The 139,821-nt window shown below is 54.3% G+C and overlaps 2 protein-coding genes and 2 long non-coding RNA genes across 7 annotated transcripts; 2 read left to right on the plus strand and 2 right to left on the minus strand.

Annotated features, from left to right (window-relative positions):
* The first annotated feature begins 1,312 nt into the window (after positions 1 to 1,312).
* Positions 1,313 to 4,737, plus strand: LOC130541955 (uncharacterized). The gene is made up of 3 exons (XR_008956102.1): positions 1,313 to 1,490; positions 1,704 to 2,058; positions 2,463 to 4,737. It is a non-coding gene; the product is annotated as an uncharacterized LOC130541955 (long non-coding RNA).
* On the minus strand, positions 4,715 to 6,644 carry LOC125283067 (uncharacterized). The gene is made up of 3 exons (XR_007190610.2): positions 6,123 to 6,644; positions 5,260 to 5,434; positions 4,715 to 4,887 (listed from the first exon to the last, which is right to left on the minus strand). It is a non-coding gene; the product is annotated as an uncharacterized LOC125283067 (long non-coding RNA).
* Positions 5,635 to 35,364, plus strand: CD276 (CD276 molecule). Of its 3 annotated transcripts, XM_048221773.2 has the most exons (11): positions 5,662 to 5,841; positions 18,266 to 18,534; positions 18,777 to 18,915; positions 21,307 to 21,645; positions 21,848 to 22,162; positions 22,776 to 23,114; positions 23,331 to 23,627; positions 26,723 to 26,857; positions 27,916 to 27,957; positions 29,365 to 29,400; positions 31,473 to 35,364. In XM_048221773.2, exons 3-11 carry the CDS (start codon positions 18,831 to 18,833, stop codon positions 31,493 to 31,495), a joined length of 1,611 nt encoding a protein of 536 aa, XP_048077730.1. In that variant the 5' UTR covers positions 5,662 to 5,841; positions 18,266 to 18,534; positions 18,777 to 18,830; the 3' UTR covers positions 31,496 to 35,364. The 3 variants fall into 3 exon arrangements, with proteins under 3 accessions (XP_048077723.1, XP_048077730.1, XP_048077719.1); XM_048221766.2 differs by lacking the exon at positions 18,266 to 18,534 and having other exon boundaries at positions 5,635 to 5,841; XM_048221762.2 differs by lacking the exons at positions 5,662 to 5,841; positions 18,266 to 18,534 and adding an exon at positions 7,442 to 12,662.
* Positions 35,365 to 51,812: 16,448 nt separating this feature from the next.
* INSYN1 (inhibitory synaptic factor 1) lies at positions 51,813 to 63,978 on the minus strand. 2 transcript variants are annotated; one of them, XM_044391975.2, is made up of 3 exons: positions 61,753 to 61,841; positions 58,538 to 58,801; positions 51,813 to 52,609 (listed from the first exon to the last, which is right to left on the minus strand). In XM_044391975.2, the coding sequence occupies exon 3, from the start codon at positions 52,463 to 52,465 to the stop codon at positions 51,887 to 51,889; it is 579 nt and encodes a 192-aa protein (XP_044247910.1). In that variant the 5' UTR covers positions 52,466 to 52,609; positions 58,538 to 58,801; positions 61,753 to 61,841; the 3' UTR covers positions 51,813 to 51,886. The 2 variants fall into 2 exon arrangements, with proteins under 2 accessions (XP_044247910.1, XP_026334261.1); XM_026478476.4 differs by lacking the exon at positions 58,538 to 58,801 and adding an exon at positions 62,900 to 63,978 and having other exon boundaries at positions 51,825 to 52,609; positions 61,753 to 62,479.
* Between the last annotated feature and the right edge of the window lie 75,843 nt (positions 63,979 to 139,821).

Raw genomic sequence — 139,821 nt, forward strand, 5'->3', positions numbered from 1 at the left:
ATCCCCACGCCTGATGTAGTGAGTGTCCGCGGGGATTGGGCCAGTGGGGAGAGAGCCCATTCTGGTGGCAGAAACAGGATGGGAGGGAAACTGTCAGAGGGCTGGCTGGGGACGCTGCCGCTCATACAGCCTGCTTACCTCAGACTGGGCTTCTCTCCAGGATCAGAGACCCGAAGGGCCACCAAGCCACACCCAAGGCATGGTCCAGGAAGGACCACTTTCATCACATCCCGCATGTCTCCACATGACAGGGAGAGTGGGCTGAGGGTAGCCAGCAAGAGAAGGGGGCTGGGATTGGCAGTCAGTCATCCTGCCTCAGAAATGAGGGTTTGGCTGGGGTGCCTGAGTCGGTTCAGTGTCTGACTCTTGATTTCGGCTCAGGTCATGATCTCAGTGTCATGAGATTGAGCCCTGCGTCGGGCTCCGTGCTGGGGCCTGGAGCCTGCTTCAGATTCTCTCTCTCTGGGGGCACCTGGGTGGCTCAGTCAGTTGGTTAAGGGTCTGCCTTCTGCTCAGGTCGTGATCTTGGCGTCCTGGGATCAAGCCCTGCATTGGGCTCCCCACTCACTGGGGAGTCTGCTTGTCTCTCTGCCCCTCCCCCACTCACACTCTCATTCTCTCTCAAATAAATAAATAAAATCTAAAAAAAAAAAAAAAGACTCTCTCCCTTTCCCTCTGCCCACCCTCCCCTTGCCTGCTTTCTCTCTCACTCTCCAAAAAATAAAAAATAAAAAAAACTAGCAGGCGAATAATGCCTCACTCAGGAGGACAGAATAAACTGTTCTCACTGTTGGGGCAGCTCAGCTTTCCCTTGCATCGGTACCAGGGCTGGGACCATGGTCAGATGTCCTGAAGATGTCCAGACACGGTATCGCAAGTCCAACTAAAACCACATGACCATCGTGAGTCCCCGTAACTGAAAAACCAATACTAGTGTTAAAGATTTAGCACCTGGATTGAGACTAGGATTTCTGGATTTCAAGTGGCTTATCCACTGTCTTCCCTAGGAAGGTCTCCACTGCTGGCTTCTCATGAGGGGCCCCTTGTTCTCCAAGCCCGGGGCTCTTGGTCTTATCCTTCTAGCTGGATCCCTTAACTTGTTTTGTTCTGTGCTCTCTCCTCTGAGCCTGCCATAGGCCAAACCTGGGAGCCGGACCAGGGCCAGGGGGACATAAATGAGGCCCCTGTGACGCAACACTGAAGGAGGCACTCACTCTCGGGGTTGTGCAAGTGCTGATAACTGGGTTATTTGCACGTGACCAGAAGTCATCAGAAAAAAAAACCCAAAACAACTCCCAATATGAGGGGAAACATCTCCTGGCACCACAGTGCTCTTTTACTTTTGTTGTTTTGCTTCTTAACTCCGTCCCAGCCCTCCTGTTTGGAGAACCACCCTGAGCCTCCAGCAGCAGGACGGACTCCAAGATGGAGTTCTCGTATCCGGAGCACCGGAAGCGCGGGCCGGAGAAGGAGGAAGAAAGCAGGAGGAGGTGAAAGCTGCCACCCGGGACAGGGGAGGAGAGATACTGGAGAGGGTGGCCAGGGAAGAAGAGGGGACAGTGGGTCAGATGGGGGCAGCTGGACATACAAGGCAGGTTAGAAGACGTTTTGTTATTTTGCAGCGTATGTACTGGATGGGGGGGGGGTAAGGTGTTCTTGAAGGGTCAGTTCTCCTCTTTTTTCAGGCTGCTTCTATTTTGCAGGCCAGATGCTTCCAGCTGGAAGTGTTTGGATCTGGACACCTGAAGTCTACGCCAACAGTCAAGTGCCAGGAATAAGAAAGCAGAAAGCAGGAACGTGCCCTGGTCACTATGCTCTGTATTCAACCCTACACTGGATCCGGTCATTTAGGGGAAACTTGGTTGCCTGAGACAGTCTGGGCTGGCTGGCTGGCTCCAAATGGCAGCCCTGTGCGCCTTAAATGAGTGGGTGGGGCTGGGTGGGGCTGGGTGGGGTGGTGGCCTTTGCCAAAACATCAAGGACTTGAGACCTGAGAATACAAACAAGTCTGGAGGTAATGTGCAGCCTGAGTAAGGGGAGGCCAAGGCCAAGTTACTGGTAAGTGTCACAGAGAACTTGGAAAAAATGCCCAAACGGGCAGCCCCCAGCATGGCCAAGACTTGATTTTTCTTTCTTAGGGAAATGGAAGAGTTCTGGGTATTGTTCTTAGGGGAGGCCCGCCAATGTCTCTGAGCTGCTTTCTGAAAGTTGAGCTGCTTAGCTGCTCTAAGGAGCCCAAACCCCCCCCCCCCCATTTAGCTAGGTGAAGGAATCCCGTTTGCTTGATTTAAGGGTATTCAAATAGATGAGGAAAATACACGTCCTTTTGTATGTTAAGGAGGCAAGAGGAAGCCACCTCTGAATTTTATCGGCAACTCAGAAATTTCTGTTCCGGGGAAAGTAATAAGGGGGTCAGAACATCGCCTCCCTTTGCCAGAATGATGATCTGATGTTCCTTGCAGCGAGCCTGGGGAGGACGAGAGCGTGGAGCGTCACTAGTCATCCCGCATCAATCCTGAATGAGCGATGGCAACTCTGGGGGCAAGGCCAAGGGCTGGGAGCAATCCACGGTACTTTGGGGAACCAGACTGCTTCTGACTTTCTCCTGGCCACCCTTAGCTTTTGTCCCCGGAGCTGCAGGATGGCGGCTCTACAGCCGGCTGTGCGTCTGCCCTTCAGGCACAAAGAAACAGAAGAGCAAAAGGCAAAAGGCAAAGGCACGTGCCCGCTAGGCCCTCTCCTTATTTACTCTGAAAAATGTTTAATTGTGGTAAAATATACACGCGGTAAAATGTACCATCTTAACCATTTCTAAGTGCACGGTTCGGTAGCGTTCCGTACATTCGGACTGTTGTGCAACCCATCTCCAGAACTCTTTTTATCTCGCAAAACCAACTCCGTATCCGCTAAACAGCACCCCCACCCCCCTGCCGTCCCCTCCTCCTCCAGGCCCTGGCAACCACACTTCTCTCTGTCGCTAGGAATTTGACCACTTTGGGGAACTTATGTAAGTGGAATCATACAGTACTTGTCTTTTGGGGACCGGCTTAGTTCACTTAGCATCGTGCTTTCGAGTTTCATCTACGGCGTAGTTTGTGTCAGAATTTCCTTCCTTCTGAAGGCTGAATAATGTCCCATTATACGTATTACCACATTTGGCTTATCCGTTCATCTACTGACGGCCACTTGGGTTGTTTCTACTTTTTGGTCATTGTGAATAATGCTGCTGTGGACGTGGGTATACAAATAGCTCTTTGAGACCTTGCTTTCAGTCTTGTGGGTTTGTACTCAGAAGTGGGATTGTTGGATGCCACAGTGATTCTATTTTTAATTTTTTGAATGCTGTCTTCTGTAGCATAAACCTATTCCTTTAACAGATTTTTCCCAAAGCCCCAACCAATGAGTTTCACTTCCATCTCATTGGCCACAGTGAGTCACGTGGCCACTTCTAGCTGCAAGGGAGCCTGGGAAATGATGTATTTTTGACTAGGCATAGAAAAACACTCTCTGCACTGCGGAGATTCCTGTCTGCTGGGACAGTCACTGCAGCCGCTTGTGTCAAGGCCAGGTGTCTGAGTCTAAGCTGAGCCTGTCCTGCAGACACTCTGTCTACTCCCTGCCCTAGCTGTTTAGCCTTTCAGGGGGATCAGTACCCTCTCAAGCCACTGCTTCCAGGAATGAGAGGCAGTACTCACTTCCTTTCCTCCTGACCTGTTCTCTCAAGCAATTACGATAAAAGTCTTCCCCCTGCTCCACACCAATATGAACTGCCCTGTGCTATCCCTTTATTGTCCATCACGGCTGAGTCATACCTCTGCTGCCAGACTGTAAGTCCTCTGGGACAGGACCTGTGTCACCACTGCAGGGCACAAGGCACAGCATTGACTCTTGGTGGAGGGAAGGAGAGTACATTCTTCCAGATTAGTTCTGTGCCACTTCCAGGGTCCAGCTGCAGGGATCCTGGCTCTCTCAATCTAAAGACACCTCTTCCTTGGATGTTTCTTCCCAGGTTGTGGGGTCTGGTGGGGGCTGCTCATCCTGAGATCTATGAGATCAGGCCCATATTGGACAGGGCCTGATAGGGTAGGGGGAGTGGTGTGGATTGGTGGGAAGGCTCATGACCTCTGAGGACTCTGGGCCAGATGGCCGGGCCTTGAACCTCTGCTGTCTGCCCCCATCCCTCAAAGCAGTTACACAGACATAGCCGCTATCAAACTTGCATTCAGAAACACATGTGCGGGGCGCCTGGGTGGCTCAGTCGTTAAGCGTCTGCCTTCGGCTCGGGTCATGATCCCAGGGTCCTGGGATCGAGCCCCACATTGGGCTCCCTGCTCAGCAGGAAGCCTGCTTCTTCCTCTCCCACTCCTCCTGCTGGTGTTCCCTCTCTTGCTGTGTCTCTCTCTGTCCAATAAATAAATAAAATCTTAAAAAAAAGAAAAAGAAACACATGTGCACATAGATTCAAATACAGAGTTGCTTACAAACACACATACCCATGCACCACTGCCACACACAGACACACACACACACACACAGACACACACATACAGAGACACAGAATTAAATTTGCATTCAGCGCTTAAATTCAAGGGGGCAAATCCTGTTCCTCCACTTAATAGTTTTATCCTCTAGTAAGTTATTAATCTGTTTGTCTCAATTTTTTTATTTGTCAAAATGAGGATAATAATGGCATTCCCCTCACTGAGTTGTGAGTATTAAATGAGATAAAATAGTAAAGAGCTTATAAGTGGTTACAACAGCTTACAGAGATGCACGTGCATTCATTCCCATTTCCTGAGCCCCCTCCCCTTTCTCTGCTGCCACTTGGTGGTGGGCCTGGCAAAAGCAGGAGCTTAGAGTCCTTTCATCCAGCCTCAGGTTTCTCACCTGTAAAATGGGGATAACGTTATCTATCTGGTGGGGCTGTTTTGAGGATCTAAAGAGGCCCAGCAGGGAAAGCTTGGAGTCTAGACCCTGGCCCACAGAAGCCTCGCTAGGCTTTAGCTGTTCCTGTCCATAACTGATGAAGAACAGGCCAGAGAGCAGGTGCAGGGACAGGATGTGCTAAGGCAAGGGCCTGACCTGCCCCCCCCCCCCCCAATCTCCTCCCAGGCTGGAGCTGGGGCCTCCAAGGACAGAGCCCAGGCACGGGGATCAGAGCTGCTCCCCCTGTTGGAGCCTGGCCTGGGGCTGGGGGCAGGGCTGGTCGGGTGGCCGTGGGTGGGAGGAAAAGAGGAAAACCAGCTCAGTGGAAATTACCCTGCGGTTGGCTCAGGCGCCCACGACACTGTATTTATAGAGAGCTCCCTGCAGCTCTTAATTCCTCGCAGTCGAGTTAACCCTTTCCAGGCAGCGGGACCAGCCCAGGGAGGAGGGAGAACACAGAACTGGGGTCGGCCCGCGGGATCCGGGATCCGGCTCTGCGGTCAGCCGTCTGGAGGGTGGGGGGGTCAGCGGTCAGTCACCTGTCCCCTCTCGCAGAAAACACACGTCGGATCTTGGGAGTGTGGGAACGGGGCGGGGGATGGGCACGGGCAGACCAGCGCCCCCTGGCCAGAGTCCAGGATCTGGTTTGGGGTCAGGGGCGGGGTCCGGGCCGATGCCCTGCCCAGCGGGCGGGCTCAGGCCTCTGCCCCGGACCGCCGCCGCGGGGCCAATCCGGCCTCTGGGGCGCACCCGGGCTGCCTTTCCGGGCCCGCGGCTTCCTCCAGCCCGCCCCGCCCCTCGGCCTCGCGGGGCCGCCCCCGACCCCCACTCGGGCCCGGCCTCGCGGCGGCGGCGACTCAGCAGCGCTCCGCCGCGTCCCCGCGTCCCCGCGTCCCGAGAGCCGGCCGCGGCGCGGTGAGTGCTTGCGTGGCGCGGGCCCGCGCGGGTAGGGGCGGCCTTTGTCTGCGGCCGAGCGGTGCGGGGCCCCCGGACCGCGTGCTGTGCCCTCCCTCGCTGGGCACCCGCGCCGGGCCCCCGCCCCGGGTCCGCGGCGCAGCCGGGTTCTGGGCCCCGAGGCAGCGGGGGCCGCCACAACCCAACCCCGCCCCAACCTTGCCGCCGAAGGGGCTGGGGCACAGTGGGACCTGCCCTCCTCCGGGAGGTCCTGCAGGAGACTGGTGGGTGCTCGTGATTACCTGGGCCCTGGGCGTGCAGGGGCATGGGGGCAGATCTGTCGCACTGTGTTGATGATTCCGGAAAGCTCAACGAAGCCAGCCGGGGTTGGCAGGGAAGCAGGGTCTCCTGGGCCCTCCAGAGGGCCCTGCAGAGGAAAACACCAGCTCCTAGGAGGGAGAGCTGCCGGGGAGGATTGGGAAAGGGAGGCCCACTCTTCTTGGCCCTGAAGGACAGAATAGAGAGGACTTACGCGGGCAGCAGTGGGCTCCAGGGGGACAGATTCTGAAAAGAACAGGTAGGGACAGCTGACCTGGGTGAAGGGGTGAATAGGTGTTGGGGGTGGGAGGCGAACACGAGGGAGCAGGATGGGGCAATTAGGGCTCGGGAAGTCTCCAAGACATGGTGGAGGAGGTAGGACGGAGAGGAGACGGGGAACTCGGTGTCTGGAAGGTGGGGACCCAGGGTGGGGACACACTAGAGGGAAGGGAGTTGAATCTCAGTGTCCCGAGGCCCTCAGAACGCTGTTTAGCGAGGGAGTTGGCAGGTTTGGTGGCCTAAGGCAGCAAACTGCCAGAAAAGGGGATTATTTCTAAGCCAGACCTGCCCTAATGAGAAATGCGTGACAGATGACTCAGATATGGATGGGTCTATCACTGGGGGAAAACGTTAGGCAAATAGTAAAGCAGAAACGATTGGGGGAAGAGGGGAAGGGTTTGTCTGACCTGGTTGAGAAAAACTCTTTACCTTCAAATTGGGTGTGAATAATTGTAAATGAGTCAATTTCATCATTAAATTAAGGCCCGGGTCCTTTTCTTTTCTTTTTTTATTTTTTTTTTAAGATTTTATTTATTTATTTGACAGAGATAGAGACAGCCAGCGAGAGAGGGAACACAAGCAGGGGGAGTGGGAGAGGAAGAAGCAGGCTCACAACGGAGGAGCCTGATGTGGGACTCGATCCCATAACGCCGGGATCACGCCCTGAGCCGAAAGCAGACGCTTAACCGCTGTGCCACCCAGGCGCCCCCCGGGTCCTTTTCTTAAACGCATGTCTTCAGCAGTTGGCTTCTGTGTGAGAAAATCATGAAGCTGTTCTGTCTGTAAGAGAGTTCTTCATTTAGCCCAGCCTGCTCTCGTTCCCTCCGGCCTCCCAGAAATCCCTAGGAAAACCGATGCTGCGCAGCCTTCCTTGCAGTGTGGGGGCCTGCGCGTAGGTGGGACACTTGGGGAGGCTGAGGGAAATTGAAGTCCGAACTTGAAATTGAAGCTGAAACTTGTCGGATGGGTTGGGCCCATTGGAGTGGTGGGAGGGGTGGAGGGCTCTGGGGCTGCCGGCTGTGAGTGATGGCTCATATTTCCAGCTCCTCTGAGAATGGGAATATTTGGGATGAGTACACTTCCCTGATATCTAGAGTTGCCAAGCTTTAGCACTAACGCTGCTGTTAACTCTCAAGCATGGAAATCTTTCCTGTATTACGTACATCGTAGTTTGACATCAGGACACTCCTGACGTCAGTGAAATTTTTCTTCAAGACTTCGGGTCAGTGCTGTGAATGTCAGATTTGGCACTAAGGGGCTGTAGGCGACTCTTGTAGGAGTGAGCTTTGCACTAAGTGGCTTCAGCCATGCTTTTATCGATCCCTTGACTGCTGTTTGGAGTTCTTTCCTCTCCTCGATGACATCACTGGTGGTTTCTCCTGCTTGCCTTCAGTGTAGCTTTCCAATTTACTCCAGACTCCTGTGCTGCAAGAAATCAGCCATCCGGCTTGTTAGAGGTGAGAAGCCCGTGTTAATGCAAGCCTGAGGGCGGGAAGGGGTGCTGGGATTTGTGGACCTGTTTTTCCTTCCTGTCCCTGGCCCTCTGCAGCTCTGACCAGTCACGCAATGGAAGCAGATCGGCTGAATGTCTGAGATGCTCAGGTGCCTGGCAGCTGGGTTGGGTGCTTGGACGTTTGTGGAAAGGACATTTATAGAAGTGTCGTCCCTTGTGAGGAGGCTGTGTCCTTACTCTGGTGAGGTTGACTTCTGAGCCTTCCTGGGGGAATTCCTCCATCCTTAACCTGTAATCGTGTCTTGTCTGGAGCCATAAATAAATCTCCATTCCTTGGAGCAGAATTTGGCCTTGACCGTGAGCTAAGCAATACGGCTTGGGGTCAGAATGGCAGGATGACCATAGAGCTGTGAGCTGGGATTCCACAGCACCTAAGGCCACTCCTAGAAAGTGTTGTAGAATGTCTCTGGCCTGCTGCTGGCTGGTTCTTGGTTAGAAAAATGATCCAAATCCAAACGGCCTCCAAGATTATGACCACGTGGGGCCTGAGGCTGTGGACTTGAGTCATGGGGTCAGGGGAGGAGGAGGAAGGGCAGGCAGGATGATGTCACTGCCCATGAGCTTATCCTCTGAGTGGGTGGCCACTTCTCATTGCTGTCCTCTGCACACCCCAGGGCAGGAGTGCCCGGGAGGTCCACTAGCAGAAGAGGAAGGCATAGCCTGGGCCTGTGGGAAGTAGGAGGGTGGGAACTGATGGACGTGATCCGTGAGAAATTTCCTTTGGTCTCAGATGCATCAAACATCTGGGACAGGGCCGCATGTGTTTTTCTGCAACCCCTGGCTGCCACACCCCAGTGTTGCCACTCTTGCAGTATGAGGTTCCAGCTAGGAGCTTGAGTTTCCAGGTGTTGGGGTGGGGTTGTGCTGGACGCTTCATAGACATCATCGCATTTAATCATGTCAGTCCTCCGAAGTGGAGTGTCATTAGCTCCGTTGTATAGATGGGGAAGCCAGAGCCCAGAAAGGGGAAGTCACGTGCCCAAAGACACACAGCTGGCACATACTAGACCTGGAATGCTGTCTGTCCCCAGAACAGGCTCTTTCTGCCACTCTGGAGGCAGGCACGGGCTTCACCCCTCGTTCTGGAGTCTGGTGAGACATGCTGAACGTCCCCACAGCAAGGCAGGGAGAGCTCATCTGAAGAGCTGGGGAGAGGGCAGGCCTGACCGGAGAGGGCAGGTATCCCAGTCTGAGTCATCCGTGGGAGTGCTTGCTTTTCCAGAGGCCTGGTCTTCAGCACACTTATGCCTCTGGAGTCCCTCCGCGACCCTCCAGGTCTGACCTGTGCTCCCAGCCAGCTGCCCCCACTCTCCCTCTCATTCTCTTTGCAGTCCGGAGAACGGATGCCTCCTCCACACCCCTAATTCCCTTGGATATTTGGCCTTTCTGAGGGATTCGGAGCGTATGTCAGAGGGAAACCTGCTAGGAGTGGGGAATGAGAAACATTTTTTATTGGGAGGCCTGGAGTAGGAAAAGACAGTACCTCTGAGAAGCAGGGCTCCCAGGAAGTGGGGCTTCCGCCGGGAGATGCTGGAATGTGTGAGGGGGTGGGGGGCCTGAAAGTTTAGCCCGGCAGAGGAGCTCTTGGCTGGGGAGAGGGTGTGACAGTGCAGGGGCGGGGGTGCCCAGGAGGCCTTGTCCCCATGACTACGGCAATGATAACAGGAGTAACTGTCAGTGCTGTTCGGTGGTGCTAGGTGCTTTCCTATATGGTCTTATTCTCATAGCAGCCCTTGTGGGGTAGGGGTTGTTACTCCTGTTTTAGAGATGGGGAATCAAGTCTCAAAGAGGTTAAGTCATTTATTCTTGGTCATGTGTCTAGAAAAACTTTGAGTCAGAATTAGAACACAGGGCTGCCTGTTCCTGAGCCCAAGCTGTACCCTAGGGCAGGCAAGGTGGCTTAATGATTCCATCAACACAAAGGCCCAAACTGACTCAGATCGTCAGGAAAAGGGAAGTCAACAGGGGGCTATTCCCAGCTGTCCTATAATCATCCTAAGAGGGTAATTTACAGTCCTTATTTTATAAATGAGCAAACTGAGGGTCAGAGAGGATGTTTTCCCAAAGTCTCATGACTAGGAAGTAGCAGAGTCTGGATTTGAAACTGTGTCTCCTATTCCAAAGTCATCTCCTTAAACACCAGGGCTCACTTCTTCCTTTGAGGGTTGGGAGACAAAGATGCAGAGAAGCAATGGGTTTGCCCCAGGGAGCCTAGCAAGTGAGTGCTGGAGCTTGGTCTGAAATCTATAAAAATCTTCAAAGTTGCTGTTTTCCTTTTTGTTAATTGCAAAGGAATTACATGCTCATTACAAGTCACAGAAGTGTATCAACTAAGAAGTAGGAGTAGATGCTTGCCCTCGTTCCTGTGCCCCCGGAGTTGGGTTCACTATCACACTTCCAGACCCTTTCCCATATGCAAACATCCATCTCTCTCTAAACACATGGCCGCTTCATTCATTCCACACTGCACTGAGCACTCACCATGTGCCAGGACCTCACTGGAATTAAGGATACAATCGTCAATAGAGCAGACGCTGTTCCTTCTCAGGGAGGTTCCAGTATGACACGAGCAAAAGAAAACTGTGTAATGAATAACAAAGACTCTCCCGGAGTGGCTGATCTCTGCCTGGCTTTTCTGCCGAGGTGACTCTCGGGATAAAGAGGTGTTACCCATGTCATCCAGGAAGAAGGAACTGTGTTTGCAAAAACCCATGAGAAGAGGATCCCCTGTTGTAGGACCTGAAAGAGGCCACTGTGGGGAAGGGCAGATGGGAGGAGGTGAGGCTGGGGAGGTGAGTAAGGCCAGACCAGGTAGGGCTCTGTGGGCCATGGAGGAGCTGATTTAAAATTGGAAGTGATGGCCTGATGCAGTTATGTTTTTACAGCAGTTGCTACGTAGAGTCAAGACTGGGCGGTAGAACCGGGTGGGGAGACGAGAGGGAAAGTAGAGAGACCAGTGAAGAAACATGTGTGGTCATCCAAGCAAGAGGTGATGAGCACTTGGGAGAGAAGAGAGAGCAGCACAGGTGGAGAGAAACAGAGGGTGAAACTGTATCAGGCGTCGGCAAACTTTTTCTGCAAAGGACCAGAAAGTAAAAATGTTAAGCTTTGCGCGGATTGCAAGTGCTGGGTTCTGCTGTTGTCTGCAAAAGCAGCCGCAGACAATACGTAAATGAAACGTGGCTACGTGCCAATGAAACTTTATTTACAGACACTGAGATTTGCATTTCACGTAATTCCCATGTCTCATGAGATATTCTTCTTTTGATTTCCAACCGTTTAAAAAAGTAAACCCTTTCTTAATGGTGCGCTGAACAAAAGCAGGCAGCGGGCTGGATTTGGGGCTCAGGCTGTAGGTTGCCAACCCCGAAGATATATTTTGGGGTTGGGGATGGTTGTTCTTGGTGATGGATTGTAGAGGCGAGAGAAACTCGGGTTTCTGGCTTGAGTGGAGGGTGGTGCCTTTCCCGAGCAGGAAGAGCTGGGGAGGAATAGGTTTGAGGGGAGATCAAGAGTTCGAAGAGGGACATGTTAAGAGGGAGATGCCTGTGAGTCACTGGCAAAGAGATGTTTAGGGGACAGTTGGAGCTCAGATGAGAGGTGTGGGCTTGGAGAAGAAAATCTGGGAGTTGCCAGCGTATAAACGATATTTAAAGCCATGGGAGTGGATGAAATCATCTAGGAAAAAATAGTAGAGAGACTTGAGGAGAAGGCCTAGGAGCCAACCCCAGGAGGTTCCTCACTGGAGGAGGAAGGGTGTGCAGTGGAATACAGGTGATGCTGAGATGGAGAGAGAGGGAGGGGGCCAGACCTGGGCCATGGGGCCATCTGTTAATACAGAAATGAGGTCATACAGTTGACAGTAGACTTTATCGACGTGACGTATGGCATGGACTTATTTCTCCATTAGCACACGTTCTTTTAAAAAGCGGTATGCTATTCCATTACATAGATGCGCCGTCATCAATGTACCAGTTCCCTACTGGTTCCCATTTTTGCTGCCAACTGGGTGTCTTTGAGACTGGAGCTAGTGCTTCTGTAAACCAGTTCCTACAAACCACAGCCCATGGGCCAAACCTTCTGCCACTTGTTTTTGTATTGTATAGCCCACAGCTAAGAATGGTTTTTACATTTGTCATGGTTGAAAAAAAACCCATGTGATTCATGAAAATTACATGCAATTCAAATCTGAGTGTCCATAAATAAAGTTGTGTTGGAATACGGCTCTGCTCATTCATTTATACATTGTCTATGCCTGTCTCCCTGCTACAATGGCAGGGTTGAGTGGTTGTGACAGATCTCAGATGGCCTGCAAAGTCTAAAATACTTACTATCCAGACCTTTACAGAAAGAGTCTTTTCTGCTCACGCCAGCAGAACAGCCCTGGGAAGTCCGACTGGGTGTGGTTTGGCTCATTGGCCCATTCTGGAGCCAATCACCAAGGGTTCTCCAATGAGTCAGGTCCGGTCACCCGCTGAGGCCCGAGGCTGGGGGTCAGCCCCAACAGCATCACATGGACTGGGTTCCCTGCAGGACCAGGGAGCCCTGTTATTAGAAGGAATCGGTGTAGAATAAGAGAGAGGCACTGTAGAATAAAGGACTTGGAGGAGAGTTGCTAAGAGTATCAAGACTGACTGCTGAAGGACGAGAAGGTCCGCTCAGCATCTTTTGTGCTTCCTTGTCAAGGAAGAAGTTGCAGAGGCTGTTAAGAAGGAACTGAAGTTCAGCCCAGGTAGGGAGGTGATCATCTGCTTTCAGTGGCTTTGTCTTCTGGCCCCTGTGATTGTCCTGGTGTGGAGTGAACTTGGGGATAAGATATCTGAGAAGCTGTGGGGGGTATTTCAGGACAACTGGGGTAGAGGCAGGGGTGGGGGCCGTAGCCTTCCAGGGTTTCCCACTGTGTACAGAACCCATCCTTAAGCACCCCCTGACCACCTCCCATGCCCCACGTCTTGACAGCCACTCCCCAGAGTCCCTGTTTTCTCAGAGTGCGGTGAGGGTCCCCTCCTCCAGAGACCTGCTTGACCCTCCTTGCCCATAATACTTCATGTTTGTTGTGTGAGTAGGTAAATGAACGCTGGAAGACTTGAGATGAGCAAATAACCGGTTTTACAGGGAAGCAGGCAGATTATGGGAGCAACAGATTGGCGATCGAGTCCTTAACCCCTGACAAAATCCTGGAACCGGTTATTAATGGAGCACTTGAAGAAGAGTCCATTTTCTTCAGAGGAGCCTTTTTTTTGTCTGGTTCTTCCCCATTTGACCGGCCCTCTACCAGAAGCGGGATAAGACCTGTGATGGGCTGTTGGGTGGCAGCACAAATAGGGAGATTCCTAATCCCAAAGCCTTGAACGGTGGATAGGCATTGATTCAGGGGCAAAACCTAGTGCTGTGGGGTCTTCCTGAGGACCTTGATGACACAAGAAACAAAGCGGGGAGAAGAGGGCAACCTTTTTGGGTGACATTCATTTTGCTTTTTTTTCATCCACCACAAAATTATCGAGCACCTTCTAGGTGCCAGGAACTGTCACAACAGTACCGCAAAAAATCGTGGCATGGCCACACAACACCGTAACTGTACTTCACACCACTGAATTGTACATTTACAGTGGTGGAAAGGGTAAAGTTCACACTCCATGTATTTTGCCACAATTTAAAAGAAAAGATCGTGGCAGTTGGGGTGATGGAGTCGGCTTAACTGGATGAAATGTGATAGTGACACAAATGAAATATCCCATAGGGTCCCACCCCTTCCCCAAGTGCATCAGGAGAGGACGGCAGAGATGAGGGTCCACGGCAATGCGAGTACATGGCTCCCAGTCACTGGCCACAGATTTGATAGGCTATTATTGTGGGTTATTTTGGTGAACAATGTGGCATGGCTGCCCACGGTGGCCTCGTCAAGGGAGAAGATCTAAAAGGTGCAGGGAGGGGGCAGACTAGTAGTACAAGGTCGAAGGAGGACAGGGGAGGTTCGAGAGACAGAGGTGGGCTCAGAATAAGGCTACTTCCCACTGGTGACAGCTGCCCCAGAGCCAGTGGACTTTGGGAGGCTGTGAGTATGTATCACTGGCGGGGACAAAGGGGTTGTGAGGGGGGCCCGAGAGAGGTTCCCTGTTCTGATACCTGACCATTAACCTCTGCAGATTCTCCAGAATTTGTTGGCAGACCTCTCCTCATTCCGTGATCTCCCTCGACGATCCCAACGTTGGCTCCCATCACTCCCCATGCATGGGTGGCTCCCCGTCCTGTTCTGAGCTCCAGCTCCGTGTGTCCGGGAGACCATGTGACATCTGGCAGGGATGCTGTCTGTAGCTCAAGCCCAGAAGGAATTGCCCTTCCTCCTACACATGCTTCATTTCCAGGTCTCCCCACCTGGAGATGTGTGCCCCACGTGCCCACTTGTTCGAGCCTTCGGGACATCCCTGACTCTCGCAGCCCCTCCCTCCCGTACAAACACAACAAGCCCCAAGCCAGGTCAGGTGTACCCTTGAAATCTCTCCTGAGCCGGGCCACGCATCACTAAGGGACTCAGATGAGATAGTGTCCAGTTCATATTTTGAAGCACCTATTTTAGATGTGGTTTCCTTTCGCTGCTCCGAACATGGCAATTTTCATGGGGTGGGAAGAGCAGGAGAGAGAAGGAGGGAAAGGAGGGGAGGGATGGCTCCCTAAATTAGTCACTTCAGATGCTGTCAGTAAGACCCAAAATAACAGTGACGCTAGAGTAGATGCTTATTCTCACCCACGTGACGGTCCGGGTCCGTCCAGGGTTGATACTGCAGCCCCTCCGGGGGCCTGTGTCTTACTGTTCTAAAGTCCCCAGAGTGTTGCCTCGGATGGTCACCACAGCTGTGTTCCAGCTAGTGGGAAAGGGGAGGAGACAAGAGAGGGTTTGCTCCCTCTCTTTAAGGGTCTGACCCAGACGTTGTACACATCAGTTCCTCTCACATCCTATTTGCCAGAAGATGGTCACATGGACACACCTTTGCCCCGCAAGGCAGGCTGGGATCTGTAGTCTTCGGCTGAGTGCCCATGTGCCTAGCTAAAATTTCTATAGAAGAGGAGAATAGACATGAGGGGGAAACGGGTGGTTTCTGCCACAGTCATTTTGTACATTTCAGCGTGACCTGCTGGCAGCTAGTTGGCTCGACCTCAAGGATATGGTACGTGAAGATTTAACATTCTAATGTAGTTCCGCTAGGATCCAGCCGAGCATTTCTTTTATACATGGGAACACGGAGTTTAGAGAGGGGAAGTCACATGTTAAAAATTGCACAGCAGTGTCAGAGCTGAGACCAGAACCCTGAACTTTGGGCTCATTTTCTACTGTTTCAAAGGGATCTGGTTGAGAGGCACCCAGGCAGTGCCAGGAGGAAGGTGTCTTGGGGCTGGGGAGAAGCCACCCTGCCCAGCCCACCTACCTGGGGAGCTGCTCATCATTTTTCCAGACTCACCTTTAGGGTTATTATGTCTCTGGGGTACGTCCAGGTAGCCCTCACTGTATCTTAAATAACGTACTGTATTGAAGTGCAGTGATTCACGGGCACTTCTCTATTGGGATGCAGGCTCCTTGAGGACAGACACATAGCTTAGTCGTCTCTCTGTCCCCAAGTGCCTGCCTACCAGGTACTCAGGGAAGAGTTAAGTGCACTACTGAATACACGAATGAATGTATATTCGAGGAGTCTTTCAATTGCAGATAATAGAAACTTAGCTCAAGCTAGCTTGAGAGGGAAAAAAAAAAAAAGACTGGCTCAAGGATCTGGGCTGTCTAGGTGTGGGCTTGCTTTAGGCATAGCTGGGTCCAGGTGCTTAACAGCTGTTTGCAGAAGCTCTGCCTCTGCGCTGTGCTAGTTAGCGGAGATCGACACTAGTCATGTGGTTTGATCCTTCTTGCCCTCCTGGTGGGAAGCATTGTCCAAGTGGACCCTGCAGGGATTGGGAGGAGGCAGGGGGTTAAGAGATAGGGAGTGGCTTTGGTCCGGGCAAGGAATTCCTCTTGAGCATCCCTAGGTTGGGGGTGTCTTGGTATAGTAGCCAGTTAGCCTTTGTTTCTCGGTTTGGGCTTAATGGAGCACATCTCTCTTGGGAGCTTCCCTGGGGCTGCACCTCTGCTGGGGTTGAATGAACTTGCTGCCCCTTCAGGCCAACGGTGGCCTGGGCCCCTCACTCCTGCTTCCTGGGGAAAGCCAAGGTACTGCGTGTTCTTTCCTGGCAGGACTCCTTGGAGTTCCCACATTTGGCTGAGACTGGGATGAAGGAAGAGGAGGAGGGAGGGCTGGCTGGTGACTCACTGGGAGGGGTGGTACATGCTGATTCCAGGGCAGGTCCCCCCAGGGCATGAGAAATCCCCTTTGTAGAGAAGGTGGGCAGGGTGGTGCCAACCCAGCATGAGATCTGTGTGTCTCCAGGGGCAGCCCATCTGTCCCAATGAGCAGTGATGAGCTTTCGATTCCCGGCCACGCTCCCATTCCCTCAGCAGCACCTCGTCTCCAAGAGGCATTTCTCCATCCCTCTCTTGGCCCTGGGGGCCCAGCTGTTGGGGTAGGAACCTCTTAGTGCGGTGGAATTCTCAGGTCTTGGTTCTAAGCTGTCAGGGTTTTCCCTAGGTAAGCCATGACAGTGGGAACTTTGCTGGGTTCAGAGTCTAGGAAGGTAACCAAAGGGGGTGAGCCCAACACCCAGCCTTGGAAATCCTCTCATTCTCCCTCTGGAGTGAAGGACAGCTTGGCCCTTGGGGAGCCCTGATAGGTCTGATCAGGAGAGGGAGGTGCTCCCTGACCTCCCCCACATTCATGGAGGTGGCAGGCATTCCCCAAAGACCCTGGTGAGTAAAAGCTTTATATATGGAGACCTCAGAAGAAAAGTCTGGAGGGCCAGGCAGAGGAAAGTGGTTTACTTCTGTAGTAAATGGGGAGCCACGAAAGGTTCTTGAGCATGGGTAGGGATGTGAGCAGATTCCTATCTTAGGTCCTGAGAGCAGACATCGTAGAGAGTGGGGTTTGTGAGGGCAGAGTGGAGACAGCAGGGCCAGTGAGGAAGGTCACAGGAGGGTCGTGTGGGTGGCAGGCATAAGCAGCAGTGGGGAGGGTGAGGGAGGTGGTCTGGGAAGAACAGATAGGCCTTGGTTTTCTTTGGGGGTGAAAGAGAGGAAAGGAGTCTTAGAATTTGGAAGCTTCTTAATCCTTAGGCCCTGGTGCTTCCTTGGGGGTGGGGGTGGGGGGCAGTGTGGAGGCTGCGGCCTGCGAGCTTTTCCTGTGGCCAGTGGCTGCCCTTGCAGGCAGGATGTGGTGCCCGCCAAGGGTGCCTTTATGAATGGAGCGGGAAGCCTGCTGACTCAGCAGCCGGCAAGGCCTTGAGGCTGCCAGGTTTGGACCGGAAGTGTCTGGGAAGGAAGTGGCTGTTCAGGGCTTCCCCGCTGTGGACAGCTGGGGGGGGGGGGGCAGGATGCACCCGGTTTGGCTGAGGGACTCCCTCAGCCCAGCTGCTGGGAGGGGGGGGGAGGCCGGGGAGGCCGGAGGGTGCTTGGCTGGGACTGGAAGGCTTGAGGCTGGGTGCCTGTGACCAAAATGATGGTGCCGGCTGGCTGTGGGTGAGGTCTGCTCCTTGGGAGGGCAGAAAGCTGTGGCAGGAGGTTGGGAACCCGAGCCCTTCTCAGCTTGCTAACTGGCAGATTACATCACATTAACTAAGGCGCCTCACTTATAGGGGCTTTATTTTTTTCTCCTGCAAAATGGGACCAAGTCGATCAGCTGTCTCCCTGGGTGGTTGTGAGAATGTGAAATCCACTGTGTTCTTGTTGGACGGTGTGGGATAGCCTAAGTCCACACTGGTTACGTGGCTTCATCCGGACACGGTGTGAACAGTCAGGCAGCAGCTGTGGGGCAGGGTAACCGCAGACGCCACCCGCCCGCGTCACACCCTGTGGCGGGCAGCAGGACCGGAAGCAGGGCTGGGCCCAGGGAGGTTCACCTGTGGCCACAGACATACCTCTCCCTCAGTCCTGACTCCAGCCTCCGGGCCGGGCCTCTTCCGTTTCTGATTGGTCTCGGTCACTTGCTAAGAAGTGTCCAGTTAGCAAATGTCCTCTGTCTCGGGCTCCATACGCTTACATCAGCTGCTCCTAGAACCATCCCCTGGAAGTGTCTGCACAAACACTGCTAACTTCACACGCCCTACACCGGCCGCCTCCATGTTCTGTCCCAGTGACTGCCCCACCCGCTCACTGGGCTCAAAACCATAGCCACCCTGACTGCCCCCTTCCTCTCTCCCCACGTTCTCCAGTGCTGTTCTCACCCAGACCTGCTTTATCTCTTCTCATGTATCCTGCAGATGCTATCAGTCATGTTTATGGAGTGCGGCTCCGACCATATCCTTTCCCCTGTTCCAGAACCTTCAGTGGTTCCCAGTTGCCTTCAGGATAAACTTCAGATCTTTCAGCCTATCTCTACGTCTGGCCCCAGCCGCAGCCCTTACTCTCCCCACTAGCTGTTGTCTGGAGTCAAACTGGGCCGAACTGATCTGCTCACCTTCTTGCCCTGGGCCGGCCAGCCTTGCCTCATCTTCCTTGTATTTTGTACCAACATCTTAGTTCTGAAAGGGTGGGTCCCAGCTGCCCCCTGCCCCGTGGGCCCTGGTCTAGCCTCCCCAGTGACTCAGTCCCCTGCTGCCAGCAGGTCTCAAAACAGCCCTCAGTGGGGAGCCTTGGAGGGTGTGGGAGGGAGGACCTGCCGCTGGGCATTTGCAGCCTCCCCTGAGCTGGTGGGGGGGGGCGGGGGTGAGGTGCGGGCGGGCCTGGGGGAAGACCCTTGGAGACAAAGGCCTCACTTCCTCTTCCTCGCAGGCAGGGGCAGCCTTCCACCACGGAGAGCCCAGCTGTCGGCTGCCGTTCTGGAAGATGCCGTGTCACTGGGCCAGCGCGGGTGTGGGCGTGCGTGTGCGTTCGGCCACAGCCCTGGCAGCGCTGTGGTTCTGCGTCACAGGTGAGGGGAGCTGTGTGGGGACCGGAGCGGGCTCCTGCCAGGCCTGTCTAGCAGGGATGCGGAGGGTTTTGGCTAACCTCTTCCCACTGTCCGCTGTCGCCTGTCCACTCATTTCCACTGGGATTCCACAGACAACTTACTCTGCATTTCTTAGCCCCTGTTTCCTCTTCTACAAACTGGTCATGTGAGCACTGCATGTGATAATGCTGTTTTTTGAACACACAGTGTGTGTGCTCCTTCCTGAGGGCCTTTGCACGTACTGTTCCCTCTGCCTGGAACTTCCTGTCCCCACACATTGGCATGACTTGATTCTTTATTTCGTTCTGGTCTTTACTCCTATGTCACCTCCTCAGCTAAGTTTTCTTGGCTATCTTGTACACCATCTCTCCCTACCCTCGACCTTACTTCGTCATGCTTCTTCCCAGCCTTGCCCTCCGCCTGACATGGTGCGTGTCTACCTGCTTCTTGTCCGCTCTGCTCAAAGAGCAGGGTCTGTCCCCAGTGCCAGGACTGGGGCAGCCACATAGCTGCTGAATAACCTGGTTGGATAAATGATGTAACTCTTCCCACACAGCTCTTGGCACAGAGTCAGCATTCGAGAATGGCATTATTTTTAATAACAACACCCTCATCATATTTTAAATCCTTATCAGCCCCTGGCAGAGGGAGAGACTGCCTTCTTCTGCCCTAGGGGAGGACAAAGCTGAGTGTCTGGTGCCACCTGCTGGTCATAAAGAGGAAGCAACTCTCTAGTTGTGGGAGCTCTGATTTCTCTAGAGAAAGGGCTTTGGGTGATTCCTCAGGTTTTATTCCTAAATACCCTCTACAAGGGGCACCAGTTGGAGGGCTGGCCTGGGGCATGTGGTGTTGCAGCGAGAGATCCAGGGCCAGCATAAGACCTTTAGAGACCTCTACGCACGGCAAAGATCATGATACCCTCTCCCTGTGTGTAATTCGCAATAAAAATGCTATTTTTCTAAATGCAAGAAACCTTTAATGGGGGCATAGCCAGTCAGCTTCATGTCAAGACTGTTTGATTTTTACACTTTTTGGATGTGCCTGCTTTGCTGGTGCCCAAAGCACACACTTACCCAAGAACAGCAGCGCCAGAGTAGGGAGCGTGCCTCCCCAAAGGAAAGGCCCAGGGACCCTAACTTCCCAGGGCTCTAAAAGAAGAGCTGGAATGGAGGCAGAGGTGACTGGGTGAGGAGGCTTGCCAAGCCACAGGATAAAGGGCAGGGGACCAACAGGGGGATCTGCCCCAGGGGGCTTTTCTCTGGCCATGCCCTCGGCCCTGGCTCTGGGAATGAGTTGGCACTAGGCTTCCGGAACTCCTGCTCCTGTGTTCCCCTCCAATTCATCAGCAGGCCCTGTTGGTTCTCCCTCATCAATAAACCTTGAATCTGTCCCATGCTCTCTCAATACCACTGCCATCTCTGCAGCTAAGCCAACATCACTTCTTACAAAGACCATTGAAATAGTCCTTAATTCCTTCTCCACAGAGGAGCCGGAGTGAGTTGCAGGCATCGTTAGCCAGATTATTACTGATTACCACCCCCCCCCAACCTGCAGAGACTTCCCACTGCATGTAGCAAACGAAATTCTTTACTGGTCTTACAAAGCCCTCCCATCCAGACACCCTGGCCACATTGGACAGCTACTTGATATGTTCACTTAGGAAGCTGAATCTTGCCTTGGGGCCTTCCCATCTGCTGTTCCCTCTGCCTGGAACATTCTTACACTGGCTTTTTTGTATGTCAGGCTCTTTTTCATTCCCTTTAAATTTCAGTTTAATATCCTTTTAGTGAGAATGTGCCTCACTACCCCATTGAAAGGTGTGGGCATTCTTTCTTTCGGGTATAAAAGCGAATCATGTTTATTTAGGAAAAGAAAAAAGAGAAAGCACTCGTGATCCTTTCTCATTCACTGTTAACATCTGGTATAAACCTTTTTTAGACTCCCCTTTCTAATTAATAAAGATAACATGTACTTATGTGAAAATGCAACTAGCACAGACAGGTGTAAAGTACCTGTCAAATTTTTGGAAAGCTACCACCTCTAATCCTTTGGCTTGTTTATGTCTTTCATACCCCTAATCCCAAGCTAATGAGAATTTGTGTCTTAGTTTGTCCCTCTCTCCCATTAAAAGGTAAACTCTGTAAGGGTGTGACCTTGGTCTTCTCTGTTGCATTCCTAAGTCTTATGCTTGGCAAATAGTAGGTGCTAACTACAGTCTTGTTGACTGGATGAGGACCACAGGTAATAAACTTTACTTTGGGTCTCGGACCTTAAAGGAGGGGTGGACGGGCCTAGAGTTAACCAGAAGGGGAGGAGGACCAGAGAGGCTCCCAGCGGCCCCACCCCTCCTCACTGCCACACCTCTGCCCCCAGGCGCTCTGGAGGTCCAGGTCCCCGAAGACCCCGTGGTGGCCCTGGTGGGCAGCGATGTCACCCTGCGCTGCTCCTTCTCGCCCGAGCCCGGCTTCAGCCTGGCGCAGCTCAACCTCATCTGGCAGCTGACGGACACCAAACAGCTGGTGCACAGCTTCGCCGAGGGCCGGGACCAGGGCAGCGCCTACGCCAACCGCACGGCGCTCTTCCCGGACCTGCTGGCCCAGGGCAACGCGTCCCTGAGGCTGCAGCGCGTGCGCGTGGCTGATGAGGGCAGCTTCACCTGCTTTGTGAGCATCCGGGACTTCGGCAGCGCCGCGGTCAGCCTGCAGGTGGCGGGTGAGCGCCGGGAGGGGGCGCCCTCCCCTTGCCACATCCCTCACTGCCCGCAGCCCCGTACCCACCGCGCCATCGCTGACCCCATAACGCAAGCCCCACAGCTGATCCCTGTTGCTCCAGGTGCCCTTTCCTCCACTGCGACCCCCTCCTCCCGTCCTTGCCTTACCTCGACCTCTGCCCTCTGCCCTCTACCCCACTCCAGCACCCTACTCGAAGCCCAGCATGACCCTGGAGCCCAACAAGGACCTGCGACCTGGGGACACGGTGACCATCACGTGCTCCAGCTACCGGGGCTATCCGGAGGCCGAGGTGTTCTGGCAGGACGGGCAGGGCGCAGCCTTGACGGGCAACGTGACCACGTCGCAGATGGCCAACGAGCAGGGCTTGTTCGACGTGCGCAGCGTCCTGAGGGTGGTGCTGGGCGCTAACGGCACCTACAACTGCCTGGTGCGCAACCCGGTGCTGCAGCAGGACGCTCAGGGCTCCGTCACCATCACGCCCCATAGAAGCCCCACAGGTTTGTTTTTTGCTTGGTTGGTTGGTTTTTGCTTAAATGCCCCCGTGAGGGACGGTTTTTGTCCTATCGGCAGTGGCTGCGGGATTTGAATCTAGCTCCCTACTCAGTCTCCCAGAACGGTGACATTCCTGGTAATGGTAACAGGAAAGATAAACTGGGTGAGGAGGCGGGAACCTTACCTTGCTGGTAGGGGATGAGGACAGTAATCACAGGCCTTTTTCGCTCTCCGGGGCTCCTGACTCCGGGGCTCTGGAAACCTCTAGAAAGGATGAAGAAGCATTGAGATCTCGGCAGAGAGAGTAAGTGTAGGGGAGGGAAACGCGTCCATCATGGGGGAGGGGGGCTTGTGCTACGGCTGGATGCTACCCTCGGCCCAGCCCCCCACCCCTGGGAACAGGCATTGTCAGGCCAAGGTCAACCTCCTGTGATTGTCATAAGATTAGGGTGACTCCACATCTGGGAATCTGAGACTCAGTCTGCTTTTGGGTCTGAGAGAAAGTGGGAAGATGGAATAGGAACTGGGGGTTAATCGAGGAGGAAATCTGGGAGGCTGTGGGCTGGTAGCCGGGAGTGGCCCCACCCCTCCTCACCGCCTACCTAACCTCGCCCCCAGGCGCCGTGGAGGTCCAGGTCCCCGAAGACCCCGTGGTGGCCCTGGTGGGCAGCGATGCCACCCTGCGCTGCTCCTTCTCGCCGGAGCCCGGCTTCAGCCTGGCGCAGCTCAACCTCATCTGGCAGCTGACGGACACCAAACAGCTGGTGCACAGCTTCGCCGAGGGCCGGGACCAGGGCAGCGCCTACGCCAACCGCACGGCGCTCTTCCCGGACCTGCTGGCCCAGGGCAACGCGTCCCTGAGGCTGCAGCGCGTGCGCGTGGCTGATGAGGGCAGCTTCACCTGCTTTGTGAGCATCCGGGACTTCGGCAGCGCCGCGGTCAGCCTGCAGGTGGCGGGTGAGCGCCGGGAGGGGGCGCCCTCCCCTTGCCACATCCCTCACTGCCCGCAGCCCCGTACCCACCGCGCCACCGCTGAACCCATAACGCAAGCCCCACAGCTGACCCCTGTTGCTCCAGGCGCCCTTTCCTCCACTGCGACCCCCTCCTCCCGTCCTTGCCTTACCTCGACCTCTGCTCTCTGCCCTCTACTCTCTACCCTCTGCCCCACTCCAGCGCCCTACTCGAAGCCCAGCATGACCCTGGAGCCCAACAAGGACCTGCGACCTGGGGACACGGTGACCATCACGTGCTCCAGCTACCGGGGCTATCCGGAGGCCGAGGTGTTCTGGCAGGACGGGCAGGGCACAGCCTTGACGGGCAACGTGACCACGTCGCAGATGGCCAACGAGCAGGGCTTGTTCGACGTGCGCAGCGTCCTGAGGGTGGTGCTGGGCGCTAACGGCACCTACAGCTGCCTGGTGCGCAACCCGGTGCTGCAGCAGGACGCTCAGGGCTCCGTCACCATCACAGGTAGGCAGGGGGCAGATGAACAGCTGGGGAGACGGAGGGAGCCGCTGCCTTTGTTCTAGACCCTGAGTTGGAATTTAGGTAGGTTTGGGGGGTCGGAAGCCTTATATTTCAGGGGTCTCGAACTCCCCACCCAGAGGTCCTTAAGCGACTTGCTTTAAGGAGCCCATAAAAGTCAGTTGTAATATTCGCCCTCTTAAGAGCACCTGAGGTGATTACAGAGACGGGAGGCGCTGCGGGAATCCGGAGGTGTGGGTGGGCGTAGAGCAGACGGGGCGCGGTGAGGGAGCGCTTTCCTACCGGAACTCCTCCGGGGGATGGGAAGGTGTTGCTGTGTCCGTGCCACCATCTGATCTGAGGCCCTGAGAGTCAGTTGGGGATGTTCAGGTGGTCGGTCCCCCTCACCCCGGGGCTGTCAGCTCTTCGAGAGGGGAGCTCTCAATCCGGGCAGTAGTTGGGGGATCTCTGCTGCCCCCGTGTGGTCAAACGCCAGATTGATGTCGTGCATTTGTCGATTCCCTCAATCTGGTTGGGGTCTGGTTTGGGGTCCCAGCCCAAATACCTTCCCTTCGTGCATTGCCCACCTCAGTGGGTGCTCCTTGTGCCTGGGGGTGTGAAGAGGGTTCAGGTCCACACTCAGGCCAAGGGAGGCAGTCTCCGTCTGTGTTGAGAGATCAGGTTGGCTCCTCAGTCCCTCCCCCTGGGTAACTGAGATTTCCCAGGGGCCTCCCCACATCCTCTGGTGTCTGAACAGCAGGTTCTGTCTGTCTGATTGTCCTGTCTTCCCTTCCCATGACTTCCCCCTGCCTGGTGAGTTTCCAGAGAGAATAAGAAATACCAGGTAGGGTGAGATCAGCAGAGAAAGGGAAGCTTTCTGAGAAGGGAAGCAAGGGCCAAAGTGGGCTGGAGCAGTTGGGAGAAGTCTCCGGGGACAGGCGGGAGTTGAGAGAGCCTTGAAGGACAGGTGGACTTTGTGATCATTTGCACCTGGGGCTGAACTGGATGTTTGCCACGCTGTGCAGAAAGGGCTTATGGGTGTGAATGGGATGGTAGGGAGAATGCTTCATCTAAGAGAAAAACGCTTTTATTTTAAACTTTAGGAGCTAACATTTAAAGTGCTTTTGTTTCAGAGATGAGGAAACCAAAGCCCAGAGAGAAGAGAGAACTTTCCCAAGTCTGCAGACTAGCACAGTGGCTCTATTTTGGGGGCTAGGTGCCTCTTTGAAAATCGGGTAAACGGTAAATGCAATAGTTTGCATTTATGTTTAGAAGGTGCATGGCCCCTCTACACTCACCCAAGGGGCGGGGGGCGATGTGGTGTGCGGCCCTTGGCTCCAGCACCCGGCGGTGAGCAGATGAACCAGGACCGGAATCCAACCTTTAGCCTCTCAGCCTAATTTTCTCTCCTCCCCACCACCCAGCCTCCTGTTTTCATAAGAGCAGGTCTGGCCTACTTCGGAGCCCTTGGCCTGTATTTCGCTTCAGGCAGCTTTGTGCCTGGTAAAACATTCTGGGATTCAGAATGTCAGCGCTCCAGCCTGGCCTCTCCCACACCTGCTGGAGGTTCCTGACGCGTGCGCGCTGCGCTGTGCCCAGAGGGGCTTTATGGGGCATGCACTGGAAATGGTACCTCAGCAGCCCAGCCTGAGCCCTGCTTTTTACTCCAGGGCAAGTCTGGCCCGTGTTCCAGGCACGGACACCCATCAGCCTCCTCCTGAGTATTTCTGTGCTTCCTCCTTTGCTACAGGAGCCCCGCCCGGGATCCCCAGGGGTTTCTTTCACGGGCTTCTTGGACTGGCCTTCCTGGCCCCTGATGCCAGCTGCCGTCCTCTCCTGCTCCCCTGGGTAATGGGTCCCTTTGCTTGCAACGTCCCGAGCAGCCGCTCTGCCAACCAGACCGGCTGAAGGGAACATCTGCTGCAAAAGCCTGTGTCCCTGCCAGGGCCTGTGCTGCCGAAGGTTCTCCCAGCACTGCTGTCGGCACTGCTCCCTGGGCACTCACGGTCTGCAGAGAGCAGAGGAAAGCAGTGCCATCATTTGTTAGATCGGAGGTCCCCGAGGCTTCTGCCCGGGACCGGCACAGGCCCAGGGCCCAGGCTGCTGGTGGCGTGCTCAGAACGGCGGTTGGCCCTGACCCAGGTGCGGGCGCCTCAAGCCCTTCCCTCCGCCGTGAGCGAGCTAACAGAAGGGCCCTCAGCGTTTCACGGCAACATTCCCCTGGCAAGTCTCCTGCTCTTGGATAAACCCAGAACCCTCGCCACAGCACCCTCAGTTCCCACCCCCATCTACACGCGGGGCTCCCCAAACATTTTCTGTGAAGGGCTGGATAGTAAATATTTTAGGCTTTGTGGGCCACATACGATCTCTGTTGCTGCTGCTGCTTTTCCTTCCCCTTCTGCTCCTCCTGTTTCTTTTTTTGTAACCCTTTACAAATATGAAAACTATTATTAGCCTACAGGCTGTACAAAAACAGACCACAGGCCAGATCTGGCTCGCAGACCATAATTTGCTGACTCCCGATCTCTAGGATGGGGGACATCACCAGACAGGGCTGGAATAGTCAGGGAGGGCCTCCTGAGGAGGTGAATCTTAAACTAGGTGAGCGTGGGGGGGGGGCATTTTTTTTTAGTAGAGGAACCTGACAGCAATGGCGTGGGGGCTGGAAGGAGCCAGTTGTCTTCGCAGAGAATGGCTAGTTCACGAGCTTGGCTGGAGCAGAGGCTCCTGAGGTGGACACGGAAAGAAAGGCTGGGGGAGGGGAAGGAGCAGCCACAGAATTGAGGTCCTTGAGAGGATTGAAGCATTATTCAAATGTCAGTGGGGAGCCGTGGAAGGTTCTAGAGCATCATCAACTGCAGACTCTTCACCGGTGCCAGGTTGAGGCATGACCACACCAGCCACGGCTGTGTCAGTGTTTGGCTGTGTCTCGGTGTGTGGGGAAGGGGTGTGGGAACTTTAGCGAGCTCTCTTCATAGCGCTGGAGCCCAGTGAGGGTGGGAGCTCCCTGTTCACACCTCTTGGCCAAGGGTGTGCAGTCCTCAGGGCCACGGGGGCCAGGCGTGACCATCTCTTCCCATTCTCTCCACTTCCCCTCCCAGGGCAGCCCTTGACCTTCCCCCCTGAGGCCCTGTGGGTGACCGTGGGGCTCTCTGTCTGTCTTGTCGCACTGCTGGTGGCCCTGGCCTTCGTGTGCTGGAGAAAAATCAAGCAGAGCTGTGAGGAGGAGAATGCAGGTGAGGGAGAGAGTGCGCGTACACACACGTGCACACACGTCTTTGGTATGTTGATGTGTCTGTGACATCCACGTGTGGGTCGCTTTCTGGTGACTGAATGAGGGTGAGTGTGCACATGGGGCCTGATTGTGTGTGTGTGGCCTTGAGACTGAGTGTGCCTTGTACGTGTGAACAGGTGTGAGCTTGTCTATCAGGGTGGGAATGTGGAAGGCTGAGCGTGGGTAGGTGCGGGACGGGAAGTGAGTAGTGGACGTGTGGGGCTGCAGTGGGATGGTGAGCGTGAAAGTCACACGAGCGTGTCTGTGCGTGGAAGCGTGGGTGTAGAGTGTGGAAATTTAGTGGCACACGAGTGAATGCCGCATGGGTGTGGGTGTCCCTGTGTGAGGGTGTACCTGCCTCCCAGTGGGCAGAGTCAGAAGCAGCTGCCATTAGCCGGGCTGGGATCAGTGTGAGTTGACTTTGGTGATTGGCAGGTGGTGAGCTGACATTGGTAGATGGCAGTTTGAGTTTGGTTGGGAAGTGTGTCAACTCTGGGGAGTGGTGGGTGGTGAGCACACAGTGGTGAGTCGGGTTGATGCTGGTGGCTGGTAGGTGGGCACACAAAGGCTTCCCTGGATGAGCATGGAAGTAGATGGTTGGAGGTAGGAGCTGGCTGGGCGTTGGGACGGAGGGTACGTATGTGGAGGAGAAGGGACAGATAGGTGGGTGGCGGCCCGTGCAGCGGGTGGCAGGGCAGGCTGGTAGAAGGACAGGTGCACAGGTAGGTGGGTGGTGCTCGTGTTGGAGGCTGGTGGTAGGGGGGCTTGGTAAGTGGGTTGATTGAGGGAGCAATGGGGTCGGTGGGTGTGGCTGGGTGGAGGCATGAGGAGATGGTGCTCGGCTGGGTGAGTGGCGGGCTCTGCTCTGTGCTGGTCTCAGGCTCCCACCCTGTGTCCAACATCTGGACCGCAGGCCAGGCCTACTCAGCCCGCTTACCTGCCTCCCGCACCCCCAGGTGGGGAAGTGCAGGGATGCCTGTGGGCTGAGAAAGTCTTGTTTACTGAGTTCTTGTCTTCCAGGTGCTGAGGACCAGGATGTGGATGGAGAGGGATCCAAGACCGGTAAGCCCGAGCTTAGAGCTGGCCTTACTGGCTGAGGGAAGGACACAGGGATGGGGAGAGGACTCTAGGATCAGAGGAGCCACATTTGCTTAGGTTTGAACGCAGTCTGTTCTGTGGACTGTGGTCTCCTGCCCGGGTGAGTCCGCTCTTCGCTCAGTGATAGGCCTGGACGGGATCTCCCGACTCCCTCCCAGTGTTGCTTCATCTTTCCCGCCTACCTGACCTTTCTGCCAGGCCAGCTCCACTCCGAGTGAGCCTGCGCTGTGGGGTCTGGTGGCTTCCTAGGGGAAGACTGAGGGCTCGGGGCAGGGTGGCCTGGGGTTCAGTTCTAGCTGCCGCTCATGGGTTGAGTGGTCTGGAGCAAGTCACTTTGCTTCTCTGGGCCTCAGTTTCTTCATCTTTGAGTCTTGGTTTCCTCCTAATAACCGCCTTCCTTCATAGGCTGTGTGGGTTTAATTGAATGAGACCCTGTACATGAAGGGTCTAGTACCGTCCCTGGTGCCTGGTCCAGGCCTGCTGGAGTCTTGTTAATAGGCAGACAATTTAAGACAGTCCCATTCTGGTTAGAGCCTATGTGACTTTGGTCAAAGCGCTTTGCTGCTCTGGGCTTCAGTGTCCCTGTAAAATGTTATCCTGACCCTGCCTTTCGTGTGACTGTGTTTAGAGATGCAAACTTGGACTTGGGGTGGGTACACAGCACTGGTGTTCTGTGGCTGCTGGAGGCCTCACTGCCCTCCCTCCTGGGGCTCCCGGACTGGGCGAGCCAGGTTCCCACGGAGCCATTTGGGATGACACCAGCGGACATCGGTCCCCCCGCCCCCCCCACCATCCCGTCCCCCCCCACCCCCCCTCCCCCCCCCACCCCCCGGCGAGGAAGAGCAGGAGACTGACACCCGGGACTGCTGTAAGTGACACCAGTTAACTCTCTGCCTTTGGTGTGGAGACAGCCCTGGGCTCAGGCGTCATTTTTCTGGCTCAGAGGCAGATGTCGCTGATGGGCGGGTGGGGGGCGATGGGAAGAGGGTGGCCTAGAGATTTGTTCAGTCTCGGTTCCACGTGACCCAGGTGCACCGGGGAACAGCTGCAGCCCCCTGTGGCCCCTCACTTCACCCTTACTTGCAGAGCAGACTCGGTGTACTTCCACATCTCTAGCTCACCGGAGGGCAGAGTAGCCATTCCCATTGTACGGATGTGGAAAACTGAGGCCCAGAGGGAGGAGTGACAGGATACACAGTGGAGCTGGGCCTTGGGACAGCAGCCTAGGGCCCCTTCCCTGGGGCTGACAGGTTGCCCTCATCCCAGGTCCGTGTAGACCTCACTTCTTCCTCGGCTCCTGTCCCTCTGCCCGCCTCCTGAGCCCGCCACTTCCCACGGTCCCCTCACCGTGTGCTTCTTCCTTTTTTGCAGCGCTGCGGCCTCTGAGACACTCTGAAAGCAAAGAAGGTAAAGACACGTGGTGCTCGAGATCGTGTCTGTGTGTTGGCACATCTGTGGGTAGGAGGCTGGGGAAGGTCGTTGGTGGTATCACGTGCTCACGGGTGACCTGAGGCTCCCTCCCCGGGACAGCAGCCTCCACTCTCCCCTGGCGGGGTGGCAGAGGGCGGAGTAACCAAGGTCCCAGCTCCTCTACGCGGATGTAGACGTGACGGAGGCTTCACGAGCCCAGGGATTTCTTTCTCTCTCCTGTAACGGTGTAAGCGTAGGGGATCTTTAGGCCACCGACGTCCTGGAGCTCGGTTCCATGTATTGGTTTCTGCCCTCTTGCACCCAGAGCTTCCATGCCGGGGTCCAAGCTGCCTGCTCCAGCTCCCGTGCCCTCTCCAGAAGCAAGGGGGGAGGAGGAAAGGGAGGAACGTTTTTTTCTACGGCTTGACTAGAAATAGCTCCTGTTACTCCAGTTTTCGTGCATTGGTCAGGCCCTAGTCACATGATGCCGGACTCCGGGGAGGCCCGGGAGTATGGCTGTTGGCAGTAAATATTAACAATCATGGTTCATATTCTGTAATGTCAGCGGGTACATGAGGAAGTGGTTGGTTGGAAGTAAGTTTGAGATTCCTCCTTACTGACAGTAAGCAACAGCGACATCTATGCATGCGTGTTTGTGTGGAAATCTGTGTGTGTGTGTGTGTGTGTGTGTGTGTGTGTGTGTGTGTATTTTGAACAAAACATTCCTTGATGCAGACTTGCCACTCGATACCAGTGGCTTCCACCTAGAAAATCAAAGCTGGTTGCTAAAGGTTATGGAAACTTTTTCAGGTTGCCTGGGTGTCCCTGTCAGGAAAGAAACATTCACTGAATTCCTGGATGTTCATGCCTGCATTTAGGGAAGAAGGGAAGGACATAGGCTCTGTCTTCAGGAAACTTCCAGAGGCGGGGGTGGGGTGGGCTATGGGGCCCTCAGACACCTGCACAAAATACGTGATCCGAGAGGGTCACAGACTCAGACTTTCACGAAAGGCGGTAAGAGGGCTTCGGGACGGCAGCGTCGTGCAGAAGAGGCCCCGGGGTTGGGAGGGGAGACCTTGGGTCTAGTCTCTGCCTCTGACCTAACGGGAAGCTTCCTCATCTGTGGAATGCACACCTCCCTTACAAGATGGTGGTGAGAATTAGGCAGCGTGACAAAGGCAGACGTGCTCTGTAAAGCAAGTCCTTTTAAACGCTGAAGAATGTTCCTCGGCAGGAAGAGGCCTATGTTGGGGTATGGAGGGATGGAGATAAGTTATCTGCCTCCTTGTTGTTCTGAACCAAATGAGGCATAGAAGGATTGAGCAGATGGAGATGAAAATGTCAGCTTGGTTCTAGAAGAGAGCTGCGGGAGAATGGCCTGGGTGTGGGGTGCAGCGGGCTTCCCGATCCTGCTCCCAGTGGGGCAGCCTGGCCCTCAAGTCCCTGGTCACACTGTGTGCGCACAGAGGCAGTGCCCAGAAGGGAGGACTACTTGCCCTGGGACAGACAGAGCCCAAAGAACAGGGGTGGGAGCAGCGGGGTCACACATGCCCTGGTCCTCCTTCGAAACTGTCCCCCAAGTCAGGGAGTGGTGTGGGGCCAGTCCACTGGGTGCCCCCCATGGGGAGACAAGAACCAGAGGTGCTCAGCGTGGGAAGGGGAGCTGGAAAGGACTTCTTGCTAGTGGAGGGGAGGGAGCCAGGTCAGGGAAGACGGAAGGGGATAGAAAGGAGGGGGAGATGGGAGGGGACAAGTGTGCCTGGGAAAGTGGTTGTAAAGGGTGTGGGGTTGGGGGGAGCCACGGGGCTGGAGAGAGAGCCTGGTGGGGATTAGGCAGCCTCCCTCGGGGGGCCTCATGGTCCGTCTGATGCCCCGCTCCTGTGTTGGTGTCTGTCTGGGCGTCCAGGGCGGTGCCGAGCACGGGGGCTGCTGTCGGGCTGCCGCAGCCGCTCCCCCACACACTCCCCACCCGCAAGTGCGCGAGCACGCACCTGGGGTTCTGGAGCCCAAGAGTGGACCCCCTGTAGGTGATGCCTTCCCCCATTTTGTCTTTCCATCGTGGAATGCAGATGATGGACAAGAAATAGCCTGACCATGAGGAGCAGGGAGCTGCTGCTCCGGCCTGGGGGCTCCCGCCTCTGGCTGCACTGGGGCCTCGGTGTGAGCCCTGCCCCCAACAGATGGCTCCCACCCTGGCGGGGCTGCTCATTCTCCAGAGGACAGAGACACCACCCCGCAGGCTTCTTCCTCCGATGGGTGTGATTCCCAGGTCATCCTGCTGCCTTATTTCTCCAGTGGCACGGTACACAAACCACCCTGCTGTCTTATTTCTTACGGACCTAACACCATCGCCGGCGCTCCGCCTTACTTCTCCAGTGGACACGCTGCATGGACCACCTGGCTGCCTCGTTTTCTGCAAAGGACACAATATTCGGACTGATGCTCTGCCTTACTTCTCCAAAGACAGGATACACAGTCACCCCTGGCCTTCTTTCTCCAGTGACCCGGACACACAAGTTTTCATTTCTCAGCCTTTTCTTCTACCCCCGCCCCCCGTAAGCCAGGCTCCTCAGACAGGGACACTGCAGCTTCAGCATCTCCCCGAGTCCACAGGCGTCTCCCCTCCCGCCTCCCCCTCCTCTGGCCCCAGCGCTGGCCTTTTCCCTCCCTCCCTGAGTGACGACGGGGCCCTTTCCCCAGGCACGCAGAAGCACACAGGTGCATGTGCTGGAACATGTGCTGGGACACGTAGGGACCTCCCTGAGCCCAGTCTCTCCCATGGTGCCCTGGGCTGTGCCCTGGGAGCTCCCTCCCCATGGGAAGCATGTGCTGGTCACACTGGGTCTCCGGGTGTCTGCGTGGGTCCCCTGGGGGTCAGCCTCTAGCCCTCTGCTTTTCCCTCCTGTCCTTTTGTTCATCCATTCTAGTCACGTTCATCGAGCATCCATGGGGTGTCAGCACTGCCCTAGGTACCTGGGACCCAGGGTGGGAAGATAGGCTCCTCCTTTAAGGAGTTCGTCCTTCAACTGGGGAACTGTGAGGAGACAGACAACTGCCCGCTATGGCCCGCTGCTCGCTGCTCGCAAGGCGGCTCCTGCATACCCCCTCCTGTGCCCACAGCCTCCTGGATACCTCACATCCACCCCATCCCTAATCCCTCCCCAGGGCAGGAGGAGGGGGCAAAAACCTGGAGACGGGCAGAGCCTCCTGCTACAGGCAGAGAATCCGATGGTTTCCAAAATCTTTCCAGGTGTGAGCTGGTGGGCAGGCAGCCACAGCACCCTGGACCCCGGAGAGCAGAAGCCTAGGGGAGGCCTGGGGACGGGGCGGGGCCAGGAGGGCCGCAGGGACACAGCCCTTCGCCCCCCACCATGGTGCTATTCTGGAGCCAGGAGGTCCTCCTGGCTTGTCTCTCGCCGGCCCCCAGCCTCCGGAACACTTCTGATGTCCTCCCGCTGACATTTCGTCCTTCCCCCGGGAACAGAAGAGGTGGCATGTCTAATTTAAATGTGGGACTCTGAGGAATTTTGTTAAGTGGGGGTGTATTTTGGGAAAAATAAATGGCTTTGTAGAAAGCTTTTCCTCCAAGAAGTGTGTGGAAGCAGGTTGGGCAGCGGGACTTGGCAGAAGGGATCCGCTCCCGGACATTTGAGGCCAGAGCGGGGTGCCTGCATCTCCTCCCTCTCGCTGTCCTTCAATCCCTGGGTCTCTGTGGCCATGCAGCCCCTCCCTGGCCGCAGTTTCCCTCTTGGGAAAGTGAAGTTGGCTGTCCAGAAAGGCTTGGCGCCTCCCGCTCCTGGAAGTGCTGCCTAATTTATTTACCTTGGAAGACTCAGATCCGGGGCTTGTTTAGGGCCACCTCTAGTGCCCCATTTTACAGATGGGGAAGCCGAGCCCTAGTAGGAAGCTGATATCAGGGAAGGAACTCTGCATGCTGTTGTTGCCTGGCTCCGTGGAATGGGCACCAGCCTTGAATCAGAGATCCAGGTCCAGGACCTCATTCTGCCCTGTGACCCTGAGTAAGACATCTAGCTTCTCTGGACCTTACTTTTCTTATATGAGAAACAGACCTGAGGTTTTCACCATCTTCCACCTCCAGAGACTGGGCAGAGGGGGTGAATGTGGCAGATAAACAGGTTTCCAGAGGGCTGGGTTCAGGGATGTGGGAGCGTGCAGGGCATACTGTGACCATTTGCCCCTGGGTGACAAGGCCCTGGGGCAGCAGGAGGGGCCTGCGCTAGAGGTCAGGACACTTGACTTTTGTTCCCAGCTCCACTACTAGCTTGTGACAGAGTCTTTCACACCCCTGACCCTTGATTTCCTTATCCTTTAAGTAGGGCGCCGAGTCCTCCCCTGAAATGTATGCAGCATTCTTTACAAACCAGAGCGCCTATTGTAAAAGCCCATGGCCCTGGCAGTGAGACCGGTCAGCTTGCTTGAAGTCCCACCACAGGTGCTCTGGGTGGATTTTAGAATCAATAGATGTGTACCGGGGCTCTGCCTTTGCCCTGTACTCCCCCCTGCACACTTGAGCATGTTGCTTACCCCCCTGGGCTGAGCCAGGTAGGGACGACGACGGTGGTTCATGTTTCATAGGATCTCTCTGAAGCTTGGGCAAGACCGTGGGTGAGCAGACGCTGCAAATTATCAAGTGCAGGGTGCACGTGGGGGGTTATTTTCCTTCCCTGCTGTCGCGGTTGCACTCTCTTACTCCCTAGGTGACTTTGTAGATGGAGCGCAGTGACCTCAGTTTGCCCATCTGTAAAAGAGGCATGGGAACCAGTGCTTTTTCTTCCTGATGGGGCCAGGATAAGCCTCAGACACTGGATGGAATGCTTGCAGGAGGACCCAGCAGGTGGGGGGACTTTCCTGGGGGCTGGGGGGTGAGGAAGGTGGCCACTAAGTCCCCTGTGATAAGTGCCCCAGAGAGCAGTATTTTTAGCTGCCTTTCCTGGGCAACGCTCCAACTTCTGCATTTAATGGAGAAATAATTCTCACAGTGCGACAAGCTATAGCCTGCAGGTGTCACATCCATATTAAAGAGGGGACAGAGCAAGGGTTCATTTGCCTGACTTGAGGTATGACCGGAATTCACCTCCAGGAGCACTTGTAGCCAGGGCTGTGAAGACCAATTAGTGGATCTGATCGCTCAGAGAGAGGAGCCTGGGTGGGGGGTGAAGACAGCAGGGCTGGGGGGCCCTGAGCCATCCTGACTGTCCTCTTTCAGAGCAGTCCACCTCTGCTCATGCACCGGCAGGAACTGTGCCTTCCCCAGGTCTGTTCGGGGGAGGGGGGTGTTGGGGAGGCACTTGACCTTGCTCGTCCCAGGGACAGTTGCTGAGTGTGTGGGCCAGTCAGCAGAGACCCTGGCAGCTTCTGAGCTGGGCAATGTCCAAAGGTCCTTCTGCAAAGCCCAAGTCTTAAACTGAAACGTGAAGCCAAGGTTTGCCCCAAGTAGCAAAATCCCGGGCCTTCAAGTGCAGGGCGCTCCGGGAGAAGCAGGAGCCGAGGACAGTGTGCAGTAATGCATGGGAACCCTGCAAATGCAAACAATATTGTGTTAAACTAATACGCAAACACAAACAAAACACCACAGGCCGAAAATGGCATCGCTTAGGCCAAGTCCCTACACGGGGGCTTAATATATAACCTAATTGCACTTTTGATGTTCTCCAGAAATATTGTCTTAGTAGGGATTTTCTTAGTAGGATTGCCAGTGAATCTGCCATGTGGGCCTTCTCTGTCCCCCAAAGGAAGATGAGGTAATCTGCCTGGTAAGACCCCTGGCTTGTCCTGTTGCTTTTGCCTGCCTAGGGAAAGCGGCCTTGACTGGAACAATCCTTTTGTCAAAAACTTTCTTGCCCCACCCTCCAATAAGAACCTTCCGTTTTGTACGACTCCTGGGAGCTTCCCTCTACCTTCTTGGTGGCCTGAATCGTTTAATAAAGCCAATCAGATTTACTTGGTTGAATTTCATTATTTAACAACAGAATCGTACAGAGTGTCTTCACCTGCTGTCCCCCCATGCAGAGGGAAACACTATTAAGGGTTTGCTATCCTTCTAGATTTTTTCCTAGGCTAACACTTCTATAAAACTGAAACCATATGTATTGGTTTTTTTCTCTATTTTTTTTTTAAGATTTTATTTATTTATTTGAGAGAGAGTGAGAGCACGAGAGGGGAGAGGGTCAGAGGGAGAAGCAGAGTCCCCGCTGAGCGGGGAGCCCGATGTGGGACTTGATCCTGGGACTCCGGGATCATGACTTGAGCTTAACTGACTGAGCCACCCAGGCACCCCTTGATAGTTCTTGAATTTCGTATAAACGGCACCCTACAGTACATATTATTTACTTTAAATAAAGACGTATTATTGTCTTTAAAAGACATCCCTCATTCTTTTTGAACGGCTACATAGTATCTCACAGTACTGCTGATTTTGCCAGTTCGTATAATTTGGATACACATAATGCAGATTTGTGCTTGAGTTTCTACGGTATAGAGCCCCGGAAGTGGGATCGCAGGGTCACAGGGCTGTGTATGTGAAATGTTGGTGAATTGCCAGTCGTTTTGGACAGCCTGTTGAGCCAGCCTCTGTGGCAGCAAGAGTGAGCGAGCAAAGAACACCTGGGGCCACTAGTGGGAGGGCTTCTAGATAGGGCAGGAAGGGTGCTGGGAATTCCAGTGCCCAACTGGGCTTAAAGGGGCCTCAGGGATGAAGCCCTACTAAGGAGTAGGTGGGGCCTGTGGTCATCTCTTCCTCTCCCACCCGCTCTGGGCCGCCCTCCCTTCGGCATCCGCCTGTGGCAGTCCCCTGCCTCGGTTCATAGTGGTGCCTATTTCCCCACTAACAAGGCGGGGCTTGTTAGAACACAGGACACCCAGAATCTCATGGGGCAGATACATCCCAGCCCTCAGAGACAGAGGGTCTTTGACCTTTGTTCCCAGCCTTTCCCCAGTGTCTGAGCAGCAGACCCATCCTCCTCTCTTCAACCTCCCTCCACCCCCATTGCCCTCCTCTGGACATGTTTCATCACTGTCCTTTCAGAGGGAGGCCCTGGCCTGATAATGTTTCAGCTCACAAGAGATCATTCTCTCACCTCCTTGATCCTGAATGCTATGCTCCTAGTGATACAACTCCAGATTCCATTAGTCCAGTACTTCTTAACCCTGGCTGCGCATTAGAATCACTTCAAAGATTTTTAATAACACTGGTGCTTGGGCTCCCTCCCTAGAAGTTCTGATGCAATTGGTTGAGATCATTGCTAAATATTTGATGTGTGTGACCCCGAAGCTCTAGCCTGGCTTACAAGTTAATGCAAAATAGGGCTCAGAGGGACAATCCTGAGCAGAGACCTTTGAGACCAAGCACCGGAGACAAGCCAGCTGTTCTCAGTGATCACTGAATAAGACCAGGGGGTGTTTTCTCACTAAAAGAAGGGCAGAATATACAGATGCAAAGAATGTTGAGGGAATCTGTGTTCCTATATGTGTGAAGAAGGGGGGCCTGTGTGTGGGGCCCAGGGGAGGGCAGGAACCCCGAATTCTTGCCCTCTGTCAGACCAGGCACCCAGGCTCCGGGGGAGTGAGGAAGGATGAGGTGCCGCGGATGATGGCTCAGACCCTTCAGCTCAGTGTAGGAAATGGGGCCTCTCCCTCTCTTCCCCCCACTGCCTCCTTTTCTCCCTCTGTCTCTCTCCCTGGTCGCCCCCAGGCCTCCAGATGTGCACAGCCACGTGGCTGGTTCTGGCTCCCTCCCTCCCTGTCTCCCTCCCTCCAGCACTGCATTCTGCACAGAGGCAAAGACCATCTGTCCCGCTCCCTGCAGCCGTCAGTGTGCACGCGTGAGCCAGGCTCAAAGAAGCAGCCTCGTGCTCTTCCTGCTTCCTTCCCTTCGTGTTTCAGACTTGCTTCTGCCCCAGGATATCCCGAGCCTCTCCCGTACTGCACACCAGCCAGTGACTGGAGCGAGTGCAGCATCCTTCCTCCACACTGCCCCTCACCGTCCTCTTGCGGGCTCTCTGGCCTTGAGTCCTTCCTGAGTCTGCCTACCTGGTGCTATAATTCCTGGGGCCAGCAGGCTTTCCTGGTCTGCACCCTACTCTGCTCTCTTCCTGCTCTCATGTTTCAATATCCTCTCCAAAGTGTTTCCTGAGGAACGTGACCCCCACTCTTGGCATGTTGGAGGAAGAATCAACATGCATGTCTCCCGTCGCTGACCTGACATGCTGCCTTATTCGCTAAGATGGTTCAGTGTCATTTGCTGCTAATGAATGAACGCACTAGTTTTTGTTCCCATAGCTTTCACAATTGCTTTGAAGTCCATGTGCTCATCGAAGGCACCTTCAGAGAACCTTCCGGGAACGCGAAGGGGGCCGGATTGTAGATGGAGCTCAGCCTCCTTAGGTGACCATGCTTAGGACCTGGGTGACATGGCTGGGGTGCTGATTTCCTTGGCGTCTCTATCCACGCTGCCCTTCTGGGTGTCCGCCTGCCCGCTGCAGCTGGGAGGATCTGGGTCAGCACAACAAGAGAAAGTTGGCAGCCAGGGATTCCAGACCGAGGGCATTTGTAGAATGGGCTCTGCAGTGCTGAGAGAGGAGGGCATGCTGCTCTGTCTGGAGGATGTGTGATGAGGGGGAAGGGGACAGAGATGATGGGCAGAGTGACGCAAGTTGCATGCAGCACATTCAATCCTCTTTACAAGCCTTTGCTCAAGCTCCCCGTGACTTCCACCGGGTCTGCCCTCTCTCCCTTCTGCCTGTGCAGATCCTACACACCCCTCCCCGGCCTTCCCCCACACCTCTGACTGCACCCTGGTGTCTCACTGCCAGGGGGAGACACTAACTCCTTCACTGAGCTCTGGGAGTTCATCTCCTTCTCCGCAGGGCAGGTCTGGACCACTCTCCAGCCCTGGGCACAGAGCAGACCCTGTGGGTTGCAGGCAGGGAAGCACCCAGACCACATTAATCCTGTCTCTGAAGGGAAGGGACTGAGGCTGAAGTCTGCTTCTGCGCTATCCCTGAAAAAAGAATTTCCCAGCGAATGAGTAATGTAAATGAGGCTGCCAAAGGGTGCTTAACCTATTTAAAGGAATAATCTATTTTAAAAATCTCTTAGAAGTACCTATTTACCCAGAGACAATTGATATGGTAATTGCAAGTCATTCTGTCTCTCTCTCTCTCTCTCTCTCTCTCTTGTTATTTACCAGAGAAGGTTCCCTAAGCTCCCTTTGCCCACCCCCAGATTTGGGGTAGAAAACACTACCGGCTAGCTCTTGGGGAGCTGGGTACGAAGTGCTTTATGTCCTTGCAGGCTGTCTGTAAAATGGGGCCAAGAGTTGCACCCTCCTTCCCTGGTTGGCTGAGATGGAGACATCACCCACAGGACAGGCTTCGTGGGGCCGCCTCACCTGCACTTACACGGTGTGAAAAGATAAGTCTGAGCAGATGGCACTGGGCTCAGTGCAGACAAAGGGGAGGGGACAGACAGGGTGGGGGAGGATGGCGATGGGGGTGGGGAGGACTGCTCATTGCTCGGCTGAAGATGGCAGTTGAAGGAGCCCCAGGTGCAAGAAAGAAGCAGCCACAGCCCCCTGGGTACCGGCATTGCAGATCAATGTAATCGCTTGGCCTGCAGATCGATCCTGCTTTCTCGGGGTTTAATTGGCTTGTTGGCTTTGGCTTGGGGGTGAGAAAGAAGCTCTTTCCCAAGGAGAGGAGCTGCATCGAGGCAGCCATGGCGGCTCCATATTGCTGCCCAACCCCACCAGCGGGATGATGGGGCAGCAGGCAGATACTGTTCTTACCCCCTTCCCAGGTCCCAGCCGGGGCTCTCCCTGCCTGCTGGAGTGGGGCCAGGCGAGCCAAGATGCTCCCGGGGGTGGTAGTCTGACCCTGTGCACCTGTTCTGGCTCTGCTGCTCCGGGTCTGACTTGGCCCTGGCTGGTGGGGGTGGGGTGGGAGGGGTGGGGGGGAGGGGGAAATGAAGGAGGAGGGGGAGGAGAGCAAAGGACAGCATCACAATCTGGGTACATCAGCCTGCCCAGGAAGGGACCCTGGGCCTCTTCTCCACTGTACTGTTGAGCTCAGAGGAGGGGAGCAATTGCCCAGCAACTGGGAGTGAAGCTCGGAGGAGAACCCAGGAGGCCCCTGCCCCCAGCTCAGTGCTGTGTCCATGGACTCTGTTATATAGCCCTATGGGGTTTGATCTGAGGACAGGAACATGGTATCTGAGCAGCCACCTCCTGCAAGGGGTGGGGCTGCCCAACAGAGTGGACTTCTCTTTGCAGCCCCCACAGGCCAGCCCCTCCGGAGGAGTCCACGTTTCATTGGTGGTGGTGACAGTGGCGGTGGCAGCCGAGACCTTTTGGGGCATCTCTCCTCCTGGCCTCAGCAGCTTCCTTTCCGCTCCTGTAGTTTTCCTAATAAACACCTTTAAAATATTTATGAAGGCAACTTCAATGAAGTAACACAACATTGCTTTAAAATGATTTTCTTCTTCTAATACGTAGCTTTGGCATGAGCTCCAAGTCCCAAGCTCCTGAGGGCAGGCCCATCAGGGTAAAGGGCTCTCCTTTAATGGGCTAAGCAGTGGGGATCCCTTCCCTCTCTTGGGGGACCCGACCTGGTGGCAGGTGTGGAGCTGTGACAGTTTGACAGGGTGCAAGGACCAGAATCTGGAACGTGGAGGAATGGGTCAAGGGAGGGAGGAGACCGGCAGAGGCTCTTGGGAGAACTACCAGGGAGGCGCCTGAATCCTCAGTTTCTCTGGAGCCATGGACAGTACGCCCGGGCTCTGCCGCTGGGGCTCTGAGAAGCCCAGAAGCCAGCAGCTAGTGCTCCTGGATCTGTGCTCTACTTTGCTGGAAGAGGTGACGGGTGCTGTGGGTTGGTGGGGTGGGGCCAGGGGTGCCTTGGGCCCTGAGCAGTTGGTGGCTGAGCTCAGCGACCCCCCAGCAGCCCCGGAGGGGGGGGAGATAGGATATCAACACCTCGTGTGCAGAGGTTGGGGATGGGACTCAGCAGCTGGCCTCCAGATTTGTCTGTCCGGCCTTCGAAACTCCAAGGGCCCCCCCGCCTGCCCTCCTTCTTGCACAGATCCCTGCGCTGCCCTCTCATGTCAGCTAGAATGGCACCTTGTGCAACCTCCCCTGGTACAGATGAGGACACGGATGCCCCTCCCCACGCCCCTCCCCTTCCCCAAGCTAAAGGGAAAACCTCTGTCCATATCTATCTGGAATGGAGGGGAGGCCCTGACGGAGAAATTTGGAGAGAAGGGTTCTATCCTCACCCTGTTCACACCCAGAAAAGTCTCTTTCTAACAAGAACTGTTTTCATCACCATCGCCTAAAGCGTGGAGCTGCTCTAATTACGTGTCAGGCTGGAATCTGACAGGAAGCATTTTAATTATTAATTTGAAGTGTGCTGAGTGTTGGGATGGAGGAGGGCCGGTTCCTTCAGCTCACGCACGCCCAGCTCCGTCTGTTGGGACCTCATTAGTGACACCGCAGGCCTTCCAGGCCTCTCCGCCGGGCCGAAGCCTCTTTCCTGCAAGGGCCGGCCCAGGGCCTGCACCTCCCACTGCTCTGCCATTCCTGACCCCTTGCTTGGCACAGCTCTTTCTGGTCTTCCTCGTTGACAGAGTCCTTCAGCACGGCGTCTGCAGTGCCCACTATGTAGATGGAGACTGGGGAGGGCGGCGGGGAGAGGCGCTGCCCTAGGTCACAGCTCATGACAGCTGCACGCAGGGCAGAAACTTCGGGTTTTCCAGTTGGAGCTCTTTAGTTCTTGCCTGCCCGTGGAGGCGGCCTTCTGCCAGGCTGTCCTTCCCCTGGTGTCTTATCTTCATCCTCACCTTACTGCTGGCACGCAGACTTTTCTTTGATCTGTTCCACTTTCAAGGACCATTTTCTGGCTCCATTCACACCCAGGCATGGGCGTAATCTTCTGGGGTCTGGGGCTGGACTGCTTGCCCTGTTCCGGGGAAGGTAGAGTCATGGCCTGCCACGGACCGGGGACATCCTCTGGCCTGCTGCTTCTCCGGCCCCCAGTGAAGGGAGACTGGTCCTCGGCTCACTGGTTCTCTTCTAGATCTGACCCTCCGCACTCTCCCGTGTATCAAGGCCTGATCCTCCTCTTTATGCAGCCTTTCCTTTCTGTTAGATTCCAGGCCGTGGTGGGATGGAGAGGTCCTGATCCACTAGGGGAGATAACATTTATACAAACGTGAAGTAGGAGGAGCTGTGGGGCCCAGAGGAAGGAGAAAGAAGCCCAGAGGAATTGGAGAAGGCTTCCCAAAGATGGTGATGTGTGAACTGTGTCTTGGAGGATACTTGGTATTTGAGTCATGGTTGGGTGCAGAAGCTACTGTATTTTAGGCAGAAAGAGGATGGATACAGGGTACTGGGTGTTTATAAAATCTTTGGAAGGGGTGAAGGAGCAGGCTTGAGGCTGGGTCTCCAGGAACGACTCCAAGAATACCACAGAACTGGCCAGCCAGCACGCTGCCATCTTGGCCACAATCAGAAAGGCATTGTGGTGGGCCGAATAGCCCACCAGATTCCCGGAACCTGTGAGCGTTACTTTATATGGCAAAGGGAGACTTTGTAGTTGTTATTAAGTGAAGAATCTTGAGAGGGAAAGATTATCCTGGATTATCCAGGTGGGCCCAATATAATCACAGGGGTCCTTCTATAAGAGGGAGGCAGGAAGCAGAGTCAGAAGGGGAATGGGAGGACAGAAGCAGAAGCTGGCTTGAAGATGGAGGAAGGGGCCATCAGCCAAGGAAAGCAAACAGCTTAGAAATGGATTCTCGTCCATGGCACCAGAAGGAAGGCAAGCCTGCTGACCTTGATTTTAGCCTAGTGAGATTGATTTTGGACTCCCGACCTCCAAAGCTGTAAGAGACTACGTCTGTGTTATTTTAAGCCTCTAAACTGTGGTAATCAGTTATGGTAACAAAAGAATATGGGGTGTGGGGGAGGAATCCTTGAAACCAGTGAGTTCAACGCTGCCATAGCGGGGTCCAGGGATCAGGGATCGTGCTGCCGCCTCTCCGCACCCTTGACTCTGAAGACTTGATGCTGAAATGCTCCTCCATTTGCACAACGGGGCTGCTGGCCGAAAACAGCCCAGAGCAGCCATAGACAGCCTCCAAATCTGCCTTCCGAGTCTTGTCAGAGTGCCTCTAATTGCTGGAACCTAGCTCACACACAGAGCCTCAGCTGCAAGGGGGCCTGAAAATGTCATTTTTAGCTTTCCAGCCACAGACGTCCAGCAAGGCCACTAGGAGGGGGTAGGAACGGGATGCCGAGTGTTGATCAAACATGCCAGCCAGTGGGGGATAATGAATGATGACAATGAGTAATATACCTCAAAACCTGTCTGTGGGCGTGCTCTGAAAGCCTCACCCCAGCCCATGCACGGGTGTCGTTGAACTGTCCCCTGTAATCTGAGGAAGCTCAGCTCTTTGCCCAAAGTCCCACAGCAAGCATGCGCCCAAGGCGGGCTCTGAACCCAGCTGTGCTCTATTTTAGAGCCCGAGTTCTAACCACTGCCCAGGACAGAGGAGAAGCAGGGTCAGTGCACGAGGGGAAACGGCCCCAAAGAACACAGAGGCATGAGGGAATCGGGCACTGGAGGGACTACAAGCCGCTCATCTCCCCTCCGTGAAAGCTGACTGGGTGGGATAGGCAAGGGGAGCTGAGGCCGGCAGGGACCAGGCCATGGAGGGACTCAATGTCCTGCTGTGTAATCCTAAAGGCCACCAGGAGCCACTGAAGTTTCCTCCTCCTCTTCTTCCTCCTTCCTTTCATAAGAGCTTGTAAAGTGGGAAGGTGGTAAATTGGTTTGCATTTTGTATGTAAAGAATGGCTTACACTAGCGATTGGAGAGCTGAGTCAGAAAGAATACACCGAACCCCAACCCTGGTCACACTCTGAGCCCCAACCCTGGTCACACTCTGAGCCCTACCTTTAAACTAGACTGAGTCCTATCTCTGGCCTCTTCCTGAGCCCTAACTCTGAATGTAGACTGAGCCTGTCCAGCAGCCGAGTCCTTATCTCGTCCAATTATCCCAGGAATGCCCCCGATCACTGGGGCACTCTGATGAAAGAACAGTTCACTCAATACAGCCGTTCTCTACTGCTGTGTCTGTGGCCTGGAGCTCACATCTTTAAAAAGCAGAGAAGTGTCATCTTCCTGGTGAAGGATGACTGGACAATGCTTGCTTTGCACCTGATGAATTGAGGAGAAACAGGGGCAGGAAGAGGCGGGGGAAGAGAGGAAAGTGAGTTTCTAGAACATTAAGCTGCTTTTTCCATAATGAAGGGAGCTCTCATTACAAACCTGGAGCTCCCTGATAAGAGGGGGGTGGGGGAGCACAGAGTGACAACACGGAGCTCGGTGTGCTCTGTGGGGCCTCTCGGAGGGGGCTCAGACCCTCGGCCTTCCCACAGCCACAGCCAGGTGGGCTCTTACTTAGTGGGGAGAGGTCTGAGGAGAGCAGGTAAGCAGGGCCAGCCCAGCCCAGCCTTCCCTGGTACCCACGGGCAGGGAACAGGCAGCACTGTGGCTGGAGGAGGCGAGAGGCTGCAAGTCGGAGAAGGCACCTTCCAGAGCTAGTGGTTTGGTGGAATAATTACAAGTCCTATCTGGCTTGGAGATCCCTCTGTGAAGAAGTAGGAAATCATCCTCCAGCCCTGTAACGATGCTCTGGATTAGAAAACAAACAAATCACAACGAAACTGGGTGAGAGCCTTGGCACTTGCCATGGAGGTCGGCCACCTCGGAGAGTGGGAGCATCAGGCAAAGTGCCCTTCTTGTCCCTTTGTTCCCCCCCCCAAGACCTGGCATGACGCCCCCTCCTCTTGGAAAGATTTTAGGTAGCATGGCCCCCACTCTGGATCTGGAAAGAGATTTGAACCACGTGGGCAAAGGAGGGCTGTTGAAGGCCCACATTATTCATGCAATGCGCGTTCACTGAGGACCTGTGCCAACTACAGCCAGCGTGAATTATTCCTGCCCTCAAGGCACTTGCAATCCATGGGAGCAGAGAGCTGTGCGGGGAAAATAAACCCCAGCGCAGCAGAGAGGGGAGGATCGAAGGAATGTTCTGGAAGCGGCCTGATGAAAGATGAACTGAGGGCAGGTGGGAGCAGCAGAGGCCTCGGACTTGCATCCCTGCAGTCACTGTAGATGACTGAGGACCTCCAGGGGAGGTGGGGGAGTGTGGGGACCGACGAGGGCCCGCCCCACTTGGGGGTGCTGGCTGCTCTGCTTCTGCTGGTCCCACGTGGGAGACCAGGCCAGGATTGTCAGGTCTTTTTTTTAAGACAATTTTTTAATAGGAAAATTGAGAGGATTTTTTCCCTCAAGAAACCTGAAATCTGTATTTTTATGTAAAATCCTCTTCAAAACAAGACAAAACTATGTGTAGGGAGCAAAAGAGCTCTTCAGGCCAGCAGTTTGCAACCTCTTCGTGAGATGAAGAGAAATGCCCAGGGACACTGGGCAGTGAGTGGATCAGAGGGGCCTGAGGGGGTTGTCTCTGAGTAGAGAAGTTCTCTGAGCGCCCCCTCCAGGGCAGGAGGTCCTCCTGCAGCTTCCCCTATCTGGGCCCAGCCTCCAGCCTGAGCCCAAGGAACTCTTCTGAAGAAACCAGAGGGAAGGGCCTGAATAGGGCTTTCATTTGAGGAAGGCAGGAACCCGAGGGAGACCCAGATGCTGAGTGGGCAAGACTGTATTCCATGTCTGGGGCCCACCCTGAAAGATCCCTCCTCTTGCCTACGTCAGATCTGGGGTAAAGCCAATCCTGAGAGGTGCAGCCCCTCATTCTCAGGCTCCAGGGACACCGCAGCGCGCCGCCCATGAAAGGAGCCTTAGGCTGAGCGCCCCTGGGCCTTGTTCTAGAGCCGTCTCCTCACCAGGCTGACCTCTTGCTTCATGCTCCTGCCTCCTTTCCCAGAGCCCTCCTGTTGCCCCCCACCCCATGCCTCCGGGATCATAGGCTGCACCCAACCGTCTTCGCCCCACACAGGCCAAACGCTAGGCTCATCACTCCTGGGACTCATCATTTCTTGTTAGTTTTATGGATTTAACTCTCCACTCTCACCCGGGTTGAGATACAGCTCCTCCCAACACTGTCCCTGGAGCTAGCGGTCAGTCGTGGGGGCTAGGGGGAGAGAAGGTGCTGGAGTTCTGTCCTGTCCCCTGCACTCCGGGGTCACCAGTGAACTTCTTCCTTTCCCCACCTCTCCAAAGTGGACTTAGCCTCACAACCTCCCTTGGGACCCTTTCCATAATCAGTGTCCTGCTTGGCTCCATCCCCACAAAAGTCCCCTAGGAAGGCCCTACCATTGACCATGGAGAGTCCCCACAAAAGTCAGGGTCCCTGGGCCTTTTCCCACTCTTCCTCTACAGGCTGTGGCCTGTAGCGACCCCTGCCCCGTGCGGCCTTCTTGACGGTGGAGGATGGGTGGGGTAGAGCGAACGGCAGGTGAGCTGGCGCCTGGAGCCTTGGGTTCTATGGCATTGGTAAGATGGCGGGTGGCAGGGAGGACGTCCTGCAGGGCCTGCAGCGCTGTGTGGTTGCCTGCAGCGCGAAGCTCCTGCCCTCTGCATGTTGCAGCCGGAATAGGAGAGAGAGGGAGCAGGCTGCACGGGGCACTGAGAGCCTCAGGCTGGTGTGTGAGCCTGAGTGTTCCTGGCAGGGAGTCACAGCCGGTCAGCCATGGTGCCTGGGCGTGGACAGCATTGGCCTGAGGGCACCCACCTCGGTCTCCTCGGCTGGCTCAGCAAGGCTGGTAAAGTGGGAGAGGTGGGTGTTGACAGCAGCCGCGCTCCTCCGTGTAGCTGGCTTTCAGGGCCGGCAGGTGGGCAGAGTCAGGTCTCATCAGGATCTCGGCTAGTTCACCTGGAAGGGGGCAGTGTGGCCCCCGCGTCCCAACCCCCGCCCTGATGGGGGAAAGGAAGGTTCGGTGAGAACGCCTTGTAGGAGGGCTCTTTAACCTGGTAAGATACCAATGACTTTCGAGGGCTTTAGCTTATCTGTTTTACTTCCCAATGTGCTAATGAAGCTCTGTGCTTAGCCATTCATTAAAGCTGCTCCCTGTCCTGAGAGCCTCTCCTGCCTGATGCTTTCCCGAGCTCTCTTAATTCTAGTCTCCCAGCCCTGGACTAGACCGGAAAGCTGGATTCCTTCCCCTGCAGTCAGGGGGATGCGGTGGCTCTGAGGAGGGCGATGAGACTCTTAAGTCCCCTGCTGCTGGTGCTCCCATATTTCCCAAGTGGCGCCAACTGGGGGCACCCTCTGCTGTAGCGAGGTCTCTCTCTGCTGCCTGCTGAACGGCCACCGCAGCCATCTTCGTAAAGTTCCGCCGGCCCCAAATGCCCTTGGCCCCCCCTTCCAGCTGCCCAAGTTCTACTCCACTGCAAATGCATTCCATTTCAAGCCCCTCCTCCTCCCAGAAGCCTTTCCCACACAGAAATGCCCTAAGAAATGCCAGTTCAGCCCAGATCAGAAAGGGGTGGGCATGGATGTGGCTGAGGGCCTCGTCTTCCAGGCTCTGCTGGAGATATGAGAAGGGGAAAGGTCACTTTGGACCTGGAGCTATTTTCTGCTGGTCATCCCATCAGTGCCCCAGACCCACCGGGAACCGGGGCCGGGGGGAGGGTTCTCAGAGTCCTGCCTACTGCTCCCAGAGGCCTGAGGGGCAGAGCTGAAGGAGGCACGGCCTGAGCTCTGGTGAGCACTGATCAGCGGTACCAAGGGAAATCTGTGCTCTGGTAAAGTCTCTACTTGCAGGGGTTCTGGGTGCCCTGAAGCATGCGGGAGGCATGAAGTCTCGATCCAGATCCTGTTTCTGCACTTAGGAGCTGGTGATTTGGGACAGGATACCCTACCTCTCTGGGTCTCAGTTTTCTCATCTGTAAAATGGTAACAGTCTCAGTTACTTGAGGGGCGTTGTAGAGTAGGTGAGATGATCGGCACATGGTGTCTAACACACCAAAGAGAATGTATTCCATTAACAGTGTCTCTTACAGAGTATGAACAATACTAGCAACGTCAAGTCCCCGGCCCCTCGATTTCTGACTGTATTTGAACAAATTCCTTGTGTGTTCATTTGCGTCCTCATCCGTAAAGCGAAGATTGTGTGTCATCCATGTGTTCAATAAATAATTACGGAGCAACTCATGACGTGCTGGGCATTACTAAACCCGTCATTTACTGTTAGTTCCAAGAGGCGGCCCAGTGCCTGGCATATACCAGGTGGTCAATAACTGTCCGTTTTCTTACGGAAGTCACAGCGGGACGGCGGGAGATAGAGGGGTTGGCACAGAGGAAGGGGACTCAGGAGGGGGAGGGCGGAAGCCTGGGCCCGCCTCACATTCCCAGCTTCCTTCCCACTCTTTCCCCCTTCCGTCAATACAGCCTCACTTTGCCTCCAAGGAGCGGGGAGGGGGGCGGACGGAATGGTGCTGGGGTCTCTCAATAGTTTTCTGTCCTTTCTGCCCCTTGGTCCCATCAGACCGCTGTGTAGACTAGATCACCTGTCCATTGCCTATAAAATGGAGATAGCGGTGCCTCTTTATTCTCAGACACTGGGGACACTGCCACGGTGCCCTCCTCATTCAGAGTGGTCTCCTCCCCAGGCTGTTCTGCTGCCTCCTGCTCCTAGCTTCTCTCCCAGGGACCACAGTCTGCACCCAACGTCCCCTCTGGCTCCTTAGCACTGAAGCCCCACACCCTTGCCTTTTGACCTCACCAGCCCCCAGCCACACCAGGCCAGATACTCACAGGGGAGTTGTGTGTATGCGTGTGCATAAGCAGCGTGAGACCTGACACACGTGAGGTGTACAATAAAATGTGATTGAGTGAATCCACAGTGGATGCCCCCTCTGCAAATGGGGCTCAGTCATTCAATCAACAAACATTTATCCAACTCATAATCCATTTGGTGCCAAGCTCTGCATCAAGGGCCATGGCATCAACGTCACCACTAGCCAAGCTCTCCAAAGACTGTCATTCAGAGGTGTCCTGCTCCCAACACCACCCCATCACCCCCAGGCCACCTGACTCTCGGGCCCCCAGCCCCCTCCCTCACTCCCAGAGACCAGAACACTGGCTCCACCACGGATTTTGGCTCCAGCAGATGTTGGGCTGCCAAGTCACTGAGTCTGGGGTCGAATCCTGGTGCCGTCACTCACCCCATGACCTTAGGAAAGTTATTTAACTTCTCAGAGCTTCATTGCTCTCACCTGGAAAATAGGCATGCATCCAATTGCTTATCCCGTATTTGCTGTGAGGAATAAATGAGATAGGCATATGTTTAGCACACGGGCCTGCGCAGAGCACACGCTCCACGAGCGTGAGCTGTTCTTGATGGTTATGACTCCTCTCTGTCACAAGCCCGCCTCCCTCCCCCTCTGCCACTGCACCGTTTGGCACAAGCCTGAGCACACAGTAGGAGGTCAGTGAAATAAGATTTCCCGGAAACGGGGAGATCTGATGGACACGCTGGGTGAGGAGAGCCAGGAAGTGCCAGAGGTTTGAAGAGGGGGAGGGAAGAGCAGTGAGGGGCTGCCCACGGACGAGCAGGCCAGTCTGGGGGAAGGTCTCAGGGTTGGCCATGTCTGTCTGAAGGTCAGGGAGCCTGTGACTCAAGCCGTGCATTCCGAACCACGAGAGACTGTGACTCTGGGAAACAAACTGAGGACTTCAGAGGGGAGGGGGTGGGGGAATGGGATAGGCCGGTGATGGGTAGTAAGGAGGGCACGTATTGCATGGTGCACTGGGTGTTATACGCAAGTAATGAATCATGGAACTTTGCATCAGAAACCAGGGATGTACTGTATGGTGACTACCATAACATAATAAAAAATTTTTATAAAAAAAATAAAGAAGAAGAAGCGGTGCATTCCACGGCTCAACAGCTCTCATGGCCACAGTTCTTTCCCTGGGTGGCCACGTTCTGCGTTTCAAGTCATAAGTAAGCCACGGGGATCCCGCGCCAGTGTGCGGGAGGCCCACCCTGGGTGTGGCATAATTACAAGAAGAGTCAATTACTTCTTTGGCCTTCCAGAACCTCTGCCCGTTTTCCTCTTCCAGGTCCCCCTTGCACCTTTCGCCCATTTGAGGCAAGTAGCCAGGTGGTGAGGCAGGGAACAGCTGACAGATGTCAGCCATGCCCACATGGAATCCCAGAGCCAGGTGCGTGGCTGGGTGCATGGGGGTTTCTGGGAGAGGACAGTGCCTTGCCCAGGGTTCTCCTGGAGATCTCTGGCTCTGGGCCTCCGTTTCTTCCTCGGTGACATGGGGACCATTCTGTAGGTTTCTTTTCCCTGACTGTTGTAAAGACCAGAGGCTGTAGGTCTAGAAACAATCCTGCCATTGGAGTGGAAAAACAAGCCAGGGGGGGTAGAAGTGGATGTCTGCCCTCAGACCTAGACTGTGATCAGACAGGGCAGGCCCCAGCAGGCCCCTTCCTTCAGGGAGCCCCTGGCATCCATCCTCCGAGGCACGTCCTGTCGTTGAATTGCCTGAGAGTGGCCTGGGGCTGACAGAGGGGCTCAGACCCCTGGCTCTCAGGCCAGGCCCTGGGCAGAGTAAGCACCACCGACCCCACCCATGGATTTCCACTCGGAAAAAAGCTAGCTCTTTTGACCTCTGACCTCAGCCCAGGCCTGAGGGGAGATCCCCACACTGCAGTCCACACACCCCGGCCCTGCCCATATCATGCTGATAGCATCACTGGCCTGAGACCGGCCTGCGCCATCTCTCCGTCTCCCCACTGCTGGGACTCAGGCAGGGGCAGAGGCCCCTCCCAACGGGTCCTGGGGGGCTACAAGTCTGCCTTAATTGAAATGTGCAGCAGGGAGGCCCCTGAGGAGCGATGTCCTTGTCATGCCACGGCCACCACCTCCCTGCTCTGAGTGAGGGGCGGCAGATTGAGCTGCAGCGATCTCTGGGTCTCAAACTGCCGTGGGGGGCACAAAGCAAAGCAGTGACCCAGGGATGGCTCCCAGTTGATGGAAGTGGCTTCTTTCCCCGCCCCCCTCAATGCTCCTCACCCTGGGAAACCCCGGAATCCAGCTTGGGGACACATTGACCACAGTGCCCATCCAGTGCCTTGGTGCTTACCAAGCACTTTCCCATTTCCTAGCTTGTCAAAGCCCCACAGCAGCGGTGAGGTAGGTGAAGGCTATAAGCCCCATTTTATAGACGAGGTAGACAGGCTCAGAGAGGCAAAAGGACTTGCTCAAGGTCACGCAGCTGCTAGATAGCAAAGCCAGGTGCAGCCTGGGAACCACACACGTGAGAGGCCGGGTGGCACAGGCTCTGTGGCTTTCCGTGCTCTAAAACCCTCGGTACAGTCGCGGCATAGAGACTCGCTCAGGTGAGCGGTGATTATGATTATTATCTTAAGGACATCCGGATGCTGTCCCTGTGGACGCCACACCCCAGATGGAGCCTTGTTACCCGTAGGGTCCCATCTTGTCTCTGTTGGTGGCATTTGAGACCTGTTAAAGTGGGCTCGGGGTCCTTGTGTGAAGAAGCAGGGGCAGCGGAAGGCCCTCGGATCCCTCTCTGGTCTGCTTGCCGGGAGGAGGAGTTCGGGAGCCTGCCTTCAGCCCTGGTTCTCAGCCCCCCAGGGGCTGCTGCCTGCTTTCTCACATGGGCCTCGGGTCTGCAATGGGCCAAGTCAGGTCCTGTCCTGAGTCTTCTATCCCTAGAGGACAAAGCTGAGGATGGGGGCTGGAAGGATGGGGGGCGGTCGAGTCTCTCCAAACAAGACTTTGCCCAGCCTAGCCTGGGTCTCCAGGGTCTGGGGAAGCCCAACTCCCCAGCATGGAGGCCTGCCCCATGGGAGCAGCTTGCTTGCTCCATCTCTGTGTCCTGGGGGACCCTGAGATGGAAGGGGGTGTGGGGTGAGGTTGTGTATCTCCAGGTCAGTTTGCCTTTGGGAAGGAGAGGCAAAAGTCTGCCTTGGAGTAGAAAGCATGGCAGGGAGTGGATGTCAGTGATCCTGGGCCCAGATGGGATGACACCACCCCAAGGCCCTCAGTCCTGCAGTCTGACCAATGGTTAGCCCTGGCCTTAGGCACCGCTCCTCGTGAGCTGGCCACCTGCTGATAAATCCCCTCCAGGACAGGGTCCAGGCCAGCAGCCACACTCCACCACTATGCTCAGGGGCCAGCAAGAGGAATCCCAGGTCAGGCCTCTCCCACCTAATTTACATACTTTTGGACACCCCTTTCAGGAGCCCAGCGATGAGAAGGAAGGGTGGGCGGTTCTGGCCACACCTCTGGGACCTAGATGGTGAGAAGGTGTCTCTGTGTCTAAGATGAGCTCCGTGAAAGCTCTGGGTCCTTCGGGGCTAGATCCTTAGCATTTTAAAATTTTATTATGACTGCGTTTGTTTAAATATATATATATATATTTATAGCTCTATGTGCCCACCGCCCCCCAGGCCCCTCCCCAGCCCCTAGTTTTTCCCCTTGGCTTTCTGTTTGGCAGCCGTGTAGGGCAGCAACGTCTGAGTGCTCTTGTCTGACACCGTCTGGGTGCTGCTGTTCCTTGTGACCCTTCGGGTCTGCTCAGGGGCCAAGGTGGGGCCTGAGCGGTGGCTGGTCAATGGAGAGCGCCTTGGCTTGTAGGGAGCTGGGGAGGGCTTGACGGGGCCCACATGGGCCTCTGGACGGGGCGGCTCTGGGGAAAGGCCCCCCTCCTCCTCTGCCCCCTCCTCCTCGCCGTCCCCTTCCTCATCGTCACAGCACAGAGCGTGGTAGAGCACTTTGTCGCTGAACCGCACCCTCTCGCGCGTGCCTGGAGTCCGCTGGGGCAGCTGACCCTTTGCAGGGCCAGCAGCGAAGGCTTCCTCACTGGAGGAGTCCGGGGTCTCCACCCGTGGCCCATTGGGGATGGGCGTGCCACCATTCATGAGCCGGTAGTCAGGGCCAGCCCCTGGCCGGGTCAACTCGGGGCCGTCCACGGAGTCTGAGGGGGTGGATGCGTCCAGGAAGGAGCAGAACTCCCAGCTGTCCGAAAGGATGTCGGCTGTCATGAAGTCCAGGTGCCCCAGGTCGAAGGGGCCACCCACGCCCGCCTTGTCACTGCTGGAGGTGCTGCTCACAGTGGCCGTGGTCCAGTCGTCTGGCTCCAGTTCAAAGTCAAAGTCCGAGGTGAGCTTATCGATCTGGCTCACCACCTGGCCAGGGAAGGAGAGAGGAGTGAGGGGGTCTAGCATCACGTGGGCGTGAGCGTGCCCCCGTCCCACCCTGCTAGATGCCTGGCTGATGACCCCAGAGGACGGTTATAGGTTTGTCTGCCTGCTGAGGGCCCATGTTGGACCAGGGTGAGCACAGCTGGTTTGGGCCATTTCCCCATTTCCTACTCCTCAGTCCCTCCTTCCAGCCCTGCACCCTATCCACCCCACATCGCTCTACCCCAAAGCCAGCCGCTGATCTGGGCACAGCCCTGGTGCTCAGAGCTCCGTCTTCCCTGGATCGAGAGGCCATTTAGAGAGGGCTGACATTCCAGCAAGGCCACTCAGTGGAGAGATGAGCAGACCACGCTCGTTTGGAGAGGAAGTGATACGGGGTCACCATGAGGAAGGCTCTGCCAGGCTTTCCAAAGCATGCTGGGCCAGCCCGTGCTGCTGGTCAGCAACTGTCCCCATGGGTCTCCACCACCGCACCCTCACAAACCCTGGAGCCTCCTCCCTCCTTCCGTTCCCTGCCCCCTGTTGAGTGGAGATCAACCGTGGCTCCTTGGGGAAGGAATAAGACAAGTGTCATTTGGTAAGCATTAAGGAAACCCCCCATCCCAGGCCCAGAGCTGCACCCCGCCCACCCCACATGAAGGGACATCCTGCCTCTATACAGGTGGCCTGCCTCAGGACGCCCCCTCGCCTAGGCCCTGCAGCACAGAAATCGGGGATGAAGACAGTGCGGGGAAAAGGGACACCTCATCAGAGGTGTTGGGAGAGGACCAAGTAAGAGAATGAGAAATGATTCTGACCAAAACCAAAACCAAAACCAGCAAAACAACAACAATAGCCAAGCAGAGGGACCAAGAGACCCAAGGACAGGACATACACAGTGAGTCACCAAGCCCAGGATCCAACTCCAGGCACCTCTCTGGTGCTTCTTCCCCGGGGTCAGAGCAGTCAGTTAGTGAATTAGCTAAGGGAGTCCCTAGTCTAACAAACTTTTATGAGGTTCACAGCTGTCCAGGGATGTGCTAGGTCTTCCGTGAGGGGTGGGGTGGGGAGTGCCCCGAAGTGCAGGACGGAAGCAAGGCCAAAACCCATGGGCCAAGAGGCATTTGGGCCAGTGGGAAGTGTACTTGGGCAGGGGTGGGGGGGGGGGGTCTGACAGTGACAGGGTCGGTCATTTTCCCTCTGAGGCTCAATTTCTCAATCTGCAAATGGGGACTTTGGGCGAATGGTTTATTTCCAAGCTTCCTTCCACCTCGGAGATTCTAGGACTCTGTGTTTATAGGGATGACCTGAGAAGCTGTTTTGGGGTGTCCATGCCTAGGGATGCCACTCCCCACGGCCCCAGTCTCCAGGGGTGGCGGGGACACTTGGCTGAAGCCTGCAGAAGTGGGGGACTCAGGACACTTGGGTTCCAGATTCAACTTAGATGTTGTTCTGTGTATCTTTGAGCAAGTCCCATAACCTCTCTGGATCTCGACCATGTGAGTATGACGACCCCAGCCCTGCCGTCCTCACCAGACTTCATGAGGAACAATGAGAAGGGCAGTGAAAAGTCTCCGTGGGCCACTGGTGAGAAAAGTGACATCATCTCCCATCTCTGAGCACCTACTAAGTGTCAGGCTTTCCACCCATGAGATCAGCATCTCCTGGGCTTCTAGAAGATGCGCCAAAGGCACGAGTAACTGGGGGGAGCTGTGTTTCCCACCCCCTCCCCCTGCTCCCCTGCAAGACTGCACACCACCGTGAGGTGCTGCTGTCATTTCTGGGCTTGGGCAGGCAATGTGGACAGGGCTCCTCTCTCCAATCTGGCCACCCCTTCTTATGCACCCCACCCCCGAGTGACTCCCCCCTCCCCCAGAGAAGCTTGCATCTCCCAGAAGCCCTTGCTCAACCTAAGCCCCACTTGAGAGAGGGGAGCCTTGGTCCAGGTCAGGGGGCTCTCACACTGGGGTGCACCAGCCCACTCCCCAGAGTTTCTGATTCAGTAAGTCCCGGGTGGGGGGGGGTGGGGCTTGAGAAGGTGCATATCCAACGTGCTTCCAGGTGCTACTCCAGGGACATACTTTGAGAACCACTGGCCTGGGGCCTAGGCTTTAAGCCGGTCAAGACATAGAACCTCAGGGCATTGCCAGCCTGAGGGGAGGCCCTGAGTCTCTGGGGCAGCCACACCCTCAAAGGAGACTCCCCTGACCAAGTTGAGCCTGAGTCCGGGGCTGCAGAAGCGTGGGGACACAGCTAATAGCAATCTGCTTGAGTGACTGGCTGTGACCACACAGGGCTGGCTGAGGCCAGGCCAGTCCCAGAAGCGGAGCTCCTCATGCCCTGTGAGGAAGGTCCGGGTGCACAGGGCAGAATCCTAAAGCCGTCAGGCCTGGACACGCTCCTTCCCACCCAAGAAGTCCTGCTGCCACCTGCTCAGATAACCTTCCCGTTCAGGCCCTTTCCCTTCTCCATTAGAGTGCCCTTCTCTGGTTTCATCCTGAGGGTGTGGAGGGACGGGACAGAGGGAGGCTAGGGGTCAAACCCCAAGCAGGCCACGTCTCGGCTAAGGAGCTTGAGGCAGGTGACTTTCCCTCTCCAAGTCTCGGTTTCCTCCCCTGTAAAATGGGGTGACACTCCTCTCCTCACCAAGGTGACGGGGACTAACTAGATATGGATGTGGCTTAAACTGCAGAATCATCATAGCCAAGCACTTAAGAACCTTAAGGGCTCTGGAGTCAGACTTAGGGTCCAACCCTGGGCCTCACTGCTGACTGGCTGTGTGACCTTAGCCAACTTACCCAGCGTCCCTGTGCCTAACTGTCTTCATGACGGGGAATTCCAGTTGTACCTACTTCATAGGGCTGTTGTGAGGATTTAACGACATGACGTACAGGAAGCAGGGAAAACAATACCCACTGTGCGCCAGTGGGCGCTAATATGTGGCCAGGCCCCTGGCACCCGGCCCAAGAGCTGATGGGAGTCAGTTCCTCACCAATGGAATGACATTCTGAGGGGGATGTTTCCAGTCCCTGTGGCGGAATAATGGTACATACTGGGCATTTCAAATCCCAGCACATGGGTGGCACTCACGTTCCCTAAAGTAGGTCTGTCTCCAGACAGAGCAGAAGGAAGCAGAAGAGGTTCCAGAAGCCAGGCGGTAATGAAGCTGAAAGGCGAATCTGGCCCCGACCATTAGGGACAGGCACACCCACTGACGAATGACATCAGTGAGCATCAGAAAGGGGAGTGATGTGCCAAGCGTACCCAGACTGTAGGCAGGGCTCCCGTCCCTCATTCCATGGGGCCAGTGGGGATGGCAGAGGGCAGGCAGGCCCCACCTTACCTGCCTGTCTGCTTGGATGCCTCGAAATCTGTGATCTCTCTCAGAGATTTAATAATCATTTTGCCTGCATGTCATTTGAGATTGTCTTGGAGTGCAGGGAAATAATTATATGTACAGGAGGAAAGAGAGGGGGAGAGAGAGAATGGAGAGAGAAATGACAACATAAAAATCACAGAATCCTAAAACCTCAAAGCCAGAGAGACTGGAGACGCTGCTGACTTTACCCCTCTCACTGTGCTTGCTGATGGGGAAACTAAGGCAAGGCCCCGACACTGGATGGAGTGGAGCTGAGACCACACATCAAGAGTCCAGGCACCTTAAGAACAAGAAATGCCTGGTCTAGAGGGGAAGGGCAGGGCTGAGGGCTGTTCCAGGCCCCATCCCGAGGGTATCCCCTAGTGCGGTCCTGCTCACAGCCTCAGCTCCCTCACCTGGACCACTGTCCCCTTCTGGTGGCAGCTTCCTGTCCAGTTGTTACCACATTCAAGGTACTTGGTAATCAGCCAACAGGACCACATCACCCCTCTGCTTCCAGCACTTCCCTGCTCCCCAAACTCCTGAGCCTCTCAAACACAAACCCTTACCAACTCTGGCCATGGGTCCTTTGCTCTCCAGCAGGCAGCCACCACCCTGCCAGGCCTGGCTCCTCACCAGCCCTACCCATTCCACCGAGCCCGCTTCTGCCTCTGGGCCTCACCTGGAGTGCTCCCTCCTTTGCTACTCATCCATTTTACTTCCAGAGGGAAGTCTTCTGTGATGCTCCATCGAGGACTGGCTCCCTATAATAGGCTCTCAAGGTATTCTGTGCCTTCCCTAAAAATATTTTCCAATATTTATCACTGCTACACTTTTATGTGCATAGATGTCATATGATTGATGTCTCCCCACTAGACAGTAAGCCCCACGAGGGGTAGGACTGGGAACGGCTTGCCGACCACAGCACCCCCAGTTTGGCACAGGGATTGGCACACTCTTTGCAAATACAGCCACTGGATGAGTGGATGAGTTGAGACAGAGGGCTTATAAAAACTGCTGGGGGCTTCTTTCCTGAGAAGGAGTTCCACAGTCCTATCTCGCCTGTCCCAGGCCTCCCTCCAGCCCTGGCTGAGCCCCCACTCCAAGGAAAACACATCTGTATTCCTTAAGGCCCCAAAGCCAGGACTGAGGACCCAGGAGTCCCAGAACTGGTATCTCCCTCACCTCTGGCCCCTTCACCTCACTCGACAGCCGCTACCTCCTCCCCTCCCTCCCAGCTCCCCAGACAGCTGGTTACATAACTGGGGATCTGCATTATTTATGACCACTGATTATTTTTTAATTCTGTGATTATGTTATTTATTGTCTTCCTGGGGGGCTGTGGAGCTGGGGAGGGGGGAGAGAGTTGACTGTGATTCATGACTCTCATCCTGCAATTTGGCCTAATTGGCCAGGGAGCTTCGTGAATCTGTCCAAAGGAGGAGAATGCAAAGGGAAAAGGGAGGAAAGGAAGGTGAGAAAAAAAAAAATAATAAGGAGAAAAACTCCGCACAATTCTTGCTGAGCTGCGGGTGATGGAGCTGACCCACTTTGGCACAGCTCCGTGGTCCCCAGCCTCTCCTGCCCCAGCTGCTTCCTGGCTGGGCCACATTCGTCTCGTGCCCGCACGGCCCCTGGCTCTCCAGGCCACCCCATACGCAGCCCCTTGCCCAGGGGACCGCACAACACAACTGTCAGAGGGCCTGCTCCCCGTAACAGTCAGATGGGGGGGACGGACCCTCCACAGCCACCCGAGGTGGGCAGCTGTACCCAGTTACGTCCCACCCACGGTGAACTCCCCATGCTGAGTGACATCTTGGGGAAGAAGACGAGGAGGCCAAGTAACTGCTTAAGGTAAGCTCAAGGGCAAGGATGAGGGCCTTTACTCCTGCCCTTGGGGCCCCCCAGCTGGTGGGGAACCGGGAGAGCATCGCGGAGGCAGATTCCCACCCAGAATCACAAGCAGGAGGTTTCTGGAGAGCGTGCAGGGTTCTCACTGAGGGTATATCTGCATTTCACACCATGGCCTGCAAGGCTCTGTGTGGTCGGACTCCCTGCTCTCTCTTTGACCTTTCTTCCTGCTTTCCTCCTCCTGGTTCACCCCACTCCAGCTGCCCTGGCTTCCTTGCTGATCCCGAACATGCCAAGTACACTTCCCCACTTCCTCCTCACGACCCTTCACTAGCTGCTCCCATCGCCCAGAAGGCTCTGCTCCTAGATATCTCTTCATCTTGTACCCTCTTTCCCTTTGGGTCTCTGTTCAAAAGGCATCTTACAGGAGACCCCGTCCCCCCATCACTGTCAGTCTCTGCCCCTTCCCGTTCTGGTGGGAGAGGGTGGCGCTGTCTACTGTGGGAGGTGCTGAAGCGTGCCAGCCAGGAGGCCAGGGGCCTGGCTCTGACCGCTCTGATCATGGCTACGAAGCTCACAGGACTCCAAAAGAACAGGGCCACACACGGAGCAAGGAGCAGGCCAGTGCAAGAACGTCTCATTAATAACATCTAAAAGATGCGGAGCTATTTTGTGTTCGTCTCTGTGCTAAGTACTTTATATATGGTATGACATTTAATTCTTACAACAAGCCTGGGGCTGGTCGCGGAGGCATAAGCTTCAGTATCCTCATTTGCCAGAAAACGGAAGCCCAGAAAGGTGTAGTAACTTGACCAAGTTCACACAGCTAGGCAGGGGGCGGGGCTTGGATTTGAACCAGAGACCTCTGGCGGCAAGAGCCCGCGCTCTCAGCCTCTGGGCTGTGCTGCATCTCTGAGTGAAGATGCAGAGTTTTGCGGAGCTTCGAGAGCCTGCTGGGCCTGGCCTGGCAGCCTGGAGTACTGGGGAACCTAGGAGAATGAGCGCTAATTAATGATCGACCGTCACATCCCTCCGCAGCAGTTTTAGCTTTCAAAGCACTTTCGCATTCATCACCTCACTTAGTCCATTAAGGTACTTTCCCCACCCGAGGGACAGAACTTGCTTCCTATCACATGGGGAGCCCTGTGAGAGCTGCAGCAAGGGCTTGGGAGGGCGGGGGGAGATATGGGAGAGGGAACGCCAAAACCTTTCCAGCTGTGAATGCTAGCCCCCCCTTACCACATGCCAAGCCCCAGAGAAATCCTCGGAAGAGCACTCTGAGATGGGAATGATCAGCATCCCCATTGCAGAGATGAATAGACTGAGGCTCAGGGGCTTGGGGAGGAAGCGCTTTAGTATCTCTCGTCTTTCTATGCATTTCAGGTTGTATGCTCAAGAGGGAAAGGAGAGTTGGCCATGAGCAGTGGTGTGTAGGGCTAGGGGAGTGGAGCAGCAGCAGGAGGACGGTGCTGCTCCTTCCATCGCGCATCCTGCGCTCTCCCCTGGCAGTCTTGCACGGGAATCTCATCTTCGCATCTAAGGGTTTTGCTCTCCTGAGATGAGAACCCAGCTCAGCGAGCCCTGAGCTGGTGGTGTCCGGGGAAGGGGGTATCATGAGCAAACAAGTACCTGCCTTCACTCTCTCGACCTTGGGTCTACTCACGCCCCCGGTGGAAAAATGCCACACAAAGGGACTGACAAGAGCCAGGGAGCTCCAGCTTTAGAAGCCCCGTTGGAGAATCAAGAGCCAAGATCACAGGTTCCAGGGAACAGAGAGCTGCGACCCCTTACCCCAAACCAAGGCCTGGTACTCCCACTGGGCAACCCCATTCCTGACAAATCCCATCCCACAGGAAGTCAGCGATGGTGTCTCCTCTTCTGCCTGGGCCTCCCAGAGCCTCACCTGCCTTCCCCAGCCCTCGCTTCTGCCCATCACCCCATGTCCAGACCCTGCCTGGGGGGTGGGGGAGTTCTGAGGCCTGCCACCCTCCCAGCTGGGTGCCATTGGCAGCGGGCAGGCAGTGGCATACGGGGTAGATGCTGGTTGCCGTAGCAACCTGCCAAAGTCTTGGGGGGAGGCACGTGGCCTCCAGGGTGTATAGGGGGAGGGAGCCCATCTCTCTGTCCTGGCTCAGGCCTTTGGGCTGCACAGCCTGTGAACCTGAAGTTCTGCTGTTCGAGACATGGGGATGGCTGAGGGTATGTGCTGAGAAGGGAGAGAGAAAACATCTAAAAGATCTGCAAATACATCCTAGCGCTTCTGATCTCGCTGCCTTGGCCCCAGCAGGGCCCCCACCCCCCCGCCCAGAGCATCATGGCATGAGCGTAAGATCGCATCTCTAGAAGGCCCCTGTCAAAATGCAGAAAGGTCACCTGCCAGCCCACCTGCTCTAGCCTCAGAAGAGGCAACAGGAGCCTGAGTTCTAGTTAGTTCTGCCCCGGTAGGCTGTGTGATCTTGGATAAGCGCCTAGCCCTCTCTGGGCCTCAGTTTCTTCAAACCGAAAATGGACAGGGCTGGTATGGATGACCTGTGAGAGGTCTCTAAGTTCTGGATGGCTATGCCTGGGGGGACAGGGAGGTGAATCTTGGAAGGTACTCAGTTGAGAGCAGATTCTGTGCTGTATGATTTCCTGGCCTAGAGTCAATCCTGGCTCTTTTCTGGGTGGGCTCTTTTCTGGCATAGGTCCCATGCCCATGCCCAAGACTGAGACTCTGGATGGTTCCCATGGCCCTGATGGACCCACAGAGCATCTAGAAAAAGACGGAGTGGGGAGGGACAAAGGGGGGTTGTAGTCCTTTGGACCAATGAGGTTGGGGGAGGAGGGGTTGCTCAGGCCTTTGACCACAAGGCTGATTCTGGGCCCAGTGGCTGTCCCGCCCCCCCCTCAGTTCATGTCCCAGCCTCTCCACAACCCCTCTGCTCTGGATACAAGCTCCCTTCAAACATCTCCCGCTCCTTGGTTCTCAGGCCAGGCTGGAGTTGGCACCCACCATCACCTCCTCTCCTCAATCCTCCTGGAGACCCATCCTCCTGCACAGCTGGCTGGGGAAAGCAGGAACCCATAACTCCCGTTAAATCACTCTCTCTGCCGTCTCTGCAGGGGCCCTGGTTACAGGGAGTTGAAATTTGCCTAAAGCCCACCTGGCTGGCATAATGGTACCCAGTGGGCAAATTCAGGCCAGCGGCTCAGAACGCTGGTCATGCATTTTGGGCTTGAACGCAGCCCAGGGGGGCGGGGCTGAGGACATGTGTACCTCATTACCCCAGCGATGTGGGAAGCAGTAATTAAACCGGGCTCCACTTAGAGAGACAGAGAGGGACACACGTCCCAGGATCTCCTACCACCCCCCCGCTGCCCAGCCCAGCCCAGTGTACACAGGAACTCTGGTATCCATTAGCAGCCCCCTGGACGCATTCCCACCTCCGGGCAGGGAGGCCATAGCTGGCTTCAACTTTTCCAGGATCAAGGGTTCTGAGCAGCTGTGTAATTTCTGGAGAATGCTCTGAGATGGGCCTCCTCGATAGGCCCATCAAGGCCCTCCCAGAGCAACTTCTGAGCAGGTCAGAGTCTGGGAGGCAGATGGCAGGGTCAGAAGCCAGCTTGGGCCCCAGAAGAGTGTCTCCCACTAAGAGGCTACGGTGGGATTTAGTCTATATTTGTCTCCTTGGCAGCCCCGAGTGCTAAGCACAGAACCGTGGGCCCACAACATGCTGCCCAAGCCAACTCTGCCACACTGGGGCCCCTATAGTCCTCGAGTGTGCTGAGATTTCTAGCAAAGCGGATTTGGGGGAAAGGAGAACAAGGAAAAGGAAGTACGCAGCAAAGTGACAAGTGTGCACACGGCTTCGAGTACACACACACTGAAACACATATGTGAGTGTGTCTTTGTGCCAGGCCCAGGAAAACTGGTTTGGGGTCTGTCTGGCCCCTCACTCACCTCCCTTAGCTCCTTGGCCACCTCCTTGAGTTCCTGCAGGATGCCCTCGAGCTGCCCGATGACCATTTTCATGCGCTGTCGAATCCGCTCCCGCTGGCCACCACTGCTGGGGTCGTCACTGGGCTGCCCGAGGTCCGGGGTGCCCCGAATGTTCATCCTTTACCACGTCGCTGCAGGCCTGCCCATATTCCCCCCAGCCGGGCACACACTGCGTCTGCCTCCACGGAGCCCCCCTCGGCCAGGCAGAGCTCCACATCTTAACGGCCCCCCAGCCCACCCTGGCCCTGGGTGGCCCTCACCCAGCCCCTGCCCCCTGCCACCCCGTCTCCTCTGCCTCTGGGTGGGGAATGGGACACCCAGAGGAAGACAGCGTCTGACAGAGGGGGTCAAGGTGAGGACACAGGAGGACAGGGGGAGGGGCCCTGGGTCTCAGGAGTGGCCTCCAGGACTTGAAGTGCCTGTGCCTGTGCTGAGCTGATCTCTGGCTGAGCCTGGATACAGAGGCAGGGGGATGACTCTGCAGGGACTAAGGGTAAGAGATGCCCTTGGGATGGGGAAAGGCAACAGTAATCCCTCACAACTCCGAGGCAGTTGCAAAGGCAGAGGTCTCCGGGTGCAACTGACACCTGCAGAGGGACGGTGGCTGGGGTCTTCCAGATGTGGATGTGGAGGGGGCTCCAGACGTGGGCAGCTCTGAAAAGGGAGCTGGACGGAGAAGGGCAGCCCCCTGCAGAGAGAGCAAGCCTGGCGTCAGCCCTCCCAGGCTGCAGCACCAGCCGGCAATGCCGCTGCCTCCCTCCTCTCTCCAGCTTGCACCCTTCGTCGCTGGGGATTTTTTTTTTTTTTCTTTGTGGGGAGGGATGGTGGAGGGCACATCTACAGCACAGCCCTTCCTCTAGAAGGAAATGAAGGAGCCCCTGCTTTAAAGGCAGAAGTCCTCAGCCTGCTACGGGGCACCCTGCCCCAGCTCCCCCAACCCCCCGTGCCTCCACCCCCCCAGCCAGGCCTGGTCCCGCTGGTTCGCGAGAGGGCCTCTCCAGTCGTCTGTCCTCCCTCCCAGTGCCCCCAGGGTGCCCTCACTCCCAGCGGACCCTCCCTTCCCCAGCCCCGCCTTCCCTCTGAACCCCCGCTCTGCTCCCGGACTCACCAATGGTGGGGGCACCGGTCTTCCTTCCCAGCAGCGTCGGGGGCCAAGCCCCAAGAGGAGGTTGGGGGGCCCCCAAGGCTCCCTAGGGCGGGCTTCTCTCTCTGGACCCTTCGGCCCCTGGCCTCAGGGAGGTCCTCAGAGCCGCCACCCGAGACATCTGGACGGTGGGAGGGGGCGGGGCCTCCGCGCTCCAAGGAAGGGGGCAGGAAAAATCTCCCCCAACCCCCGCCGTGCTCCGGGTCGGGAACCAGCGAGGGTCCGGCGGGCTCGTGGCTCCGAGGCCACAGGTGACCCGGGCGCAGGGCGACCAAGGCGACGCCGGGCCGGTCCCAGCGCGTGAGCCAAAGTCGGAGGGATCGGAGGGCGCGGGGATCCCCTCAGCCCACGCCCGGCATCCCCCGGGCTCGGCACAGTCCGGGATTCGCTCTGTCCAGTCCAGATCGGCCGGCTCCGGGCGCCGCCGGGGTCTGCCTGCCCTGCCCGGAGTGAGCGGGCGCCGCTGGGCGCCCGGGGCGCGCTCAGCCCGGACCCAGAAGGTCCGCGCTCCGGCACCCCCGGCGTCCGGAGCGGCAGCGAGGGTCTGCTGAGCCCGACTCGGCTCTCCGCCGGCTGCGAGAACGCTCCCACCGCTCAGTCCGCGGTCGGAAAGGTCCGGAAGCCTCCGGGCCCCGGGGGGAGGGGCGGCGGCGGCCGCGGGGACCGAGTCCTCGCCGGGCCCTGCAGAGAGGGCGCGAGGCAGGGGGCTCGGCCGGGCTGGGTTCGGCGGCCGGGGCGCGGGCGGGAGCGGCGCCGGGCGGAGCAGAGGAGGCGAGGAGAGCGAGAGGAGGAGGAGGCGAGGCGCAGGGAAGGGAGGGGAGGGGGCGCGCGGCCGGCCGGGCCGGGCCCGGGCGCACGGGGCTCGCAGCCTCCGCTTCGCTCCCACCGCCCCCCGCCCGCTCCCGCTCGGCTCGCCGCCTCGCCAGCACCCGGGCGCCGGGTCGCAGCCGGTGGGGCAGACCGGCGCGGGGTCGGGGCTGGGCCTCCCTCCGCTACCTCGCCCTGCCCTGCCCCGCCGGGGCTCCGCGGGCCTGGGCCCGCTCCCCGAGAGCCGCGCCGCCGCGCCGCCCGCGCCCCGGCCGCCCCCGGCCCGCCCCGCCGCCCCCCGCCGGACTGGCCGCCCGGGCGGGCGCTGGCTCCCTCAAAGGCCGCCCGGCTCGCTAGGCTCCGCTCGCTCGGCGCTGTCAGAGAAGGGGCCGGCCCCGCGCGCCGGGAGGGAGCTTTTAAAGCGACACACACGCCACCCAGCGCCGAGCGCCGAGCGCGCGAGCCGGGGGTCTTAGCGGCCGGGTGACCGCGAGGGTCCTACGCCTGCGGGGCTGGGGGCGCACTAGCCCGGCGGGACTCCGCCCGACCTCGCGGCGAGGAGGGACAGCGGTCTGGGGACTTAGTTCTTCCCGCCCTTCCAGGCACCCCTTTTGCCCCTTCCCCCACTGCGGTGCACCCCAAGCGCCTCTTTTGGCTAAGTTTTCCTCATCCAGACCTTCCCCTTGCCCCTTATCATATCTCAACCTCCCCCACACCTTGCCTTGAAGCAGATTAATGCAGAAAATAGAATACAGACAATCTGCTGAGCGCCTACTGTGTGCCAAGCCCTGGGCTAGGCAGAGCTGAGACTTGGAGGCTCTGGTGACAGCTCTGCGTTAGACATAGATCCTTTCTTCAGTCACTCGTCTATTTACTCAACCTTTATTCAGCACCTTCTGTGTACGAGACCCCATGCTAGACTCTGGGGTCTCAGGAAGGAAAGGCAGCATTTCAGGAAGCTCACAGCTCCTGGGGAAGTAGGAGCGGTAAATTGGAGGACAAAGACAAGTTCTAGAAGGAAGGATAAGGGACTGGGGAGGGCAGGGAGCAACCCAGGTCAGGGGCTGGCAGGCTCTCCCAGGAGGCAACCCCTGAGCTGCTTCTGGAAGAAGTAGGAGTTACCCAGGTGACTGTCAGTGTGGGGGAGGTGGGGATGAGCACCCCTGGCAGGCAGAAGGGTTAGAGAGAGGCTCAGAGGCAGAAGTGAGGGGAGAGGGAGTTTGAGCCAACTGTGCCCTTTAGAGATACCTATTTGGCAGCTCTGTGGAAGTGCATTAGAGGGAGACTAGATCCTGGAGAGGCTTGGAGGCCACAGTTAGGGGCTAGGATTTTCTCCTGGGGCAGAGGGGAGCGATGATGTCAGGGAGGAACCTGGGCCTGCTTGCCTTCTCAGCAGACCCCTCTGGGGCGATGCGGATGGGGGAGCTGAGGGCTAGGCCACAGGGAGCAGGCCCGTTAGGAGCTGTTGCAGGAATCCAGCTGAGAGAGGGGGAGGCCCGAGTGGGAGCAGAGATGGAGAGGAGGGGATGTGTTGAGAAGGAATTTAGGAGAATAGGATGGGACTTAGAGATGGGCTGAACTTTGCAAGCAGGGGAGAGCCCAGGATGCCTTTTACAGTAATGGCTTACAGCTGGGGAGACGGGGCAGATGGTTGTGCCACCAGTTTCGTTAGAGAACAGTGGGGAAGAACAGGTGTGGGGTGAAGATGAGGACTTCGGTTTGGGACAGGGGGAGGTACCCTGAGGACAGTTGAGCGTATGGATCTATGCCTGGCCTTGAGAGGTATGGTGTTTTGTTTTGTTTTTTAAATTGAATCATCATTCGAGGGGATGAGATTAAGCGGGACGATCGTGTAGACCAGTACCAAAAGCTGGAAGTCTAGGCTGGAACTTTGGAAAAGAGTCCCTGAGTGATATGGAGCAGGAACGGTCAGGGAGGTAGGAGAAGAACCAAGAGAACAGGGCATCTTGCAGGCCCAGCAGGACAGGGTTTGGAGGCGGACATGCTTAGCCGCGTCAAAGGCTGCAGAGAGCTGCTGGCAGAGAAGCAATGGAGAGCGCCCACTAGACTTGGGACTTAGGAGGCCACCGGTGATGTGGCTGGGGCAGGCTTTTTGGGGGGAGGGAGGAGAAGGAAGGTGGCAGGAGCCATTTCGCTGGGCATTGGGTGCCGAATGGTTAGTGAGGAATAGAAGTGAGTCTAGGTGACACTGTCAAAAGTTCAGTTGACAGGGAGGTAGAGATCTTGAACTGGAGGCTGAGGAAGGGTCAAGGGTGATGGGGCTGGACGGCTGTTTTGAAGCTGGCCCACGGGGGGACTGAATTTCGGGGCCAGCGGTGTGCTGAGGGTACTAATGGCTTCCCTTGTTCTCCAAGCTCTCTCAGAGGGGTGTGTGCAGGGGTCTCTGGAGGCCCTGGGTCCTCCAGAAACCGTGAGGGTGGGGATCCAGCTGCCTGGGGTGGGGGAGACATTCTCCTGGGGACGTGGGGAAACCAGAGGCTCCACCAATCATCACTTTGAAAAATTATGGTAAAGTACACATAAAATTTACCTTCTTTACCATTTTTAAGTGTGCAGTTTGGTGGAATTAAGCGCATTCACACTGTTAGGCAACCATCACCGCCTTCCAACGCCAGAACTCTTTTCATCTTGAAAAACTGAAACTCTGAATCCAGCAAACGACAGCTGCCCACTCTTTGTCCCCCCAGCCCCTGGCAAGCACAATTCTGTTTTCTGTGTCCGTGAATGTGACTACACTAGGCCCCTCATAGAAGTGGAATCCTATAGTCCCACCAACCATTTCACAGAGGCTATGATGCTGAGGATAGCCAACGTCAAAAATGGGCTGATTCTGAGGAAATAGGAGGAGTTTCTAGCCTTAGGTCGACGGGACCATCTGTGCAGGTCCAGGATGGGGGAGATGTGTTTGAACTGGAAGTAGTTAGGAGACAGCTTGGTTTCAGAGGATGAATGGAGCTGCTTAATACCTACTTGATTTGGGGTCTCATTCGTGTGGATCAAATGTCTAGGACCCCCATCCACTGGGTGGACCCCCAAGAGAGCAGCCAGAATGGAGCAGCAGGGGGACTGGTGTGTGTGTCCTCTGAAGAAGGGGTAGGCTGGTCAGAGCAGACTAGAGAAGAGGATTGTCAGAAGATGTCTCTGATTGTAAATCTCCAAAGGGCTACCACAGGTGAAGGGAATAACTAGGTTCTGGGTGGTACTCAGGCCTGCCTTCCTTAGTGTTTAGAGAGTGACCCATACTCTCTTCTCTTCAACCTCCCTGGCTACTTGCCCAGATGTCCCATCCTTCAGATTTCTGCTTAGATCCACACTCCCTCCCCTTGCCACCTCCGGATAGCCTTAGCTGGCAGAGAGAGACAGAAGCACTCTTTTGGCTCTTAACCAAATGTTTCCCAGGATGTTCATTTAATGTCCTAGCTGTGTGACCTTGGGTAAGTCACTTAACCTCTCTGAGCGGGGATAAGGAGCCCATAAACATTTTTATTTTTCACTATATCGGCTGCCTTGCCAAAAAGGGGGGGGGAGTTGTTTTCTAATGGCTCTTTGACGTGGAAAAATAGGGATGATAATAGTACCGACTTTCCAGGGTCATCGTGAGCTTGGAATAAAATAATGCATGTGGAAGTACTTGGCCCCATGCCTGCTACCTGGTAGGTGCTCCATGGATGATAACTGCTATCAGCTCTTACTAATGGCTTTGTGTCTGTAAGCCTTATTTCTTTGTGAGGCTCTGACCTCCCCAAGATGTTGTCTGTGTCGTGTCTGCCCCCGTCTCTCGCATGGACCAGTGTAGTGGACTGTGACCGTTAGTGACTTTTATCTCTTTAGCCTGTTTTCCATCATCCCACTTCTGGCATCCCTTTCCTTTGGGACACTCCCCCTGTTGTCACAGAGACCTAGCGGGTTGTCCGTCGCGGTGCCCACTTCTCCTACCCTATTGCCAGCAGGCGACCCAGACTGTACATATCATAGAACCTTATCTCCTAGCACCAGCGACTGACCCAAGGGGTGGGCATGCTATCCAAGCAGAACCAATCAGACTCTTTCCCTGGGATTGATATGTGGATGCTGGGGGGAGGGAAGCCTTCTTACGGGCTGCAATGGCTGCTGACAGCCAGCTCTCCCACTACCTGGAGGAGCCAAGCAGGGCAACAGATGGGAGAGGAGTTTAGAGAGCATGCTAGCGGCATTGAGTCCCAGTCTTGCTTTAATGGCCTGGCAGTCTTTCTTTCAGTCCTGGGAGCTGCAACAACATCCTACCCATCTCGGAGAGCCAATAAATTCCTTTATTGCTCCAACTTGTTTGGCTGGGTTTCTGTCTCATACAACCAATAGGAGCCTGACGAATATACTCAGGGAATATTAACAGATGACTAACTAAATGATTGGATTCCGGATAGGGTGGGGGGGGTCAAAGATCCTGAAACCCGAGGGCTGGGAGCTGCTCCCCTGTGGCCGTGGAAGGGAGAGTGGGTATTGGGAGGTTATTACATCAGGCAGACTTGGGTTTCAGTTCCAGCTCTGCTATTTACTAGCTGTGTGATCTTGGGCAAGGTACTTACCCTCTCTGAACTTAAGGTTCTTTACCTGCAACGTGGTCAAAGTACAAGAGACTGCATAGGTTGCCTCGAGGATGGAATGAAATAAGAACATGAAGCACCAAGCACTGTGCCCTAGGTGGGGGCATGGGAGAAAAAGCTAGAAAGATGGTAGCTGTTTTTCTTAGCCCACAATCCATTGTGACTGATAGTGTAGGACTGAGATTGGCATGCAGGTCAGGAGGGAACCAGGATTCAATCTGCAAGCTGAATTCCCAGAAGGAGTGGGTCCTGGCATCAGGGGGCAGCGCCAGGGCCAGAGAGAGCATGTTTGGAGCAAGTAGAGAGACTTTCTACTTTCTAGTAGGGAAGCTAGCCCTGAGGCAGTGGAGTTGGAAGGCCCATATGCTGGTTTTTCCCCTAACCGTGTGACTCTCTAAATCTTCCCAAACCTGTTTCCCCTCTTTGTCAATACCTTCTTGATAGTTATCTTGAGGACTCAATCCATGTAAGATGTTCAGCACAGGGCTTAGTAGGTGTTCCATAAATATTAGCTATTGTTATCGATGTTTGCGGCTTAGGGAAATTTCCAAACACAAAGGTGGGATCGGTGGATAATTTACAGGCAAACTTTACATGAGAAAATCGCCAAGTAAAGGAACATCTGTATCTGAATCTCCCAGGAAAGGCTACTTCGGAATGAGGAGGAGATGACATGTGTTTTTCTGTAGCTGGATAGTGGCAGGACTCATACTGGGGAAGCTATGTCTGGGAACATTTCTGTCATCTTCTGCACGCTGTCATCTCCCCAGCTAAGTAAGGTTTTCAAAAGATTTTTCTCCACAGGCTGCCTCTTCTTCCTCACTTCTGATCACTCCGCAAACTTTATAACCTGGTTTCAGCTGTCGTCACATTGTTGAAATCACTCTCACTGAGCAAGACCTTGTTCTTGCTAAGACCAGCAGACACTTGTACTCCCCTGTCCAAGGTGATCGCTTTGTGGTCCCGACCCTGAGACGCTGGTGTGCCCTCTGCTCTACGATATTATAGCTCGTTTTCTCCTGGTTCTCTTCCTACCTGTGTACTGCTTCTCAAGTATTCTTCTTCTGGTCCCTGGAATGTTGGTGATCTATGGGGATTCTCACTTGGACTCTCTTCTCATGCCATACACCTTCCCCGAAGGAAGTCTTCCACATTCCCTAAAGGTTCTTGATTTCCAATTTGCTATTTCCAGAAGAGACTGTTGCGAAACTTCAGACCATATTGCTACCCACCTGCTGGACATTTCCATGCGGATGTCATGTAGGCACTTGAACTCAGTGAGCCCAAGCCAGAACCCACTGTCTCACCCCCAGTGTAGCCCCTTTTATCACCCCCATCTCAGAGGACGGTGCCACCCTCCAGCCCTCCGTGCAAGCTGGAAACTTGCGATCACCCTAGATTCTTGCTTTCCCACATCCATTTGGGCACGAAGTCCTGTTCATTCTACCCTCTTAACACCGTGTAGACAGGTATCTTCTCTCTACGGATGACCAGGTCCTGTCTTGGACCCACTGGCCCCTGCATTAGCTGATGGCCAACTAATGGATCTGCCAAGCTTCAGACTTATTCTGTGACATCCACTGTTGCTGGTATCAGTTTTCTGATCTACCTGTTTATGACCCTCCATGGCTCCCCATTCCTTCCAGGCAAAGGCATCCTCCTTAGTTTGGCACTCACCTCTTTCCGGGAGCTTGCCCTTGTCTGTGTCTGCAACCTCCTCTCTCTAGGCTCTTGCTCCCTTCGCTTCTGCCAGGGGGAGCTAGTTGCAGCTCCTGGTACACTCCTCCCTTTATACCTGCTCTCCTCTTTGCCTGGAATGCTCCCCTGCTCGTCCTTCTCCTTGACACCAACCGCCAGACCTTCCTGAAATAGTCTCCCAGTGTGTGAGGTCCCTCCCCTGCACCACTGTAGATCCCTTGTCCCCTGCAGGTATGGCACTTGCCGCGTGACATTGTCATTGTGAGTCTGACCCTCACAATGAGCTGTTGGCGAGCAGAAACTTCCATATTCTTAAAGTCCAGAAGAGTCTGCCGTAGTCACTACATCTTTATTAAACAAAATATCTTTAAGGTGGAAAAAGCTGGAGGGAAGGAGCAGGGCACATAGCTCAGGGGTCCCCCCAACACACGTCCTGAGCCTTCACACCCTCCCGTGAGCGTCTGCTACTCGGACCTGTGAACAGTATTAGTCTGCCAACAGTATGGGCACACTGCGTGGTTATCGTCCCCTCCTGCCTTCTGGAGAATCTTATGCTGTCCATTTTCCCTCACTCTCTGCCCTCCTCTCAGTTAAATCATACCCCCCCTCTTTCTCCTGGTCCCTTTCCATCAGCATTTAAACCTGCTTTCTAAACTCTCCCATCTTAAAGTAAGAGCCCACTTCCCTCTCCAAGTCCTGGCTCCTCTTTCCTCTCTCCACAGCCAGACTTACCCCAAGAGTTGTCCCCATGCCCATCTCTTCTTCCCCAGCTCCTGCTTGGTCCTCCTCCTGTGGCAATCTGGCACCCACCTGGACCACTCCTCTAGCAAACCGTTCAATGCTAAGGTCACTGGTGACCTCCAAGACGCTCCACCCCCAAGTCCTGACCTGACTCATGTCCCCACTGCATTTGGGAGTTAACCGTGGTCTTTTGTCAGCCACCTCCTTTCCCTCAGCTTCCAGGGGCACCAAGCCTTCCTGGATTTCTGCGGGCTGAGTATTCACCGCTGGCTCACAGCTTCCTGTGCCTGCCTACCCTGTTGGAACACTGGGGTTGCTCCAGGCTCAGCTCTAGGTCCTGTTCCTTCTCACCCCTCTCTCTTCCCCCTCCGCCCCGCCCCGCCCCCCCACCTGTCTCAGGGCTACCAATGCCACCTGCAGGGCTCCTCGTCCCCACACCACATCTCCAGCCCAGATTCTCTCCAGGTTCCAGACTCGTGGGATCCTCTGCCTCCTGGGGAGCTCAGATTCAAAACTGAACTCTGGATATTTCTGAAACAATCCCCACCCCCACCCCATCCGCTATGTGGCAGCTCTTACAGAAACTCTGGGAACCTTCTTTTTTACCTTCTGCTCCTCCAACCGCACCCCCCCAGCACATCAAATCCACCTCTGCTCATTCTGCCTCCTGCGTGTTTCCCCTGTCTCCGTTCTCTGCTGCCACCCCCCTGTGTCTGAGACACCATCATCTCTCCACCAGACAATGAAATCCACCCCCTACCACGTGCTCGCTGGTCCTTTCAAGGCATGAGCCCCAGAGCAGCCACAGGAATCTCAAAAAACTCAGACCTATCATTCCCCTGCTTAAAATCGTCAGGTGTTTCACATTTTCCTGAAATCCCAAATTCGCAGGAGCTCTCCCCCCCCCCAGTGGTCTGGCCTGTGCAGCTCTCTCTGCAGCCCCCTCTCCTCACTTCCCGGTACTCCTGCCCCTCAGTCACACCGACCTTCTTTCAGTGCCTGGCATGCACATGAGTCTTGCCCCAAGACTATGGCACAGGCCGCTCCCTCTGCCCCAGGGGCACTCTTCCCCCATCTTCATTCAGCTAACTTCTGTTCACCCTTGAGAGCCGGGCTTAAATTTCAGTCCTCCGGCAAGCCTTCCTAAACCCTCTCCCAGACTGGCCTGCACCCCTGGTTATTTGTGATAAAGTGACATCCGCATTCCCTGCTCGACTGGACAGCCCTTTGACTAACTACAAGGCAAGTGCTCCGCAAATCCTGACGGACAACCGAGGACGTTCAGGGCGGTTAAGCAACTTGCTTAAGGTCACACAGCTTATCAGTAGCAGGTCTCCTCTTAGCCCCTTTCAGACTGGCTTTGGTGCCTCTGCCAGGGAACCCCACCACATACGGGTCCCTTTTATCCAAACAGTGGTCACACCTTGTCCGAGCTGCCTGTTCAGCGGCAGAGCCAGGAGAGTCCGGGGCAGAGGCTGGGCTGTCCTGTGCATGCGTCCCCGTGCCCTGGTCCTCTCCCCGGCCGTTGGGCCATGCCAAGGATGGCAGACTCCCTGTTGATGAGCCTTCAGAGTGCTTTCCCGGCGCTGCCTTCCTACCAGCACCAGGTTCATTCTCCAGCGTGGCTATGGATTGAGCCTTCTTTTCCTTTCCATCCAAAGTTAACTCTTCAAGAAAAACTTTTACTACCAAAAAAAAAAAAAAAAAAAGCGTAAATCAGGGAATAATAGTTGAGAGAAGCACAAAAGGAAATAAGACTCAAAATATAAAACACAAGAGCCTAGAGGTGGTTGAGGCAACGAGGTTCGGCTCCGCGTCGTCTACGTGGGCGCTGAGCTCTTACGGATCACTGCCCCCTTGGTCCTTGGGCGGTACTCCCACCTTGTCCTGTAGTCTGGGCTCAGTCCCTGGGCACACTCACTGCCTAGCCACACACTGGCTGAAACCCGTGGGCAGCACTTTTTTTTTTTTTTAGATTTTATTTATTTATTTGACAGAGATAGAGACAGCCAGCGCGAGAGGGAACACAAGCAGGGGGAGTGGGAGAGGAAGAAGCAGGCTCATAGCGGAGGAGCCTGATGTGGGGCTCGATCCCACAACACTGGGATCACACCCTGAGCCGAAGGCAGACGCCCAACTGCTGTGCCACCCAGGTGCCTCCCAGGCGCCCCCGTGGGCAGCACTTCTAAGGGGACGGGGGTCTCCAGTGATGGGGAAACAAAAGCCCAGACGGAGTTGGGGGAGTGGAGAGCAGGCTTCGGTGTCCGCGCCCCAGACCCAGAGGATACCTGCCCTGGCTGAGCTGCTCTGTACAGCCCCGCCCCCTGCAGGGGCTGGCGCTGCACGGCCAGGGGCTGAGAGCAGTGGGCCTGAGCGAGGAGAGGCAAGGAGTGCCCAGTGATGGAGGCAAGCGGGCAGGGCTGAGCCAGAACCGGCCGGGGCAAGGCCGCCGGAGCCGGGGCAGGACGGAACAGCAGGTTCTTGTCAAACACACAATTTAATTCTGAGGCTGTATCCCGCGTGCCTGAGAGATTTTCAGCTTGCAGTAGTGTCATTTACAGACGGATTTGCAGCGGCGAATTACAAGTTTGTAAGCAACAGCTTCTCTGACGCCTCGAAGAAAAAAAAGCCTTATCCCTCTGCAAATTATAAATTCATAACTAACAGTGTTATCCAACTGGATGCAAAACAAATTCATTACCAGCTACATTATTCCATTGAATACCAAGTGAATGAACTGCACGGGGGTTTCTGCGGATTAGGGATGTATCGGGAGATGGGGGCAAAACAGCGCTTCCCCCAGTTCTTCTTCTTTGTGGCCCTTCAGGCCCACCTCAAGCAGAACTGGATGGGGGCACACTGCTTGTATAAAAGGAGGCTGGAGGTGATGGTGGTGATGGTGCTGATGGTGCTGATGGTGGTGGTGGCGGCGATGGTGGTGGTGGCGGCGATGGTGCTGATGGCGGCGGTGGCGGTGCTGGCGGTGGTGGGGCCGGTGGCGGTGGCGGTGATGGCGGTGATGGCAGCGGTGGCGCTGATGGCGGTGGTGGCGGCAATGGCGGCGATGGCGGCGGTGGCGGCGGCGGTGGTGGTGGTGGCGATGGTGGTGATGATGGTGGTGGTGATGGTGGTGGTGGTGGTGGAGGTGGTGGTGATGGTGGAGGTGGTGGTGATGGTGGTGGTGGTGGAGGTGGTGGTGATGGTGGTGGTGGTGATGGTGGTGGTGGTGGAGGTGGTGGTGATGGTGGAGGTGGTGGTGATGGTGGTGGTGGTGGAGGTGGTGGTGATGGTGGTGGTGATGTGTCGAAACACAAACACCCCGGGGTGCAAGTGCATGTTTTGCATGATTATTGCGACTGTGGTGGTGTTATCTGAAGGTACTACCTTGTGCGGGGCGCCTGGGTGCCTCAGTCGGTTAAGCATCAGCCTTTGGCTCAGGTTGTGATCTCAGGGTCCTGGGATCGAGCCCAGTGTCTCCCTGCTCAGCAGGGAGCCTGCTTCTCCCTCTCCCTCCGCTGCTCCCTCTGCTTGTGCTCTCTCTCTCTGTGTCTCTCTAATAAATCAATAAAATCTTTTTTTTTTTTTAAGATACTCTCTTGTGAATGCCTCAGTCCTCGTGAGTTGCGGGATCCTCCCCCCTCCCCCTGGTAAAAGGGGATCATTCCGATTGTTAACTACGCGGGACGATGTGGGTCCTCTGAGCAGACACCAGACTGAGAAGACAGGCCTCAGCACTGGAGTGGAATTCTTTGCATCTCCCCAGAATGTTACTTCTCCAGACCAGGTTCCAAGGTGCTGAACGTCTGTCGGCTGATCCTGGGTGGGGGCGCGTCGAGACCAGGCCCACAACTTCGGGGTCTGTGGTGGGAGGGGGCGGGCCATACTCTTTAACTCCGATGCTCTAGTTCCTGACTTTATGGTGTATTCCCCAGATGTGGATCCTGAAACTTACCTTTCCCCTTTAATGTTTATTTTAGAAAATCGGAAAATACAAATAAACAAAACTAAAAGATAGATCTACTCCCCATAATATAACCCACCAGAAACAACCCCTTTGGGTTGCTTCATTCTGATTGAAGGGAAAATTGTTCATTCTGGAACTCTCATCACTTGGAAGATTTGACTCCATATTGGATGTGGGAGAGAAGGGGCGATGGCCCACACTGTAGGTATGCAAGCGAAGTCTGGTATTGGACCTTCTCCTGAAGGTCTTCCTCCACCCCCCACACTGCCACGGAGTTTTCCTGGTCTCCGTGTCCCATCGTGGCCTCTCCTCCGGACCGACTTCCCTGTCTCCCTCCCTTCTCTGATCGTGGTGCCTCTCTCTGCATCCTGCTCAGGAGCCGAAAGACTTCCTCTCCTTGACTTATCCTGAGTGGCTTGCAAACATCATCTGGCTAACAGTCGGCCAAGGTATTTTTTTCCTAAACAAAGACCGCTTCCTGTCTAAGAAGAATTTCTGGTGCCAACTGTGAAGATAAAGTATCTTTACCTTGTTTCATGAACACATTTACAGTTTTTAGAAATAGGGGTTATTCTACAAATGCTAATATCCAACCTGCTCTCGTCCATTTACAACGTGGGGTCCATGCATTTTTATGCCCATTGATAAATCTTTATTTGCTGTTTTAATGGCTGCATATTAGTCCATGTGATTTTTTAAAACCATCTCCTTTCTTTTTAAAGATTATTTATTCATTTGAGAGAGAGAATGAGAGAGAGCCAGCATGAGAGGGGGGAGGGTCAGAGAGAGAAGCAGACTCCCTGCTGAGCAGGGAGCCCAATGCGGGACTTGATCCTGGGACCCCAGGATCATGACCTGAGCCGAAGGCAGTTGCTTATCCAACTGAGCCACCCAGGCGCCCCTAAACTGTCCCTTTTTTGTGTTATACATTTAGGCTAGTTCCAGTTTTTGCTATTATAACACCCACATCATCCTTGTACATTTATCTAATTATTTCCTTAGGTTACGTTCTTAGAAGAAAAATTTCTGAGAATGCACTTTCCGAAGGCTTTTGTCGTATCCCTGAACTACTCTCCAGAAAGTTCGTGCCGGTCTATACTGTCAGCAGCTGCTTGTATTGTTGCCTCCTGACTATTAGTGTCCCAGCTTTGTCTCAGTTATGCCCTGGGGTGCTACAGAAAGCGCCCCCGTGGGCGCTTTGGTGACAACATGACAACGAGCGAGTGATTCCCTGGAGGATGAAGAGACCCAGGGCGCAAGAATGGGGACAGTGTGACCCAGCTGCCCCTCCTGCTATGGATTCTTCCATGGCCTCCATGGAGGGATTTGAAATTGATTGACTGAGCGAACCATTGATTTTGTGAAGGAAGACAGTGTGTCCCTTCCAGCGGTGGAAGTGGTCATGAGTGCAGTGATGGTGACGCTGGGCGGTCGTGCGGCGAGGACAGTGCTGGCGGCAGGTGACGGTGGAGGTGATGGGGAGTCCAGCATTGTCACGGAGCCGGTGGGGATGGCGTTGACAGTGGGAAGGTCACACGGTGGGGGCAGTGGTGGCGGTGGGGGCGGGGAGGTGAGCCTGACCGTGATGGTGGCAGCGAAGGCAGCAGTAGAGGAGGGCTGGAGGCGTCCTGCGGTGGTGCGGGGCTGCTGCAGAAATGTGCAGCTGGAGGTGGCGCAGGTGACGGTGAGAATATGATATAGGAGGACCACACAGATGCCACAGGAGAGGGAGGTTATCTCAGGCATGGGGGACAATGTGAACAAAAGAAGCAGCATGATGGGGCCCTGGGGGGGGGGCTCAGTCAGTTAAACCTCTGCCCTAGGCTCAGGTCATGATCCCAGGGTCCTGGGATCGAGCCCTGAGCTGGGCTCCCTGCTCAGTGGGGAGCCTGCTTCTCCCTCTCCCCCAGCCCCTCCCCCCGTGTGCACTCTCTTTCTCTCTCTATCTCAAATAAATACATAAAATCTTAAAAAGAAGAAGAAGAAGAAGAAGAAGAGGAAGAAGAGGAAGAAGAAGAAGAAGAAGAAGAAGAAGAAGAAGAAGAAGAAGAAGAAGAAGCACGAGCCTAGTGCCAAGAAAAGCAAGGAGATCCACTGGCCAGCAGGATGGTCGGGGGGAAATTTCATGGTGGTGGGTGCTGGGGAGGGTCTTGAAAGTGGCAAGAGAAATTTGGACTCTAGGAGGGAAGCAGAGGGACTTTTTGGACCCTGGGAGGAAGATGGGCTAGAGCTGAGTTGCCTGCAGGACAGAGGAGAATCTGAGGGGCTGAGCCCCACTGCTGACCTCGAAGGGAAGCAGCAGGTGGACTGAGCCCCCTGGAGCGCCGGTGAGCATCGAGGCCTGCCGGCAGCATGCAGGAGAAAGGGGCGAAGGGTCTGTGGCACCGGTTCCAACTCACAGGTAGCAAGGGCCCCTGACTCCTGCCACTCCTGTGCCAGCCCCAACCAGCAATCACGCTCTCACCTTTGGTCAAGGGGGAGAATGGTGGTTCTGGCTCCCCCCTCTTCTCCCTCAGCAGCTCCCAACACCCACCGAGTCTCCTAGAGGAGCATTGACTCAGGAGAATTGCCTGGGAAGAGCCCTTTCCTGTTTCTCTGGGTGTAGCATGAAGCCTGCCTTGACCTGTGCGCAAACCTGCAGGATTCTGTATTTCCAGGCAAGGACACCTGAAAATTCTCAGGGAGGCAGGAGGCGTGTGTCTGAGCAGCCAGCATCCTGGGTATCAAGGGGTTAATCCACCCCCGAGCATGGGGCGCCATCTCTCCCCTCACACTGCCTGCTGTCCTCTACACTCCTACACAGAAGCCACTGGAGCCAAGTGGGTGCGCTCTTTGGGAGAGGGAGAAACATTTTTTTCCTCCCGTTTTAATGATACTGGTGACCTCACAAGGTTTCCATGGTGACAAGACCAAGGAGCCAGGGGGACTTGGTGAATTAGGCCAAACAAACCCCCCCACCCCCAGAATCTTCTTCCTGATGCAGGGCTTCCGGAGTGGACTCTCAATCATTATGAGCTTGCAGAAGAGGGAAGGGTGGGGAGTGGGGTGCAAGGACAGAGCTGGTAGAGGAAATCTGGGCTCTCCTTCCTTTCTGTGCTCCACCCCGGTCCCCTGCCTGTCAAGCTCCCTTCCCAGAGACCCTGGTGCTGAGTGTGGCCCCTCACAGCAAGCTCTGGAGGGTCACAGAGCACCCATACGAGGGCAGTTCTGATCTCAAGTGTAGGAAGGACGCATGAGGTAATTCTAGGCACCAAGGCAGGTGAGGTGACTGAGGGGGGCGGGAAACAGAGCAGAGCGGTGGGTTTGCAAGGAGAAGGAGGTTAGCACCTGGTGAGGAACTGGGGGCTTGCCATCTAAAGCTTGGTTTTCTAAGGAGCAGTCAGGGCCAGTGCCGAATAACACACACTGTAGATGTGGGTCCAAGTGATCCAGGTGTAAATAACACCCATGTCCTACAGTTGTGGATTTCACAGGACGTCACAGTTAAAGCACCTAGCAGGTGCTTGATATATACTCGCTTTCTCTCTCCTGCCCATTCCCTCCTCCCAACCACTGGGCCACCACAGCTTCCTGAGGGTTTGAAGCACCACAATGCCCCTCATTAATTTCTTGCTTTCAGGCACTGAATAATTCAATCTCTACGTAGTGCAGTCACTAAAACGCCCCTATCCGTTGTCCTAGTGCCGAAAATTCCACCGTGGAAACTCCACCGCTTTGCACCAAACCTCCCTGTAAATGGCAACATCTCACCTGGGAGGTGATTGTCTTATCCTTGGTCCCCGGACACAGGCAGTAGTGCTAGGGGATGGGACAGCAGGCTTTTTGGGTTTTTTGTTTTGTTTTGTTTTGTTTTGGTGCGGATGGAGCCTGTGAATGAGGGCAAAAGAGAAAGAGAAGGCAAACAAGAGAGTTTGCTACCCTGAAATGTTGGCCAGCAGTCATGGTTTTGGCTGTGGGATTCCTCTGAAGGCGAGTGATGGAAAACCCAGAGATTACCCAGCATCTGGGAGGAGCCATACATGGATATCATGCCATACTCACACTATGGAAAATGGAAGAGAAATCTACAAGCTTTGCTTTCTGAGAATAGGTTCTGGAGGCAAGATAACCTGGGCCCGTGCACCTGCAGCTCTGCTGGGTGCCTCCAGGCAACTCATGCCACCTCAAGCAAGACAGGGCCCAGTTGCTAGGAGTCTGGAGGCAGAGAGCTGGGGAGTGAGCCCCTGGTGTCTGAGCGGAGCTGGGAGGTTGGCTGGGTATGTCTCTTTGCCTCGACAGGTTCTCCTGGGAAGTCAGCTTTAATGAATCCTGAAGAACAATTTGTAGTCAGCCCATCAAATGTTCAGAAACACTCTTTTAGCTAGAACCTCACTTGCTGGGGGTCTGTGGCCTGTAGTGGCTGTAGATTCTCCACCAGGATCTGAGGTCCCCTACCCCGTATCCAGGGCATCCTGGATCTTCCAGTGGGCAAGTCCTGCCCCTCGGCAAGTCCAGGCTCACTGCATCATTGGCAAGTACCTGGGTCTCATTGCCCCGAGCTGCTCTCTGCCAGGGCTGCCAGGAATCGGGCCCGAAGCTTCCAGCCTCAGCCCAGAGCCAGCCCTGCGTGCCCTAGGACACCCTCTTCCTCCTCCTTTCTCTGCTCTCTCCAGCTCCATCCTGTGTCCCACCTTCCCTTCCTCCCCCACCAGGGCCCTGGTGCTTGGAGCTTATTCTTGGACTTTGAGTGCCCTTGGGCTGCTTTCTCAGTCCGTGTGCTCAAGGTGTGGGGAATCACTAAAGAAGTCATATTGGGTGGGAGGGGTGGGGCGTGAAACAGGTGAAGGGGATTAAGAGTACAGGTGTCTTGATGAGCACTGCGTAATATATGGAATTGTTGAATCGCTATATTCAGTCCCTATATTGAAACAATATAACCCTGTATGTTACCTACACTCGAATTAAAAAAAAAAAACCCTCATGTTGGGGATTTTTTTTTCTTTTCTCTTTTACGTTTTCTCACTGGATTTTGCTAGTGTATTATTGATCCCGGCCATCTTACTGACCTCCTTCATAGTCTCTTCCTAGTTTTTCAGTTTATTCTCCAGAGTGTTCTGGATAAAGAATCATGTCATGAACAAATAATGATAACAATTTCTCCTCCTTCCTGAATGTTATGCTTCTTTTTATTTGCATTTTTAATGTAGTACGGCATTAGCTAGAACTTGCAGAACAATGCAAACTAATTGTGGTAATAGCAGGCGTTCTTGTCCCCCTCTGACTAAAATATGAACACCTCTCGTTGGTGTTTTATTGCTAAGAAGGTTGTTGACTGTTGGTCACGGATAGATATTTTTTATTATGTCAAGGCAATGTCCTTTTATTTTTATTTCACTAAGAGTTTTCATCTGAATGGATGTTCCGTTCTATCAAACGCATTTTTGGTTTTTGTTAAGATTGTCACGTAACTTTTCCCTCTCTGGTAATTGACATGATTAATTATATGGACTGATTTTCTGATATGTAATCATCCTCACCCTGCTGCATTTCTAACATAGCCATCTGTGAAATGGGGAGGAGATCTGTTGCCCAAGAGAAATCTGGTTGAATAGCAGCTCTGTATTGTGCTCTGAGTCCCATGGCTGTGAGCAGGCTTTGCCCCCACCCCCACCCCCACATCTAGGACGTAATCTCAGGCGGCCTCCTATGATGTCCAGGGGACTGAGCTGGGGCTCGGAGATCTGGACGGGGTGTCAGCGGGTCCCAGAGTGATCTTTTAAACGCCGGTCGGTTCAGATGATTCCCTTCACTGGCTCCCCATTGCCTTCAGCAGAAAATGCAGTCTTCTAGGCACACTGTCCAGGCCTCTTACAACTGGCCTTTGTCCAACACTAGCCCCTGCCTGCCATCTCCCTACCTTCTCCCCTCTAACCATGTGGAAATCCTGGCAGGGGGCAAACCTCTGTCAACTTCCATGCCTTTGGGTCCCTTTCGCATGCTGTTCCCTTGCATGGAATGTTCTTCCCCGGGGAGGGCACATGGTCCCTCCAGGGAGCCTTCCTGAGCCTGCCTGCTGGGTCACGAGCCCCTCCCCAGGTGCCACAGTGATGCGTTCACCACCCGTTCGTTGCTTTCCAGGCAGAAGGTAGTTCCATGTGCACATTGGTCTCCAGGAGCTCCAGGAGGCCAAGCAGGTGTCCCTCTGCCAGCCCAGGGCCCGCCCTACGACAAGAGTTGCTCTGCCAGGCCTAGGCCAAACACACTCTGGCTACATGCGTGAACGTAGTCAGATGTCCACACGCACCCTGCTTGAGCGCCGCACCGCTCCTGGGCCCCCCCGGCTCACTGTCCCCACTCCAGCAGTGGCGTGTGGAGGGGCTCACGGGCGGCTGCAGTTCCCTGGAGCCTCTTCAAAAGCTGCATCAGGCTTGTTTCCTCCTCGTAAACAACGACTTAACACAGTGTAGGGCCCCACGGGACAGTGCTTCCCCCTAAAGCTGCTGCCAGTGGAGATGCAGGAGGGGGAGGCCAAGTGGGCCCAGGAGGGACCAGGTGACTGGGCATAGATGGGAGGGAGCAGGCAGGAGGGGCTCTGATGGGCTGCACCCCCCTGGGTTTCCTGCCCGGCCTGGACGCTGGCACCTCTTCCTCTCCCCTGCGCCTCAGGCTCACCCCTGGTCCCCCCTGGGATGTCCTCAGCCCCTCTGGAGAGGATCCATTTTCAACTCCCTGCGTTCCCCTGGCCGCCAGGCGGCCAGCTAGAGTTCTTACCTCTGGTAACAACCGGCTGGTGTCCAATGGAAGGTTGCTCAGCCTGGGGTGGGGTAGGGGTAGCTCATGCCCGCCCCGCTCTTTGGCCCCCCATCCCCCTGCCCCAGCAATCCCGAGCTACACAACACATTCCTGGATAAGAATCTAATAAGTGACCAGGGGACACGGCCTAAAGGGCACTGGGGTCAGGTCGTGGAGGCAGGCATACGTGGTTTCGAATTCTGGCTTCACGCCTTGCCGGCTTTGTGACCTTGGGCACCCTGCCTAACCTCTCTGAGCCTCGATGTCTTTATCTGTAGACCAATGCCAGTCTAGGGCTGCGGTGAGGACGAAACAAAGTGACTGACTGACTTAAAGCATCAGCACCACGTCTGACACAGAGTAGGGGTTCAGTTCATGTCAGCCGACGTCACAGATCACAGGTTGGAGCAGGCCGGGCACAGCTGTCGCCTCACACAGCCTTGTCCCCCGTGGCGGGGGAGGGGGAGACACTGAGGCCCAGAGAGGAGCAGGACGGCAAGCTGCTAAAACCCATCCTCAGCCTGGGCTTGAGTCTGTGGAGGCGATCTTTGCAACAAGCATAACTCCCATCACGAAGGCCTTGACGCCTGCAGTCCTGGATCTTGGGCTCTGTCCTAGGGACACCTTGGCAGTCTCACCAATTCAACAAACCTTTGCATTGTGCTCGCTAAGTGCCCGGTAGAGTTAGAAGCCCTTTGTGTATTCACTTTTTACTATTATTAGCCCCATTTTATGGAGGAGGAAACTGACCAGTTCACACTAGCCCGAGGTGGTCCCGCTAGCAGGTGGGAGGGGCACAGCCGCAACCAGGTTCCCACCCTTAGGTGAGCACAGACCAGGCTGGGGGAGTGGGGGAGGATCTCGAAGGGTACCCGGGGCATCCGAAGCCTGCCCTGCCCTGCCCTGCCCCACCTTCAAAGCTGGGGTGGAGGAGGCATCCTTGCAGGACTTGAGCCTGGGACCAAGCAAAATGGGACTGTCAGCTTCGCCCTACAAATGACCATCCCTGGAAGCCACATCTCAGGCCACAACAGGTATTTCCCTGGAGAGAGGACAGTGAAAACTTGGAACAAGAGAGCTCTTTATTATTCAGAATAACCACACTATTTAATTTACTATTAATAATAGCTCTTGAGTCACCCTTCCCTTGAAGAGAAGCGGGAACTGAAAGGCTGTCCCTCTCTTCTCTGCCCCCTCCCCCCTCCCTCCTCTCCTGTCTCCTCACTTTACAGTACTGGGAACTCAGTGGCAAATGATTGTGCCGTTTGGGAGGTTGGAGTGGGAGGAATTGAGGCCCAGCAGTGAACCCATTACCCTTCCTCCCTGTACAGCCTTGCTGTGCTATTCCTCTGCGGGTCCGTGGAGGTCACCACCCCTCTGCCGTCAGACCCCTGGAGGGAGAATATGGCTGTGTCCTCTTAGGCTGAGCCTAGGGCAGAGGCCAGGGGGCAGTGTTCCAGCAGAAGCAAAGGGAAATGTGGACCCAGCAATCCTTGTGGATTGAGTCTTGGCGCTGATGGGGTGCAGGGGCTGCAGTAGGGGTAAGGGATCAGTGAGGCCAGGGTCCCTTCCGGGGCCCCATCCCCTGCCTTCTGCATCCAGTGGGGGTGCAGTGTCAGAAGGAGCCCATGCAGAGAGAGCAGAGCCAGGGAGGAGCCTGGAACCCATGCCAGGGGAGTTCAGAAGACCCAGGGGGGCCTGAGAACTGCCTTCAAGGAACTAGAGGGGTTTGTTTTCTCGACCGTCCGTCTTCACCGAGGGCTCTTCTGCCAGGTGCTGGGAGTGTGTGGCCCCAGGCTCTGTGGGCTCCCAGAGTGGCAGAGATAGTGGGCAGGGACATAACTAATGCTGGGCAGAGAGCCCTTCTGGGGTAGAGCCGCATGGTCCTGGTAGGAGTAGTGGGAGACAATCAGTTTGCCAAATTTGGAGCTAGACGGGTTTCCTGGCTCCCAGAGGCCAGAGTGCAAAGACTCTCCTCCGAAGCTGAGTTTGGCCTTTTGGTGTTTGCTTGTTTGTTTAATTTTTTTGAGAGAGAGTGTGTGAGCAAGCGCGTGAGCAGGGAGAGGGGCAGAGGGAGAGAGAGAATCTCAAGCAGGCTCCACGCTCAGTGCAGAGCTCCATGCAGGGCTCTATCTCAGGACCCTGAGATCATGACATGAGCCAAAATCAAGAGTTGGACGCCTAACCAACCGAGCCACCCAGGCGCCCTGGCCCTTATTCAAGATGGCACGCAGGTTCCTGGGCACCCATTGTCTTTGACTCTGCTTCCCGTATTAGGCTCCCTGTGTGATCTCGGGTGAGTTAAGTGGCCCACTGGGCTCAGCTCCCAGAAGGCAGGGGTCGTGTTTTCCCTTTCTTCTAACTACCCTACTACCCCGAGCTGGAAGACCATGGTTGACCCCTCAGGCTGTGGGATGAAGGTCTCAGGCATACCAGCCTTCTGTCCCCTTCCCTGGGAGACAGCCACCAGCCTCCTCTCTTGTCCACCTCTCTATGTGGGCTGAGTCCTAGACATCTTTAGACGATTGCAGGCTGCTTTGTAAACACTGCCATGGGGCGGATTCTGACTGGTTGGTGTGATACTTGGGTTTCTTAGTCTGCCAGAGCCGAGTTCCACATACCTGCACACACACACACCCCTAAACACGCACACTCACACACATGCTGGCTTTCATTGTGAGGGCCCCACTCTTTATTCAAGGAGCGGTCTCGGGTGTCTGAATGGATGCTTGAAGACTCCCTCTTTGCAATTAACACGCTGCTGCAGTATTATTAGCCTCTGATAGGCAGGGCTGCTTTTGCCAGAGACTATAAATATGTAGGGCCAATGACTCAGCAAATCTGTTGCTATTTTTCTTACAGATCTGTGTGGATCTGTGTCTGTGTACATCATGGCCCCATCTCCCAGCAGCTCCCATGGCTTGTATCCATGGAAACGCAATCCTCCCCAACTACAGTACTCTGGCTGACAAACACTGGGAGTCTCCCCAGGCCCCTCCCCACTTTGGAGAGGGAGCATAGGCCAGGAGGGCTCCCAGCGATCAAGAGGGTGGCATGGTGAAGGACGTGCCACTTTCCCAGTTGCTTTGAAGGTCTAGGCAAGGCCAGCCTCCCACCCCTTCCCTTCTCCCCTCCCCTGCCCCCCCCCACTGATGTGTGGTCAAGGCTTTATCACCTGTTCAAGGCAAGTGGCCCAGTGATGGAGCCCTTCCTGAGGTCCCTCATGGGAGTGAGGTTGGCAGGGCGGTTCCTGAGGGCTGTGGGCCATACGGCAGGGGAGGTAGGGAGGGCCTGCTGCCCTTGGCAGTGGGGGACACTAGCCACTGGGAGAGGGAGACTGGAGAGTAGGGAAAGGGGCAGTTGCTATGAGGGGGGAGGGAGATTATTTTTGGAAAAAGCCCTGTCTCCCTACCTTGACTCTGTCAAAAGAACCTGTGGGATGGATGAAAGAGCACGAGCTCTGAAAGTCCTCCCTTCCTCCTTTCCTTCCACAGACATTCACGTTTGCTGACTCGGTGCAGGCCCTTTCCTGGGCATGGGAGTGCAGAGATGAATGGGAACCGGACTCTTCTCCTTGAGGACTGCGGTCTGGGAGAAGCGGACAGACTCAGCATCAGGTCAGACTGGAGCAGTGGGCCGCAACAGGGTGGGCAGGGCCAGCTGTGGGGCCGGAGATCTTCCTCGGGGAACTGCAGGTCATGGAACATGCCAGGAGCATGAGGCAGGGTGTGGGAGGTGGGATGGGAGGCAGAGTGGGCATTCCCCGCAGAATGGGAGCCCCGGGCAGCCGGCTGGTGAGACACACACAGAGCTCTAACTCTGGCTCCTATTAGTGTGTTCCCTTGCGAAGGTGACCTAAGCTTTCTGTCCTGTGAAATGGGAAACCCCAGCACCTCCTTCACGGAGCCCAGTGAGAGTTAGTGCGAGTATCTGGCCCCAATCGTAGCAGACGTTTATTGGACTAACTATCCACCAGAACCATCCACACGACAGTCACTTTCTTCCTTTCGGGGCGTGTTTGCCTATGTCAAATGAGGAAGCCAGGCCAGATGATATCTAGAGGCCCAGATGCCCTGACTTGCCCTGTCCTCGGTTTCCCCATTTTCCAAATAGGAAGAAGAAGGTTCCAATAGGTTTCAGGAGTGAAGGAACAAACAGACCATGGAATTATTCAAAGAACATGAGAAGTTATTTATTAAGCCCAGCTCGCTTCTCTTCCTGCTTAGGGAAAACAGGGCCAGGCTGATGTCACAGAGGAGCAGGAGACCTGGCCTTGCCCTCAGAATGTCTGTGATGGCTGGAGAGGCAGGGAGGACGCACGGCCCTGGAATCTGAGCTCTAAGGACCATCTGGCCCACCTCTGGCCTCCAGATCCTTGTTCTCAAAGCGCCAGGGAGGCTGGGGAGCAGAGATGATTGAACAGCCTCTTTGTTGGGCTCATAGCGAAGTCGCGCTGACCCTGCGGGGTAACTACTGTAATTAGAGAGTTTAAGGCCTGGCCCCAGGTCACCAGATGCAGGTGGCAGAGCTGGGGTATCAATGCAGGTCAGCATCACCCTACCGCCCACATTCCCTTCACCGCTCTGCACCCCACCCTCTGGAACTCTGGTAATCGTCCTCAAATCCTTTGGGAAGTAGAGGAGATATAAATAGCTTGTGGGATTGTGAAGTGAAGAAAGCAAGTTGCTGAACAATATATACAGGATGATTGCAGTCATGAGGAAACCAACCCGAAACTGATACGTGTACATATGGAAATGAACACGAGCGTAAATGTACTTTGGGAGTACATCTGGAAGGGGATCTGCCCTGTTGTTTGAACAGAGTTCATCCCTAAGTGAGAGTATATGGAGGTGGGGTGGAAAGGGCATGCTCCCTTATGATTCTACGGATTTCCGAATTGGTTAACTTTATCACGAGGAGATAGTGTTCATGTCTTACTTGAGCAATAAGAAAATTGTATCCCGGACAGTGACCCATCTCCTCCCGTCATGAGTGGTGCCATGTGAGGGCTGGGCAGGCAGTGACTTGGGGCAGGGGAAGGCCCTGGTTTGGCGAGGGTGAGTCTGACAGCCCAGGTGGGCTGATTCACAGGAACTTTTTAGTTAGATATGATAGGAGTTTGCCAGGAGAATCCATGTGCTTTGTCTGTCTTTCAGCAACCAAGAGAGCAGCTCATCTACCCATTTTCTGGATGGGGACCCTTAAGTCCATAGACAGCTTAGCCCAGGGTCAGAGAGCCCCAGTGCTATGGTTTGGTTGGTTAGTACACCTGCCTAACTTACAAGGCTCAGAGAATCATGAACTTTAGATGGGCCTGGCTTTGACTTCACACAGTGCCACAGACTCTCTGAGCCTTAGTTTTCCTGCCTGTAAAATGGGATTGATACAGCTACCTTGAAGTGTTCTTGTGAGGGTTGAATGAGGTCAAGTTTGATGACGGCCCCGTTCATGGTCGTTGCGGAGCAATCTTCTCCTTTCTTCGTCTAAGAGATGCTGTTCTGGACTCAGCATGGGGCAAGTAAGACAGAGACCATGGCTTCAGTCTTGGGTTGGCCTTATAGGAACAATTACCATACCTTGAGCACATGCTAGGTACAAGTGATTATGCCAAGGGCTATAGGTACAACTCCCTTAATCCTAGTTCTGCTCCCAAGTCTGAGATAGGCACTACCTGTCACTGTCCCCACTTGACAGATGTGGGAATTGACATGTCGAGGTTATGCTGGCCTGATCAAAATGACCTAGAAAGAAGATCACATTTTCCCATTATTGGAAGACTTTGTGTAATAAGGTGTATTTATTTTTCTTAAATATTAGGTAGAATTCACCAGGAAAATCATCTGGGCCTGGAGTTTTATGAGAAGAGCTTTGATTACACATTCAAGTTCTTTGAGAGTTGTAGAAGCGTCCCTACTTTCTATTTCTTCTTATGTCAGTTTTGGCAACTTTGCTGCTCTAACTGTAAGAGGGTGATAGGAATTCCTGCCACAGAGTTATCTGGCAGAGTGACAGAGCTTACTTACTTGTGTGTCGTAACAGAGAAGCAGACCCTCTCTCTAGACCTGGAACACACTAGGTCTCCCAGATTTGCATTTGGGCATCCCGATGTCCCCCCTGCCCTCCGTCAAAGCAGGAGGGCCAGGATGGGAGCCATGCTTCCACATTTGGGTATCAGGCCTGAGTTTTCTCAAATGCTAGAAAGACTTGGGTCAGGGCAGAAAGGCCCTGAAAGGTTGGCACATGAGGCCAGAGGGGCTGTCCAAGGCCAAGACAACCTGGGGGGCCAGTGGAAGCAGGGCACTCGGGACCTCCACATCAATGGGCCCAGCAGCTCTGGTTTTGAAATGCTGAGTGCCCAGCTGGTACTTGGATCATGCTTATGGAGCAAGAGAAAGGGAACAAGGGAACAGGAGCAGGGGCAGCGCAGAGGAAATGTTTCTTGGTCAAGAGGAGGAAGTGGGGTAAATCCTTACTGATGGGGGGGGGCATCAGTGGGTTATTAGGGGCTTCCCTCTCCAGTAAGCATTCAGGACTAGATGGGCGCAACCAGAGGGGATGTCTTCTGCCCCTGCCTCCTTCAGGCTCCCCAACTTCCAAATCTGAGTCCTGGAGGGGGTGACTATAATCACAGGCCCTGCAAGGTACCCCCACGACCAGTCCTCCAGCTCCAGCGCCTAGGCAATGTGGGGTCTCGCCTTGACACTTTAGCCTTGACTCTCCTTCCTCACAGAATAACAGGGCTGAATGGGGGTGGGGCAGAATGGCCAAAATGAGAATCTATGTGTTGTGCTCCATGCTTGTATCCCCTCTCCACTCTGTGCAGCTAGAGGGACCCAGACCTGTGCTGGAAGTACCCAACCCCGAATCCAGCCTTCAGGGACTGCGCCCAGGGATCCCTTATGCAAGGACGTTCTAGGCCCTGCGACACCTTGACCCAGCAGAGCTGCTCCACGTGGCACTGGGATCTCTCAGAGAGCTCAATATCCTTGGACGAATGAATGAGCAAATGAACAATGGCTCACTGAATGACTGCACGTGAGCTGCACGTAGCAGCAGATTAAAGTAAAATGGCTGGTCCAGTGAGCAAGGCTGACACGCACATGCAGCATTATCCCTTTGGGTGATAAACACAGTGCTAGAAGTGGGGGCACAGAGGAGGAAGGTCTAATCCAGCATTGGAAGATTGCAGGGAAGGGGGCAGCAATGATTTCTTGAAAGAGGTGGCGTGGGCTGCGTCTTGAAGGACAAATCGGAGTCTGCTGGGAGGCTGGGAGAGCTGGGAGAGACGGCAGGGAATCAGAAACACACACGCCTCGCACAGGGGAGTAAGAGTTCTGATCTCAGTCTGTTAGTGAAGTTACCGACGTTCAATACTTAGCCTTATTTCCAGGGCATATCCTGCTCCAAGAGAGTCCCCGACTCACAGTGCATTGGAAGTTCGGTGTCTGGACCCGCCCTTAATACCAAGGTCAGGGGAAGGAGATCCTTTTCCACGTAGGCTGAGCATTTCTAACTGGGGGAAGGTGATACAGCAATTAAGAATGCATATGGCTATAAGAGATAACCTAAAAAACAGTGTCCTAGCACAGAAAGGGGGCGGGAGAATATATGTTCCATACAGTAAGCAGTTTAACAGTGGGCAGTCCATGGCTGGTGTGAAAGCTCCAAGCCCCAGGCTCCCCTCCACCATCTTTAGTGTGAAACCCTATGTCTTCATGCTCCTTGCCTCATAAGAGCAAGATGGCTGCAGCAACTCCAGACCTCTGTCCACATTCCAGGCAGAAAGAAGATGGAAAGGCTAAAAGGAATGCCAGTTCTGCACTTTTTAAAAAGAGCACCTTGAAGTCCCATCCAGTACTTCACTTGTGTCTCCTTGACCAGAAGTGGGTCGCATGGCCATCCCTACTGCAGTCACGGAAGGTGTCTGGGGAGAAAGTGGAGATAAACAGGGTTGGGCCAACCAGCCAGCAGTGTCTGCTACAGGTGGGCATTCATGCCAGAACACACAGTCCTCAGCCCCCCAGATATGGGCACAGCCAAGCCAGAAATGGCCTCCTTCTAGCAGTCATTCAACCGACATTAATGATTCTCGTGCTGCGCGCAGCTGAGCCCTGGAGCCCAGTGGGGAATAAGCTGCAATCCAAGGCCAGGCAGAAAGGAGGGCAAGAGATAGAAGAGAGCCCCTCCCGGAGGGAAGGGAGTGCTGGATGAGAAGCGGGGGGTCCTGCACCCCGGACATCAGTGGGTAATAAGCCTGTAAAAACCCTTTCTTGCCTTTGATTAAAAGGTGTTTATATGAGGCTAGCCTCAACATCCCAGTAGAGAGGACCTGGCCTCTTCATCTGGCCACTTATGAAGTTGTATCTGGGAGAAAGCGGGTGGACAAGTGGGGAAAGGAGTCACACCACGAACTGGGTGTGACCTGAGGGAGATCCCTGCTCTTCCAGCCATGTCCCCACCCCAGCATCAGAGAGCCCAGGCCTGTCCCCATCACCGCCACTAGGATCGCCTCTTCCCTTTGATGTTTTCTGACAACTCCTTACCCCTCATAGCCCTGAGCCCAGGAAGCTACCTTCTGACATCATAGAAGAGAATGGTCCTTGAGATCCTCTTGGCTTCCCCACCCAACCTTTAGATGGAGAGCAGATCCACTTTGGGTCTGGTGAGAAGTGCCCAGGACTGGGCATCAGAAGGCCTGTGTGACCTTGGGCAAGTCAGTCAACCTCTCTGGGCCTTTAGTGACACCTTGTGGCAGCATCTGCTTGAAACCATGGTGCTTAGATGACAAAAAAACCCACACACCAAAAACCCTGTATTTCCTGTCCCTGTGTCCCTTCTGCCACCCCGCCCCCCCAGCCTGTCTCACCTCAGAGCAAAAGTACAGGCTTCCAACAACCCTGACCCAGCCCTTCCCAGTCCCCCGTCCTGCCGGCCATATGATTTAGCCACACTAAATGAGCTGACTCCCCCAGGGCCGCGGTCCCAGCTCGGTCCTCTAGTCTGGAGTTGCAGGTCTCAGCTCTAGGCCCTGTGTGGTGTTTCCATCAGCTCTGGGAGGAGGATGTGAGGGCCCTGGGCTGATCACAGGAAGTCAGGACATCTCCCCATTTTCCAGAAAGAGCAAGTGAGTCCATAGCTGAGTGAGGTTACCACCTGGGTGACCAGCCTCAGCCTCCCATTCTCTGTCCCTTCTCTGATGGGCATAGGGTCTCGCCCAGAAGTAGCCAGGAAGGGTTCCCTGCTTGGTGTGTGCGTGTGTGCGCACGCGCGTGTTGCCATGCACTTGGGGAACGTCCTCCTGGAGCCCCAGCAATGGCACAGATTCAACCCAGATGCCAGCTGTGAGGCAGGGCCCTGGTGTTTGGCTTTTGAGACGAGGGCCCATCCTAGGTGGTTGTCGGCGCTCCATGTTCTCGGCGTCCCTTCCTGCCCCATGAGACCGACCCCCTCTGCTCTGATCCCCACCCTCCAAACCTGCTCCTACCCAGAGATGTGCTGCTTAGAAGGGACCTAACTGCTCCTAGAGGCAGCTGCTCCTGACTAATAAGGGTGCCCAGAGGGGACTGACAGGTTGAGAAGGGCCTTCCAGGCCCAGAGCCAAGCGCTAATGGTGAAATTTCAAACCAGGTCTCCGTGGCCCAAAACATTCTCTCTTCCAGCCTGCCAGGCTGACCCACTGGCACAAGGAGCCAGTTTTGGGCAGAACGGAAGAGCTGTCCTGAGCTAGCCATGCCCCTGCCCAGTCACCTGGGCAGTGTAGGAAGGGGGTCTGGGGTTGGGTAGCCAGGAGATGGGGCTTGGGGGACTTGGTCTGGGGCCCAGCTCCACATTATCAGGACGATTGAGGGTAATTGAGTGACTGCTTTGGGCAAGGTGCTTACTACTTGGAAGCTGGAGGTTGGCCTGACAACCTCCCATTCAGTGCGCTCATCCCCAGGATTTGAGAGCCCCTCAAAAGGCAGGGAGCCCCTCCGGGCTTTCCTGTGGCTGGAGGGAGCCTGTGGCACCCTTGAACAGGTCTGTCCTGACACGCACATTACGTCCCTTACCGCTCTGCAGCCCGGCAGGTGGGTATCATCTTCATTCCATCTCACAGACGAGGAGAGCAAGCTCGGAGAGCTGTGGCTGATCCCTACTGCACCATGTCGAGGTACCCCTTCCAGCTTGCTGCCGGCAGTCAGGAGCACAGACAGTGGCTTAGCAAAGGTGTGGCACACAGGCCTCAGCCCTGGCCAGGTGCCCTCCGGCTGGGCTCCAGGAACCACCTCCCCTGTTGGATCAGAACCAGGAATGCAGGCTTTGGAGGTCCGGGATCAGACCAGGCTCCCGCATTGCTATGCACTGCCGCCCCCCAATGCCACGATTCCCGTCACTTTCTGCTTCTCAACATTCAGTGGCTCCCCATTACCTCCAGGACCTGCTGTCACCTCCCCTTTGCCCGCCCTCCTCAGGGCCCAGGACAAGGCAGCCCCCATTTTGGGTCATCATAATAGATACCCCAGAGAGCTGGGCTTTCCCCTGCAGCTCCCCGAGCACTAATGGGGGACCTTCAATGGCCTCCAGAATGTATGTAATGGGAGTGAGGGCATAGCCTGGGCCAGGAGCCTACCCCCTCCCCGGGCTTCGGAGAGCACTCATTATCACCCTTCCATGTGAGCTAGGCCTTGGGGTGAAGCCAGCCCTTAGCCTTTGATGGGAGGAAGACTTAATTACCTTCTCCGGCAGAGGGAGAGGTTAATGAGGAGCAGATGAAAAGCCTGGCAAGGCTGCTCCTGCCCAGGGCCCCCTTCCCCATCAGCACCCAGCCTGCCCCCACCCCTGCCTCAGCCTTTCTGGGCTCAGGTGAAGACTTTGTACCCTGGTCTACAGTGAGACCCGGGCAGCCAGGCCCTCGTGGGATGCATAGACCCTGTTGGGGTCACCCGGGGGCTCCTATGTGGTCAGGATCTCCCAGACCACACTGGGATCCTGGGAGCCCTCAGATGAGGAAGTGACGCGCCAGACATGCGGGCTTCTGGTTTGCGTGAAGGAACCCTGATGGACGGGAAGCAAAGCTCAGCTCTCCCAGGGGACAGTGAGCCGTGGGGTCCTGGCCCTGCCTCCCAGGGTGCCTGGCAGAAGCCTGCCACTTTCTGCTGTCCACTGGCCCGAGCCAGCACTCATGTGCTCTTGGCTCTCAGCAGGCAGGTAGGAGGGCAAAGGGAGGAGGACGTGGAGGAGGGGCCGAGAGTGTCTGAGCAGGAATACAGGGGAGAGCGAGAGGAAGCTGGGCAGACAGATAAAGAATATTCCCACAGGGCAGACTGGCACCCAGGATTCTGCCTTGTGGCTGGTACTGGACTCTGTACCTTGAATTGGGGGCACTCCTCTGCCCTTCGCCTGGAAATGTCATCAAGCGCAGCCCAGCGTGGAGACCTGAACTAGGGGCTCTGAGCCCCAGCGCTGCACACGAGGCTCAGAGGGCGCGATTAGCCTGATGCCAGACAGTCCTCCCTGGCAGTGGCCCGTCCAGGGCGGGATCAGTGGAGAGGGGTGTGGGGGATCCCCTGGCATGGTGCCCACTCCCATTCTGGTGCCTGACCACCCGGCACCCACTTAGTGCTACTCCTTTCCAGAGAAGCGGCCTGAGGAGTGGGGGCTGCTTGGGTACTGTGGTCCATTCTGCCACTGAGGAGTTTTACGATCCTTTTAAGTCACCTTGTTCTTCTAACCTTTAGTTGTCTCATCTGTGAAATGGGGATTGTAACAGTATAGGGTTGTTACGAGGTTTTAAAAAAAATAACGTATGTAAGCGGCTTGGCTTAACATAACGCCTGGCATGGGGCAAATGCTCCCAACTGTCAGCCGTTATTATGGTTGTTATTATTATTAATCCCCTTGGGCGGTGTTTCTCAACTTTAAAGAATTCCAGGCTCCCTTGTGATAAACATACAGACCTCAAACTCTTCCCTTTAATGGTACAGGATTAAAATGTCAAAGAAATGAAAGTCTAGGCCAAAAACAAGTCAAAGTGCTTATTATATGCAATACGCTTTTTCAAACGAAAGAGCACCCCCCCACACACACAACTGAGGCTCACTGTGGGGGGCTGGAGATAAGAATAGTTTGGGCTGGATTTTGTGGGGCCCTGGGGCAAAGCAGAGAGAGCCAGCCCAGCAGGGGCCTGGGGACAGAGGACAGCAGAGGGCCCGAAGCCCAGGGCAGCTCCCTTCTGGTAGGCACCTCTGTCCCCTTCCCCTCAGCGGCCTCTGGATCCCAGCCCAGCCTCCAACAGCAATGATTTTGAGGGTACAGAGGGAGCTCTTTAGAATACAAATAACTTTGGACCCTCCTGATCCCAGCTGAGGTCCATTCTCACGCGAATGCAGAGAGTTTGGGAGAAGAATTTGCCACTGTAGGAAATCCACCCCAAGAATGGGCCCTGGGGACAGGGACAGGGTCTCTGGGGTTGTTTCCAGCCTGGCCTCCTAGGACCCAGCACTGGGTTCCAGCCCCACACCCCGCAGTCCTGGTAAGTCCCTTGGCGGGCTGGGTAGGTTCCACAGCTCCAGGTGCCTATCGAGCTGGACAATTGTCCCTTCCCAGTCTCCCCATGCAGATAACAATCCACTTGACAATAACAGCGACCTCACCCCGCCTGTGCCAAAGGTGATCCTGTAACCCTCACCATGGAAATGAGGCTCACAGACGGTGGCACTTTGCCCCAGACCTCACAGCCTTGCCACGAGGGTCCAAATCCAGGACTCCAGCTCCTAGGCCTTTTGGCTCTGTGCTAGCTAGGTTCACGGAACTGGAGCTGGTGGCATTGGAGAGCTGGGGAGACACAGGGTGGCACCAGGGAGGCCTGGTAGGTGAGGGAGGTGGGGTTTGACACAGGCTGAGATGGAGGTCCTGGGAGGTCCAGGCATAGGCAGGACCCAGGTGTTTGAAAGGGACTGAGAGACGATGGCTCAGGTCCAAGAGGCAGCCTCCTCCAGGGCTGAATCTGAATTCCCAGCCCAGGCCACACTGGGGAGCAGACAGAGTTGGGCAGGAACTCTTAAAGGAGCTGACATGGATTTTAGTAAGGTCATCAGCTGACTGCCTTTGCCGACTTCTCAGCTTGGTAAACTCCTACTCATCCTTCAAGGCCCAATTCAAATACCACCTCCTCTGTGAAGCCCTCCCGGACTCCTCCAAGCTAACTCCCTCCCCAGTGCTCCCACTTCCCAAGCCTCTGTGGCATTGCTTAGATGTAGGTCTACCTCCTCCCCTAGCCTGGGAAGCCTGTGCAGGAAGGATCCGTGCTTGATCCGCCTCCATGACTCCAGCACCCAGCGCAGCGCCTGGCACTAGGTATGCCTTCAGAAACGTTTATAGAATGAATGAGTGGTTGCGCGGGATGGTTCTGATTGAGAAAGCCTGTGATCTCCACTGTTACAGCATCTCTAACAGAATGAAGCCACTTGAACCCAAGCAGGCAGGCAACACCTAGTATGGGCGATCTCTCCACGCCCAGCATAAGCTCTTCTTTGCTTGTTTCTGGTTTCTGCCAGAGCTGCGGTACATGGTTCTGGGTAAGCTTGGTTTCACCTTGTCCCGGAAGTGTCCCTCCTCAAGCACACCCCTCCAACAGTTTGCTTTCTGCCTCAGGGCCTTGTCCAATGCCAGGGAAGCCTGCTTGGCTCATGGACAAACGCAGGCTAAAAGCACTGAGGAGCTAACACCGCATAACACCCCTCCTCCAATGGGGGACGTGAGCCCGCAAGTAACTGGACCATTCTGGAGATGATCTGTGTTATTTTCAGAGAGAAGGCACTGGGACCTTGAGGCTACTCCGTATGTTGGCTGGCCCCTCTCCCCGCTTACTGTCCTGTACCATCAAGCTTTCTGCTCTCAAGTCCTGGTCTTAGGTTCCATTTTGGAGAAAACCTTTATCAAGACAGTGAGCTACACAGAAGAAATTTCTTAACGGAAGACTCCTCTTGCTGGCTCTGACCCTGATTCCTGGGGCTTCCTGTCCAACAAAACCCCATCTTAGCTTCCAAGGGATCTATGGGGTGTGTGCGAAGCTCGTAGAGGAAAGTTATTCAGGGAATTATTTCCTGAAATTAAACTCCACGGTCCCTGAGGGAAGGAGGGAATGGGGCCCAGGGACGCTGGGGTGCGGTGGGAAGTTGTTGGGGCTTTGATGGGAAAGCCATTTTGCCTTAATTGTATTGTGCGCATTAAACCAACAACTACAGGAGCAAAAGCAGGGGGTGGGAGGAGGCAGCATGGAAAAATGGCTGGAATGAGCTGGCAGGGGGGAGGGGGTGGGCCTGAGGAGTCAGGGGGCATAAGGGATTGGGGTTTAGGGGTCTGGAACCGTGTGGAATTGACTAAGGCCAGCACCGTATCAGGGGCCTTGCCGGACGCCACTCACTTATAAGCCACTTTATATGCACCACTAGATGTAATTCTTGCAGCAAGCCTGGGAGGTGAGCACGCTTACTGTTCTAATTTCCCACAAGACAACTGCACAGAGAGGCAAGTAACTTGCCCAAGGTCACACAACCCCATCCACTCCAGCTGGGGGACAAGACCGAGCTGTACAGTGAAGGGAAGGGGAATGGAGGCCAGACCATCATGGGGGACAGAGAAGCCATTTTGGAGAAGTCCTGAGCCCTTGATGCCTCCGGGCGGAGACTAGAGAGCTCTAAGAAGATCTGAAGCATCAGGAGGGCTTCTGGGGAGAAGTGAGGAGGGACCATGATGGGCCCCTTTCCTTCTCTGAGCCCAAGATGTCTAATCTGGAAAACAGGTAGTGGCGTATCCCCGTGCTCCCTCCTTCTCGCAGTCCCTGGGAGGATCCGGGAGCTCCGTGCTGTCGGATGGGGGCCTCTGAGGGTGTGCTGGAAGGTGAAGAAGATTCTCTCCGGGAAGGGCTCAGGCTAGCAGGAAGCCAGAGAGGGAAAGGTCACTGTCTGGAGGAGCACAGGAGGGTACCTCTCTCTGCCAGCCCTGCTCAGCGCTCCTGGGAGGAGCTCTTGGGACCAGAAGTCAAATGAGCTAGGCTCCCCATTGGCGGGGCTGCTGAATCAGTCGGACAGACGTGGCCCTCCCCACCATGCCCATGGCAGGCCAGCCACTGCCCTCGCAGAAGCCTCAGACTCTGGGCAGCTCCGCCCCAACCTTGCTGTCCTACCGGCTGGATGCCTGCACAGTGTGCCTGCCAGGGCCTGTCTTCCAAGGTCCAGAGCTTGACCACTGGAAGAGCCCCTTCTGGATCCCAAGCCTCCAACCAAACTCCCAACGTACCCTCATCAAAATCTCACACGACCTAAGTGTCCCAAATCCTTACTGAGGAGGCCACAATGTGAGTGTAGCTCCCAGGAGTCCAGCGTTGACGATCTGCTCGACAAATGGCAATGCTTGGCCATTGTTTTGAACGAGACGTCCATCAGGGCCTTAGTGTGTGACCCTGTCTGCGCAGAGTCTGGGACCAGGGTCAGGGCTCACTGTGCCACCACGTTCAGAGTTCAGCCAGGCTGCTGTCAGAGGTGCAGGTTTCCAGGAACTGTCTTTCCCTGAAGAAAGGTTTCCGGGGCTTGGGGACAGTCTGCTGGGAGCAGGGGAAGGTCATCCTTAAGGGAAGGGGCTGCAGAATCCAGATCCTGGGGACAGCCCAGGCCCGGGCTGGGCGCGGATCCTGGCTCACCACTGGACAACTGTCACCCTGGGGAATGTCCTGGGCCTCTACCCCCGCAGTGGCTCTGTCAGTGAGTTTGGGCCGTGTGACTTGTGGGCAGGGAAGGCTGAATGTGATGACAGGTGGTGAGCTCTGAGGCTGACACACAGTGAGTGCTGGGAGACGTTAGTCTCTGTTATACGCACACCCGCGTGTCCTCTGGGGCTCGCCGCTTTAGAGCCGGCCCCAACACTGTCCTTCTGATTCAGAGGAGGTCAGAGAGTCAAAGGGACCAGCCTCCCTGCTCCTTCATGGTCAAGAGAGCCCTTGGGTCCTGGGGAATTTTGCTGGAGGCAGAAGGCTTGAGGTAGAAAAGGTTTGGGGACAGGAGTCTCACCCCTTTGACAACCTGAGACTTTTCTCAGAGGTCTCTGGCACTCTGCTTGGGGGCTGCCTGTGCTCCCTGGAGGACAGATCAGCCCTGCAGTCTTGGGCCTTCAGTCCCAGAGTTGAGGTGAGGACCCCAGTCTTCTAGATGGTGGCTTGCTGAGCTCCCTCCTGTCTGCCCTATCCCACCTGCTGTCCTCTCTGTCCCTGCAGCCCACTCTCAGCCGGTCCGTCACAACGCCCCAGGAGTCTTTCCTTCCCTTTGGCTTCGTCTTTCCTCCCCTCTCCTCCATTTTTTTGGATGTCTTCGAAGAGGACACAATTCCAATCGCCAGCCAGCCTTCCCTGCCCTGTCCAATAAAACTGATCGTCTGTTCTCCATTTTCCAAGAGGGGAAAAGGAGACAAATGTGCTGAATAGCAGTGGGGCGGTAAGGATGAGACAGATGGGTTGGCAAGGGAGAGCTGTGAGAGGCAGGAAGGGGCTGGGGCTGGGGCGTCCTTTGGGACCCTGGCCACTGATGTCTGGAGAGGAGCCGTCCTGCCAGAAACAAAGGATAAGCTCAAGAACCTTGGATTCCCCCCACTTCCCATCCCAGGACCCTAGTCTTATCGGGGAGGCATCACGGATTCCAATCCAGACCCCTGGGAGCAACCCTAGCTGGCGCTGTATCTTCTAGGCTGAGTGGCCTCCGGCAAGTGACTTAACCTCCCCATGTTCTACATTCCTAATCTATAAAGTGGGCTGTTGCCAGGAATAAATGAGCAAGTTTTGCATTACTGCCAGTTATTACCATCCACGCTAGCAGACCATGGACACTTTTTAAAAAGATTTTATTTATTTATTTGAGAAAGAGCATGCGCATACGTGAGCTGGAGGGGGGGGGGCAGAGGGAGAGGGAGAAGCAGACTTCCTACTGAGCACGGAGCCCGAGACATGGGGCTCAATCCTAGGACCCCAAGATCATGACCTGAGCTGAAGGCAGATTCTTAACCGACGGAACCACCCAGGTGCCCCAACCCTCAACATTTTTGACAGCTTACTTCTATCAGTACAAAATTTAAGGACCCCTCTAATATAGAGTGATATTAATTCATTTGTAAATTATATGCATATGTTTCTGGCTAATATACTCTGTATATTATAAAACATGTGCAAAAGAGTAATTTTAAAAGGAGAAGTTAGAAAACCAAAGGTAAGCAGAAGCTCTAATACTTTCTTCCTACATGCCAATGGCTTCTTTTGTGCCCCCCTGGGGGCAGGCACGGTACTTTGGAGACCACTTCATGTACCAGCGGCCTGCGTAAATTGTACCGATTTGGGCAGCAGCCCCTTCAGGAAAGCTGGTGCCAGGCCGACATGAGAGGAGAAGCTCCGGGGCCCCCACATGGGAGCCAGAGAGTGCTAATGTGGGTGATTAAATCATTTGCAATAATCCATTTGGAACGGCAGCCGTGTCTAACATGGGGCCTGATGACTGCTTCACAAATAGAAAGGTAGCCAGGGAGGCAGTTGGTGGGACACATTCCAAGGGCACAGGGTAGGCACGTGCAGACTCACCCTTGCTGCTTACTCGGGGTCTTCCTGCTGCAGCGAGCCCGCCAGGCTCTGTGTCTGCCCAGTGCAGTGGCTCAGTGTGCCCCCTCCCTTCCCAAGGGCACCTAGCTTCTTCTGCCCCTGAACCAGCCCTGCCTCTTCCAGGAAGCCCTCTCTCCTGGTCTTTTTCCCCTTAATCTCCATTTGGAACAAGTCTTCTTAGGTTTGACTCTGCCTCCCTCCTTTCCTCTCTTCCTCTCTCCCTCTGTTTCTGTAACGGCTGTGTCCCCAGCCTGGCTCTGTTCTGTGTATGCCACGCAAAGCACACTTGTTGTTTTTGCCCTCCCTGCTTCGGCTCCCCCCTTCTTCTGGAAACCACACCATCTTTTCCTTTTCTGAAACTTCCCTTCTTTCAGTATGTGAGGTCTGGCAGGATTGACCTCACCCCCATGGTTCCAAGAATGGGCACATCACACAGGCCTAGCCAATCAGAGTCACCGTGGTGGTCATGTGATCCATCCCAGGCCAATGAGATCCTGTTCTGGGACGTTCACTGGAACGTTCATTGAAAAAGAGGAGTCTTCCGTTACAATTGCTAAGCCGATGGAATGTAAACTGGGGACTGCTGAGGACGACTTGGCACCACAAGGGAGATGGCACAGAGAAAAGCATAGGGACTCCTGATGACCTCAGGTGAGCCCCTGATTCAACTATCCCTGAAACTTATTCCTTGATGTGAGCCAGTAAATTCCTTTTTCCATGCTTAGACCTTTCCAAGTTTTTGTTTTTGGTTTTTATTTTATTTATTTTTTAATACGATGTTATTTATTTGAGAGAGAGAGAGAGAGAGAAAGCATGAGTGGGGGTGGAGGGGCAGAGGGAGAAGGAGAAGCAGAGTCTCCTGCTGAGCAGGGAGCCTGACACCAGGCTGGATCCTAGAACCCTGGGATCATGCCCTGAGCTGAAGGAAGATACTTCACTGACTGAGCCCCCCAGGCGCCCCTGTTTTTGTTTTTGTTTTTTTAAAGATTTTATTTATTTATTTAACAGAGATAGAGACAGCCAGCGAGAGAGGGAACACAAGCAGGGGGAGCGGGAGAGGAAGGAGCAGGCTCATAGTGGAGGAGCCTGATGTGGGGCTCGAACCCAGAATGCCGGGATCACGCCCTAAGCCGAAGGGAGACGCCTAACCGCTGTGCCACCCAGGTGCCCCCCCCCCCGTTTTTGTTTTTTAAATCAAATGTACCTGACAGTTTTGACCAAAACGTTCACTAACCCCTGCGATAATTGTAATATTCTCCCAGCTGCTCTCCCTGCCTCCAGCCCTGCCTGCCCCAGTCTGCTTGCCACACTGCAGACAGCCCAGCATGCTGTGTCCTCACTGTGGCCTTTATGGCCCCCGAAGACCTCTGTCCCCTTACCAACCTAACCGCTCCTCCTGTCCCTCTCCTCTTCCCTCATTCTGTCCCAGTCACACCGGCCTTCTTGCCACTTCTCCACAAATGCTACGCGCAGCCCCACCTCTGCACCTTTGGACTTGCTGTTCCTTCTGCTTATTACAGCCGCCGGGCCTGGACGATGCTGAAGGCTCACTCCATGACGGTTTTCCTGTCTCATCTCGAATGGTACCTTTCCTCACCAGCCAGGAGAAAGTAGCGCCTCCCTATCCCCCATCACTCCCTATTTGCTTAGCCTGCTTTATTTTTGCATAGCACTGTATTTAATTGCTCGATTGTTAACTGTCCATCTCTGCCAGCTAGATTGTAAGCTCTGTAAGAGTAGGACTTTGCTTTGTTCACCGAGGCATCTGCAGGCCTAGAACTGAGCCTATCACACAGCAGGTGCCCAGTAAACATGAGCTGAATGAATGGGTCTCTATTACTGTCCTGTGTCTCTCCCCGGCCTAGACCCCCAAGGGAGGGGCTAAGGGCTCCTTCACCTCCATCTCTCCCACTGGTCAACTCATCAAGTTAATGGCTGGCCCGCTTCCATCCTGTGTTCTCTTTCGCAACCCCTATCACATTGATAATTACTTGTGTGTGCCCGGCGGGGGGTGTCTGTCCTCCCCATCACCTAGCCCCTGCCTGATACATCCCGAGTGCTCCAAGCAAGTTTGTTAATGGGGCTCCAAACAGCACTGGCCAAGGCAGCCCCTTCCAAGGGTTCCAAATCAGTTTTGAAAGAGCAGGCAGTTAGTTTGCTCCTAATTACCAGCCTCGCTGTGGATGGCCTCAGAAGATGCCTCTTTCCTAATTAAAACAGCAGGGAGGATTGTAGGCTCTGGGCAGTATCCTGTTCCCATCCTGGCAGGAGCTAGAGGCAGGCAAAGGTGTTTCATTAGAAAAGAGCCGGGGAAGGGGGATGGTCGTGGTGCCCACCACCTCCTAGAAGAGTTATTTGGAGGCCGGCAGTTTAGACGCACGGTGAAACAGCAATGGAGGAATGAAGTAATGAAGTCCCTGATCTGCCTGCCAATCTCGGGCCCAGGCCTCACCTGGCCACTCCTCCTCCCGCCACCTCCCTCCTGCACAGCCGTGAACTTCAGCTAAGGGGCAGCTCCGCAGGCACCTGCTCGGTGACCTTTGGCCTCCCACCCTCTGTGGGCAGGGAGGTGGTGACTCAGGAGTGGGCCTGGGACTGTGGGGAGCCCCTGTCCTTCCTGGAAGAGGTAACATCTTGACCCAGACCAGCCAAACTCAAGGTTTGGGGGCTTATTTGGCTTGTTGCGGTTGCCGACTCTGACATGGCTCACTTCTTGCATCTCTGTAGCCATTCTCCCCCTTTTTTTCTCAGTAATAGAACCTCAGTTTTATTCCAGGTAGCAAGATACCCAGCTAAAAGACTTCCCAGCCTCTCCTACAGCTAGAGGTCACCAGTGATATATAAACAGAAATTGTAGGGTGGACTTTCAAGAATATTCTTTAAGAGGAAGGAGGACAGATGACACATAGCCCTTTTTCCCTGTTTCCCTGATTTCTGCTTCTTGCTGGAATGTGGATGTGATGGTTGGAGTGCAAGCAGCCATTTTGGGCCCTTGAGGATCAATGCTGTATGCTATGGATGGTGGGTCAACATATAGAAGGAACCCAGCCAGATTCCTGATAATCATGAGGCTGCCACACCAACTTGATCTGCTTAAATCCAATCTTCTTTTTTGAGAAAGAATACATGTCTAATTTGATTAAGCCATTGTGTCTGTTACCAGCGGCTGAATAAAGATCCTAACTAATGCACTGACCCCTTCAAGAATGTGACAAAAGATGGTACCCCGTTGTATAGGCACATACACCTGCAAGCAGGCATGGGCATTCTGTGAGGTTTTCACTGTTTTGCACACAATTTCTGTGGGAAAGAAGCAATCACAGATATTCTCTAAGTAAGGAGTTCAACCATCTCCTTGGTCCACCACCTCAGACTTTACTGTGGTTCACTGTTTCTGGGGCCTTGGGGTACAAACCCATGACCTGGCATCTAGAATTTGCATTATTGACTGCCTTTTTGTTCTAGTGCTCTTAGACCACATTTCTGCATCATTGAGTAGAAGAGAACTTAGGACCCACCCCCGCCAAGTCCTAGGGGAAATTAGACTTACACAGCATGGTTTATTACCAATACAGACAAGAGAAAATCTGGGTCCACGGAGGGCCGTAGCCCGGAGGTGCTCTGGATCTCAGAGGAGGTGGTGGCCTCTAGGAATTAGAGGCAGTTTCCTGGAGGAAGAGGGAACCCTGGAGCTGGAAAGGCCAAATGAGGGCAGCAAGCCTTGAGAAGGAGAGATACAAAGGGGAGAGAGGCCCCCAAAGGCAGCCGCTAAGTAACACTTAGGGCAGAGGGGACTTTGACCTCTGTGGCTGCAGGGAACTGAGCAGGACAAAGGCCCTCACCTGAAAGTAACAGACGTTGAGGTCATGCCAAGTCCTGGGGGGAGACTGAGGAGTGTGAGCTCACAATCTCTCCGAGCCTCTGAGCATCAGGAAGAATCTTATCCTTGGGCCTGGCTGGTGGGAACGGGGCTCGAGAGCATGTGGGCCATTTCAGAGGGTGGATACTGGAAGTCTCCGTACTTCCCGCCCTGTACCCAGGGCCTCTCTGTGGGCTCTAAGAAAGCTGACCGACCTGGTTCCAATTCTTTGCCTACCCTGCTGGCAGTCAGTGCCTCTGGGGAGGGGCAGCCAGGGACCTGAGGAAGCAACCATGACCTGGGCCACCCTGACCTTTACCTCCGGGCCTGGCTCTGCCACCAGTGCCCTTACACACGTGTCTTTCACCCACAGTCCCCCCTCCCCCCCGGGGACTCTGGCATTCAAGGCCAACTTGTCAATTCATTCCCTTCGGCCTCCAGCAGAAATCTGCTTCAGTGCAACTGAGGCCAGCTCAGAGCGCCCCTCCTCCCGTGGCTAACTGCTCTGGGAAGTCCTCCTTCCTTCCGCTGCCCCCCCTCCTCCACACCCCCATCCCTCCAGCCCCTGGGTGACAGAGGTCAGAGAGACATAAACAATCCACAGTTTCCAATTAATTTTTAATTGCAACCTGAAATCCTTAATTGCAGCTGGAATGCTCTTGCGGGTAGAAGGGTGATGGTGGAGGTGGGGGTGACCCAGTTAGAGACGCTGGCCTTTGCTGGACCCGGCACAGAGCTAGCATGGGGGGGGGGGGTGCACAGGGCTGCCTGAGCTTGGTGGGACGCCCTGGCCAGTCACCCCAGAATGCCAGAGTAAGGCCGTTACACCTCAGGCCTTGGGCCTGCCCTCTTGGCGGCAGGAGGCCTGCACTCTGGCCTGGCCTCTGGGGAGGGCTGCCTGAGACTTGGCCGTGTCTCGTTACGGCCACAGAGGGTCCTGACAGGATAGTGCAGGAGGCCCTCTTGGACTGTTCGAGCCGTCTACTGGAGCAGGGCCCGGAAATGGAGGCAGCTTCCTGCGGCGGCAGGCCTGGGGGGTTCCCAGGTGGCATAGGTAACTGGGGGGTCCTTGAGATCGGAACCCAGGCCGTACTCACTTGGGGGGTGAAGGCAGGCAAGTTGGGAGTGGGATAACCAACTCTCCTGGTCTGTCTGAGACCCATGGGTACGTGGGACTTCTGGCGCTAAAACTGGGACAGTCTTCGGCAAATGGGGAAGGGGAGAGCTGGCCTGGATGGAAGCAGCCCCTTTGACACAACTAGCTTCAGAGAGTGAGTAGCTACTCTCAAGCTCCTCATGGGGGGTGGGATCTCCTAACAACAGGAGGGAAGGACTCCCTCTTCTCCTCCCACCTCCAGCCCCTTGAACTTTAGGGGCCAACACTGTGACCTACGGGGTCTGCTGGTGACACCCGTATCCTTAGCTGGTTACACTCATGCCTTCTGCCTGACCAACCATGTGTCACCCACGTAGTAAGTGAGACAAACATCAGGCAGCTGGATATTTGATCTGGCAGAAAGCGTGTGCCTGGTCTGAGCCTCAGTTTCCCCATCTGTCTTCCTCCTTGCCCAGGAGTGGCCTGGACCAGGTAGGGGTGTGGCTGGGAGGGGCCGGGAATGGACAGAGCCTCTGGCAGCCTGTCCCGCAGGAGACCTCAGAATGGGGGAGAGACCCTCCCCACCGGTTGCAGGGGCCACTGAGCAAGCGGAGGTCCGCCTGCCCTTCCCGGCTGCGTTTGCAAGCTCTTCCGGGAAGGCAGCTGGCTCTCCACAGGAGCCAGTACCGGACACCTGACAGCTAACGACAACAAGAGCCGGCCCGTCGGCTCCCCTTCCTGGGCTGGCAAGCAAGCCTGCCCGGGGCTGCCCGCAGGGGTGGGAGCTGCGCAGGGTTGGGGGCAGAGACTGGCTGCGGTGCGGTAGGGACTTGGGGGCTGGGAGGATTCTGAAAATATGGGTTTTTCTGGGAATTTGGGGAGGGCCCCTTGGGCAAGTTCTGCCTGGTAACCCATCTCTGGCTCCCATTCACTCACTCATTCATTCATTCATTCATTCACTCACTCACTCATTCATTCAACAGAGGCCTCCTGAGCAGCCACTGCCTGCAGGACCCCCCACCCCCGCACCCCGGCTCTGGTTCCGGGGCCCGCGTGGGGGGGATGGGGGACGGAGTCTGAGGAAGGAAACAGACCGAAGCCAGAAAACCTGTCCTCAGAGCTTCTCCAAGTAAAAGTCCCCCCTGTAGCATGGTTCCCAGACCCCCCTGGCTAGGCCCCCTTCCTAGAAGCACCCCCAACTTCGCCTTCTCCAGTCCAGGGCCACAGCAAGGCAGATGCAACGGCCTGGGGGCCCGACCCCGCCAAGGGACGGAGGGGCTTTGGAGCCTGAGGAGAAAGACAGGGCCCGCCCGCCCCTTGATATCATTCCGTCAAATCTCCTCGGCACCGAACGAGCCCGATATGGCCGAAGCTGCCCCACCCTCGGCTGTGGCCCCTACCCCCGGGCTTACGAGGCACTCAGCTACCCAGGAACCTCTCTGGGATGCCCCGGCTCCACACGCCATACCATCAACACTTACCTGTCCTTGTCCCCTCCCTCCAGGCTGTCCCCGGGAGCCCGCAATACGCATTCTGTACCTTCACGTGCCTCCAAAGCCCTGCCCTTGAGGAGCCAGGGGGCAAGTGGAGAGAGGGGCCTGGGTCCTCACAACAGGACCATTTGAACATTAAACCTGGGTAACAAGGAACCCCTGTGATAGGCAGGGTGCAACAGTTAGCACTTTACATAGATCACTCATTTACTGTTCGTAAGAACGCTAGGGAGTCGATGCTATCATATTCCCATCTTACAGATGGAAACACTGAGGTGTAGGGAGCTTCCGTAACTTGCCCGTGATCTTCCAGCTACGCATGGGAAGCTTGCCCATAAACCTGGGCTCTCGCTGCTGAACCCATGCTCCTAAGGCCCACACTGTGCCCTTCTGAGAGGCGAACAAGGCAGAGCAGGGCCTCCGCTTCTGCAGCAGGCTGAGAGAAGGAAGAGCATGGGGAGCACCTTGTGGTTTGCTCAGAAAGGAAGAGCAAGGACGCGCTCAGGAAACGGGGCAGCACGAGTGAAGGCCGGGAAGTGAGGGCTATGGGCAGGGTTTTCCCCGGGAGGGAAGAGAGTTCCTGAGCTGGTGGTGGAGGGGAGCTGAGGACCTACAGCCCTGTGTCTCACGGAGCTGGTCTGGCGAGGCAAAGGGGAGATGCTGGCTCTTAAGATGCTAAATTGGCTGAAAGGTGACCTCAGCTTTGGACTGACTTTGGCCCATGAGCCTAAAAGTCTGGGAATAGCTGGGCTAGAAGGGCTTCACAGAGCAGGTGGCCCAATCTGCCCTGTACAGGTGGGAGATGGGAGGTCCGGGGAGGGAGGGCAGCTCCTGGCCTCCCCACCTCCCTCTGCTGGTGTGTGGCCCTCCCAGGGGAGTGGCGGGCAGGAAAACTTGTCTGCCGTTTCTAAGCATCTGGGAGGAACCAGCTCCGGGCTCTACTTCCTCCAAGAATTCTCTCAAGGTCGGCTGCACCTGCTGACCTCTCTCTTCCTCGAGTGGCTCTTGGCCTGTCTGTTCTGATGAAATGAATGGGATTGTGTGAAAGTAGGGTTTCTTTCTCCATCCTTCCATGGGCCCGCTGCTCCTCCCCTGCCATGCTCCGAGCTCCCTAAGGGGGTGAGCCGGATCCCAGCGCAATCAGGCTGGAGAAGAGAAGACCACCAAGCCCTGGTCTACAGGGGAAGCCACAGCAGGACCCCTTCACCCCTATCCTGCCTGCCTTTGTCACCTGTATGGACAGAGAGATGGCTTCTTCCCCTGGAGTCGGATGACCAGGCTTTAGGTATGACACGAGGTGCCTCTTCTTCTCCAGGACTTGGTTCCCCACCCCCACCCCCACCCCCAAGGCCAGCCCCCTCCCAAGCCTTTAGTGGATCATCTCGGGGTGAGACGAGCCTCTGATGCGCGCTCCTCCCGGGCTCATCAGCTTCTCTTGCCTGCCTTCAGTGACAGGCCACTCACTCTCTATAGCATCGCATTTGATCCCGCCTGGGCTGCTCAGAATTTGTGTCTTTTTTTTTTTTTTTTTTTGGTCAGCAGTTCCCAGTGCCGGAGGTCCTGACACCACGCCGGAAGCTGGGTGAGCAGCACAGAGGCGGGACAAGCTGTCGTCAGCCACCTGGGCCTGGGACCAGGCTTTTTTCTCCACTCTGGCTGCTGGTTCTTCTGTCTGGGGTGGCTTCGCCTGCTGCCCGCCCTCCCTCTTTCCCTCCTCGGATTTTCTTCTCCTCCTTCTCCCTCTCCTCCCCCCACTTCCTTGTATCTAAGGATTGCATGAGTCACTTCACTTTGAGCTGCCAGATGTCGGATGCAGTTGGGCTCAGAGTGGAAGCCAATTTTTTCCCTTTACTCAAAGAGAGCTCAGGGCTGATGAAAGCCCCCAACAGTGTCATCCCGGATTTTTCAGGAGGGCGGGGTTGGCTGCCCTCCGCTAGCGCCCCTTCTCCGCAGTGCCTGCCCACCCACCCTCCACTCCCAGCTGGGGAAGGCCACTCGTCCTCGTGCTAGCACCGGGCAGGGGGTCCGGCAGCGGCCCCAGGCCATGCAGGGGGTGCTCTGAGTTAGCCCCCATCATCCAGCATCACCCTCGGGGGTTGCCGGCCTGAGAGGAGCCCAGGGCCCCGGGGCCCAGCCCCATACTGCCCAGGGAATTTCAGTGGGAGCCCCACGCCGGTGCTGTGGGGAGACGGGAAAGGAAAGAAGGCCCTCTCCTTCAAGGAATCGGCAGTCTGTTTAGGGAGACGGATTCATACACACAGTGGTTCACGTTTTCAGCCTGGATCGTGCCTCTGCTTCTACACACGCCCTCACTTAGCTCTCGAGTGCTTCAGCGAGGCGGTGTTCTCCTCGCTCTGCAGCCAGGGAGGCAAGGCTCTCAGAGGTGATGTGCTTGTCCAGGGTCACATGGTGGTGGTGGCGGTGATGGAGCTGAGCCCGACCCCAAGTCCATCGGGCCCCAAGCTCCGCTCTCTGTGGCCAATGGGAGGTGGGGAGGCTTTCTTAGTTTGGGTTCCCTTGAAAGCAAAACTTGAGACCAGGACTTGGGTGATGGTGGTGGAATTGGGATGCGTCTAGAAGCAGAAGGGAGGGAGTGGGGCGGGTGAGAGAGGGGAATAAGGGAGTGTTCGCAGAGAAGCCAAGATGGGGAGCGGGTGGGCTCTATTTTCCCAGGTCCTCTGGAACAGTTTGCCTGTAAGATGGAGGGCTGGAACAGTTATCCCCTGGCTCCCATCCTCCCCTTGGCCGGGGACTGTCCTGGCAGGGTGTTCACCCCGCCCCCCGCCCTCCTGGGCACCACAAAGGCCCTGCCTCAGTGACCCGAGGGCAAGCTTTACACGGGTGCCTCGCCAGTGCCCTGAGTGCGTGGAGAGAGGAGAAAAGACAGCAAGAGGGAAGAAAAGACATCCACATCCCCCTAATTCACTTCACTACGGTCAGCAGGAGTCGCCTAAGTGTCCTCCCATCCTGCTGGCTGGCTGGCTCCTCGAGCCCCAGGACCACGTCTGATCTGCCTGTCCTCGATGTCCACACAGGGTCCGCCCAGAGTGGTGGTGTCTCAGCCTATGCTTTTGGCTGCAGGTCCCCGGGCTCGTCTCAGAGGGGGCTGGGCCTTCACGGGAGCGAGAAATGAAGGGAGAGCCTCCCCTTCCTGACTAGGGCCTCTGACTCATAAAACCTGGGGTTCTCGCGCCCTCCCTCTTCCACTTGATTACTTATCTCTGGAATGGAGTGGTTTCACCTGCCAAGTGTTTGGGGGAAAATATCCCGTGTAAGAAAGACACATTCCCTCCATAAACTCGTACTGGGTTTTTGATTGTCTCCCATGAAGGAAGAGATGTATCTTCTAGTCTGTGTTTACGACTCGGTAGCTGAAAAAAAATCAATTCTCTCGCTCTACATTTTTTTCAGCCAAACTTCCCCCTGGCAGCCTTTCGGCTGGGCCAACAGGCTGATGGCCAGAGCTCAGGGCTGGAGGTTCCTCGGCTGTGTGCAGGCAACCAGGAGGAGCGACAGCCTGACTCTGGCTGTGGGCCTGGCGTAGACTGGCACAGGAAGGGACCTCTCATCTCTGCTCGCCTCCCAAGCCAAGTCAGCTCCGGAAGGCAGGGGCTGGCTGACAGAATGTGGCGGTCCTCCAGGCAGAGGGGAGGTTGGCCAGCAGGGAAACAGAGGCAGCCTCCACCAGGCCCAAAGCAGCTTCTGATGGGGGCAGCAGGGACCTCTCCCCTGTCAACCAGACACAGAAGCTGCTGCCACCTCCTACAGGAAGCCTTCCTGATTGCACAGAATAAACAGAATGCTTCGATGGCTTAGTTTCCTTGCTGGAACCTCGGTCCAGATGGCTTTTTGTGTGCCGTGGGGTCATTTGGAGTCATGGTTGCCTGGCAGTTTGGAACAGAGCTCCCTCATCAGAACATTCTGGTTCAGATCCTAGCTCCTCCCTTCCTCACTGTCTGACCTTGGGCAAGTGACTTAACCTTTCAGAGTCTCAGTTTCTTCAACTGCCAAACAAGGAGTATTTTAAGGATTACATGAGACCACCTGGTTTAAAACCATACCCCCCCTTACCCCCGCAACTGTCTCACTTTATTTTTCTCCATAGCACGTCCACCATGTAACGTCCTATCATGAAAGTTGCCCATGAGTCTGGGAGCCCTTTGGGGACAGGGACCACGTCTTGCCATCCCGGGGTCCCCAGTGCCCTTGTTCACCATGGGCCGTCTTGGGATCTGAAGCGGCCAGAATCTTCCTGCAAGACGCCAGAGAATTGCTGTCTTACGGTCTGCATCTGGCAGACACAGCTTGATTTCTGGAAAGTCACCGTGAACCAGACCCAACCCCGATGAGCCTCACTTTTGACATCTGTAGAATGGGCGTGGGTGGAGATCATGACAAGGAAGAGAGGTCTTGGGCCAGACACGCCCTCCCAGCAGCCCCTTGAGGGTACCTCTACCTTCCCTTAAACCCTCTCTCCCCTTGTATTTTGTGTGATTCTCATGACAGATTTCTGAGAAGGCTACCAGAAGCTACGATGCTCATTTTAAAGATGAAGTAACTAAGGCCAAGAGACAAAAACCACACAGGGAGGTCCCCCGGCAGCCTGGGGCAAGACAGACCAGGACTCAGGCCCATGGGGTCAGCCGGGCACCAGCTCGGGGAGGGGGCGTTCTCAAGGGCGGTAGCAGGGCCGTGGCGGGGGGGGGGGGTGCGCCTGCTCCCCGCCTCCCTGCTGGCCCCCCCGCTCAGGGCATGCTGTCTCTTCCCCTCTGCTTTTTAATTGCTTGGAAACAGAGCTGACGGCAGTGGGAACAGCTCCGCCGCTGCTGGTCTCATGACTGGATGCTTTTGTTTGTTCACAGAATCATATTTTTACCCTCCAGCTTCTGCTAATTTATGCCATAGCCTGAGCTCTCCCTTGCTGAAGATCAAGTTTCGGGAGAGGGAGTCAATTCCTGGGTTGATTTAGTCATCTTAGAGCCTATCAGAGGCCAAGCAGGGGACAAATTAACAACAACAAAAAGTAATAATAGCCGGGCTCAGTGTTTATTTTCTGGCGGCTCCCTCCTCTATGGGCCCGCCGAGCTCCCTTAGCACGTCCGCTGAGGGAAGCTTCGCTGGGAAAATTAAACGGCTCCTTATTTAAGATGGAGCAATTAGCCTGTGCTGGTTGCTGCTCGGCACCTATGGGGGCTCCTCCCAGCTCTGCTCCCAGGGGAGAGGAGGTGGGGAAGCCTGAGCGCTTGCCTCCCAACGCGCGTGCACACAGACACACACACACGCACACACACACACACACACACACGGAAACCACAGCCTGCTACATCTCTCTGTGTGAAACGAAGTTTCGGTGCAGAGCTGAGACACCCTGTAGGAGATTGGGCTCACTTGGGAGCAACCAGGGAGGGCTTCCTGGAGGAAAGGCCCTTTGGATTTCAAAATGGGAGGGGGGAGTCTGACTCTGACCCATGCTAGGCCAAAGGTAGAAATGGATGCGAGGCTGCTATGAACGGAAAAGAAGGCCAGTGAGTGCGCTGGGGACCCATTCTGGAAGCCTAAATTGTTGCCTAATCTCTCTTGAGATGGACTCTGCCCCAGCAAGTAAAGTTTGAGGAAAAAAAAAAACAAAACATTTGTATCAACTGCAAATAAACCAGGGCTGAAGCTGTTGAGAGGGTGTGGGAGGAGACCCCAGCGCCAGAAGCCCCTGTAACAGAAGGGGATTGTCTCTTAATTAGTAACTGAAACAGGAAGGGCCTGAGTAAGCCCCACAAAGGTCAAGGTCATGCATACCAGGTCATGAGAGCCTGGAGAAGAGGCGCCAGGGGCAAGGGGAGAGGAAACTAGCACCATGCTCGGTGCCACGGGTGGTAGGTGCCCCACACAGGTTAGTCCTTGGCTCTCCCTTTACCTCTTGCGGCATATACGGCTGCCCTGTGACACCCTGTCCCCGCCAGGGCCGCTCGCTCTGGTGGGTACAAATCTGGATTGCATCCACCCAAGCCACCCCGTCCCCCCCCCCCCAGGATCCCATCCTTGGTTCACCTCTTCGCTCAATCACCCACCCGTCCACCCCCACCCTTCACCACCTCCCATCCAGCCCTCCTCCCACACCCAGCCCCCCACCCAGCTAGCTACCCACACCACAGAAAGGCAGACGGCGGAGCACAGCACAGAGCTCCTCGCCACCATCCTGTCTTGCCGCCTGGTGGCGTTACCTTGTGAAGGTACGAAGGACCCGGCCGCCAGCCTGGGAGCCAAAGCAGGAGTCTGCCTTGGCACGCTGGGTCCAAGGAGATCCATCAGTCTGTGACAGACTCACATGTACCCAGCTCACAGGGACTGATATTTATATACACGCCCTGATGCCGATTTATTAATTTATAATAAGAAATGCTACTCGAGTGGAGCGGATGTTTGCCTTGGCAGAGCGGAGTCTCTCCCAGTAGGCAAGCTACATGGGGAGTCAAATTATCATCAAAAATGCTGGGTTGGTAATTCACAATGAGACACAGAACTTCTGGGGGGTCTGGGTGCTTGCCTACTCCCGGTCTGTCTTCTCTCACCAAAAGCAAGTGACAAGACAAGATCATCATCAGAAGACCTGTCGGTGAATCCGAATGAGAGAGGTGGGGCGGGGGGCGGGGAGGTTGGCCTGATGCACCTGACGCACCCCGGGATCCGGTCTGTCTCAGGCACCCTCTAACCCAGGGAGCAGCAAACTATGGCCCGCGGGCCTCAGCCAGCGCGCTGAGAGTTTTGGTACAGCTTGCGAGCGAAGAATGGTTTTTACGTTTCTAAATGATTGAGACAGAAGCAAAAGAAGAATACTATTTTGTGACATGTGAAAATTATATGAAATTCAAATTTCAGCACCGTAACTAAAGTTGTAATGGCACATAGCCCATCCGTTCATGTCCCATTCTCCGGGCCCACGTCTGTGTTAGGAGCCCAGAGCTGAGAAGTTACAGCAGACACGGTCACCCGCGAAGCCCATCCACTATCTGGCCCTTCACAGGAAAGACGGTGGACTGCTGTTCTCGGCCAGTCCTCACTCTCCTATGCCCTTTCTCTCTTTCCGGAATGACTTGTCCCCCTCCAGCCCTGCTGATGGGGATGTCCAGAGATCATCTGGACCACGGAAGCTGCCCAAGCGGACTGGTAACGAATTTTCGGCGATCTCTTGGTTGCCGCGCGCACGTTGGCACGCCATCGCACTGTTCGGGGATGATGTCCGCCCGGCCCCCAGCAGGTGCACCAGCACCTCAGTGCACTTGCTTCCATCTTTCTTGTCACCACTGAATACCCCTTCACCCCAGCCTGCCATCCATCATCCCTTCATCCGCCCAGGCCAGCCTCCTTAGTCCGCCCATGGTGGCGCCCACCTTTCCGTCTCTGGACCATCCAGTCAACCATCCACTTAGTCTCTGGTCTAATCGGGCAGGGTGTGGTGCGTGCGTGTGTGTGCACGCGCGTGGGAGCTTGCACGTGCGTGTGTGCATCCGTGCACTGAGACTTAACAACTTAACACACTCCCAGCGAGGTTTGAGTCTTTACTCAGAGGTTAGAGGCCGGTGAGCAGGTCAAGGTCCGCAGATCAGGGCTCAAGTCCCCTGAGTAGGGCCGATTGTCTCCAGTGAGAATTTTCTAACTGGGAACAAACAGCACGCTGTGACCCTGTGGCCTTCCTCTGCTTCGAGGCTGTGAAGTATCGTCTGGAGCTCTTGGAGGCAGCTGTGTGGGAGAGAGAGGAAAGGAAAAGAGAAGGTGAGGGAGGGGAAGGGGAGAGGAGCAAGGCGATAGAACAGAAGCCAGGAAAGGGAGGCTGGGGGAGGAGAGAGACGCATACCCTGTGGGAAGCGTTCACATGGTAGTGGCTCAGGGCCCATTGAATTCCTTCTTCCAGGGCTCCTTTGTCCAGGGCCCTGGGTGGCGTGGGCACGCTCGGCTGGCAGCGCCCAGGGGCAGTGTGGGCACAGCTGGGCGCTCAGGCAGCCAGTGTCCTGGGCACTACCTCCCACGGTTCTGCTGCCCAGCTGGGGACTTGGGTTTCTGGCTCCCCTGGAGGGCTGGGGAGGATCCGTGCAGGACTCAGCCGGAGCTTTAGGGACGCTCAGAATGACAGGCCCCTCCAAGAGGGGAGAAGGGGGGCTCTCTGCAGTCAGCACCACCTGTCCCGCAGTCCCCGCGGCTCAGCTGGCTCCGGTGGCCTCAGACACCAGACCGGGGGCTGGGGAGTGCAGACCACACAGGACTGCCCAGGCAGAGTGGCAACGGAAGCCCCGTGTCGGAGACCCCAGCTTCGGGCACTGTCTCCTGCTCCAAACTGCCAGGAGAAAACGTGCCCGCCTCACTTAGCCGGGCTTCCAGAGGCCACGGCAGAAGGCCATAATTAAACCAGCAAAGCAGAGAGAATAATCTTGAAAACAAGATGCCGACTCAAAGGCACAGTTATTGTCTTTCCTGCTAATGGCATAGACCTTTAAAGCTGGAAGCACCTGCCTTTGCATCTTACGGAGGGAGAAGCCAAGGCCTCGGGTCACAAAGAGCTAGGGGGCACGGCCAGCACGAACCTCGGGCCTCGGGACCTCGAGTCCAGAGCTTCCGTCTCTGTGGGAGGCGGCATAACACAGCGGTGAAGACCTGGGGCTCTGATGTCAGAAAGACACGCTTCGATGCCCACCTCCTTTCCTGGACAGGATGCGTCTCAAATGCCTTTGTAAAATGAGAATGCTAAGTGGGGACTGAGCTCAAAGGTTGTTTGGAGAATAAAGAGGCGTTCCTTATAAAGTGCCTGGCACATAGTAGGTGGCCAATATGCATTAACTTTTTCGAAAGTCGCTCCTATGTCTTAGACCTTGGGCTTAGGGAACGAACAAAATCTTATTGCAAAGAGACCCCCGTTTTGGGGGTCGGGAGAGAGGTACAGACTCACCATTCAGAAGAATCAGGTCAGCACAAGACGTGGGTGTGGGGGGCGAGACGAGGGGAAGGGAATGGCGGGCTCTGGCAGGTGCACCAACCCTATGCATCAGGTGCGCGGGGGGAGGGGAGAACACTCCAGGCTCAGGCCGAGGCAGAGAGAGCCGTGAGAGCCTCCTGGACATGAGGCTGCTCAGTGGGCAGCCACCAGAGTGTTCTCCCTGCCAATTAAGGGTCCCCACTCGGCTTCCCATGGCCCCGGGTTCCTCACCGCCCTCCCTCCAGTGTGAGCTCTGGGAAAGCAAACTGGCTTAATATTTGCTGAAGCCAAACACCATTTTGCTTCAGCAAATTTTCTGATGGAAAAAAATAATTCTGTAATGAGGCCCCAAGTTAAATAGACTGGGTGTTTGGAATTCTCTGGTCCCGCTCTTAGCCAGGAATGATAGGAGGATAAAGGGGATTAGCCCAGGTGAGCATACGAGGAGCCTTCTTCTCAGTGTCTGCCTCCAGGAAGCCCCCCCAGCTTTCATCCTCACAGGCACACACGTAGACACCCTCCGACCACTTACTGTCACTGGTGAGTCTACATTTGCCTCTGAGCGCTCACCTGCAGCAAATGCAGGCTCTGAGCAAATGCAGGCTCCCAAACCGCAGCCACGTGCCATTTCATCGGCACGCACACGCACAGGCACGCGCACACATGCGGGCTGCTCAGGGTGCCCCTCCAGGCCGCTGCTGCTTCTACTAACCTCCCAGTTGCCGGGGAACAGGAAGATTGGTGGACCCAGATCCAAGAGTGACCCCAGCCTGTTAGCTGTCACTGTGTCTCACCCCACGGCGGGAAGGATACACAGATGTCCCCACCCACCCTGGGCGATTCTCTGAGCCCAGAGGGACTGGTGAACGCCGCTGTGATCCTGGCCTCGCTCAGACAGCTGGGTGGGAGGCCAGGTACCTTCTGTGACCAGAAGCCTGGGGAGGCCCAACGGTAGACCTTGGAGTCCCTGTATCTGGTCTGAAGGGGCCCAAAGACTAAGTCATGTTGCTGCTGGGCCCCGTGGAGACGTCATTGGGTCTGACAGTCCTTGACTGATCTGTGTGTATCTTCCTCAAAGTGTCCTGCCACCCACAGCCCTGGGCACACCTCAGCACAGACGGACTCAGGAGAGGGAGGCCTGAAGGCAGGAGCAGGGGCGGAGGCCAGTGCCAGAGGCAGAGCAAGACTCCTCGTCAGACACCCTGACCCAGACAGGCTCTAGCTTCCAGAATGAAATCTGGAAAATCTGGACTCTGCCTATGGCTGTCTTCCGGTCTCTCCTAGTCTCAGAGAGCTGGGGGGCGGGGGGCGGGGCAGCCGGGGAGGGGCACCTCTCCCCTGCTCCAGGGTCAGAAAGAAGGGGCGTCATCCATCCAGCAGGCACCAACTCTCACCATAAGCTGTCACCTCAGGAGGCAGGCCGCTCCCAGGCTGCTAAGCTGTGCGGGTTATTTTTGTGGGTGAAGGTGTGATGTCACAGGTACAGGGCCTTCCTGGCTCCCGGTGGAGTGGCAGCTGGCAGAAGGGGCCACGCTTAGTTCTGACGGCTTCGTCAGTGCCAGGCTCCAGGCTATCGGCTCCTCCTCTCCAGCGCCTGCCTGTCCTGTAAGGCCTTTCCTGACAGCTCTATGTGCCTAGACCTGCCAAGGGGCCCTGGGGACAGAAGGCACTGAAAGAAGGGAGCCTGGACCAGTTCGGAAGATGAGTCATTCCCAAAGATGCCCCGCGCTGAAAGCCGCATGGATTCTGAAACGAGGCTTGTCCCTAGTGGCATGGTGGTCAGAGGAGCTTAAGGATGATGCGGATTTGGACAACAGTAGGGGCATCCTAGGTGGGGGTCGGGGCAAACCAACGCCTAGAACCCATGATGACAGCTAACATCTTCCTGAGGGCATTGTTCCAGGTGATTTTGCATGGCTAAACTTGTTTCATCCTTATGATAACTGAGGCACAGAGAAGCCAAGTAACTTGCCCAAGGTCACACAGCTAGTAAGTAGCAAGGCTGAGATTTGAACCCAGACAGTCCAGCTCCAGAGACCATACCTGTAGCCACTTTGCTCGTCTTGCGTGCAGTTCCCTGAGTGGAGGGAGGGTTTGGGGCGGGAGGAGTTGGAGCGGTAAGGATGTGGGGGAGGAGCTGTAAAGGGACTTAAATGTCAAAAAGAGGACCTGGCAGCCTGTTTGTGACAGGGTAGGAGGAGGAGGGACAACCCCTATATGTCACTATACCCCTCCTCCTCCTACCCTGCCCCCACCCCCTGCTCCTGCTCCTGCCTGCTCAGAGGAGAAGGGAATGCCCTAGGTGATCTAAGATCCCCTGTGCTTTGCTGCCCAGCCCCCCTCCCTGCTTCCCCGGGACCTGCCAACCAAAGAAGCCCCTCACCCCCACTCTGGTCCCTACCCACAGGGACAGGTCCATGACCCAAGCCTGGCCAGTCAGCATCTTTCCCTGGGATTTGAACACTTAGAACCCAAGAAAGAAGGCAGAGGGAATGCTGGAGTCCTGTGCAAGGTCCTGGTCTGTAGAGAAGGCTGGCGTGAGAAAAGGAGGCTGACAGCCTCGGCCAGCAGGGAGGAGAGGCTTCGAGGGAGGCCTCGTGGCATAGGGGTCTCATGCCTTGTTTCCCTGAAGCTTGCTGCTCCCCGGCCTTCCCCAACATCTGGTCTCGTGATTCGGTAATATACCCTTTGTGCCCAATTGGCTCAAATTGGGTTTCCATCATTTGTCACCAGGAGGGCCTCAAAGGGTAGTGCCTCCCAGGCTCTGGAGGAGAAGGGACCTTTGGAAGCGTCTAATGATGTCTCCATGTAGAACTTGGGGGGCCCTGGTGGACATCCCCTCACTTCTTCCAAGATGGGGGCTCACTGGGCATGCTCTGTGTCCAGGTCTGGCCTGGGCAATGTAGGGGTCACGGTCAACACAGCAGAATGGAGACTGGACTGTGTAGAGGTGTCACACCCCCCCCCCCCAGAATGAGAGCCAGAGCCAAGCCCTACGCTCTGAACCCAAGCTGTCTGTATACATGCTTTAAGGGAGGAGGGTAAGGCCAGTCCCAGAGGCCCAGCGTCCGCCTGGCGTGGCCTGCTCGCCCCATCTGTCTGCCTGGGAAAGAGCCTGGCCTGTCTCTGAGTGGATGTGCCAGCAGACACTGCTTGCCCATGTTCCCCTGCTGTCGACCACCAGCTCTGGCCAGCAGCCCACCAGCCCACACTACTTAGGCTCTTGGAAAATAGCAGCAGCACAACAAAACCTCGACACAAAATCATTGTAACCATCATTCCTATCCCTGATGCTAGTCCTGCCTCCCAAGGTTCCAGAAGATTCCTGGGGCTCCTAATGTGTCTGACAAGCTGCCCTCTGGTCCCTGCATCCCAGATGGCTATGCTGTCTTGGTAGCCAGTTGTCCAGCTATGTCCTCAGCTTCTGCTGTGTGCCATTCTGTCCAGGCTGTCTGGCTGTGTCCTTGGGTACACGCTTCCTGCTCCCTAGACAGTGGTCTTTCTGAGACAGAGGCTGAAGCGACATGAGAAGGAGGCCCAGGCCTGGGCAGCTCCATTGCCCAGGTCAGCTGCTACCCCAGGCCCTCTCTCACCCCTCTACACTGAAAATTTCTCTCTCCCCTTAAAAATAGAACAAATAGTTTCCTAAAACCTGGGGCAATTGAGCCTCTGCCTGTTGGTGGGGATTTGGGCTGCTGTGTCTGGTCTGGGGCTCAAGCGGAGGGATGTAAGGGAGGGGACAGGGAGTCAGGCCCAGCGAGGGGGATTGCCCTCGGTAGGCTCAGCAGCGGAGCATGCGAGAGGAAGCTGTGTGATTCCCGGCCACGCCACGTCTCACGCTGGGGACCGAGGCTCATTCAAGAGCGATTACGCCAGCAGAACTAATCGTGGCAACACGCTCCATTTGGCTTTTGGACTTAAAGTGTAACCCAAAGGGCGACTGACAAATTATGAATAGCTCTCCCTGTCTGCCCGGGCTTGGCTCCAGCCCCCGTGCGCTCCTGTGTGTGCGCGTGTGGGCACGCACATATGTTATGTGCGTGCCCCGGTCCAGCGTGTGCTTCTGAGCACACGTGTACACACAGCATGTGTACATGCTGAGGCTTGCCTACGTTTACCCACATCCGCTCACGGCGAGGGCTAGTCTTCAGTGTGGCTGAGAAGTTTGAGGATTGTGGGGTTGGTCCCCCACTCCGTTCGGGGCCCCGGCCTCGGCTCTGTCCCCTTCCTAGCCCACCCCGCTGCCCTTCCCTTCCGCACTGTCTCTCCACCAGACGCCTCTCTTGACCGTCCAGTACCGAGCTGTGATTTCCATCCCAGGTTATAAAGAATACCATTTACGAACGCAGCCTTGTCCTTAAGGCCTTATAAACCAGATTTGATGCCTCTCACGGTCCCTGGAAGATACTCTTTAGTAAGAAAAATATTAGGACATCTGCACCTTATCTCTTGGATAAGCTTCTAACTGGGATGTCCTGCTCCAGGCTTTTCTCAGTCTGGCCCCAATCTCACTTTCCTGATTCACCAGACCTTTTAAGACCTGTCTCCCTCCCCTGATAGGGGAATAAAGGACAGAAGAAGGCAGCCTGGAGCCCCTGGGGGACTGAGAATTGAGTTTCTTCAGCCCCGGGCTTGTCTCTGACAGTAAGTACTTTTGTGACGTTGAGTCAGCCCTTGCCCTTCTCTGGACCTCAGTTTTCTGCTCTGTAAATTGGCTGCATTAGTTACCATCAAACTCTCAGCCTGAGGGACCGTCAGAACCTCCAAGGATGGCTCTGGAGGTTTACAAACAGCTTGTCTCATTCACTGTGGCTCTGACTTGTTTGACATCATCGTGTGAGTTTCCTGCCATAACAAATTCGCACAAAGTGGGGGGGCTTAAAACGATAGGCTTTTATTCTCTCAGAGCTCTGAAGGCCCGACATCAGGAATCAGTAGTACGGGGCTGGAATCAAGGATTTCCGCAGAGCCACACTCCCTCCAGAGGCTCTAAGGAGACAATCCATTCCTTGCCTCCCAAATTCTGGTGGCTGCCGCGTTCCGTGGCTTGTGGCCCCATCACTCTCATCTCTGCCTCCGTGGCCACATGGCCTTCCCGCTGGGCGTGTCACATCTCCCTCTTCCAAGGATACATGTGATGGCATTTTGGGTCCACCCAGGTAATCCAGGTTATCTCCCCCCTAACCTAACTTTGTCACATCTACAAAGACCTTTTCGCAAATAAGAGCACACTGCTGGTCTCTTATTATGTGGGGGTTACAGCTCCCTCCCACAACCGCAGCATGGACTGACTCCACGTAGAAACGTCACTATCACTAAGGGCGAGTGTGAGGTCCTTATATTTATCAAAGGGAGGCAGGAGTTTAAAAGGGTTGAGAAATAGTGAGCAAAATGACCTGCAAGGGTCCCCCCAGGCCGATCCCTGCGATTCGAACTGCCGTGTGCTGAAGGAAACACAAGGTAATTTAATTTCAACCAAAGCAAAGCACAAGCAGGGAGAGCGAAGCATTTCTACCACCCAGGCACACAGAAGGAGGAGCCCCTGCGGGGACAGTACTGTCCAGACCTATGAGGGTCTTTGACTTAGCTGAGGAACCCCACTGCAGGCCTCACAGGCCATCGGTTCCTTGGTGCACACAGCCTGGGCCAGGCTGGCGAAGTGACCAGAGAAGCCATGGTCTCAGGCCTTCTGAACATCCAGGACTCTACAGCCCTGCCTCAGTGCACCTGGGCGGCCCAGGAACTGGGGTAGACCCTCTGGGTCCTGCCCAGGTTATGCCCCCTGCCCACTCTCCTCATGGGAAGATGGCCACCTCTCAAGCATTCCAGATGAGCCTGCAGGACCCCTGGGCCTGTTGGTCCCAATGAGGAGCCTAGCGCCATGGATCACTTGGGTCCCCACCTTGCCCACACATCCCTGCCTGCAGACTCATAACCTCTAGGAGCAACCAGGGTGGGAAGTTGGTGCGGGGCGGGGGGGGTTGATGTCAGACACATTTGGGCTCAAATCCTGGCTCTCTCATTTGCCAGCTGAGCTTGCTTTCACCTCTGTGATTTCACCTCTCCGACCTGGGATTGATCATCTGTAAGGCGGGGACAATACCCTAAGAGTCGTTGTGAGAAGTAGTGAGGCTGTGCCCAGTAAAGAGGGGTCACTGGTGGGATAACATGGCGGCCTCTGCCCAGGGGCTATGGCGGGGGAGCCTTCCTCCCAAGTTGGAGCAGGCAGGCACCATGAAGCCTGTCCAGGTGTACACAGAGCAGACAAGGAGAGAAGACAGGGGCCAGTGAAAAACCCGAGGCCCCAGGTGACCAGTATGTTCACGTACCCCTCTGCCAGGAAGGGTGCCTGAGCTCAGGAGAGGAGTGGTTTGCCTACAGCCTCTCCGCCGACTGTGGGAGGGTCAGTCTGCCGACCTCAGCAGACGATTCCTTCCAGGGCCCTGGGTAATGAGAACAGGGGCCAAAACGGGGAGCCTGGGGCTGTGGGCCTGGGAGGCCAGGGAAGGGGAAGCTGGCCCTGAGTGAGGGCTCTTGGCAGGGCTCCCCGGGGCCAGCTTGCCCCCCGGCCTGAGACCCAGAGAGGCTGCCTCCCCTCCTTGCCAAGTCAGCCCTCCGGGAGCAGCTCTCAGGAGGCCGTGTGTGCACGCCCAGACTCCCAACACCAGTACCGAAGGATGGCTGCCCTTTCTAGCTGAGGACATCTTACACACTCCCTTCCCACACCCTTTCCTTTTCGTTTTGTTCTGCTTCTCTGTGAAATGGAAAGGAAACATCTTTTCTTTTCTTCTTCTTTTTTTTTTTTTAAGTAAGCTCTATGCGCAATGCGGGCTCGAACTCATGGCTCCAAGATTAAGAGTTGCTTGCTCTCTACTGACTGAGCCAGCCAGGCACCCCGGAAAGGAAACGTCTTTGAGCTGGATCTATTTCTGAGTCCCCACTCCTCTTGGAGGAGGAAACCATGCTGCCAATGGGGGCAGGGGTGTCTAGAATGGGAAAGAGGCATGAGGGCTGCCCTGAGAACTGAGAGTCACCTTATCCCCACCTGGGGAAGCTGCTGGTGTCATTTGAGGGGGGTTTGGAGTGCCCCCTAGGTTACAAGCCTTTCACAGAGCTCTTCACCCACCCCCCTGGCCTGACCTACTTCACCATGCAAGCCCCTCAGAAGGGTCCCACCCTCGGTCCTTCTGTCTTCATGACCAGAAGAAGGTGTGGCTCCCGCTGCTGGGGTGGGGGCTCCACGGGGAAGCAGGGGGCTGTGGGAGGCAGAACCTTCACTGTCTGAGGTGGGGGGGGGGGCTGTGTGACAGGAGCCGGGAGCCAATGGGTCAGTGGCCAGCTCATTTCCTGTCACTCACCGTAGAAGCTCTAGGATGATCCCTTCTGTATCTTGGGTCTGGCATTGGGTTGGGGTACATATCATTGGCCAAACCAGGGCATTGTAATACATGTTATATTTTCTGGCCATTTCAACTGTTCACTCTGCCTCCTGACTGCTTAGAGGCCAGGCCGGGATTTCTTACAGTAGCCCCGCCTCCTCCAGCCTCCACAGCCGAGAAGGCCTTGCCACCACTCACCGCACTGTTGGGACAAAGGTCTGGCTGGGGCAGAGGGCTGGCCCTGGTTGTGCCTTTCTTGGATAGAGGGAGTAGATATGAAGCAGGTTAACTGAGGCAGGGATGGGAAAGACTTGCTCGCACCCCTGAAATATGACAGTGGCAGGCTAGAGCTGCGATGTGGTCCCTCTCTGCCCAGGCCCGCATTCTTTCTTGGGAGCAGGGACAGGCGGGAGCCCCTGCTAGCTGTGGAAACTCCCCATGCCAGCACAGGAGCGGCTGCTTCAGGACTGAAGGGTCCAGAGGGGTCTTGGTCCCAGCAAAGTTGCTGTGAGGCCAAAGTACTGGGCTCCTCCCCCAGCACCCCCTGATGCTTTGTTCCCCCTGAGCAGCAGCAGGGTGCTCTCCAAACCCCATCCAGCAGCCCCGGGGCCAGGCCTGCCTCTGCTGGCCCTGCCATCAGCCACGTAGGCACGGCCCGAGCTATAGAGAGCATCCAGGGCTGTCTCCTGGGGACAATATGTGAAGTCCGGCTTCCGACCACGTGCCAAGCAACCTGAAAGTGGCCGTGCTGTCCCATTCCAGCACAGCTGTTGCCTCAGCTTCCCTCCATTTGAGCAGAGCACCGAGCTCAAGCTCAGAGGGTGGGGTCTGGGAGGGCTGAAGAGGTCCGGGCATCTGTCTGGAGGAGGCAGGTGGGAGCCGGCTCCTGAGAGCCAGTGGGAATCTGTGTGTGGCGGGCAGTCAATGGAGAATGCCTGAGGATGGATGAGGAGGGGGGATGCCCTAGTGTGTGTGGAGGCCTTTATTTTAGGGGAGGAAGCAGAAAAGATGCCCCAGCCCAAGGTAGAAGAAGGGGCAGCTTGTCTGTGTGTGGTGGGGGGGAGGGGGGTGGCTGAGAGACAGGCCAAGAACAAAGGCTTTGTCTTCAGGGAAGGAAAGGGATCCCCCTGGGGCCTTTGGGAGCTGGCGCTCCCTGCACTCTGGCCCCCGGCTTCTGTCTCCCGGGCTGCCTGCCTGGCTCCCTTCCTGGGCCTGCGGTCTCTCCTCCCCCAGTGAGGACTGCACTGCCGGGCTCAGGCTCAGTGCCTTTAGATGGAGTGGGTGCATCCAAGCGGGTGCTGTCCAGGAAGGGGCTCAGAGGCAGACCGCAAAGGGCAGGGGTGGAGAGACAGGTTTCAGGGCTGGGGTCTGGCCCCAGTCAACCTCTACATTCGCCGCCTTCTCCCTGAGTAAATGGGGCCCCCTCCAGGGCCTCAGGCCCCTCCTCTGACACCCAGCAGCATGCACATTTCTCCTGGGGCTCTGGGGTCGAGGGATGGGCGCACCGCTGGTCCGCCCTGCGGCTGCTTCAGAGAGCGGACGCCGTCCTGGGGCAGGTCCATGTGGTCTCCATCTTGATTTCTCAGCATTGCTATACCTCCAGGTCTCCTTCCATTTTCCTCCACCTCTCTTGATATCTGCTTGCTTCTTTTCTCTCCCTCTTGGACCCATGAAATTCCTGTTAACCTGCTGTCAAACTCACCTTCCTTCTTTTTTCTTCATTCCTTTTCTCACGCTCTCCCTCAGCTCCACCTGTCCACACCGTTAGCTCCATGTGCGCTTTGCTCAGAAATATCTCATAACCATCCCTTGGGTCCAATCTCAAGGTTGCCACCTTAGTTCAGACGCCTCCGGCCTGAACTAAACTACTACAGAAATCTCCAAATGGATCCTCTTCCTTCATTGCCAAAATCTGTTCTCCCAACTCCATCTCCGTGCTGTCCTCTCCCCCAAGCCTGGCTCCCTGGCACCTCCTCTGTGACTCACACCCTCTCTCCTCCATCCGGGTCTCCCCCACCAGGCGAGGGGCAAGGAACAGGTGGGCATGTGGCCTGTCAGAGGTAGAGGGGTCAGGGGAGGGGTCGTGGGGACTGGCACTATCAAGGGGCTAGGGGATAGGGGAGGCTTTACCTAGACTCTTGGAGGAGGCATTGCTGTGACCAGAAACAGAATGGTAGCTGGAAAGAGCCAGGAAAGAATCCAGAGGATGTGCGAAAGCAGCGCGGCAGGTGGGGGTGGTTGCAAGGACACTCTGGTCACAAGAGGAGAATCAGGCAGAACCAAAGAATTTCTGCATCAAAACCTGTTTTTCGGGGATCAGTAATCAAAACTGGGAAGGCCTCCTGTCCACCAGGCACTTTGCCGGGTTTGTCTGCACAGGTGTGGGAGTCGGAGCCCAGAGGGCTGCAGAGGGAATTGGAGCAGGGGTAGTTTGATCTTGAGAAAGGAGCTACCAAGGCTGGATCTGGGATGAGTTGAGGGTTGAATGGGGAGGGCCTAAGAGAGGACTCCCTGGTCAGGGGCAGCCCAGCAAGGGTTCTGAAAACAGGTCCGAAGGGTGTTTCTGGGGTGTGCAATGTAGACTCCCCCTTACCTGCCTTACAAAATCTTTAGCAAACAGTATCTTTCTCACTTATGCCCAGGTGTGAGTCCATTCCTTCAGGGAGCCTAGGGGGTTGGGGTTCTGACCTGGGCCATCCCCATAGGGGCAGAGAAAGGCACCGAGGGTGCAAGGCTAGGAGGAGGAAATCCCAGGAACCTTCCACATTGGCTTCCTTTTGTGATTGGGGGATGTGAGTACAAAGCAAGGTATGGTCTGCTAGTCCTGGGCAGAAATGGATGGACTTGGCCCCAGAGGAAGGTGCAGGGATGCACAGATGTGTGTAGGGGTGAGTGTGCACGTGGGCTGCAAACACAACATTGGGACCTCAGGCTGACAGAGATGCGACAGGACCACACGTCAGCATGCACTCCCACCCCCACATACGTGGAGAAAATGCTGCTGGACTGTCAAAGCCAGCACAGCGTTGGCCACTGACAGGGACTCTGCTTGCCTGAGGAACTGCCCACAGCCCTGCAAGGACACAGACATCCAGCCGCAGCTCGGGGGGTGCCTTGGCCCAGCAGGCTCTCTGCTTTCCTCTCCTTGAGGCAATGGCACCAGGATTGACCCATATATTGGACTGCATATGCATCTCCCTGGGGTTCTTGGTTTTATCATAGGCAGGAGGCCCTGGGAAAGGAAAAAAGACAGAGTAGAAAAGCGTATGTATCACTTAATTTCATTGGTAAAGGATACAATGCCATTTTACACTCCTCCCTGGTGAAGAGGATCTATAAGTTATTGGTGCCTTAACTAAGACCTTACTCAAGGAGTATGCTTCTAGCCTGGGACACTCTACATCCCTGATCCAAGAATCCGTGTGGCCCTGGGGCAGCACAATGTGGTGTGCTAATGAAAAGAATCAGAGTACTGAGACTGACCTTTCTGGTGCTTTCTACAGGTTTCTAGAACTTTAATGGGTCTGTGCAATGTGAGATTTTCATAGTCCATAAAGCCTGGCCTGGCTTTGCACATGTGAACTAGGCATGCTGAACCCTCTGCCCAAGAAACACTAGAACATTCACATTAGACAATTATCATCTGTGACCATGGTGATGTCACCAACCCAGGCTTGGGATGATGGCCTCCTCAGCTTCAGAACATGCTGTAGGCCTGGTTGGAAAGCACCTCAGGCCGGGAACAGCTCTAGACGAAGTCAGCCTAAGCAATACCGTGCTGCTTCTTACATAAGCATCAGTGCCAAGAGGAGGCAGGAGGCTGAATCAGATGACCTTAGGAGACCCCTTCCTTATATTCCCTGGTTCCATCACCAAAGAGATTTCTGCTGATGTTGGCCATCAGGCATAAAAACTTAAATAGGAGCTATACTGAAAAACAACGATTTGCATTTACTAAGCACTCACTATGTTTTAGATTTTGTGCTAGACACTGGGATCCAACAGGTAACAAAACAGTCATGGTCCTTCTGTTGGATGGAACCATATGAAGTTGCCCACTTTGTAAGGCTAAACGGCCGAATATTCGACATTTCATGTCTCGATTTAATATTTGAGATGCTCAGAGGTAGGTGGGAGAGACAGATCAGTGAAGAGGCAACTGCTATATATTGTGAGAAGCTTTGATGGGAAAAAACTTGGGAAACACAGAAACCCCGAGGAGGAGTGAACCAGGACCAGGGCATCACAGAAGGCTTCCCAGAGGAAGTGGCATTAGTAAGAGCTGAAAGATGGGTAGAGGCAACCAGGTAAGGATGGGGAATGAGGAGACAAGGGAAATTTTTAGGGAATAAAATATTCTACCCAGAAAGGCTCAGAGATACAAGAGAACATGGCATATTTGAAGACCTGATGTGGCCAATGTCCTGAATTCAAAAAGGGGTCTGGGTTCAGATGGAGCTTGAAGTGTAAGCAGGGCAGGATAACAAAGGGCATCCTAAGCCTTGTTAAGAAGTTTGGATTGGACTTCATTTTGAAGGTAATGGGGAGCCATTGAAAGTTCTAAACAGGAGAGCGATGTGCTCAGATTTGTGCTTTGGAAAGATCCTTCTAGTTTCCAGAGTGCAGGCAATAGATGAAAAAGGATGATCTCAGAGGTGGGGGGACATTTAGGAGGCTCTCAGGGCAAGAGATGATGATGGATTGAATGTGGGCAATGATGGTCAATATGGAGAGAAAGTGAAAGAATGACTGAGTGCGATAATGCCTGAAAGTTTTCCATTATTTTGTGACTGGAGGATAAGCCAATTTAGGAGGCCATGCTTCCTCTTCCAGCAGAGCTCCTCAGTGGAGCCGCCATGTTTTTCCACTTACTTTCATCTGTTTTCAGAGGGAAAGACATCAAAGAAAATGGACTGTATTGAACTGGAGTTGGGAAGAAAAATCCATGCCATTAATAGGTTGGGCCTGGGGTCAACAGAACTTAGCTCTTTAGGAAGCAGGATGCTACCTCATTCTCCCCCATCATGACCTCAATCATGCCTTGCCTGTTGTCATCTGAGTCTCCTTCTTCCCTACCAGCCTCTGAAGCTGGGGGTCCTTCTTTCTTCAGTCTGAATAAACTCAACCACACCTATGCTTCCACTGACTCAGTCTGGGCTCCTGTTAATGTGCTCTAGTTCATCCTATGAAGAAGTCCTGAGCTTTCCCATGATCCCTCTCATGTCATCCCCCCACCTCCAACTCAGCCATGTCTTCTATGCTTTTGAGCACCCATTGGCTCTGAAAGTCTTCTGTTCAAGGACAGCTGATGCCTGGTGGAGCCAAGAGGGCTAAGTCATAACCTATGGCTTCTGGACCTGCAAGTGAGTTGGGCTCTCCATCACAGACAAACCCATCCCAGACCTGAGCTCTGAGATACCTCAGGGTCCAGGCGTGGCTCTGTGCTCCCAAGGATATGAGCCTTAACTCCCAGCTGTTCCCAAGCACATGCCCCAGGAGCCACAAAATTCCTTCTCTCATTGTTGGTCCAAATCAGAGTAAACATTTCCCCCCCAAATGTTCTATCCCTGAGCACTAAGTGTAAGAGGCATGTGAGTGGCAGACAGCTTCTTCAGGTCTGAGGGCAGGCAGACAGGGCCCTACTCTCACAGCAAGGGTACCCGCCCCAGCACGTCACCCCCAAGGATTCATTAAAGACAAGTGCAGGCCTGAGGACCTTATGGCTTGTCAGGTTCATCTTCAGGTGAAGCCCTAAGACAAAGGTGAGGGGGAGCTCTGTGCAGAGGAGAGGTGGCTGCCAAGGAGTATCCCCAGTGCCTGGTCAGCTCCTCATGAATAGTGATCACCAGTGAGGGTACAGCCTTTGGCTATAAGTAAGAGAAAGCTCTGGCCCAACTAGCTCAAACCATAGGTTACTCCAGTATCTTGCAAAACAATAAGCCCAAAGTTGGGGTGGGCTCCAGGGGCTCCAGGAGCAGCTCTGGCTCTGCTTTTCCACTATGGGTTTCAAGCCTCTTTTCAGCTTATTCTGAAAGAGATCAACTCTTCCTGTGTGCTCTTTTAAAATTTTTAAAATCAATGTGGGCACATGGTCCATACCTCTCAGCAGTCTTTCTCTCACATCTCACTAGCCAGAGTTGCTCAAATATCCATTCCTAAAACAGCTGGCAAGGAAAATGGGACCACTAAGACTGCCTTCATGAAACCCACATCTTCTAGACCAGGTCACCCCTGAACACAGCCTAGGTGCTATTAGGGGAGAAATGGCTGTTAGGTAGGTTGGATGTTGGGTACGTGACCAACAATGCCTGCTACAGGCAGTCAGGTGAAAACTCGTTTTGACATTTTCTCTGCACTTGGAAAGAAAAGAGTTACTTTCTTTTTCATTTTTATTTTTTTTAACACTAAAAAAGAAAAGGATGAGAGAGAGTCATGGCAGGTCAGAGGCTGAACTGGACTGTTGGGCAGAGTTCCTCCCATCCATACTTTCTGCTGCTCACAGCACTTTCCTATCCACTGTCTCATCTGATAACCATAATGACCCTGCGAGCAAGGCAGGGATGTGATTTTTATCTCCATTTGACAGGTGAGGAAGAGGAAACACCAAGAGCTAAAGTGACTTTCCGAGATCCCTTCTAGGCACTGTTTTCATTCACACCACCTAGATATACCTGCATGAAATTGTGGCTTATTTTTAGATCTTTTAGGAAAAAGATTCATTCTCACTGATTACATGATCCCAGATGTCAGCTTCTGGAGTCAAGCATCCAGGTTCTCAGGATATGTCTCAGGATATCCAAGCTTTTTTTTTTTTTCCTCTTCCACATCATGGAGATGCAAAGATGCCCTTCCTAGTCCTGATCACAAGCCTTTTCTATTAATATGGAAACAGGATGTTTCCCAAACTATCCTTGCCCTCTAAGAAATGGCACTGTCTTTGGTACCGTCCACTGCTTCCCACCACTTGCTGCCCTTGAAGCCTCTTTTCATCTTCAAGGCTGGACTTTTTTTTTTTTTTTTGAGGGAGGAGCAAAGGGAGAGAGAGAATCCCAAGCAGGCTCCATGCCCAGTGCAGAGCCTGACACAAGGCTCAATCTCACAACCCTAAGATCATGACCCGAGCCTAAATCAGGAGTCGGACGCTTAATCGACTGAGCCACCCAGGAGCCCCTTCAAGGCTGGATTCTTAAACCAAGATCTAGAGGGACTATGGGATTATTTCTAGGGTGGTTATATCAGTCCACCCTAGCATCACTCTTGCTATCCCACTGACAAATACTCTACGGCAGGCAAATTAGGTATTAATTGAAGAACGATTTGCAAATTCCAGACACATGCTCCCATGTGATTCTGTCTACAGCACTAAACTGTCTACACTCTATTTCAAGGGTCAGCAAACTATGACTCACAGCCAAATCTGGCCTGCCACCTGTTTTAATAAATAAAGTTTAATTGGAACATAACTGTATTCATTTGTTTACTTATTGTCTATAACTGCTTTTGCTTTCCAACAGCAGAGTTAAGCAACTGAGGCAGAGACTGTATGACCTGCAAAGCCTAAATAATTACTAACTGGCCCTTTGCAGGAAGTAAGCTTCCAGCTCCTTCTCTAGTTTACTTCCTTTGGGGCACAAGATTTTTGTTTCGAGTACAATTGTTTTGAGTACTTTTTAAAATTTTATTTTATTTTGATTCAATTAATTAACATAAAGTGTATTGTTAGCTTCAGAAGTAGAGTTCAGTGAGTCATTAGTTGCTATAACACCCAGTACTCATTACATCAAGTGCCCTCCTTAATGCCCATTACCCAATTATCCCTTCCCCCCCACCCACCTCCCCTCCAGCAGCCCTCAGTTTGTTTCATATGATTAAGAGGCATAGTCCTGTATTATTGATAATTCCCTTTATCCCTACCTTCTCCCCCTAACTCAGGATGGGGTCTTCCCTCATTTCCTCTGTTTCTGGATAAACAGACTTCCCTACCTGTGTGGGTCCCAGGTCCATCTTCTCTCTTCAAATTCAAACTACCCTCCTCAAATACTAACTCAGTGGTGTTCTCTGGCCCCTTATCACAGATGTGTCCCAAACTCATCTATTTCAGGCACACGGCATTCTGCTCATCTTCCTTGAGCCAAGCCACTAGTCTAGACTATGCCAGCAACTAACCAATTAATCGCCAATAGGAGTCTCAAACTTCTTTATTACCTTTTTTAGTGTTTTAGGACTTTTTCAGTTGCGAATAACAGAAATCTGATCCAAATTAGCTTAATTAAAGAAGGATTCTGCTAGAAAGCCCAGAAGCTGATCTTACTGCTCCCAGCACTCAGGTGATGCCATCAGAGCTCAGCAGCATGACACCTCTTGGCTCTGTGTCCTCAATACCCTCTTCATTCAGGCAGGCCTGTGCCACGTGGTAGGCAAAGGGCTGCAAACACACCCACTTCTCAGAGCTTCTCAACACCCCCAGCAGAAGAAACACTGCCTTCCTTCTAACAAAAGAGCCCAGAACTGAGTCTCAGTGGCTTGGTGGGATCACATGATCATCTCTGAGCCAATCACTGTCCAGGGGAGTGAAATGCTGTGATTGGCCAGGCCTGGGCTATGTGGCAAGGTGGGCGAGGTGGTGGCTGTGCAGGTAACTGTCTGGATAGGCAGGCTCGGAGTGTCAGAGAGCTGTTCCCTAGAGGAAAATGTGCCCACTTGATGGAGGAAAAGATGCTGGCCAAGCAAAGACTATAAATAAACATCTTACCCCACCTACAGGGTTTGTATTACTGCTCCCACAGGGAGTTTCATTTTCTCCTTCTTGGCTGTCTTCTCGCTGTAACAATGCTTGAGTCTCTCCCAGCTCACGTGATTAAGCCTGTGCTTCGCAGGCTATAATATACCCTCCCTCTTGCCTGTCCCTCCAGCCTTTCCTCCCACCCTCGCCTTTATCTCTTAAACTCTGGCCGTGTCAAGCTTCCACCAGCAATTCCCCAAATGTCCCAAGTCTTCACTGTATCTCTGCACATTCCACTCCCTCTGCCTTTTTTATTTCATCTGCATGGCACACTTCTGATTCACTGCCCAGATCAAGAATCTCCTCCTCTGAGAAGCCCCTCCCTAAACTCCAGGATGGAAGAAAGCATTCCCTCATCTGTGTGTACTATCACTGCCCTGCACCAATGTCCTGCTGACCCTCCAATAGGCACTTACCCCACCAGGTTTCTCTCTATTTATCTTTGTCTTTTCTTTTAGACCATAGGCTCCCTGAGGTCAGGGACATTTTCAGGAAATGTTTGTTTAATAGAAGCATCTTTTCAGTGAGCTGGCCTTTGAGTGGCCTCTCCAACACCAGCCTTGTAGCAATGCCAGTCCCTATAAAATCCCATAGGATTAATGAGAGACCACAGTCTTAAAAGGGAGTTGAAGCCAATTAGACACATTACTAATGAATGCAGTCTACACTTAGTGAACACTTTATGTGTCAAGCCCTATGCTGAGGGTTGAAACCATGGAAGTGATTCAGGCATGTTCCCAAACTCAGGAAACTCACTGTGTATGGTAGAGAAATGAAGACATATAAGCTGTTTATCTTTTCATTGCTCTCTCTCCAACACCTAGCCTTGTGCCTCACACATAATCAATGTTTAATAAACAGTTGATGAACAAAGCGATGAATAAATGAGTAAGGGAAGGAATAAATGCAATGAAAGGTATAGGGAAAGCTCTGCCCGAGCGTGGGGTAAAAAAAGAGAGCCGGGGGGTATCATGTCATCATCTCTAGTTTACTGAGAGTGCCAGGCATTGTGCCAGTTGCTGGGGCTTCAGGGAGAAGGGACATTTGTCCCCTATGCTCGGTGATCCCACAGCCCAGGGGCTGAGGCCATATGGGAAAATCAATGCTTACAAGACAGAGTGTGAATTACTGAGCAGAGGCGCGCTGAGAGCTGTGGTAAGACAATGTGGTAGAGAAGCACAAGGGGGTGGGAAAACACTGAATTAATTGATTGAGCAATCAGCGTTTTTCATCATGAGATCTCTGTGTTCTCAGCTCTTTCCTGGGTTTTCTGTGGGAGCTCCAAGAAAATCCTAATCCATTTGTCCAAGGAGATTATAATCGACGATGAGGGGAGGGAAAAAACCATTCATAAGTCACTAAATAAAGAATCAAAATATCGGATCACGCCTGGCTATGTGCTAAATTCACAGAGAGACGCAGAATGTCACAGAAGGGAGAACGCAGGTTCACAGTGAGCCCGGGGGGTTGGGAAGGGCTTTGTGGAGGAGGATAATTCTAGAAGGGAAGCTCTGGGGGACTAGGGATCTCTGAGGGTCTCCAATGCCAGGCTGGGACCTTTCAGACATTTATAGTTTACTTTGTAGGCAGCATAGCATATGGAACTGGGGAAGATCATGATTAGATATGGATTTCAGAAAAACAACTCAGGGACATAATATAGAGAATGGGGGAGGGAGATGGGGAGACAAGAAGGAATATGGGGGTGGGGGAACGAGTGAGGAGCCCTTGCCATAGCACCAGTGAAAGGTCATGATGACCTCAACCACATCCTTCAGTTGAGATAACCTGGCTCCCAGCAGTTGACTGGCCATTTCAAACAGTCCCTTTTCCTCAGCACATGGGCAAGGGAAGGTTTCTTGGCGGGTCTAATTTACTCATTCATTCAACAAATATTTATTGTTCTAAACACAGATCTAGGCACTGCGGATAGAACTGTGATCAAAACAAGAGTCCCTGCCTTTGTGGGGCTTGTATCCTATTAGTTAGTCAACTGTTACGGTAGATTGCTCCCAGGGAGAGAAGAAAGCTGGTCCCGAGTTGCCATTCAGAGCAGGACATCTGGGAGGTTCTCTTGGCAAGCAGTCAGCTTCCCCCCCAACACACCCCTCTCTCCCACAGTCCCCTTGGCTAATAAGCCATGTGATTCTTCCATTTTATCCCATTTAATCCTGATCCCCAGCAGAGCTTAATGAGGTGGATGGTGGTGCCCATTATGCAATGAGAATGCTCGGGCAAGGACTCTCTGGGACGCCGCAGGCAATGGCTTCCCTTACAGGGCACTGAGGCAGGGGGCATCGGTGGGAGGATGCTGCTGTACGTCAGGCAGGGAGTTTGTGGTGAGGCCCTGTCCCAGGCAGGGGAAGGCCTCCTCGATGCCTAAGTTGGTCCATGGATACCTGGGGTGGGCCACATATCTCACCACAAACAACTGTGATGGCCACAAAATTCTAATCAGACTCAGGCCATCAGGATCTAAGACTATAACTGTGATGCAGAAAACACGCAAAATAACCAGGCAGCCTTTGTAATTAACTTCCGCTCCCTTCCAGCAGTCATTTGGAGTTAATGGTTTCTTAATTCAGTGCTCATTTGGTGACTTTAATTTCCAATTAATTTTGCCGATTTTCCTCCGAGGTGCTCATGGTGTGATAGAAATTCCTGCATGGTTAAATCCCCACCACAGGGACCTGGGGGTGGGAGTGGGGGATGAGGTCAAGCTCTCACCAGAAGGCTGGACCCTGCCTGAATGCCAGGAGTCGGAGCCTCCTAAGTTGAGGGATCCTTAGGAGATCCTTCTGCAAGGAGGGGGACAGCTGATAATGTGGTGCAGGGGTTGGGGATGCCCTTGAACTTCTCTAGCTCTTGGTAAGAGTTTTGATTTATTGCAGGGAGTAGGATAAGAGAGAAAGCCCAGCCCTGCTGGAGGTAGAAGGGAAGAGTCAAGATCAAGGACAGTACTCTCCCTTCTGCCAAGCAAAGGGGGATTTGAGAGGTCTTAGCGCTCTGAGCTGGTACCATTGGTGCCCCACCCAGATCCCCTTTGCCGGGCCAACTCACCCATTGCCTAACTGCGGCAAGTGTCAACTGCTAATAGCTCACAGCCCCTGTCTTCGCTAGAATTGCCTTTGGCAAATGAAATTCACCTCCTCTGGGATGGTCCACTCTCCTGCTGCTCGAGGCATCCTGTAGACAAGGACTGAGTGGTATAGGCAAAATGCTGCCCCTGTCTCGCTAACTCCTGCCCCCTCCCTCAGGATGAGGCCGCCTCTGTGGTGCAGTTGGTAATCCCAAGTAGTGCAGCCAGACCCCAGCTGAGACCACAGCCTTCGTCAGCTGTTCTCATGTCCTCTCTGCCTTCTCTTTCTCTCTTCCTTTCTCCTTTAAGGATCTCTCCATAAATCCCATGCATCTGAATCTCTGTCTTGGGCTCGGTTTCTAGGGAACCCAGACTACAACAGTGCTTTATATATTAAACTTTTGTCTAGTTCCTAGAGTGTGTCAGACACTGCTGTCCTTTACAAAAGAAGTTCAATTCATTCTCATAGCAACCCTATGAGGTAGGTATTGTTAGCATCCTTATTTTGAGAAAGAAAACTGAGACACAGAAAGGTTGAGACACTTGCCCAAGATCACCATAGGTTTAAGTGCAGAACATGAACTCAGTCATTCTGGTTTCAGACTCTGTGACCTTAGCTATTATGCTGCCCAAGATGTAACCACTAACCCCAGTAATTCTCTGAAGTCATGGGCGATATAATTCAAGGCCTGACCAGAGGGATGAGGGATAGATAGCTTTTCCTGAGGTCCTTTGTCAGGGGATTAAGGAACAGGGAGATCTGAAACCCTTGAAGCTTGGCGTCGTGATCTCAGGACACTTTTAGGGAAACTCTCTCCCTGGGGGAGGTACTGAAGAATGATAGTATGACTCAGTGAAGCAAGTGCCAGTGTGAAATCAGGAAACCCAGATTCTAGTGCTGACTGTGTCCCTGACTCCTTTCATAACTTGTGATGAGTAATTTCCCACCAGTGGGTCCATTTCTCCGTCTCTACTATGTGGGTGAGAGTTAGTTAAAGTCTTGACAAGCCCCAGCTCTAACATTTAGACTTTAGGAAGCAGGAACATGGCACTCCCTTGGGGATCCTCCATTAGAGGGAGAAACCAGATGTCTATGGAAAGCAAAAGACATACATTCCATGATCTGCAAATGTCAATGGCTCTGTCCCCAAGGGATTATGGGGAGGGATCCACAAGGCCACAAATGGACCTGGGTCACAGTGACCACTCAATGCCCATTTATGAAACCACTTGCTAACAAGCATTTATCAAGTGCCTACATTATGACAGGGACTATGCACATGTAATTCATGTCTCCCCAACATAAGGGCACAAATGGAGGCACCTTCCCAGCAATTGCTGTCAGTTCATTGACCCTTGCTCAACTTACCATCAAAGGACCAGCCCTACGTAAAGAAAGACCCCTCCCCTCAACACACCCACAGTCATATCTGGACTCTCCATAGGGTGTCTCCATTCTACTTGGAGATAAGTATTTTCTTCTATAAAGTGGAACCATGATCTTGCTCTCCTGCCAGAGACCCTCTCAGCAATTCCTACTGCTTATGGAGCCACAGAGGGGGCCCCACTACTGCCTCCATGGCCAGTGCCTTGTATGAGAAAGCCACATCCACTATACCCTCAAAGCTGCCAATCCACAGGGGGGCATGGAGCACAATCTTCATTTCAATGCTCCTGAAAAGAAGAGGAAAGATTCCCTTGGTCACCTGAGACAGGGCTGGAACAAAGTGAAGGTGGTGAGGAAGGGCGAACAGGAGGGGTATAAATATTTATTCTTTCCTTCTCCCCTACCCTGCAACCCCTCCCTCACCCCAGACTCCTTCTCCAGACCTTAACAAGACCATAGCCTAGGGCAGCCTCCTCCCCACAGACTTGGAAGGCAGGGAAGGGGCAGGGCAAGATCCCATCTAACATCACACCTTCTGTGATTCCTGACCCCTATATTCCCCCAAATCCAACCCCCACAAATGTCCATGGCAATAACTGCTGCCAGATCAAAGCCTCTGCTGGGAAACTCAGACCCAAGGCCTGTTGGAGAGTGCTGGAGCTGTCATAGCTAATGCTGTCACAGATCCCAAAATCCCCAGCTGGCAAGAGCTACAAAGCCCAACCGGCCAGGGCTGGTTTTTCACTTTTCTAATGCTGTGGGTAAAAAAAAAAAAAAAAAAAAAAAGACCCCTTTGTGGAGGACAACAACTCTACTCTTGGATCCAGGGCCCCAAGGTAGCATGCTGTGCAACCTGGAGACAGTGCCTATCCTTGTGGCTGTTAGCATCAGCCCTGATGGATGCTTCATTCTGTGCTCCCAATTTCTTTTCTCCGCATCTCCATCCTACAGAAGAACAGCTCCAACTACATGCCTCTTCTGCCAAAAATCTTCAGAGCCCTTCGAAAAACAAATGAATAAGATCCGAATGAGTCCAATGGCATCCAAGGGTAGCTGTGCTCTGGCTGTAAATCATCTTGACTGATACCACAGATTCCAGTCAAATCTGGAAATCCGTTCTCTCTCAAACTTGCTGCCAAGCCTCAGGGCCTTTGCATGTGACATTTCCTCTGTTTTGAGTGCTCCACCCTCCCCCTTCCCACCTGTGGGAAGGCTATGAGTTTTCCCTGGGAAGGCTATGAGTACAGGGAGGACCCTGGCCATGGGGACGAGATACCATATCAGTCAATATTATCCCCTCCCTTGGTGCCCATGCTCTCTTCCTTACTCCCGTAGTCCCTGTCTTCCTAGATTCTGGTGAATTCAGTAGAATTATATTATGGGGATTAGAATTATTGTAGAGTTACAATATGAGGATTAGAATTATGGTAGAGTTATAGTATAGGCATAAGAATTATTGTACAATTACAATAATTAGAATATGATAGAATTGTAGTACAGGATTGAAATTATGGTAGAATTACAGTATGGAGATTAGAAATATGATAGATTTATAATATGGAGATTCAAAATATAGTAGAATTACAACCAATGCCACTCAAATACAAAGGAGTATAAGATAATATTATGAAAAATTACCGGCCAACAAATTGGACAACCTAGAAGAAATGGATAAATTCCCAGAAACATATAACCTCCCAAAACTGAATCAGGAAGAAATAGAAAATTTGAACAGACCAGTATCAGCAATGAAATTGAATCAGTAAGAAAAAGAAAGAAAGAAAGAAAGAAAGAAAGAAAGAAAGAAAGAAAGAAAAAAAACTTCCCACAAACAAAAGTCCAGGACCACACGGGTTAACAGGTGAATTCTACCAAATGTTTAAAGAAGAGTTAATACCTATTCTTCTCAAACTATCTAAAATATAGAGAAGGAAATCTTCCAAATTCATTCTATGAGGCCAGCATTATCCTCACACCAAAACCAGATAAAGACACCACAAAAAAGGGAACTATAGGCCAATATTTCTGATGAACATAGATGCAAAAATTTTCAACAAAATATTAGCAAACTGAATCCAACAATACATTTAAAAAAATCATTTACCACGATCAAGTGGGATTTATTCCTGGGATGCAAGGATGGTTCAACATTCTTAAATAGACCAACGTGATACGTCACATCAACGAGAGAAAGAATAAAAATCGTACGATCATTTTAAATGATGCAGAAAAAGCATTTGACAAAGCACAGCATCCATTCATGATAAAAGCCCTCAACAAAGTAGGATTAGAAGGAACATACCTCAACATAATAAAGTCCATCTATGAAAAACCCACAGCTAACATCATATTGAATGGTGAAAAACTAAGAGCTTTCACTTAAGATCAGGAACAAGAGGAGGATGTCCACTCTTACCACTTTTATTTAATATGGTACTGTAAGTCCTAGCCACAGCAATCAGACAAGAAAAAGAAATAAAAGACATCTATACTGGTAAGGAAGAAGTAAAATTTTCACTCTGTGCAGGTGACATGATACTCTATATAGAAAACCTTAAAAACTCCACCAAAAAACCTACTAGAACTGATAAATGAATTCAGCAAGGTTGCAGAATACGAAATCAACATATAGAAATCTGTTGCATTTCTACACACTACTAATGAAGTAGCAGAAAGAGAAATTAAGAAAACAATCCTATTTATGATTGCTCCCAAAATAATAAAAAGCCTAGGAATAAACTTAACCAAGGAGGTGAAAGAACTCTACTCTGACAACTATAAAACCCTGATGAAAGAAACTAAAGATGACACAAACAAATGGAAAGATATTCCATGTTTATGGATTGGAAGAACAAATATTGTTAAAATGTCCATGCTACCCAAAGCAAGCTACAGATTCAATGCAATCCCTATCAAAATACCAACAGCATTTCTCACAGAACTAGAACAAATATTCCTAATTTGAATGGAACCACAAAAGATCCCAAATAGCCAAAACAATCTTGAAAAAGAAGAACAAAACTGGAGGATCATAATCCCAGATATCATGATATATTACAAAACTGTAATAATCAAAACAGTATGGCGTTGGCACAAAAATAGACATAGATTAATAGAACAGGATAGAGAGCCCAGAAATAAACCCAATTATATGGCCAATTTATTTTCAAAAAAGAAGGCAAGAATATGCAATGGGAAAAAGACAGTCTCAGGGCGCCTGGGTGGCTCAGTCATTGAGCATCTGCCTTCGGCTCAGGGAGTGATCCTGGTGTTCTGGGATTGAGCCCCACATCAGGCTCCTCCACTGAGAGCCTGCTTCTCCCTCTTCCACTCCCTCTGCTTGTGTTCCCTCTCTTGCTGGCTGTCTCTCTGTCAAATAAATAAATAAAATATTTTTTTAAAAAAAGGAAAAAGACAGTCTCTTCAATAAATGGTCCTGGGAAAACTGGACAGCTACAGGAGAAAGAATGAAACTTTCTCATACCATATACAAAAATGAACTCAAAATGGATTGAAGACCTTAATGTGAGACCTGAAACCATGAAAATTCTAGAGGAGAACACAGGCAATGAAGTCTCTGACATCAGCCAAAGTGACATTTTTCTAGATATGTCTCCTGAGGCAAAGGAAACAAAAGCAAAAATAAACTACTGGGACTACATCAAAGTAAAAAGCTCCTGCACAGCAAAGGAAACAATCAACAAAACTAAAAGGTAACCTACACAATGGGAGAAGATACTTGGAAATGACATATCCAATGAAGAGTCCAAAATCTAAAGAACTTATACAACTGAACACCAAATACACAACAAATCTAATTTAAAAATGGGCAGAAGATATGAACAGATGTTTCTCCAAAGAAGGCATTCAGATGGCCAACAGACACATGAAAAGATGCTCAACCTCACTCATCATTGGGGAAATGAAAATCAAAACCACAGTGAGATACCACCTCACAACTGTCAGAATGGCTAAAATAAAAAATACAAGAGACAATAAGTGTTGACGAGGATGTGGAGAAAACTGAAGACTCATGAGCTGTTGGTGGGAATGCAAACTGGTGCAGCCACTGTGGAAACAGCATGGAACTACTGTTGCATTCGAAAATTAAAAATAGAATTACCGTTTGATCCAGTAATCACACTACTGGGTATTTACCCAAAGAATATGAAAACACTAATTTGAAAAGATACATACCCGCTATGTTTACGGCAGCATCATTTACAATAGCCAAATTATGGAAGCAACCCAAGTGTCCACTGATAGATGAATGGATAAAGAAGGTACGACATATATATAAAAAATGGAATATTACTCAGCCATGAAAAGAATGAAATCTTGCCGTTTGCAACAACATGGATGGATCTAGAGGGTAAAATGGAAGTGAAATAAGTCATCCAGAGAAAGACAAATACCATATGATTTCATACATATGTGGGATTTAAGAAACCAAACAGAAAGAAAAAGAGACAAAGCCAAAAGCAGACTCTTCATTACAGAGAACAAACAGACGGTTATCAGCAGGGAGGTGGGTGGGGGATGGGTGAAGTAGGTGATGGGGATTAGAGTACATTTATCACGATGAGCACTGAATAATGTAAGGAATTGTTGAATCGCTGTATTGTACACCTGAAACTAATGTAACAC

This window comes from Ursus arctos, unplaced genomic scaffold, assembly GCF_023065955.2.
Source record: "Ursus arctos isolate Adak ecotype North America unplaced genomic scaffold, UrsArc2.0 scaffold_28, whole genome shotgun sequence".
Taxonomy (NCBI): Eukaryota; Metazoa; Chordata; class Mammalia; order Carnivora; family Ursidae; genus Ursus; species Ursus arctos.

Excerpts from the sequence above, each read along its gene's own strand:
- INSYN1 (XM_026478476.4), bottom strand. The coding sequence starts at position 61,908 with ATGAACATTCGGGGCACCCCGGACCTCGGGCAGCCCAGTGACGACCCC. Across the intron at positions 52,610-61,752 it reads TGGCCAAGGAGCTAAGGGAG|GTGGTGAGCCAGATCGATAA; the intron begins GTGAGTGAGGGG and ends TTCCCTGGCCAG.
- CD276 (XM_048221766.2), top strand. The coding sequence starts at position 18,831 with ATGCCGTGTCACTGGGCCAGCGCGGGTGTGGGCGTGCGTGTGCGTTCG. Across the intron at positions 18,916-21,306 it reads GCTGTGGTTCTGCGTCACAG|GCGCTCTGGAGGTCCAGGTC; the intron begins GTGAGGGGAGCT and ends CTCTGCCCCCAG. Across the intron at positions 23,115-23,330 it reads GGTCAGCCTGCAGGTGGCGG|CGCCCTACTCGAAGCCCAGC; the intron begins GTGAGCGCCGGG and ends GCCCCACTCCAG.